Source organism: Coturnix japonica, chromosome 3, assembly GCF_054131305.1.
Source record: "Coturnix japonica strain WE chromosome 3, WE-NBRP24, whole genome shotgun sequence".
Taxonomy (NCBI): domain Eukaryota; kingdom Metazoa; phylum Chordata; class Aves; order Galliformes; family Phasianidae; genus Coturnix; species Coturnix japonica.
Window position 1 is genome coordinate 35,029,249 of NC_140665.1, and position 135,053 is coordinate 35,164,301.

The 135,053-nt window shown below is 37.5% G+C and overlaps 5 protein-coding genes and 1 long non-coding RNA gene across 13 annotated transcripts in view; 2 read left to right on the top strand and 4 right to left on the bottom strand.

The window, feature by feature from the left end:
- Positions 1-1,131: 1,131 nt before the first annotated feature.
- LOC146761351 (uncharacterized) lies at positions 1,132-4,772 on the bottom strand. The gene is made up of 3 exons (XR_014943908.1): positions 4,625-4,772; positions 2,472-2,673; positions 1,132-1,339 (listed from the first exon to the last, which is right to left on the bottom strand). It is a non-coding gene; the product is annotated as an uncharacterized LOC146761351 (long non-coding RNA).
- Positions 4,773-6,278: 1,506 nt separating this feature from the next.
- EXO1 (exonuclease 1) lies at positions 6,279-20,868 on the bottom strand. 2 transcript variants are annotated; one of them, XM_015857769.3, is made up of 14 exons: positions 20,814-20,868; positions 20,316-20,483; positions 18,402-18,521; positions 17,403-17,526; positions 16,603-16,740; positions 16,168-16,380; positions 15,469-15,656; positions 14,624-14,720; positions 12,920-13,136; positions 12,051-12,303; positions 10,372-10,822; positions 9,794-9,898; positions 8,234-8,427; positions 6,279-6,611 (listed from the first exon to the last, which is right to left on the bottom strand). In XM_015857769.3, the coding sequence occupies exons 2-14, from the start codon at positions 20,474-20,476 to the stop codon at positions 6,470-6,472; spliced, it is 2,403 nt and encodes an 800-aa protein (XP_015713255.2). In that variant the 5' UTR covers positions 20,477-20,483; positions 20,814-20,868; the 3' UTR covers positions 6,279-6,469. The 2 variants fall into 2 exon arrangements, with proteins under 2 accessions (XP_015713255.2, XP_015713253.2); XM_015857767.3 differs by having other exon boundaries at positions 20,660-20,817.
- Positions 20,869-23,674: 2,806 nt separating this feature from the next.
- LOC107311319 (uncharacterized) lies at positions 23,675-27,142 on the top strand. 2 transcript variants are annotated; one of them, XR_014943906.1, is made up of 4 exons: positions 23,675-23,903; positions 24,261-24,440; positions 25,863-26,166; positions 26,283-27,142. XR_014943906.1 is itself a non-coding variant. In XM_015857774.2 (2 exons), exon 2 carries the CDS (start codon positions 25,914-25,916, stop codon positions 26,862-26,864), a length of 951 nt encoding a protein of 316 aa, XP_015713260.2. In that variant the 5' UTR covers positions 24,304-24,440; positions 25,863-25,913; the 3' UTR covers positions 26,865-27,009. The 2 variants fall into 2 exon arrangements, 1 of the variants encoding a protein (XP_015713260.2); XM_015857774.2 differs by lacking the exon at positions 23,675-23,903 and having other exon boundaries at positions 24,304-24,440; positions 25,863-27,009.
- Positions 27,143-27,221: 79 nt separating this feature from the next.
- Positions 27,222-109,980, bottom strand: WDR64 (WD repeat domain 64). 6 transcript variants are annotated; one of them, XM_085541265.1, is made up of 29 exons: positions 109,830-109,980; positions 76,356-76,486; positions 71,867-71,969; positions 71,260-71,363; positions 68,425-68,454; positions 62,503-62,610; positions 61,116-61,330; positions 60,539-60,673; positions 59,007-59,086; positions 55,804-55,943; positions 53,416-53,539; positions 51,035-51,183; positions 48,997-49,120; positions 47,480-47,649; positions 45,317-45,496; positions 44,033-44,163; positions 41,178-41,270; positions 40,269-40,371; positions 38,925-38,967; positions 37,201-37,265; positions 35,782-35,887; positions 34,034-34,095; positions 33,532-33,641; positions 33,225-33,395; positions 31,356-31,455; positions 28,788-28,868; positions 28,591-28,624; positions 27,775-27,882; positions 27,222-27,357 (listed from the first exon to the last, which is right to left on the bottom strand). In XM_085541265.1, the coding sequence occupies exons 1-28, from the start codon at positions 109,894-109,896 to the stop codon at positions 27,794-27,796; spliced, it is 3,048 nt and encodes a 1,015-aa protein (XP_085397391.1). In that variant the 5' UTR covers positions 109,897-109,980; the 3' UTR covers positions 27,222-27,357; positions 27,775-27,793. The 6 variants fall into 6 exon arrangements, 4 of the variants coding, with proteins under 4 accessions (XP_085397391.1, XP_085397392.1, XP_085397390.1 ...); XM_085541266.1 differs by lacking the exon at positions 109,830-109,980 and adding an exon at positions 77,153-77,459 and having other exon boundaries at positions 60,539-60,586; XM_085541264.1 differs by lacking the exon at positions 109,830-109,980 and adding an exon at positions 77,153-77,459 and having other exon boundaries at positions 40,269-40,362.
- On the top strand, positions 80,139-99,955 carry OPN3 (opsin 3). Its single transcript, XM_032443771.2, has 4 exons — positions 80,139-83,730; positions 93,814-94,133; positions 95,137-95,388; positions 97,124-99,955. Exons 1-4 carry the CDS (start codon positions 83,379-83,381, stop codon positions 97,385-97,387), a joined length of 1,188 nt encoding a protein of 395 aa, XP_032299662.1. The 5' UTR covers positions 80,139-83,378; the 3' UTR covers positions 97,388-99,955.
- Positions 109,981-134,690: 24,710 nt separating the features above from the next.
- The window catches only part of PIGM (phosphatidylinositol glycan anchor biosynthesis class M), a 1,939-nt gene continuing 1,576 nt past the window's right edge, over positions 134,691-135,053 (bottom strand). The window contains exon 1 of the mRNA XM_015857822.3: positions 134,691-135,053. This exon is cut by the window's right edge and continues 1,576 nt beyond it. The gene's annotated coding sequence lies outside the window, so the exon portion shown is untranslated.

The window sequence follows — 135,053 nt, forward strand, 5'->3', positions numbered from 1 at the left end:
AGTCAAATGAAAACCCACATAAAAATTGAACGCCAATACTTATAGTGGAATAGATTGTTGTGCAGTTTCAATTCAGAAATTTAAATCTTGTCAACTCAAGTGGCCATGATCTACTGTTCACAGAATGACACAGGTTGGAAGGGACCTCAAGGATCATGAAGCTCCAACCCCCCTGCCTGGCAGGGCCACCAAACTTCTATGTTTACTAGACCAGGCTGCCCAGGGCCCCATCCCCTGCTGACATATATTTAATATAAAAAACATCAAGATATCCCAATATAAGTTTACAACATTTTTAGAGTGGACTTTGAAGTTAAAATATATGTACAGACCTTACTTGCACTACACAACATTGGCAGGTATTTGCATTTAACATTTAAACTGAAAACCAAATGTAGACAGAAAATTTTAATAGAACTTTAACAAATCCATTTCTTTCATCATTTCTTTTCCAAACTATATATTTTCTGCTTTCCAGTAACAGTTCTACAGGCTGTTGTTTTATCTTGTAGTCTTCTCTCTAGACTAAACAATGCCAGTTCCTTCCACAGTCCTGCCTGCTCTCTCCAGACTGTTGCACATTCTTCTTACTCCCTCCTGGACCAGCTCCAGTGGGTGTGCATTTCTCTTGAATTATGATGTCCCAAACAGTACTCTGAGCATTATCAATATGTCAAAGAAAAAGGAGGAAATATTTTACATGTCTTGCATAGAACTTTTGCACCCCAGAATCACTTCATTTTGCTCAAACATGCTAACCCTTGGTAAGCTCAGTGAGCTTTCTTAAGCTGAACATTAGTATTTGGAGATGCTCTTTCCACATGAAAAGTGGGTTCAGAAAAAGATGCACAATCAGCGTCTTAAGGCCAGAAAGTTTTAAGTTGTTTTACTGTATTATATGGCACATAGGCAGCATTGCCAGTAAACCAGAAATTATCTCTAATTTATAGTAATTCTGGCAGAACAGTCTCATTTAATGCCCTAGGCAGTAACCGTGTAAATGTTACAACTGATTAGAAGACCCCTTACTTCACTGCATTGCTTCACACTGCATAATATTTTACAGAGAAGATTACAGAAGAATTATGAATATTCTTTGCTAATTTTTTTTAATTGTTTTTCTTTGATTTTAATGAAGAACCGAGAGCACAATTATTTCTTGGTGTGAGAGAACGTACTGTTCTGATTTTAGATTACTTACTGCTTATTTTTCCACAGATCTCCTACTACATGGTATGAACAAACTACTGTCTATTCCCTTGTGTTTTACCAGTTATTTCGGAAAAACATCCTTGTTTTTCTTCCAAAGCAAACTTCTATTTGTTATTAAGATGAATTTCTGTTAAGAAAATTTAAAATAGAGAAAGACAGAGTCAGCCTCGTGTTAGAGTGGACTATACCATTGATTTGGAGATATTAGCTCCAGAGATGCAATCACATTATTTACTGTTTACTTTCATCAATTTTTTAAAGCTGAACTTAAACTGGTTTTAAATAAACAATTTAGAAGTATACCTAATGGCAGTGCACAACTCAATAAAAAGGTAGATAAAAAGCCTCCATTATTTGTATAAGTACAACTTTAACATACTCAGGAAAAAGAACCAATTCTTTTTGTTAAACTCTGTTTAACAAACATAAAAAACTTTGGGTAACACAGATAAGTTGTGGCAGACAAAGTTTAATTCAAGTATAGATAAACTATTTTATTTATCTGCCACCCATATTTCCTCACCAGAAATATGGTAGAAAGTTGTCTTGGTCCTCACTTCAATTTATTCATTCATAAAAACAGAATTTCTTTTGCTTCTTATCCACTTTTAAAGCCAGCAATGACAGAGAAAGTACTTAGTGAATTGTTTGGAAGACTAAAACATAAGAACTCTAAGTAACAAACAGTAGATAATACAAGACAGTTGGAGTGTTGTAAAGGCCTGCCACAGTTTTATGATGAACTCTATTCGTTTAGAGGGGAAAAAATACCTTCAGATCCACAGACATCTGTTTTGGTGTTAAGGTTTTTTTTCTTTAGAAATTCAAGTAGGAGAGCCCCCTACATGCCATGCTATCTTACTCTTCCTTACTCTTCCTTCCTGCATCTTGACAGAAAGTACTTAAGTCAGAAAACTATATGTCAAGTTGCTGGTAATGAGATTGTCTGATCAGAAAGAACAAAGGTGGAAGTCAACTAAACTTCAGTCAGACCCATGTTGCTATCTGCCATCTTATGGATTTATAATATAAAACCTTTTAAAAAGGCACTTTCTTGAACATGGTCACTGTGCAGTGGACGGGGTGGAAAAAGTCAGACTGTGCTTTTCAATACTACCTGGTGGTGGGCAGCTCTTATAGACCCTAAAAGGTAAAGGATGCAACTATTTTTTTCCCTCCTTTTTCTTCCCTTACTCCTCCCCCCAGCCATACCCTGGCTTATCTGTTACTGTTGTGGAATTTATGACAATGTTACTTACTTGCAGTGTACTCTGATGGATATACTTATACTTCACTATTGTCCAAAAATTCATGAGCACAGACTACTGACTGGTGCTTCTCTGAAGACTGAAAATGCCCCTTGCTCTTTTGCATTCCAGTTTAAAACAAGCCACTCTCTATTAAAAGCTGAAGCTGCAGGCATTCCACCAGGACCAAGCTCTTCTCTCAGCTCTGAGACATCTGTCAGAAAGCAGTAACAGAACAGAATTCAGCTTCATGTGAGCACAGATCTTCCAATGGCAAGTTATAGGAGATAACACTTCAGAACACTGCATTAGTGAAATCTGTATGTCAGACACAGGAAACCAAGAAAAAAAAAAAAAAAAGAGAGACCAACCACAGAAACCTCCAAAATTATATTATTTTTATAGTTTAGTGAGAAGATGGATGTTCTCACTGTGACTGACCTCCAAGATCTACATTTAAGCCAACACAAATATTAGGGTTTTTAAAAATTATTTTTTATTATTTTAATGTCTCTGAAGATTCATGTATTAGTTATGGGGCAATCATCCTGCTTAGCTTTGATTACCTTTTCATGCCATTAACCAACCTCTTTGCTCAGTGCAGACTGGGAGAACAGCTTTTTCCATTTTCAAATACATGTTGCTTTTTCTTTTTTTTTTTTTCTTTTAACCAAACCACCATGAAAAACCACGAACCACAAACCAAAGCAAACAAAAAGTTGAAAATGGAACTAATCAAGATGGCAATTGCTCATCTCTGTCAAAGGCAACGTTACTCCAGCTGTTCTCAGTCATTGCAATGAATGCCAGACTAAAAAAAGTTAGATGTATCTGCTAATTGTTAAAAACCAGTGCTTATGATGCAAATTTGGGTGATAACTGACCTAAAAAAATCTCACGTCCACTGAATGCCTTAAGTGAAAATTATCAGCTGAGAGCATACCTACTAAATTTTACTAAATACTCACACCTACTTCTGTTTGCGTCACATGAATGTTTCTGTGACAGATGATTTGCTTAATTGGATCAAAAATTGTAGAGTAATGAATTCCAGCTAAGGCCTGGAATTTCACCAGCATCACTTTTTGTCCTAAAATTCAGTAACATTTTCAGCTGAAATTTCTACCCAATACATAGGAATAACTCTTTCAGTATTTCTGTGTACAATAATGCCAGTTAACTAGATTTATTTCTTAGCACATTCTTGATTTCTAGAATCTTCCTAAGTCATAGCACAACAAATGTATTTACTCAAGTTCGGTCTTTGATGCGTGGTAAGAGTATTTCTACAATGAAGAAAAAAGTTGCTATCACTTACTATGTAGTAATCATTTCATTAATGGATGTACAATCTCTAACTGAATTAATTGCATACAATCTACGTTAGGTGCTGAGCCCCTACACTCCCCATGATGATTTTGCTCAGTTGTTTTCTTGGAGTAGAATTAACCCAAAGTCCTGATATTTGAGCTGCTCACTTGCATGCTGAAGTGAGATCAGGAGAATTAAACATGCCAATCCAAACACAGTATAGCAAAATCTCCCTTATCTATGACCTTGATTTCACTGTCAAACTCAGAGTATGTAATAACACAAGAAGGCTACAGGAAAGGAACAAGTATACACGTTTCTTTATCATTATCAGCACTAAAGCTTAGATTTTTGCAGACAGATTCAGGTTTGTTACCAACATGAAGTGACCTCTACTGTTCAGAAAAGGATTTAGCTCTTTAGCTCTTCTCCTTCCCCTCCTATGTCAGTAACTTTAATCTCATGCTTGATCTGGTTACAATGCTTTGTAATATTTTTATACCTACAATTAGGCCCTATAATGAAAAAAGAACTGGTAGTTACACTTCCAGAAGAGTGAAGAAATGACTTCTAGCTTCACTATGACTTTGTTACAAAAAAAATTTAGCAGACATGAGGGTAGGAACACTTCTGAAGTATCAGTAACTGCCAAAACATAACAAAAAAACACCAGAACACTAAAAATGCTACTAAATGCTACAACAGCTTTGTGTGTTTCTTTAAAAACTAAAATTGCAAAACCTAAGTCCTCTTACCTGTACTATCAAAAATACATTTGATTAGGATGCTCATTGTCATAAGCATTCACTGTCACTATAGTATTCACTATAGTGAACATCTGCAGTCTAGATTACCTTTTGGCTGCAGGAGTAGCTACCCAGCACTTCCAGAAGTGGAGCTTGATTAGACCACCATCAGTATATTTAGCTTTATTGACCTGATTCACTCTCTCCACAGGATACAGAGATGCCATCCATTTCATAAGAACATTTTGAAGTCCTGCTGATGAAGAGATTATTTATGGAGAAATAAATATGTAAAAAGAATGTCATATTAAAGCAAACTAATAAAATCCCACCAGCATAAACATATCCCCAGGGATTTATCTGCTCTCACTTATCCCTATTCTTTTTTTTTAAATGCTCATATCCTCCAGCTTCTTAACACCTACTTTCTAAACCAAACTTTCCATTAGGACACTTTTTTTCCCCTTCTCCTGTCCTATTGTCACCTGAACAATTTCTGCTATTCTGAAATTGAATTTATTTATTGATATGTAATATTCCCTTAGTCAGCCTGAACTTGGGAAGTTTTGCAGATATTAATTTACATATATATGTTTTTGTGCATCTTTCATAAAAGAAAAAAGCACTCAGCCCAAGAATTCCATGCTTAACTATAACCTTTACATGTTATAGTATCATATGCTTACACGTGAAGTAGAAATCTCTATGCTATTATAGTGCTCCTTTCTGAAGATTCCCCTATAACATGTCAAAACCCAAGATTTCTGAAGCACAAAACAGAAGTTAAACACAATCTTAAGAAGTCTACTTTAAGAACATAAAACACAAAAGTACTCTTGCATAAAGGATGTCCATCATACCTAACACTGAAATAACACACTATCCAGTTGTTACACATCCTGTGTCTCCTAAGGTATTATTATTATATTTTCATACTCCCTAGAGAAGGGTACACAAAAAAAAACCACCCAAAAACAAAACAAGGTACATACTCGTGACAAAGTTATGCCAACACACATATGTGTAATGCCTCCTTTATTTCCTCTGATTCTATGTTTGAAGAAGCTAGAGAAGAACAAGTGATGGTATCTTCAATAGCTAAACCACAAAATTAGGTAAGGATATGTTCGCAGATAACGGAATTAAAACCTCAGTTCTGTCCATACATGTTGCTTTTGTGTCAGAGGTCCTATACTCCTATTGGAAGTACCTGCCCTTGTCAGTGGTAGTTTGTCTCTTCTGATGTTCCACTAACACAGGAAGTCTGGGTTCTCAGCAAAAAGCACAGACAGTGGGCAACTGTACAAAGCAGCCTTACTTTTCTCACACTGGTAAGTGATGAAAACAACAAATTAGTTCATGATAGTTGCATCATCAGTTGCAGTAATGCTGTAATTTATGCTAGCCAATAGTTCTATGGCTATGAACATAAACATTCATCCCTGTACTTGTAATATTCCTTCCAGCAGTTCCCACATTATTCCCACCAATAACGTGGCTGCATTATATGTTAAGTACAGAAAGCTAACCATCGAGAGAAAAGATCTTACCATATAGTGAAAGAATCATCATTATCAGAGTATAGTGATGACTGAACAATGATCTTACAAAATTCAGACAGAAACATGTTCTGTTGTCTTCTGCAAAAGAAAACCCATAGCTGTTGTACAGAGTTCTATCATGTCTATGTGACCTGCAAAAAGTATTCAGGATAAGCTGAAAGCGGTTTGGACAAAACAGCATTAAATTTTCAACAAGAGTATGGAGATCTGAAGGTTTTATTTCAGTCAGTATAAAACTGTACCTTTCAACTTGCTTTTTATAAAAAAGATGAGAAATCAGTAATCAGACTAAAACATACAGTTAACTTCCAAAGTATCTTTTCTATATTAATGAAGTCTGAAAAAAAACTTTGACACTGATAAAAATGTGTTCTATTGCACAGCATGCAGTTCATTGGAATATAGCTCTCTGAACATGGGAATGTTCAAGGTGATTGAAGACTTCTTCTTCTGTTTCTGGAGTGAGCTGAATGTTATCTTTGATTGGAGACAGTGGGTCTGACTTTTTACAAGAAGGGAGCTTTTCATAGTCTCTGCAGAAAAGACAGACAAAACAAAACCCAAAGTTATAACATTGCATACCTGTAAGAACATATGGGTTAACCAAAAGCTAGACTTCTCATCCTACTAACTTCTCATCCACCAAAACAAAAGTGATAATGCAAGTTTTATGTCCAATTTCACTACCGCTAATAGTTTCACTGAAACCGATTTCAACCATTTCAGTTATCCTGTGAATGGAACAAGAGCTATTATTTTAACATCTGAACTGTAGTATGTACCGCAATCTACACTGGGTTGTATGTGTTTCTTTAACTTCCAGGTCTTCTGGAAGACTGTAATATTGTATATATCTTGTGAATGTTAAGGACAGAATAGATTAGAGTCCTGTGTGATCTGTTTGCCCTCAGACAATATAATGGCCTATAGATTATTTCAGAAGTTCAGTTAAACCTGCAAAAACAGCAAGCAGAGCACTCAGATCTGAGCCAGCCTTCTCAGTGAGGAAAACCCTTATCCATTAAACTAAGAAACTGTTATTTTAATTGCATAAAGTTAAGCAATATGTTCAAAATATATATTTCTGGTATACCACCAGAAATTACAGACCAGCAAAAATGTGGATAGAAGTGTGGATGTTGGGGCTTAAGTCTTACAGCCACCAGCAGAGTAAAAGGAGCACAGTATCAGTGCTATTAGGCTTGCTGTCTTATTACATCTGCATTCTGATAGATGAAAACAATGATTCTATAACAATCCTTGGCAGACATTCCCAATTAGAAGCCAAATAAGAGGCATCTCCTGCACAATAAGGGTCAAACACCAGTTCAAATCCATACACAACTCTGAAGTATTAATGTTCTCTGTTTCTATCTAAATCATTTATCAGATTTTTTTTTTTTTTCCAAAGTTAAAGTATTCATCTTCTCAGTGCAGATAGGGAAGGGACCTCATGTTAATGAGAATGAAAGAAGTTCATTTAAGTTTTAACATGATCCCAAATGGAAACAGAACAAGATAAAATACCTACACACTCAATATTATTTTTGCTATTGATAGGAAAATAAATCATCCACACAAGGAAAAAATACCTCTTCAGACACTAGAAAATGCAAAAGTTCCTCACAAGCAGAGACTTTGTTTAGCAATGCTTTATCATCTCATCACCATTGTGAAAGGAAAACAGATCCAACAAACAGCCATTCTGGAGTGTGAAAGGTAATCAAAGTTAAAACCAATATGCTTTCCGTCAAGTTTGGCAACTTTTAGGCTGCTTTTGTATCTGAGCTGAGAAATGCCTGTTAGTATTTGATGTAAAGCCTAGCAGCAATAACTTATGCACAAATCACGCTACAGTGAGTGCAGTACTTCAAATACATTATTTTAGCTGAGGGTTCTTTTTGGTTAGTATGAAAAAATATTATTAGAAGTAGAAAGTATATCTGCTTTAAATTATAACTCATGTCTGTACTGAACAACAAAAAATAAATTTGCCCAGGAAATGAAGAACTGTGTATAGAAATATATATCTGAAAATGTTTTCCTTGTTGTTTCCTCCAATCAATTCAATACTGAATACCTGAAGAATTTTTATTTTTTTTTCAAAGACTCAAAGATTTACAAAGGTCTTAAGTAAAGGGTTAAAGCATCTCACCTCTTAAACTGGAAGTTTCTCCAGAGTTCACCAATGGTGGTTTGTAGTCCCAACTTATTTTCAGCATCACAGTGATTTCTCTTCTGCACAGGAGACAGTTTCTTACTTAATCCACTTACTTTAGCTGGTATCAGTGGCTTCAGTTTTGTCACAATATGTGACCCCGCAGAACTGGATTTGCGTAAACCAGGAACCTGCAACATTTTCAGAGTATTAATGATTAAAATAAAAACCTATAAGCAGCATAATCTGTTAAGTAAATCAGCTTTTTGGGAAGTAGCCTATTGAAGAAATACAGCAACAGTTTATTACTTGAGCCTTCCTACTAGTTAACAGTACAATATCATCTCAGAGCTACAGGTTGCTTACTAATTAAAGTGACGTTGCTTCTACCTGAATGAACTGTGTATATCTTTGAATACTAAAGAGGATCTGGGGGAAAAAAATAGTGTTAACTACTTGTACTTGGAGGGAAAGTACTGAGATGAATAAAAATAAATCCTAAAAACCTTTGCTTTTTAATTTTTATAAAGCCTTTTATCATCTCAGTCATTCTGCAAAATGTATCATTTAGATGATACTGAAGCATATCACAGCTACAAATTAAATTAACTAACCCCAAATTAGGCAAAGAAGCTTTATGTTGAAGAGAAGCAGGCAAAGTGTTATTTTAACGAATAAGCAGTAGTTTTCAATAACAGGTCTTCTATTAAGGAAGCTGGAATTTAAGTCTTCAACATAGAAACGATGAGGAAAACCATTAGATGTCACTATTGTACAGCAGGCATGGTACTCGTGCTTTGCAAAGCAGCTTGATTTTGATTCTCATTGTCTATGGGAAAGAAACAAGCAGGGGCGTACATGAAAGAATAAAAACATCTTCCTTTGACTTTTGGAACCTTTTAACCAATTCTAATGACAACGCCTAAGGAATTAAAGTATCCTCAAAAATTAAGGTTTTAGAAGCTCTGTAAAGTAGACAGGTACAGCTCTTAAAAGTGCGGTGAGGACAGGAAATGCAAGTTTATTTTTAGACATGTAAAATTCCTCAACAGGAAAAGTAACCAAAATGTGGGCTGTGAAGGGAAACTGACTATTCTTGAGTAGTCTAATATCAAATAGAGCCTATAACTAAAACAACTAAGGAAAGAAGATTAGTTAAAACTTTTTCAGGTTTTTAAAAAATCTCTAGTCAAAGGGCAAGAAGCTGCTGAACTAGTGGACTTATCCATACATGCGACAAAGTGAGACTGCATCTTGCAACTTTACCTAAAATGATTGCAATTTGTATCCTAAAGCTTATGCTTTTAGCATTCCAGAGGAAAATAAAGAAGTGGGTTTTTGAGTTGCTTGAATTCTTACTAAGCAAGTTTCAATCGCACCAGTCATTGAGAGCCTGCATATATTTCATCTCAGCTCTGATAAAGGTGAGTAAGAAAGTAATTTTCTCCTGCTGACAGGTATGTTGTTACATTGAAGGTTTTAGAACAAACTATTAGACCGTGAAGACTCATTTTCAGTGATCAGTAGAAGTAATAGTAAAATTAAAGGAATCCTTACCTTGATCTTTGCTACCGTATTTTTTCTGTCAGTTTGAACAGCAGAAAATACTGGAGACCTCTGAGTACATTGGTTATCAAGCAGTTTTGAATTGGAGTCAGATTCCTTCAGAGGAAAAAAAGAAATTTTTTACACTGTGCATGTTGTTTAACATTGAAATATCTATACTACGTAAATTTTCAGCAATTCTAAGAACATACATAAAACCCTTAGTATATTTTCAGAATGAAACACCAGTCTGAGACAAAAATTCTCTCAGGGAACTTCCTCCTGGACTCAAAAAGCAGAGTGCAGCAGATAGCCTACAACTGCATGGCTGCAACTCACTGCAGTAACAGCAATGTAAAGACTAGGGAAAAAAAAAAAACAAACAACAAAGAATATACTTGCTTTAAGCTAGTAAGTCATTCATACTACACAGATGCAACAAACATCAAGAAGTTTTGAGAGTAGAAGTTACGTAATCAGTAGGGTATAAATCATAGGAGGAGAATCTCACGACCTGTTTTCTATCTTTAAAAGTAAGCAAAGGTTGAAATGTCTCTTTTTTGTTTTGTGTCTGAATTGCTGTTAGATACCTTTAGTATTTTTGAAGACCCCAAATTGCATTCTGGTGACTCAACAGACTTCTGAGACTGGGAGAAACACTGCGGTTCTATTAAGGGAGAGGACTCTTCATCTGACTCAGTACACATGGCTCCACTCTCTGCTTGTACACCATTACTGTCATCAGCCTGGGATGCCATGCAGTTGCTTCTCTGTTGATGAAACTGCTGTGACAATACAGTAGGAGATGGACCAGGATTTCCTGAATGATTTCCAAGGATGCTGAGCCACTGAAAGCAACTTTTTGGTCTTTCTCCAGGAAGAGATGAGATAGTCTTTGATTTTTCAGTTTCTAAAATAGGAGATTCATCTTCAGTTACATGTTCTACCTCCTGTTGCTTGCAATCCTCCTCAACATCTTGAATTATATCACTGTCATCCTTTGCTTTAAAACCAAGTGTATCTGCATCATTGCAGAAAAACCTAAAAAAAACCCAAAAACCAACAACTAAGTTCAGTAGAGATGAAAGCAACAGAAAAAGTAACTGCAAGTGCGCATGTCATCACCAACACCTTATCCATCATTTGACTCTTGAAATGCACTTGAAGACATTGTTTTGACCATGGGCAAATCACCATGGTTTTAATTCTTGAGTCCTTCATGAAGGCATTTAAAAGATAACAGTAAAATTAGTTTATGCTTTTTTTTTTCATTGAAACATCTGTAAACATGTCATTCATTGACTAAGAATAATAATAGGCCCTTCTTCTGAAAGAAAGCAGAAATTATAATATTTATCTTAAATATCGTATAAATCTAGATGATGAAACTCTCATTGAGAAATCTAGAAACTACCCATCTGTTTTTGTGCTATAGAAGCAGCTCTTAAGAGTGAGTACTAGTCAAATTTCCTCCTCTCTACTTTATAGAAACTGAGCTTTTATTTGGAGAAAAGCCTGCCACATCTGACAATTCTTTGCTTTTGATGAAACTGAACATCTGACTTAGGGAAAGTATGAGTTAAAGAATATCAATATTAAGATTGTTTAATAAAATTGTACCTATCTCACACAAATCTTCAGATTATTCAAGGTTAAAAAAAAATAAAATAATGAGACAGATCTGGGACACTCATTTGTAAAAACCACTTCAAATAGCTGTGGTCAAATGCAATAAACCAAAAAGCTGAGATACCCAAAAGTCCCTCTTCTCAAACTGTTGCTGGAAAAATAAGAAACCTTACCCAATTCTGTTCAGATAATAAGTAGTGTATCATACAGCATAACCAGGTACAGATTTATTGAAAAAAGTAAACAAAAACTCAAGTAAAGATAAGCCAGTACACAAGTATTGCTTATTTATTTGGCCAAGGCAGCTATATTATTTTTTCCTTGTTTATATCTTCCTTTTTAAATGTGTTGTCATATGAAAATGAAGTATGGCCAACATTTAGATAATTGATGTTTAGAGACTAACCTGTATTGGGTTGTGTCACAGCCTTTATTTCTGCAGTTAAAAAAAAACCAGACTTTATTTATCTACCTATGTGTCTCATATTGCATGTTCATTACAAGAAGTTGCCCATCTCAACTAAAACTACAAGTGCATTGATACAGTTGCTTAAGTAAGTTCTCAGTATTCACATTAATTCAGTAACCACGATACCAAATAGCATCTTGCTATACATTGAAACATGTGACCCAAGCATACCTGCTTCTTGTTCCTGGAACAATCACAGCATCTGTCTGTTTGTTTTTCCTTTGCAGAAAGGAAGCAAATTTATTTCTAACTCTGGGCAGAGAGTTAGAGCTTTCTTTAATGACAGAATTCTCTGAAGAATCAATGCTTTGTACTGCAGAAATGCTCTTCTGTGATTGACCATCTTCACCACTGTCCTTGAACTTTTTTGCTTTTGAAAATGAATATTGATTCAACAGGTCTCCATCTGAGAGTTCTTCTAAATCTAAGGACAATTCAAGAATCACTGAAGAAGCTTGTTCTAGAACTAACCAGTTTCCAGAGAAATAAACATTATTTATCCTTTCTACCTTAAGTAGTGTTCTTGACATTATTGCTCAGAAGTTGCTTTTCTGTTACTTTGTATTACATAAGCTAAAAGTAACTTTGGAAAGGTAGATGAAGTGAGGACCTAACCAGTTGAGATTAAGAGAGCATATTACAGTTTCAACGCCTTGAAATCAAACTTTACTAAAAGCTACAAGGCGTGCGCCTAGTAAACTAATCAAAATTTTTGATAAGCTAAAGAGTAGGAAGACTGACAAGAGTATCAAAGGTAGAAATGAAATCCTAGTAGTGTAAACAGAAAGGAGGATGCAAAAGAAGAAATACAGAGAAAAACATATCAGGCCAAATTTCTATATGACCAAACCTCAGCCCTCTGATAAAGACTATTTTATAGACTATTTTCATTTCTTCATGTGCTGCAACCACGAAATATCTAGTACAGTTTTCTCCATTTTTAAGAACTGCACCTCAAAACTGAAAGCGACAGCAATTTATAATACAGTAAAATCCTTACTTTTATAAAATCTTCTACTGCTACTTAACCAAAAACATACCACTCCTTTGCCTTTTTGTGAAGAGCTCTTTGCCTGGAAGTTTTAGCCCTTTGATACTGATTATCTTCTCAATGCCTTTTGTTGTTGATTTCTCTGGTACATGAGTTGTATGAGGAGCATCATCCATACTAGGGCCAAGCTTGTAGTCTTTGCTCCAAATGCTATTTACATGATTAGCACATTTGTCATTCCAGCCACGGCTTCTTTGCTGTGTGGGCTACAAAAGAAAAATTAAAAATGAAAAATAGTCTTATAAATTTGCCTTCTAAATAAGATTTCTTCATTTAGCATAAGAGTATTTTGACACACACCCACTGCTGACATGGCTACTCCACTGAAACGTTTCCATTTTATTCCCATATTTCTTATGCCTTCTTACAAATTCTTTGTCTTCTGTGCTGCCATGACCTCTTTATTCCAATACACCATAAATTGCTCACTGCTCTTCTCAAAATTAGAAGCTTAAATATTCAATAGAATAATTTTGGAAAATATTTTTCTCAGAGTTGAATTTACTTGGAGGAAATATAGTCTCCAAACCACATAAAAAATAAATCTTAGTTACTTCAGTAAATATAACATACTGAAAAAGGCTGGAAGGAAAACAGAAGTTCACTCTAACAAGTGAAGCTTTACTTGTACAGAGAATGAGAACTAAGGATCTATATGCTACAGGTCACCTAATTCAGGGTCATCTTCAAATCTCCCAATACCAATGTTTAGCTAACACAACTTTGTTTGAGCCTCTGCTGTGAACTGGATGAATGCAATCATGTCAGGAGCGGAAAGAAAATCCCTCAAGTCTCACGTATCACTTAAGGAGCTCCATTAACAGCCTTCTATTCACCAGGAAATAATTTGTTCCTATGTCTATCTATACTTATGTTTACTAACATTAAAGAAATAAGGAAAAATTAAACTGAAAGCACATCAAACTCCCAGTAAAAACAGAAGATTTAACTCTGCAAATGTACAGTCTTGGCTGCACAACTACTTAAGTTATTTTAGAATTTTAGATCAGAAGCAAGTAGCACATGAGGGAAGAAGCCAGTAAAGATTCTTCCAGATGTAACCAAATCATTTCTTTCTTAGCACCACTGTAGTTGGTGTTTAATGTGTTCAAAGGCCATCCAGGTCACAGTATTTTCCTGCTTGTTTTTTCAGAAAACACAGATAATTTGAAGGGAAGTGACAAGACTAGGATAAGGTGACCACAGATCATTTTGTCACTGTCAAAATAAGTACAGCAACTCAGAAGACTGGCAACTAGAAAGGACTATAGTCAGATGAGCAGTTGGAAGGCATGCATTTTCAGAACCACAGTCAGTCAGAAAACAACGGCTATTAAAACCATGTCTCCGTATTTACATTTTCCAGAACCTTTTAGATGAGATACTCTGGCATTACCTGGTGGTCTCTTTAATGAGTAAATGAATCGTAAAGCCACAAAAGTAGCTACTTGTTTAATTGCTTTCAGTAATTACTATCATGTTGTCTCTGAAGATGCTGCAGAAGTTTGTAGACCAGATGTCACTTGTACTTCAAAGAAATATTAATATCAAATTCATAGAATTTAAAAAAGAGTTTTATACCAGGCTGCTCTTTGTATCATACTTTCAGCTTTCGCTGACATCCAGTTGTCTCCTATCAGTGTTCAAACCTGTGTTATTATCTCAGTATATAATTACAAAACAAAGATGTTACCTGCGCAGTATCAGGGTTGTAGTTATCAATTTGTTCCATCGTATCAATATCAATGTTCCCAAGTGCAACCTGAAAACCAGTGCTATCTCCAAAGTGTCTGTACCCATCATAATAAAGGAAAATATATCTGAATAGTGCAATAAATCAACTGTAGCATTCTAGTTAGAACAGTTATTTCTGAATTTGTGATATAGCATTAACCATATATGTTGATTCTAATAGTTACGGCTCAGTATGATGTGACAAGTCATAATGTATCTGCAGTGCTTGGCAAACTAAGCAAGCCTAAAGACAAACATTAAATCATTGAATAGAAGTCATTGGAAGAATCACCATCTTCCTTCTTCCCGGCATCTGAAATGCCAGACTAGCTAACCTGAAGTATATACAAAGCTAGCAACTACTTAAACAGTCCCCTCCCTTTACTCTCTTCATTTTCCATGCTGAAATTTATGACAAGTATTAATACTCTTTTTGCAGGGAAAAATACCTGGTAAAACAGGGAATGTTTAATTCTATGAGCACATAATCTAAAGTGACAGAGACTACAACACAGAACACAGGCACAAACTAACAACAGTCATGGAAGAACTCAAACAGTTGAAGAATAACCTGTATTTCAAGGAGTTATTTCCTATTAAAAAAACAAACAAACAGCTGCATAAAATGATAGGTCACTTATTATATAAAGGAAAGTAAAGGAAAGCCTTTTTATTCCTTTATATTTACATTGCTGCATAAAAAGCAGGATTCAGCCAATAGTAGTGGCGTCTTGCATTGTTTTTCACTGCCCCTCAACTATTCACATTGAATTTTCCCTCCCAGTTTCAATATCAAAAGGATACCGTCCTGCATAAATTAGTGTTTCTGGATCAATATCAGCAGCATAATCATTCAGAGGAACTAATTTTCTCTTGATGGGATCAAAAACCAACTGATAAAGGAATGTATTATTGGCTCGCGTGAAACCCTGTATGTATTCTTCCGGTACAGTTATATTCATCTTCAAGTAGTGTCCTATTTTCTTAATAACCTGATCAAAAAGGAAAAAAGCAAACAAATAACAATAACATAATTCCATGTTTGCCTTCACAAGTATTATTCCAAGTCCTTCAATCTTTAATCAAAATTTCTATTTCAGCAAATATTAGAAATACTATGTGAAGAGAAATAACAGTTTTTTCCAAAACAACTTAAGTAATTAAAAGGTAATTACATTCCAGTTATCAGGTATTTTTGTTTATCGTTAAACGTGGAATGCATTCTGTTATAAATATCAGCTTAAACAGGAGAGATGAAGCAGAGAAAACAATGCACAAGGCTAGTTTTCCTATTCTAGCTGTTTATAGTCATAACTATCACAAGCCAACACTTCATAAAGTCTTCTTGTCCAACAAGTAAATATCTACAGCACAAGTCAAAACACTTTAGACCATTCTTCGCTAAACAGAGAAAGCTAAGAACCACTCACATTTTCAATTCAATGCTCTATGTACAGAGACATAAGCTCGCAAATAGCCAACATAAAGCTAAATCAAGATTACCTTTATAATATCTGGATTGTTAGCTAATTTGAGTAACTTGCATGCTTTAGCTAACCCGATTCCATGAATTGATGAGAGGTAGTCACAACCAGACAGAATGCACATATAACGGAACTTCTCTTCAGTGAATACATTCCCGAGCTGCTTGCAGTTTCCTAGCCGAGCCTGATCAATCTCCAACCCATTTCCAAACTTGTCAATTTTCAAAAACACCTGAAAATGAAAAAATAATTGTCACCAATACTGGCTCATTGTTCCATTCATACACATGCTGGCTTATTGCACTTGGCGGAAATAAGAACAGCACTTGCCTCTATTATCTCTTCGGTTTCCCCATTTTATTGTAACAAAGCAAGTCACACACACTGAGCAACTTTCAACTCTGTTTCTAAGAGATCACTGAGGATTAAGGGCTATTAGTATTTTCTTCCATACCTTTTTACATCCAAAAGCTAAGAGATCAGAATCTTCTGTTATTATGGCCTGAACCACACCAGCCTTATTAAGATAAGCCAACTGAGCATCAGCTTCATAGGGAGCAACAATACAATCAACTCCTCGGGCTCGTGCAGCCTGTAAACAAGCAGGAAACATACGAGCATTTAGTAACCATTTTCTTTATTTACCAATACACCCCACCTGCTTCTCTTTTCCCACTCTCCCCTGTCTTAAAGCCCTATCTTTCACATTTAAAACTCTAGCTTCAAAGAATTTTAGGAAGGCTTATAAAACAGCCTCTCCTGTGCTGGCATATAACATTGTACACACTGTTCACAGCTGCATGCTTCACAATCCTGCACAGAACATTCTGTACAAAGAAAAGAGCAGTTTTTCTAAGAAAGGTCTCAAGATTGCAGTGGAGTAATGCAAGGGAACCTGGGAAGGGTTTAAAGATGCCAGAATTGATTCCAGGAACTTGCTGAGGTGGGTATCTAAATAATTTTGAACACTCAAGATGCTACTTAAGTCAGTTCATGGATTTTGAAAGAGCTGTATTTAGACTGACAAATCACTGTTGTTTATACAACTGGGCATAATAAATCTGAAGCAAAGTTAACTGCATCTAAAATAATCCAGTGTATGCTGAAGACTAAGAGGAGGTATAGGGAATATTTTTCTTTCCTATTTAGATGAGGTAGCGCTGTAGTCGAACAAAAGCAGAGTATGGCACGCTATTTACTGCATTGATTTTTTTTTGTTTGATATGGTTCATTTCAGCAGCACTGACAACTTACTTTAATAACTTCATGAGCCATAGCATGTGTAACATTCACACTGCGAGCAAAACAGTCCCTTGCTTCTGAAAACTTCCCTTCCCGAAACAACTGCTTTCCTTTCAAAAGATTGGCTTGACGCTTCCTGAAAGAAAAACATCCATTGACCTCTGAATATATATATATTTACTTAGAAGAACAGGTATTAGAAAGGACCAGGAAACAGTGACAGGAAAAGCAGGAAAGCTGTGTTGCAGTTGAATGCACACCAAATCCATTCTACTGTGTCAATCTACAAGCCACCACATCAAAAAAGACACCTAGACTGGCATGGTGAAATACACAGTGAGAAAACAGCAACAACTCCAATTGAAATCAGCAGTGAAAAAGAAGAGTTGCACTCACAGTCAGGATGAGGTAAAATAAGCATCATGGATTTGGGGAGCATCTGATGTCAGATGCTCACTGGTTTACAGAAAGGAAGGCATTATTTGCTTCCTTTCAAATATTGAAAATGGTTTGCACCACACTTGAGGAAATATATGCTCTATAACTGATAAGCAGCAACACTTTAATGAAAAATTCTTAGAGCTTCAGCAAGATGCGGTTATATAGGACTCAACTCCAAAGCTGAAATAGTTTTATCTGTTTATTTGAAGAGAACGAAAGTGACAATGGCATTAATTTTAAACAAAGTTATATTATGTAAGAATATTTTTGTCCACAGAGATCAATCAGCTTTGGGTGAACTGAAAGGATTTAAACCCATTACAGGAAACAGTGTGCAGTAGTTTACTTCCTTCCTGTCTAAAAATGCTTTCATTTATGAAGCATTTCTATTTTTGGAATTAAATCTCTAAGAAGATGTTTGTAAAGTTTTAAGTGTAAATTTAGGGAAGTTAAACTAAATTGCAGGAGAGAATCACCAAAGATCACTGCCTAACGAGTCTGAAGTGTTTCCAACTCTGAAAATGGACAGTGGTGTTAAACATACTGCTGGGCTGACAAATCAATACTTACTCTCTTCGGGCCTTCTCCACTTCCTTTTTGGAAGGTAGGGTGCATCCATCAAATACCAAAATTGGTTTAATTCCAAACGAGAGAAGCATTTCAACAAGTTTCATGCAGAAAGTTACATAACTGTGTCAACAAGAAGAGGGGGGAAAAAAAACAACAACTAATTTCAGTGATCAGGAATCTTAACAAGCTTTACATCTTTCCTATATCACAGGAAGATTAAGAACACATGAATGCCCATCCTTAATAAATAAATACTTGTATGGGAAATCACAGCTTGAACCTCTGATTAATCAGCTGAGGCAAGTGTTGGGTCAGCTGCAGGAGCACAGGTGAGAGTAATCTAGCTGTGCTCCTGTAAGGGGCGGACTTCAACTCCACCCCCTCTGAGACCTCATTTAAGGGCTGGCCACCACTGAGGAAGCATCTCTTGGAGATCGCTCCCTGGTGGAGACTGCCTCAGCTTTCCAGCCAAGGAATCAACATTGGTGAGTTTTCTTTACTAATAACCTTTGACTATTTACCACCATCTTGGTCAACATCTTTATATTAGCCACCCTTACAATACTTTACTTCCCAGCTTAGGTCTGAGCTGACCACGCTCTATTTTCTTTGAGCAAAATGCACTAAGAATTCATGCAGCATTCAGCTGACTCTGCTACAATAGATTGCAAGTGCTCTACATTATCTTTCCCTGGAGCCTTTTAAAAGTTTCCTTGAGTGCACTTTGGAAGAGCAATACGGTATAAAGCTTCTAACCACAGAACTATCCAATTCTCAGTTGGTGAGTATCTATAGGCATGTATGTATATACATATACACACACATACATATAATATATAAATTTTATAGACATATAAAAGTATCCTCCTACCCTAAACCTACAGGCAGGCTACTGAGAACATTCAGAGGTGGGACAGTCACCCAAACTGCACTAAAAATAGAGTATGGACCAGGAGGGAATCCTGCCCTGCCTGCAGAGATCAACCCTTACTAAAAATATCTGCAGGTGATTCCAGACTTTGCATGCTTCCTCAGACATCTCATCTCCTCACCTGTTAGTTGTACGGATGCATACAGCAAGATCATTTCATTAGCAGTACACAACTAACACCTAACAGCAACTATAAAATTGTTAAGACATGTTTTAAGGCACGGAGGGAATCCCTATGCTACTGTTAAAGTGCCTAAGATAAACAATCATATGACCATGATGATTGATTCTTCCCCCCCCCCCGCCATTAGATGTATATAGTTCAGTTCAGCCACTCTAAAGCTGCCACTGATGGGTCACATCTTCCTGCCTACCAGTTTCTTTTTAATTCACTTAAAAATATATTATTCCCCAGAATTCTAAAGGATTTCCACTATTTCCAAAGACAATCAACAGAGCTGAATGAAACTCCGGAGCTGTTCTTATCAACAGAAGCAGGAATTAAAGTTTTGAATCGACTTTTGTCTCTAGCCAAACACTTAATCAAAACCCCATGAATGAAGCTTAGCCCAGACTAATTAGTACTTTGATTTCTAAAAAGAAAGAGGAAAAATTATTCTAGAAGGAAACCTAAAAGATCAATTCAGCTTTCTAGAGAGAGAACAAAGGACAAGAGCTCATGACAATCTGACCTATGCTCCAAAGCTGTACTTACAGCACGGCCACAGTTTTCACTGATGCTTCTCCTTAGAAATGAGGCTACATAAAGGAAGAATTCATCTCGCAGACAAGAGCTACTGTAACTAAAACAGTAACGAGCTAGGCAATATAAATAAATAAAAAGATCCGTGCAAAATACTATTCAAAGTGTCTATCAGAACTAAACTGGAACTGCTTTAACTTCGCTTTTAACTCAAAAACTCCCACGTAGATGAGACCTCGTCCTGCATAAGGGCCGGGACCGAGGGGTTCCCGTGACTTACTGGTCCGTGGGCTCTCCCCTGGCCAACTTCTCGGCGCAGCCATAGGCTCCTTTGTGCAGCCAGCAATACGCGTCCACAGCCACCGCCTGCCCGCGGTACTTCTTCACGTGGGCGGGCTCCGCGGCCTCCTTGATGAACTGCAGCAACCCCTGGATCCCCATAACGCGGCTACGGGAAACAAAACGCGCGGCGTGAGCGCAGCCCGAGTAACGAGAAGGCGGCAGGCGGCTCCGGCCCGGCCCAGAAGAATCACCCACAAGTCGCTGGACAGCTTCCCATGGTCCGCCTAAGGGCGACAAGGCCGGGGCGGCCGCCTCAGCCACTCCTGCCGCCCCCTCCCCTACCTCGGCCTGCGCCGCCGCTGCCCGGGAGGGGACAAAGCAGAGAGAGGAACAACGGCTCCCAACGGCCGCAGGCCCCACGCGCCGCTGCCTCGCTAAGGGGAGAGAAGAGAAGCGGACGCAGCCCGGTTCCTCCGCCCGGTTCCGCCGCGCTCACCCGGAACGTGCGGCCGCCGGCTCCGAGCTTTTAAGCAGCGCGCGCTCTGCGCTGTGGCCCCGCCCCGGGGCGGACTACGAATCCCAGAGTGATCTGCGTGGGGTAATGGCGGCGGAGCGGCTCTGGGCGCCATTTGGGTTGGCAGGCTGAGCTCCTCTGCCGCCTTCGTGTTTCCCTGCCTGGCCCTCAGCACAGCTATGGGAAGGGCTTTTGTTGCCTTGTGTTGAAGTGCCGTGCATTGCTACGCGTCCCGGTGGGAGTGGTCCGTAATGGCCGCGTTGATGGTGGACTGTGACACGGCGGCATCCAGCGCTTTTTCTGTGCGACGTGGTGTAGGAAACCTGCTTTGGCAGGGGGGTTGGACTCGATGATCTCTAGAGGTCCCTTTCAACTCCTACAATTCTGTGATTCTGTGATTCTTTTCGGTTCGGTGTTTGTATCCCCGCTGTTGCTTTCTAATGGCGTAAAGAAGTGAAAGATCTGAGAGATGAAAAGAGAATTTAAACGCGGTGTCTGCTGGGTTTGTAGCGCTGCTGTTCCCTGCTGAGTGGCTGTGCAGACCAGGCTGCCCAGAGCCACATCCAGCCTGGCCTTGAATGCCTCCAGGGATGGGGCATCCACAGCCTCCTTGGGCAACCTGTGTCAGCGCATCATCACCCTCTGAGTGAAAAACTTCCTCCCAATATCCACCTAAACCTCCCCTGTCTCAGTTTAAAACCTTTTTCCCCTTGTCCTATCACTATCCACCATCATAAACAGCTGTTTCCCTCCTGTTTAAATGCTCCCTTCAAATACTGTAAGGTCACAATGAGGTCTACCCTTCTCTAAGCTAAATAAGCCCATTTCCCTCAACCTTTCCTCATAGGAGATGTGCTCCAGCCCTCTGATCATCTTAGTGGCCCTCCTCTGGACCCACTCCAAGAGCTCTGCATCCTTCCTGTACTGGGAGACAAAATGCTGGGGTGAATGTCAGAATTGGTGCTCCAAGTCAGAATTTCAAGTCTATATTTATGTATCACTATAAATGACTACATTAAAAAAAAAAACAAAAAACAAAAAAAAAACAAACAACACCACACAAAACCCAAAAAAACCAAAGCCCCGAGCATCCGCATCTCATACCCAGATCTGACTGTGATAGTCAAACCACACATACGGAAAAAGGAACAAAGCTAACATTTCTATTTTGGAGATGCAGTTAATGGTTTTGGACCTCTCGTGCATGGGAGTGACTTCCTATGTAACCATCTGCTAATTCAGCTGCATTATTTCATTCTGCCTATTTGACACATTAAACGCATCAGCTGTAGTTTGATAGCTGGCACGCAGTCTGCACATCCTGCAAACTGGGGCAGCAAGGGGCTCTATAGCACTCTACAGGAATGGAGGAAGAATCAAATATTGTACTTTTCGTGATAATTCAGACTTTGGATATCGGGCCATTTTGTGATTACAGACAGGAAATTAATTATTTCTATATCTCATATATCATGAAATGATCTCACAAAAGTGCACCTGTAGGAATATGTGGGCGGTATGCACTAGTATTCGGTTTGTTAAAAGTATCTTCAATCAGATTGTATCAATAATGCTAGTAAAGTCCTTAAAAACCCCTATTATCTAAGTTAACATTGTAACAGATGCCTGCTGCAGTCAGGCTAGGCCAAGAGCTTGGGCCTTATTTCACCAGTCAACTGTTAAATTTCTAATGCCATTTGCAGACCTCTGCACAGGTACAGAGGGGAACAGAAGAGCAGCCGTATCAATTTCCTGAATCAGAGTAACATTTACTTCACTGTCAGAGGTTTGGCATCTGGGCTGGCCACGATTTGTTCACTGCTGGGTGCACACGGCTTATGGAATCATTTTCCATTGAATAGATGAGTGAATACGATTCTGACATTCCATTCTTGACCAAATCTTACTCTATTTGCTGGAAGTCTGCTGAGGTAAGGCCCATACCCATCAACTTCATGAGAATGCAGCTATGGAATAAACACAGTTCTGCTAAGTAATACCTTGTGAAGCTCATTGATCTCAAAAGGAAAAAAAACACAACAGCCCAGCTTAGAAGTATTTGAAATAGATGTCTGTCAGAGCCAAGAACATCTGACCTCTCTGTGTCCTTGATTCTTCCAGCAAAAGCAAAAGAACATGAACCTACTTGTTACACGTTGCCAGTGATTAGCAGAAGCAACCTGCTCGTGAGTAATCCTATGGAAATGAGCACTGACCTATAAATGGCGTGATCCTTACTGCCAGTGGGAACCCACTGTCTGCCATCCAAATGTGTTGCCAATGTTTTGATTTGGTCATCTGCCTCACTGCTGTGAGTTCTGCAACTTCATTTTGAATACGTGAGCAGTGATTCTTGGCTGTGAGGAGCTCTCCTCCCAGATAACCAGATGCAGGGTTGTTTTTTTGTTTGTTTGGTGGAACCATTGGCACAAACAGATTCCAAGTGAAATAATAGCATTGTGGCTAGTTACACTTTACCTAATGGTTTCTTTTTTTAGGAGGAAATAAAGGTATAAGTGATAGCAAAAGGATGTTGTGGAATAATCACATACTTTCATCTTCGCTAATTACATCAGCTATTCCGTGTTCTGGTGTGGCTGTAGTGCTTTTGACAATTGGTTTTGATCTCTAGAAATGGATGTCAGCACAGAGAACAAAAGTTCACTAAGCACGTAGTATACCAGCACATATGTTATCTTCCCTTCTGTGATCTCTGCATCGTGAAATTATACATCGAGGTGCAGGTGAAGAAGTCTCTGTGCCAGCAGTTGCAGGACTCAGCCTCCCCACTAGAGACTTGCTAGTTCAGAGTCCAGAGTGAAACCCAGTCCAGTGGTCAGTTCAGTTTCGCTTTTGAATGCACTGAATTGGGAACAGCTCACTCTCCCTTTCTTTGTAGGTAGATCTTCAAACTACTCCTGCAGAAATTGCTGCCAGCTAAAATACCGAGTATTTTTTAAACCTCACAATAATATCTGCTTATCTACAATACAGAAAACGTAGAGCCTGTTACAGGGTTCTATTATTTCTTATTTGCGTGGACCTCCTCCTTATGGAGAAGACAACAAACAGGTAAAGTTTCCAGTGCATTCCTCCCTACTTGCAGGTGTTCCTCTGTTGGAGGAGAACAGATGTTCAAATCCGTTGGAAAGATGTGTGTTTTGCTATAAAGCCCCATATACCCTTCTAGTATACCCTTCTATAGTCTGTATTACTGTAACATTTTTCTTCTGCAGTACCTATGTGTTACCCAGAAAACCATAAACCAGTCCCAGGTCACTGGTTTCCTCTGCTCTGTCTGAGCCTGCCAAGAACCTGAGCTATGCCTGCACGATTTTCTCCCAGTTAGGGAATCATACAGAGCTAAGTATCTAGATGTTTTTAAAACACCGTATAATAGTGTTAACAGTATGATTCAATCATTAACAGGAAATTGCAGAGATGCAAACAAACTGGTTTGGCAGATGATGGGAAAGGAACAGCTGTGTCATCATATTTAAGCTGAACATCTGAGGCAAAAGAAACCTGATTCCTAAGGCAGCTGAGCAGCACCTAGGAGGTGTTGTTGTAGACTTCCTTAATTTGGTGTTGAGCCTCACTGTGCTTCAGGTAAGCTATGCCTAGACTTATGTGGATGGCTTGTGCTGCTTTTTCTCTGATAAAAAGGGATTCTGAATAATACTTATTTTCTCCACATTTCTGGTAGTGCAGACAGTGAACTAGCAGATAAAGCCTATGTCTTGGGGAAACCTAGGGAAGAATGAATAATGTGCTGATGTGGATAAAAGCTTATTTTAAGCTGGAAACTCTAGTGTAATGACTGAAGATCCTTTAAAACAAACAAGCTTTATGGCAGCATGTCAAGTGTAGGTTGTAAAATATCTTTGCTGGTTACTGCTCCTTCAGATTTGTTGACAAATGTCTGGCACAGTAGTGGAAGGAAGCTCCATATAGGTAAGTATAGATGCTGTAACACATGCTCTAAGGCCAAGTTCGGTAGGCAGGTTCTTGCAGTTTTTCAGCTTTTTCACTCTTCTGTGGCTATATCTCACATCCTCTGTATTTCTGCAGGTGATGTGATGATAAAGGCAGGACAGACAACAGCAAAGCCTGTTAATGTACTTGTTTACAAACTCCTCAACTGGCCTATGTTATGTGAAGCTTTTAACTGACGGAATTGAAAGTACCCTTTTCTTCTGCTTTCCCCAACTTATTTATTCATTTTACTTGATTATGTGTAAGACTGTTTTTTCTATGAGTGTGATGCCTTCAGACCTGAGAGCTCTGTTAGTATCTTGCTGAACTACAGCTTTCCAAAAAATGTCATATTTACTGACACCTTAAAAGTATCTTAGTTCTCTCGAGGAGAAAGGAAACGTGAAAACTAAAGAGAGTTGTTACACAATGGACTTGTATACATTTGTGATGATGTCACAGTAATTCAGCCTGGAGAAGAGCCAGAGGTAGACCTTAGCAGCACTCAATTTTTATCAGCCTGTCTATTCTAGACAAACATAGAGATGGTCTGCGCTGACATAACCTCTAGTTTTGAAAGCACGTGGATAATGGAAAGATACTTTGCTCAAGTCAATGAGATGCAGATGTTACTTCAAATTTTCTTAGAATTTTCTTGATGTTTCATGGTTGAAAAAAAAAAAGGAACACTTGGTTAGGAAAATGTTTATTTAAAATATTTATGCTCAGAACTAGTGATTCTTTGGTGTCACATAATATGATCAAATAATCTTTGTTCTTTCTTTGGGCCTCCCTTATTCCCCATAATCTGCCATTTCCCTGGCCCTGTTATTCTGGGAGAATCCCCTCTTTCAGAAAAACTGTATCAATTACATCTAGCCACACAAAGTCCCCCGTTCCTTTTTTGTGTTTCTTGAAAGTACTTTCATTCTTTGTACTACTTGGAGTTAAATTAGAACAGGTTAATTGGTAACTGATTTTTCTAGCAGCAGCTGTTCTACACACATCTAATTCCATTTGTAAGTAATCTAAAGTCTGTCTTTTACTTTTATGCAGGTACTGCCATACTCTTTTTTTTGCTGAGTCTTCCAGCAGGAACTGAAAACTATGTATCTGTTCCTCCTTTCCATTCTATATTTGCCTCTGAAACCCACTAGCAGCCGAGAAGTTATATTTGGCCATAACCATTTCACTGAGTATCAAGTGGGCAACATGAACCTGATCCTCTCTGTCCCACATGGTGGGTCAATGGAACCTGAAGACATCCCTGACCGAGAGGCTGGCTGTTGGGATGCAGAGACATCTTCTTGTATTTTCTCTCATGAATGTCCTCCTGGAAGCATTCAAAATTATGACAAGTGTAAAGTATCTACCAAACAAGACAGATACACAATAGAAGTGGCTCAGGCTCTTGCTGAGGAAATCAACAAAATTACTGATGGTTTCTTTCCACATATTGTTTTAAACCACTTACAGAGGTTCAAGATGGATGCCAACAGGGAAAAGGAAGAGGCCACCTTTGGAGTTCCCCAAGCAGAACAGGCCTGGGAGGATTACATGGGGTTTTTGACCACTGCAAAATCACAGATGACAGGGGGCCTGATTCTGGATATCCATGGACAAGCACATCCCGAACAGTGGATAGAATTAGGTTATACACTTTCAAAAACTTCTCTTAACTCGGGTGACATTTCTGCTTCAAATTCCTCCATTAGACATCTGTCCAATCAGCTAGTTGGTGTGTCTTTTGAAACTTTGCTTGCAGGGAACAGAAGTTTGGGTAAATATATTGAAGAACAAAATAACAGTTACATTTGTGTGCCTTCTCTATCCAATCCAAGCCCCGAAAATGGGAACTATTATAGTGGTGGATATATAACGCAGACTTTTGGCTCCCGACATTCTGGTGTTGTTGATGCTATTCAGATTGAACTGCCACAGTGGGTGAGGGCACCTAAAGAACTTCCCAAATTCTGTAAAGCACTAGCAAAGGCTGTAATGAAATTCTGGCAAACTAACTACTGCAGCCAGCTCAAGCACGGGTTTCTGCCGTGCTGAAAAATGTTGTCTTAATTAAGATACCTTTCCATAATATAGTAATGATCTGGAACAACTGATATACCTAAAACACTTAAACCTGAAATACAAGTGTGGATGCTAGAGAAAAATAGCCTCATAAGCTTTTCTGTTTTTAATTTCTTTCCTGTAGCATCCTTTGTTCTCTAGTATACAATAAGCATCTGTTCTAGTTAATTCTGTGTAGTCCAGTGCTTTAGTAGATTGCCTATTCAATAAAATTGGGTGTCTCTGCTTTTCTTCTGATACGAAAAACAAAAGAATGAATTCATTCAGTACTTCAAGGCAGATGTTTAGCCACTAGCTGGGAAGCACGGCCACAGCACACATAGCAGTTACTTAAGATGATGAACGCCTTAATCACCTCACTTTTTTCATCCTTTTTCCAGACTTTTATTGCTGAGCAGGACATAATATGGTGTGGGATATCTCTGGTCAGTTCATGTCAGCCATACCAGATGTGGTCTCTCCTATCCTGTAAATTGGGAGTGGGGAAAAGAAACAGCTTGATGACACAGGCAACTCTTAGCAATAGCCACAACACTGTTGTGTTATTGTGCTTTTTAAATCACAACTCAAAACACAGCAGCATGTGGAATGCTACGAAGAAAACTAGCTTAATCCTAGCCAGAATTAGTGCATTTTTACTCTCCAGAGACATTTGCATGCCAGCAATAGAAGTATTTTTTGCAGATTTATGGCCCTGAATCTTTAAAAGCAGTCAATCACAGTAAGGTGCTTTTCATTCTTAACTATCAAGACATGGAGCAAGTTGGGCGTTTCTGTAAGTGTCTTGTTATAATCATGTTAGAATTTTTTCACTGCTTGAAGAACTGGGATGGATGTAGAGATTTTATTTCCATATGCTCAAGGAACCTGCTAAACTACTTGCCTTAAGATGAACGTAATATTCACTTGTCTTGATTCTGCTCTCCATTGAGCTTTGTCTCCTCTTTCGGTTCAGTTAGAGTGGATGCTTCAGGTTTGTTCCGCTGATGATCTATAGAAATAAACTGCAGTTTTTCAAGAGATAATAAATATACCTACAATCAGACCACTTTCTGGTGTTTTGTAACAGCACAGACAAAAAATTGTTGTGCATTCAGCTCACAAAAAAAATTGATGATGCTTTATGTAAATCTGTTGTAATGCCATTGGCTTCAATGTATTTGCTCCTAACTTGTCAGGAAAGAAAATAAAACATAGAGTTCCAAGGCACATTGATGGTCAGAAAAACAGTATATGTGCCATCCATTTGAACAATATGTATCAGCTCCTGCATTTGTTAGGTTAGTATGAATGAGATACTCCATCTGTAATGCTGCTTTTAAAACCGTAAGTCATATATATTTGGATGCTCTATTTATTCTACCTAACGAACTGCCTAAATGTTTGCAGTCTTGTCCAAGCTGGTTCACTAGGCTTTCTCTACAGAGAGAAATCAGTATGACTTCAAGGGGTGATTCTTTCCACCTCTAATGGTGGTGATGATGCTGCGGAATTTCTGGTCTCACTCCAAATAAGGAACAACGAAGGAAGCCTTGTTAGCTCATAATATATCTAACCAACAGTACCTACAAAATCGTATTAACTTACAGTTAACTTACAGACTGTGTAGAATCAATAGTCTGGCTAAAAGAAAATACTCTGAAACAATAACTTGATGACATGAGGCTGAATGGGAGAAATAAATGGTTGGACTACTCACTGTGTAGGATGCTTTCTTCAGCTGGCTTCTCAAGCTTCCACCAAATGGAGAACAGAGTTGGGTTGGTAGTACGTCAGAGCATGTCAGAAAATTAAATTGAGAAACACTTAACAACAGAGTGAGCACATTATGTTAATTACAAGTGCTAAGGACTTCTGCTGCTTGAACATCACGGTGTGGGAAGCATTTGTGCTTACCTTATATAAAGGGAGATGCCCATATACTGCACCAGTCACTCTGGTTCCTGACACAATGCTCTCCAAAGGTTGTCTAGGGGGCTGATCAATGGAAACCAAAGTGAGTTTGGTACTAGTTCAAAACAAAAGGTAATGAAGAAATCCTATTACATCCTATTACTTTTATTGAATAGCATGGGTAGCTTTCATATTATCTGCAGAAGTTAATATCATTACTATGTGGAGAGATTGTGGTTTATGCACAGGTTTTGAACATTTTTAGATCAGAAGGGGATTTTTCTTCTGCTATAAAAAAGAGATAGCAGGCAAGATTCCAGCTTCCCAAGTTAATTCAACACAGTTAATAGCAATTACTATTATTATTATTTTAAATCACCTAAATTAAATCTGTTTAAAATACTTAGCTATATCACCTATCAACATTTTGTTAAGTTCAATACAGGAATCATTTTCACGTTACTTGTCTGTTTTGGTGGATGCACGCTATTAGAGGACAGTGAAAAGCTAGATGAAGGCTAATGGGGTAAGAACTCCTTCCCACACGATAGCTTCATCTACAGACTGTCAGACTGACTCACTCTTCTGGGCTATGCAAATCACAAACCAGCCAGTTTGGAAAGATGTAAGTGAACAAAAAGGCATTGCTGTTGTAAACTGTAGGAAGCTTCAAATTAGTGAAAATACCTCAGCTACCTTGATAGTTCATCCACAATCACATGAATCCTTAGACTTACCTAGGTATTATACAGGCAGACAGGGCAGGAAATCTAACTGTTCTTACATAACATAGCAGTAATTTCACCCTAGAAGAACATCTTGTGGTCCTCTAACATGGAAAAAGAATGTACCTAAACACTGAAATAGTGCAAATAATGCATTTCTACCCCATCTGAAAGTGAGATTAGTTTGAAATGGTATAATGCACAAAGACTTTCTACAAACATTTTTCACACAGCTGAGTGTGGTGCAGTAATAACAGTTTGAAATATCACATCTTCAGCAATGAAAAACATTCCTCGAGGAATTAATTCCAGACATCACTTATCAATGTTAATTACTAGACATCACTCTTTTTCAGGATGATTGGACGTCTGGATTACAATGAGTTAATTGTACACTCTTGGTATTTGCACAGCCACTGAATAGCAAACTTCTAGTCTGAAGTGCAAACTGAACTCAGTTTATTTTTCTCTACAGCTAATGAAAAGAAATCAAACCTTTTTCTTAGAAAAAGCTCCAGTGCCAACATGCCTGAACAGACAGGTATTTTCCACTGTGAGTCTTCATCTCAAATGACTACGTAAAAACCAAGGTGGCACTCACCTCTATTGGCTTGTCCCAAGGTATACTCAGCCACTAACTGATACCATCAACTTCATGTTTTATTCTCAGCATCAACATATTTTTTCCCACTTACACTTCTCTTTTATTGTACTCTGCTGTGTCTACAGCTGCTGAGCAGCAGGGGATTGGTGTTCAACTGCTGTTACTTTGTACTGTGTGCCCTTTCTGTATAAAAGCAGTTTTCTTGATTTTTACAGAGGTCACTTCAGAGATTGTGTAGAATCCCTGACTGGTATAACTGGTACATAAAGGTGCTCGTCATCTTGTTGTTGCCTTCGGGTGAAATGAATGCCTCAAGAGAATGCCTCAACATTGTATGCTTGGCAACAAATAATCTGCTAGCTCCAACTAGTTGAACATTCAGAGGAGATGAGTGCTGATCCTTGGTATCACAGGGCAAGGAAAAGGAAATAACTGTTTGGGCAAGATAGGGCAGTAAACACTAGAGAAGTGTGTTTCATTCTCCTTGTCATCTCACCCAAGCTACCCAGGGAGAACTGGTTATAGGAGTAATAACTTCCACTGACTGCTGTTTAGATTTAGCTGGTCACATTAGTATTAGAATAACGGATTGTGGTACATAGGAGACCCACTGTACCATAAATTTTAGGAAAGGATGTAAAGAATTCATAGCCCTTGCTAAACATGGGGCAAGAGTGGACAGGAAGGTGTTAATGGAAGGTTTTCTTTTTTTTGATGAGTGTCCATAGAGTTTGCATCTTTTTCCTTTTCTAGTCCAGTTCCAAAAGGAGAAGTTTCATTTGTTCCCATGACTTTTAAAGCTATGCCATGTAAAGATGGAGGAGTTGCACCATTATTTAGTAAGAGCAGTAGAAAGAACTACTATATATAAGTAGGTGCTCACCATTGCTCTAATATTTTCTCACATCCTTCAAGTAAACCTTGGATACTACATGGACTTCTGTGGAACCATGTAAGTATTTTGGGTTTGAGGTTTTTTGTTGTTGTTGATTGTAGGGTTTTTTATGCCATCAAGCCAAACAAGTGAATCAGTATGTTCTTTCTTCTACATTGGAATTTAGAAGTGTAAAACAAAGACAGTGAAAAACAGAATTTTCATGGATCTCTTTGTTAATGCATTTTTGTTCTAGCTTCTTTACTGAATGAGAATATATAGGGATACTTATGACTGTTCTCTAAATACAGTTGCATTTCCTACTATGTTGCACAGGACTGAAACAAATCAGTAATGACATCAAATACCTTTGGAGAAGCCAGAGCTTTGAAAAACTTCAAGTTCTGAATTGCTTCCACCTGTCCATCCCTTTTTAAAACTGAAGATGATCTGGGTAGTGATTTTCCCCTGTGCATGAAAAACAGAAAAGGACCAAAAATCAGAAGCTCACATCTAAACAGCAAATTGAAATTCCACACTGGCACCAAAATAAAATCATTTTGAAGTACAAATTACTTCATATGTCTTCAAAATATAATTTACATTGGGAGCTTCAAATGTGTCCTGATGTGTTTCACCAACACTTCTTCAGTCCAGATAATGGCTTGTCATCTTTGGGAAGTTGGATAAAGTAATACACAAAACAGTCTTTACTGCAACTCAGTGCTAATTCACTGTCTGGTAATGTTTTGTTTTTTGGTGTTTTTTTTTTTCAGTTCTGACTACAATTCTTCTATGCTTCTGTAATAGCAGAGAAGCTTCCCTCTGGTCCACCTTATGAGGCTGTACATGTACAAGTCTATGGGACCAGATGACATGCACCCTAGGATTCTGAAGAAACTGGCTGATATGGTTGCCAAGCCCCTCTCTGTCACACTTGAAAAATCATGACTTTCCATTGAAATCCCAGGTACAAGTACAGACTGGGAGACAAACTCATTGAGACCAGGCCTGCTTGGGGGTCTTGATAGACATGAAGCTGGAGATGAACTTGCATTGTGCTCTTGCAGTCCAGAAGGTCAACTGTATCCTGGCTGCATCAAAAGAAAAGAGGGATGACCAGCAGGGAGAGGGAGGTGATTGTTCCCCTCTACTCTGCCCTTGTGATTTCCCATCTGGAGCAGTGTGTCCAAGCCTGAGGTCCCCAGGATGAGCTGTTAGCATTTCCAGAGTATTCTGACTATTTTCTGCCTCTTCAAAAAGACTGTAGGGATTAGTCCTTCAAACACAATCAAGAACTTCTCTTTACTGATGAGTTACTGTTCTGACTTCAGCAAAACTACTCACATTAGTAAGAATTCTGTGTAAGAAGTTAGCAAGAGACCAGCCTAAATGGGCTAACAGTAAAGGAACTTAGAACTTTCCCATTTTCTCAGAATTCCTTGATAAAAGTCAGCCTAAAAATGAACATAATACATGAAACCTTATAATTAAAGCCTGTTTGACTTCTTTAAGCCTTACAGTAACTTTTCAGTTTGTCAGAAACATCCATGTGCATTTTGCTTCTGCATTTCCCCAAACCACTGGCTAATGAAACAGGGAGATCTGGGACTTATTACAGCCTTAGCTAGAGGACCAGCGTTCTCCAGCTTGACTTGTAGCAAACCCACATCCCTGGAGAGCCTAGAAGGAAAGAGGTCCAACACTGCCACTGAGTATACGAAATTCATGTCAGTGTCAGAACATCAAGATTGGAGGTATGTGAATGTATCTATAGTATCCCAGCAAACTTATTTAAACCATCTTTTAAATATAAATATTGTTTCTAGTTTGAAAATGTTCACAGTAAGCTTTTCTAATAAAGTTTTGGGTAACCCAGAAGTATAACAGCTTGCAGAACTGGAAAAAAAAAAAAAAAAAAAAAAAAAAAAAAAAGTCTATTAACCTGAACAGTGTAGATAACAAGCAAACTGTAATTAGGCTAAAAGAGGAGGTGATTATCTAGTCGTTACTATTACTTAAATCAAATCTTGATGATCACCTAATCATGACAGCCACCTATTTATAACAATAGTGAGATTTATCCATGGTTTGTAAAACCATTTTTTTTTAAAGGATTGTACTGGTTCCTCATGGGAAACATTTTTACTTTATGATCTTCAGAAAAAAAGGTGCTCTGAAAGTATAATATTTCAGAATTATTCCCCACTCATGCATCTAAATATTTGAGATCTTACTTGTCTCTGTCTGGCTTGCTCTTCTGTTCCATATGCTCACTTTCCTCTTTAATTATCACTGGAACATCTTTAACATCACAAGGCAAAATCAATCGACTGATATCCGATAATTCAAATTTCCTGGGCTGCCCAAAGTAACCAAGATAGTATCCATTCATGGCATGCCAGAGTCTATAGATATAGTAAAAGCAGTTCCAAAGGACAGAAAGGAAAATTAATGCTTTTAAGAAGTGGAGCAAGAGTGAAAATACATTATCAGGTTCTGCAGCACTGGCCATAGAAGTAATAAGTATTAGGTACATTGTACCTGACTGAACCATCAACAGATGCTGTTACTACCACATGTTTTTGCTCTTCATGAAATAAGCCAATGATTTCAGCAGAGTGTGCCTTCCAACAGAGCTCCTCCTTTATTTGCTGAGGGGAAAAAGCAACATAACCACATTTTAGGCAGTTCTGTACATCACCGTGGTTACTGGCTTAGTGGTTTTACCAGCAAGCCTTTCTGAAAATTAAGTGAGGACTTACTGTTTCCTTCACCAAAGAGGCTGCAAATGGTATGTGGCAGAAATTCTGCTTAGAAGACAGTGATAAATTCATTCTAATGTAACCTCTTTTAACACAATAGGATGCTGCTATTGGCATTTAACTTATGGCATTTTTGTTTGTTTGTTTGCTTGTTCATTTACGACCTTTACATGCAGGAAACAATTTTAGACCCCATAGAGGTCTGCATCCATTTTATTTTTTATTTTTTTGCTACTGTTCTTATACTTCTCAGTTTAAGAAAATGTCAGATTTTCCCTTACATTTTTACTGTTTTCTGGATCTTCTAAGAATGAGACAATGCTCCAGCACATAACGTGTCCTTCTATTTAAAAAAGGAAAAAGCAAAACGTCAATAAATTTCATTACTGCTACACAGTTTCTTGTTGCTAACATATGTTCTTGGTAAACACCAGGCAGATTAAAAAAAAAAATCATAGGTCAGTGGAAATTATTTTAGTGGGAAAATCACTATCTCATTGTCAAGCACACAGAGTAGAAAATAATATACATTTAGTAATATGCAAATGAATACACATATCATTTTGAATAATGTTTCTTTAAATAGATTTGAAATTGAAAGAATGCAGAGTTCTTTCCTTGAGTGACAAGAATTAGTAACAAGAGTAATCTTTTCCAGACTGTTATCTATTGCACAAGCTTGATTTGAGTTTCTGAGGATAAAAAACTGTTTTTCAATCCTGGTAAAAAGGAAAAAGTTTATGATTAATTGCATATATAATTAAGGCTTAATGTTATATGATCGTCTAGTGCATTAAGTAGAACTAGAATGAAAGAGCCATTTTTCTCAAGACCTGTTGTTGCCTCTTACATACATAATTTCTACTACTAGACAGAGGAATCTCTTGTGTTATTCCAGCCTTCATTTTGGACACATCTAACTTCTAGGACCGACTATTATCAAGCAAATAAAAAGGAAATCTGGTAAAGGGAACAATACATTGACATTAGCACCACAGATAAAAGAGAAGAACGCAGAAGGCATAAGAAGCATATACACTCAGTGGCGCAAAAACAAAAGGACAAAGGGAGAGTGCCAGATGAAGAGGTAATAGGGTGGATGCTTTTCCACAGTTAATTAAAATCTGGTTCAGTGTATGCTACCTTATTGATTTGAATCAGTGAAGAGTAGAAACTCCTCTTCATTTTCAGAACTTCAATTTCCTGCTCAGTTTTGAGCCAGATGAAATAAAAAAGAACAAAAAACACACAAACAAACAAACAAAAAAAAAAAAAAAAAAAAAAAAGATAGAAAAGGAAAAAAAAAAAAAAGAAAAAACCAAACACCTCAATCCATTTCAATGTTGATAGCATAATAGCAGGAAACCAGTAGGAAACAGTTCTAATAGATACTTCAGAAGAAAAGTGGCACATGACAGGCCAATCTGACATCACATGACAGATGTAGAAGAGAAAAATTTCCAGGGTTAATGGAGAGGTCTGGGGGTCAGACAGCAGATAAACTCTTAGACTTTCTCCCAGGTAAATCCGGATTTGATGTGAAATTAAGTCTAACAGTGAGCTGCTAGCACAGACCACAAGTGCTTTCTTTCCTTACATAGCTGTGTACCAATGAGGCCATTACTGTGTATACCACATCAGTGTATCAGTGTCTGAATCACAGCTCTTGGTACAGCCAAAGGATGGGGTTTTTATTTAGTTTTGTTACTGCAGGTGTGACATTTTTGTTTGTTCCTAATAGCCTTTGGTATTAATGCAGTAATTCAGATGGAAGTTGTATACAGATTCTGTAAATAAATAAAATTTTAAAGTCTTTTTGAAAGACTATTGATAATGCTACTAATTCTAAGCTTTAATCTACCAGCCTTTCATACCAGGAAACACCCTTTTCAATTGTTTAATTATAGCTTTGATGGAGAAAGTCTAGCAGCATTCGCACCTTCATTTTCACATTTCTGGCACACAAACAGCATGATCTTATGTAGTTCTACAAACTGTCCTGAGCAGAATGACTAGTACATTCACTTACCCTTGCTGCCTGCCAGAAGCGTTTTAGTAGAGAGGTCTGTACACATTGCTGTCAGAGCAACTGGATGATATTTTGAAAATGGCAAAATTTCTTTCAGTAAGTTCCCCTAAAATAGAATAATTAAATCACATTTCTTTTTATAACATCTACATGAAATAAATAAATAAATAAATAAATAAATGTATCAGAAGTTGAGTGCTATTGATTTGATCTGTTCAGCACTGCCAAGCTTATACCCATTCAGAAAGCTGCTGCAAAAGTAGTTTCCTAATCTAATGAACAGCCAATATAGTGGAGATGTATTCTTATGGATTGTCATCTCTTCTACATCAAAAACACAACAGACTCTACTCTTGAGGCAATTCCAATTCACAACTCAATTGCACCTATTCCTACTTCAACACTTACCTTTCATTTGAAATATCACTACGCATTTCATTTTCTACTGACCTGTCATTTCTTGCTGAAAACTGACACATGATGTCTCCATCACCAACCTGTTTTGCTTTCAAGCAAGTACCAGTAACCTTCCTCCCCTACTATCCCTTCAGGTCTGGGAGGTGAGGGAAAGTTATGCAGATAAGGAGAATCTTGACAATGTGATGATGATGATGATGATCATGATCATGTCAGTGATGACATCACCATCATTTGAACCTGTGAACTCCTACAGGAATCTAAGCACACAAAGTCTGTATCTACTTTGTCAACATTTACCACTGTATTCTGTTTTGTTTGTTTATAAAACATCAGCAAAAGCTACTTCACCATCTTTCTGAAGAATTCTCCCTGGAATTTGCATTTGCTGTTTTACAAGAAGCTAGGGCTTCCTGTTAGGCTCCTCCTTCTATCTGTATTTACTTTTCATCTCTTGTTTAGAATAACATCCTGTCTAGGATAGTCTTATGGATTTGATACAATATGACAACTAAACCATTGGCGTTCTGTTTCAAGATGGGCTTTACAGGACTATAGCTACAGACCAGACATACTCAGATAGATACATACTATTCTCTCCTAATTTGTAACCCTGCCAGTGCTAACTGGCTTCTGAAATGCTCTGGCCGTATTTCTCCTCATCAGAGCCCAGGATACCGTGCTGTGTGTATTATACTTTCTTAGTTGGTACATGAGGTGGGTGAAAAATTAGTTCCTACATTTTCACATAACTTTACAGCCAGTTTTCATTATAAATTATGTTTCTTCATTTTCCATCCAGTGTTACTCTTTGTGACCATTATTAAAGCAGAACTATTTTTTTTTCTGTGGAAGAAACTCTTAACCTAGACAAACAAATAAACAAACAAACAACGATGATATCTACTGCTGCAAGTGCTACTTGAAAAGCAGGTTTCCAAAGATCAGTAGAATTAACTTTTTAACAGTCAAATCCCATCCCAAATATATTCAGAAAGCTACCTGAATACTCCATAGGTAGATGTAGCCATTTTCATGAGCAGAAGCCAGCACTGGTGGGTATCCTCCTACATCAGAAATTGCATAACACAAGAAAAATCTAAATTTGAAAATAAACTTCAACATAAAGATAGCATTATCGTGAAAATGCTACAGATATAGATGGAAGACAACTGACAAGAAATTAAAACTATCCTAATGGTCTCATCTAAGCTGGCCAGAATTATTACTCCGAGAACCTTTTTCAGAGCATAGCGATAGATTTTACAGAAACTGAATGTGCTAGTCAGAGTGCAGGAGGTTATCAGGACATCTGAGAAGCAGTTCTGAAGCCTCTGCATGAGGGTTCCAAAAATGACTATAAGTTTAGCAATCAAACAAAGTTTAATAACTAAATAACACTTACTGACTGAAATCATAGATTTTTATATCCATTTCTCAAATTCAATGATAAATTCAATGTAGTGGTCACACCATTTTCTGAGTTCCTGCTGTGATTTGACTTCCCCAAAGCTAGACATTCACTGGCAGCAAGACATAGCATGAATGTCTATTTCATTGAGCAGCTACAAGGCTAAGGAATATTCTGCTTTCAGAGCGTGCTTCCTTTGCTGAATACATTTAGCCTAAAAACAGATTTCAGGGGACCACGTTTGTTGTTATTAAGAAAATCTGCTTTCAAGCAGAGGATAAACAAAAGGGGTCTCAGAAGAATCTAGAGGATCTACTTCTTGCAAATGCATTAACTCCCTACTCCCTTTGCACAGCTTTAACTCTTAAGCACTTGGCTGCCTGTTTTTTTTTCTGTTGTTTAGGGACATAGAGAAGGGCTGCTCCAAAAATAGTTAATCCTATTTTGTTATGATGGTACATGACATCAGAAGCAGATGTTGGTGGTATGACAGTAGAGGTTGAACCTTCCCACCAGTATTCCGTTACATGTTTTTTTGCCACGTGACAGATGGCAGCAGAGATGCAGTCTGACAAAATGTTGGCTGACATGGATGTGCATACGAAGCAAAAATGTGTCATTTAATTCTTCCACATGGAAAAAAAGGCACCCATTGACATTCAGTGGCACAGTGAGGTGGTGTGTGATGTGTTTTGGAAGTGGTGACAGCAATATGAAGACAAGCCATTTTCCAGTGAGCCATGAAGATTTTACCTAAGTGCAGCACGCAGGCTCTTGATCATCACTAATGGTGGTGAATATGTTGAAAAATAGTGTTTTGTCACTGAGAATTTCCTCTATCAAATAGTATTATCACACTCTTTGAATATATTATCATTTCTATGGAAATAAGTATGAGGCACTACTTCTGGAGCAACCTAAGAAAGACCTTTTGTATTAAAATTCTACTCGATCCTTTTATTCACACTTGAGTCAAGTTGGCTCTTGCTTTACCATTTCAAAAATTCATGGCTTCAAAGCTTATGTGGGAGATAAATTTGTATTACTGACAAACCCAAATTCTGCAAGGTTATCAAATCACGTCTGCTTAGAAAAAAACAGCAATAGAGCCTTTCAGATCCTGCATCCTGACCTAGCTTCTGGGAAATAACTACAAAGCAGGGATGAGCAAAACAGAAATGTATCATCCACAAAAACAATGGTAACTGTTATTCTAAACTCAGTTTACCAGAAAAACTGACATAGTCACTATGAAAATCTGGGCAAAAGTCGGGGATCAACAAAAAAGATATTGAAAACCAGTGGTTCTTCATACCTGCTGTTATCTGAGTATTATCTTCATTACTTCTTGCATTTTCCTAGAAGCAAGGAATAAAATGTAAGAGAATTGTAAAATGGAACTTCAGAAAGAATAGTTCTCTAGCGGAAATTATTTCAAGAATTTATTTTTAAATGGAGGATTCAATTTTCCCCCAATTTTTATTCATCTCATAGAATTTCATCTGAAAGACATAAAAATCAGAAATGAAAAAATCACAGATGAAATTAATAGGAACAGGCTAGGAGAATGCTAAAGGGAAATTTGGTTGAAAGGTATTTATATTTTAGGAAAAACAAAATGCATCATTATAGTCATATGAATGTGCCCTAGATCTCTTAGTGAATGTAATTCCAAATATTCTTATTGTCATTATTGTCTTGAGTAAAGATGAAAACATGAATGAATAGCCACTATATTTACTCATGTCTAGATCTTCAGTGTGAGAATTGTTGCATTTGTTTCTCATTATATTTGCTTCTGAGGAGCCCCAGGACTGACAGTAATCAGTACTGGCTTCAAAAATTGCTAGGTCAAATAAATTGTGTCTATGAGCATTTGAGGTTTCTTAGAAGAAAGCCTTTTCAACCTTATCTCATCAATATGCAAGAGTTGATGTTTTGGGCTTCTGAGGATCTTTTTGAGAACTGAAAATGGTTGTCCATTTTTTTAATTCAATAACTACGTAGCACAGAATATTGTATATTTTAATTGGGCTTGTGTCTACTTAGGAATCTATAAAGTGCTTTGCTGAAACAAAATACTGGGAAAAAAAACTGTGAATGAGCAGGATTTTATTCCCTTCACTTAATCACTACTTACTGCCCTGAAGATATGTCATATTCTTCTGGCATAAAAGGACTAGAATAATGCAAAAATGTGCACATTGAGATACAGGTAACTTGATGGTAAATTTAAAAACATTATCCTATTAGTCATTTGAAAATGCCCTTGAAATTGCATCCACGTAAATGTGGTTGCATCACAGATACAAACCTCTTTTTATTCAAGTACTTTGTAATTTATCTGTTTTACCTTCCCATTCTAGCTCTTCATACTCCTCTTTGAAAGTCAGAATTCCTAGTGACAAGCATCTGATACACACTTAGGTAGGCAGATATTCCATCTAGCAGAGATCTAGCTAACTAATAGAATGTGTTGTTAATTCTCCACCTAATTCCCAGTGCAAGTTGCAAGTTCTTTTTTTTTTTTTTTTTCCTGTAGTTCCTAATTTCTGTGCATGGCTTTATGAAGAGAAATTTTTAGTAAGCTACAAGATTTTAAAACCTAAAAAGAAATTTGTTTTTGATGCTACTGAATCCCTGAAACTGCTATACCTACCTTATCCTGGTTCCAATACCTGTTCTTGTGCTCTGGGAGATCACTTACATCATTATCAATATCACTACTCCCAACAGCAGTAGAGGATAGAGAGCTAATTTTCCTGTATGAAAAAAAGAATAACTGGACAAAGATGGTTGAAAAGATCACCGACCGTCTTGAAGATGCTGCTTGCTATCTGGAAATCAACATGGTTCAGTGTAATAACGCACAATAAAATATTTCCAGAAATGACTGGACTGATTAGACTAAGAATTGTTGGTGCTTTAGAAATTTATGCAAATAACTTGGTAAGATTTACATTATTACACAGACAAACTCTCCCATCAAGATTTTTGAGCAAGTGAAATCCATAGTAAGTCAAAATTAACACTGGTATTTATCCTCCAAAAGTAAAGAGGGAAAATTCACTGCATGCCAGTGAGTTTTCCCCTTTCATTCTACACAGTGTTTTTCTTTGCAAAGAGTTTTTAGCTAATTTTAAAAAATATTTTTCAGTTTGTTAAAATAATGATCAGAAATAAGATTGTGTGGAAGGAAAAAAAAGTTGGTTGTAGTGTTTCATGTCTGTTTCTGAATCAAGAAAGGTCAAAGAGACTCCATAACCCTCTCGCTACCCTATGCCAGAACTCCATCTCCTGCACAGAAATTCTTCTTGATGTTTAGATGGAACTTCTTGAGTTCCAGTTTGTGCCCACTGCCCCTTGTCTTGGCACTGGGCACCACTGAAAAAAGCCTGATATCAATGTGGGTTGATAAATATAACAAAAGTTTATGGATGTGAAAGCAAATTAACCATTTGAACTTGATTAAATACAAAACAATTTACAGTTTAAATAGGGCTTCTTGGTTAAAGATAACAGTAGAATTCCAAATGATAACCCCTGTCATGTTGGAAGTCATAGTTACCTGGAAGAGGAAGCACTATACACAAGGAATAACACAGCATTGACTCCTGATGCTTGAGGAACTGAAGCCTGGCTGCTGTCATTAACTTTATACCTGAAAAATAATGACATTTGTACTGAATGTATCAGATACGTTGTGTATTATTTCAGAAAACCTTGTGTACTTCATTCACAATCTAAAAGTTTAAACATTTCATTTCCTACAAAAACACATCATCTAAGGTTTTAGACAGTTTTCATAATTAGTTAAATAACTGTGATGGATTAATTATAGCAAAATGGTAGGCAAAAAATGTGCAAGAAAAATCAGGAGCCAAATGGAGTAATGTTAATTCATTCAGCCAAGTATTTTCTTGAGATACTGTTAGAGAAAACTGAAGTAATCTATGTCAAAAGTAACCAGTTACATTACTATTAGAAAAATACCTTGTTCCTGGCATTCAAACCAGTCATATGTGTGAATTCTGGGTAAAATCCTTTCTTTACAAAGCAATGACTTACCCCTCATATATGGGGAAGTAAAAACAAAGGGACAAACCTAGAACTGCAGTTTTTATTATTTCCTGTGGTGTAAGTAAAACTCAGTTAACTTTTTCACAAATATGCCAATTCTACACATTACAGATGATGTGGATAGCTAAGTCTTGAGTTTTTATGGTCTTAAAAAGGCTTACATTCCATCTCCAACACAGAAGACTGGCTGTACCACATCACTCAGTCTAACCAGACATATTCAATTATTCACCTTTCTGATGTAGTAACTCATCCCATGCAACAATTTTCTGAAATATCCTGCCCATCAATTTTGTTACTTTCAGTGGAAGAATTTTACTCCCAAACATCCAAAATCACTTCAGACTTCTTGTTAAATACTACTATACATAGTCATACAATAGTTTTCTAGGTAAAGAGAATTTTGACCTCAAAGCAACCACTAAAAAACTGCCAGTAATGACACTGGCAAGGAGGTAACCAATTAGTACACATTCTGATGAAGTTAAGGAAGGTTTTCTACCTTTCCTGTTTCCGCTGTGAATAAACAATTGACTAGACCTGGGTTCATGGATCACTCTTGCCTTGCGAGCTGGAATTGCTCCAGAATAAATAAATAAATAAAAAAAATAAAAGATTCCCTTTTGCATTATGTGCTGCAGAATATCTTGTAGCATGATAGTTACAGAACTCTTGTGAGAGCTGCGGGTTTAAAACCATACAGATAGAAATAGGACCTGAGCCCATATCCCCAAAGTACTGAGGGGTACCTTAGCCAGGGGCTTAATGTGTGAAGAGGATATTCAATGTTGCAGCTTTCTGAAACAAGCTTTTTATTTCCTTTTTCTCACAAATATCTGAGCTAGGAATTTCAAGTTGAAGTGAGCGTTTTTCCCCTGATCAATTTTTGTACTCTTGGAGGTGAAGCAAATGAAACAAGTTTTCAGGTCATGTTAATTCAAAACATACTTTCTTCCCTTCTGTTCAGCTTCCAAAGAAACCTGCACTAATTAACCAAGAATTTTTAAATTAATGCTCCCGAGCAATTTAAAGTATTTACTAGAGCTAAGCAAAATTGATTAGTGACACTCAAAAATACATGGTATGGCATCTTATCTGAGCAGCCAGCCATCTGAATCACAAAGGTCTTTCAACTAAATGCTGCTGCTCCTTAGTGAGTGGGCCGAAAAAAACCCTCAAAAAACAAACAAAAAAAAACCTTTCTGTAAAATGTCTTACTTTTAAGTAAGGACAGATATTTCAAAAGGAGAGTATTTTAATCAGACTTGAAGGGAAGACTAAGAAGATATCTGAAATCAGAAAGAGCAAAGAGAAATAATACCACCAATATAGGCCAAGGGGAAAAATACTGAATTGGAAAGAGGTAGTTATTAGAACAGTACAGAGGATATAAAAAATGACCAGAGGATAATACAGAAAATTGAAACAATGAAAATTATAGCTGTAGCCAAAACAGTCCTTTAACAACCCCCTCCAAATGCATTTCTTTTATCTAAAATAACAATAAGCAGAGATATCTGCCCATCATCTTTAGCTTTTTGAATGGAATATCTTTCTACAGTTCTACCTTTTTCATTTTGAAGATCATCAAGATCCCTGATTAATCCCTCAATCTCAGCTCAATGGATTGAGACAGGCTTGTATCTGTCTGCCTCTTTTTTAATGATTAGTTTGGTAATTCCATATCATTCCCCAAAAACAAGCCTAAAGAATTACTCCAGAAACACCACAAGATAAGAAGAAACTATGCAGTTCAGAACATATAAAAACCTATATCAAGTCCACTTGACCATTCCTACACTGCCAGAAATTTTCATAGCAAGAGAACAACTTTATTTATTTTATTTATTAGGCACATTTCTTTCCAAAAGAAATATGAAGAAATAAGTTCAAATAAAGAGCAGAACTACAGTCACATCAGTCAGCAAGAATGTAATTCATCCATGATTATTAGCTGAAATAGTCTTATCTCCAGATATCCTCCCAAACACAAAACTTTATAAGTAAGGAAATTCTATGGCTCCACAGCAGCCATTAACCAATGACAGTGACTTGCTCAGTAAGTTTCCTTCAGTGGCAGTGCTGGCACGTGAAAATGCTATTCTTGATTACTTCATTCCTTTCACAAGTGACACTTTAATTACTTCTGCTAACTTCAACATGGGGACCAGCTAGCAAAGTGATATGAAGTGGGAGGGAGAGGGGCCCAGTCAGACTTCTGCTTTAACTCCTGATTGATGTTCATCCTTTACAGTTTACAGTACCTCAGAATTTCCAATATACTGTTTGGAAGGTTCATGTGAAATACTGGATAAGAAAGTTCCTCCATAAAACAAGACTTACATGTATCTGACAGAAGCAGATTCAAAATCCCACAGAATTACTGCACCATTTTTACTTCCTGTAGTTATCAAGCTATGTCCTTCTACTTTTAACACATCAAAGCACTTCATTTCCACAGAAGGTACAAATCCCTACAAAGAACATTTAAAAAAAAAAAAGTTAGTTGGAACAATGTGGACACTACAGAATGATCTCTTTTAACTGCTAACTTAATATGATGTGTCAATCAACAGTTCATATTCAATATTATTTTAATACTACTGTATTTGAGCTAGACAGATGCACTAGAAGGAAGCAGGGAGTGATAGTAATGATAAACTCCCTTCTGCAGAGGATGAAGACCTCCATCTATCAACCTGTCTTGCTTTTCAGGGAGGTTTTCTGCTTGGTGGGAATTCAGATTTGGAATATTTTGAAGAGACTGCTGGGGCTTGCCTAGCCTTCAGACTGCTTAGTACACCCAGTGGATACAAATGTTCTTTCCAAGAGATATGTGGGATATCCTGACAAACTGGAGCATAAACACATTTGACAACAGGCTGAAAAACTTACTGAAGAGAGGTTTAAATTAGGACTAACAGGGGAGGGAAAAGATGATAAAAAATAAAGTGAAGAGGTTGTGGACCAGGTTGGCAAACAAGACATGTGGTGATGTAGATATGATGTAGACCTCGTATCAACCGAAAAGGAATGAATGAACCTACTCTAAGTACATGAAGACAAATAAAGCGCTTTCCACAGGACAGCATTGTAGAAAAAGCTTTCACACCTTACTAGGGAAATCACAACAGGATGCCTCTATGGAATGCCTGTACACCAGCGTATGCAGCTAGGGGAACAAGTAGGAGGAATAAGAGATGTGTTTGCAGCTGCAGGACTTGTTAAACATGGGAATAGATATCACTTTAACACTCAGCTTGACTTTCATGTGCCATTATCACTGAAGGCCAGGCTATCTATAGCACTGAAGGAAATTTGATTTCTAGAAGATTCCTAACACAAGGATTTTTTTTTTTATTTTATTTTTTTTTTGTACAGGAATACGAAGTGTGTATTCAGAGCTCCTTAACCATGGCAACAGCAGTGCAATGAGTTATTAAACAGATTATCTCAGAAACAATAGCTCTCTTACATTTTTTTATTTAGACCTCCAGTGTACTGAAAAGTATGGAATACTTAGTTGGTTCTTATCCTGTTGTTAAACCATGAGATCCTCAAGGGCACAGTAAACTTTTTACTTTCTAATCTTCTGTAAATGATGTGGAACTTTAAAGTGTTTCTCACCTCCGCATCGCTGCTTAGAGAACTGGTGTCGTCAGATGGTAGCTGGATATCTGGAAAAAAATCGTGTTTTTGTAAAGTGGCTGGATTTAGTGACAGAAATTTAACTGGACTTCTTTGTAGAAACAACACTGCCTCAGGAAGCACCCATGTAACCTCTAGATATCTTTGAATTTCATTACCCTGTTAAAATAAATTAACAAAAGAGGGAGGAAAATATTTTGTTACTCATACAAAAATGATCAGCAAGGGTACATCAAAAGCATGTTTTCTGTGCCTAATTTGAAAAAACATTTGAAAATTTATCTGGCATAAGCAGTTTAATTTCCCATTTAAACTAAGTGAAGAAACTCGAGTTATAGCTGCTTATTTCATTAACATGGGTAGTCTCCAGTTCATATCTAGCATATTAGCACAGCTGATGGTTATCTCATTTCTGTAAGAACAAGCCATACTTAAGTCACTGCTTTGAGTTATCAGTCCCTCCCCATTATGCTTAGAGCTCATGCAAATTACCTTAATTTTTTTCCAATTACTTTGAATTTTCTTCAGTATCCAGTTTCTATTTTAACCTTACGAATTCTGTTTTGGAAAATTGTACTAAAATCAGCTTCTTAGGTTTTCTCATGTTCTCACAGCTGTCTCAAGCTCCAGAACAGAGCAATGATTAAGATTTCACTAAGTCCTACAATATTAATTGTATCAGACAAGAAAATAAAAGAAAAATATGGGGAAGGAGTGAAAACTGTGAGTAATTATGGTAGACTTTTCTAAAGAATAAACAGTGTTTGGAGTGCTACTCAAGTTTATCTTGCCATCATGTTTAGAGCCTCTTTATACTCTCATAATAATAACCTGTATTTCTCAGTATTACTGAAACACTTTTATAGAAAAGGTAGTTCTGCAACTATATATAATAATATTAATTACTTACTCACATAGACACAGAAGAGATTCAGCTCCTTACCAACCTGTTAGTCAGTGGGCTTGTTTACATTGCATGAATAATTCAGCAACTTCAAGTACTAACACTGCAGAGTAATTGGTGCGCAGTAGAATTTCAGATATCACTTAGTATCAAAAGCATAGATCTAGCATAACAGCTAGATCTGGAGCTTTGTAAGTGAGCACTGGTTGTGAAAATTCCAGAACAGCCAGAGTGAACTTACACAAACTTCTTGTTGCATCAGCACTAAGGAATGCCATCAAGGCACTAAGCAGCTGCTTCCTAAAAAAAACCATTATCTTTAGGAGTGAATGGTACTTCCTGTCCCTTTGTGAACTGCCAGCTCAGACACATTAAATGCACTGGGAGGGGAGCATTTGTCTATACAAGCCATGAACAGTAAATGGCTCGAAGGTGTTCTGCACATAGCCATGACTCAGCCCATTCCAATTTTGCTCACTGTGAGGCTCCTGGTTTCTATTTATGCATGTAAGCCCCAACTTTTTGTAGTGTTGTATAAACTAGCTAAACAATGTGTATTTGTATCCACGGCTGCATAACATAAATTCTTGGTTCTCTTGTTTAGAAACTAATGGTTAACAGGATTGAGAGTTCCAGAATTCCAGCACGTGGTAAAACCTCAGTGTTGCTCTGCAAAATTCCTGTCAATGATTCAGTTCATTGGAGTCCCTTTCCATCAGACAGTCAGATCTCAGCCTCAGATGTTAACTTATGAAGATGAAGAAGAGAAATGAAACAGTTTTCAGGTGTAGAATCAGATTCAACAACCATGGATGACTACATTTATTTGAGTATTCCCATTTACATTAATCAGTAACATCTGTATACACAAGTAAAAAAGATCTGGTCCTCAGATTAGCCTGATAACTGTGACAATCTATTAGGAAATTGAATCCAAAGGTCTCAATCATAAACAGAAAATACTCATTTTCCATTATAGCTAGTATGTGAAAAGAAATGAACAGAATGCTCAAAACAACAATGGACTAATGAACTTAGAAAGAAAGAAAGTTAACTTGATGAGTTACAGAAAGGATAACTTCTTGATAGTTTCTATAAATTTATCTACTGATTAATGAGAAAGTCTTATGCTACCTTGAAAATTAGTAGCTAATACATGAAATAGTAATAAGTAGAATTTATCCATATATATATATATATATATACACACACATATACATATAATTATGTTAAAAAACCTGAATGATTTTCATCTTCCCACTCTGTTCCAAAATGAGAACAACATGCTGACTCTTATTAGCCTTCAGATATTCTAACTTCAGCAGGCAGTGCTCATCTTTGCTGTGCTGGGTTAAAGGCAAGGCTTTAACTTCCTGTCCACTGCCAAAATCCCAAATTTTCACTGTTCCTAGACAGGAATAAGAAACATACACAAAAGGGAATGAAGTTTCAACAACTGATTATGCTTCAAACTCAGGAATTTGAATTAGGATAGGGAAAGGAGAAGAAAGAAGAAAATCTAATTGAAGGTGCAGGGCTAAGTCAATCATCTTCAAGAAGCTGTAACTGCATTTATGTTTATTGAGAAAGCAAGCTAGGGGAGAAAAAAATATACCAAAAACCACCTTCACCACTAACTCCAATATTATTTCATCACTTCCATGCCCATTTTTGGCTGCAGCCCAGGATGAAACACCACTGCCTAGTTCACTACTGTTTCTATTAGTGTCATCAGAGAGCAAACAGAATGCTGTGCAGTCAGGAAGAAGACTTCAGGCTCTGATATACAGCAAGGAGCAGAGCAACACAGTTGCTGGACTTGCCCCACAGCACTAGCGGGGAGAAAAAGCTAGAGTATTATCTGAAGTGAAGCAGCGCCATGTTTTCACAGCTTTTCATCAGTATTCCACATCATAACATCTTGTCAGAGAAACCAGGCAAAACCAAGACAGGCTGCCATTATTTATGACTCCAGTTTTGTATGACTTGATAGCATTCACCTACGGTCATGCTTTTAAGATTCATAGAGTTCAACCTCTATTGCAAAATATAAAATTCTAAATATTATTCAGTATTCTGTGTGGGAAAAGGGTATTTTCCTTTTATGTGAAGCAGCTTTCATGTATTTCACATATTTTAATAATTCAGGTGTGTACCTCAACATTTGAATGTGAGGAGAATTATTCTTCAGTGTTTACAGATTAGAGAATTATTGAAGTTGCTGCAGAATTTGGTGTAGCTAGCACCAAATATGTGAATATGCTGGAGCGATCCTGTCACATTCTGTATAACTGATGCACCGTATATAACACGGGAAAAAGTTGAAAAATACATAAGAAATATGTATATATATATTCTGGTGTTCATTACCATATTGAGCTGCAACATTATAAAATCAGAAACAAAAAACTACCATTCTCCAACTGGAGCCATTTACTCACTGTACTAGAGATCTAGGTCCAGAGATGAGGAGATATCTTTTCAAACCAAGAGCTTTGCAGGTAGTCTTTCACAGAGTACTAGGCAAGCAAAGTAACAGAGCCCCAGCAGTCAAAAATCACCTTTCTATGAATCACTTGTCAAATAAAACCTAAAGCCCTGTAATTCTTTGTGAGAGTACTTTCTCCCACCTTGAATGAAAGCCAAAATTTATTTTATCACTGAGACAAAGTGGCTCAAGACAAAGAGTTCTGATTGCTCACATGACATTTCACATAAACATCATAAAGATATGGTAATTATTTAGTTGGTTTACCATCACAAGCCCCAGTAGCAAGATAAAAACCATTTGTTTCAATTGCTGCACAGGTCACTTCAATGTTCAGCCCATGTGCATCTTCAATCTGATATATTTGATATCCTGTTTCTAGATCCCAGACCTTTAAAAGAAAAAACAAACAAACAAACAAACAAAAAACAAAAGAAAAAGTTAATCATTTGTAGTACATCCTCTAAAACTCCCCACACTTTTTTTTCTAGTGTAATTGTATAAAGATGCATACTTCCAAGAGCATATTTAAACTTCCCATAAAATAAATTCTCTGTTATTTCAGCAGACTCAGTAGCACACTACCATGTTCTTTTACTGAGATCCTACTGTAATTCCTCCAGATTCAACTTGATTTGTGAGGTAGCCCCTCATGTCTTAAGTACTGTCTGGATCTCATGCAATTCAGCAACAGATGCCGAAAACTATCTTGTATCTGTAATGTTTTTGTAGCCATCATGATCTAAAGAAGCTGGAGGTTTACAATGAGAAATAACATCTTATTGACAGTATAACATAGACAATTTACACAAACATGCCTTCTGCCAAAGAAATGGTATGCATCATCAACTGGCTCAGTAAGAGAAGTTACTTCACACTGCAAATCTTGCAACTCAACTTCATTAGTAATTAACGAAAAATGTAGGTCATTAGTGCTTCTGACGACCAGTATCACGCTGTTAATTACACCTGTAATGATTTGTTATATTTGTCTATGAGTCTTCAAATATTTGTCCAGTGGAGTACTTCTAGTGGTTCAAATTAATACACATATTTAATATTTAAAATAGTGTTTCAACACAAAGCAGTAATAAAAAGTAAGAACTGAGAGAAATTCCATCGCTTTATTTTTCTTGTTAACTGGTTGTTATATTCAACACTTCTCTCTCACTCTATGACTGAAATCCTGAGGGCTCAGAACAACATGTTCTAAGAAACTGAAAGATAAAAGGATCTGCAAAAGGTCAGCAAATTGGCTCCAGATCTGCTAGTCAAACTGAAACAGATTAATAACAAGAGGATAAAAAAACACAACAAAACCAAAAAGAAACCAGGTTCTGTGGTTTGACACATGCACCATAAAAACTTTCAATTTTAGTTAAAGAATCTTTATATCTGAGAGACAACGCTAGTTAAAGAATCTTTTTATGCCAGAGCAGCATCTTTTACATAGTGCTGTTTTTATAAAGTGAGGTTATTCATGTTTTATACCAACCCACAGAGCATCTGAAGTAAGCTTCTGTATCCCACTAAGCTGTCTGGCACTCAAACATTTACCATACCTAAAGAGACATTCATGAGATATATGCTGTATGGGAAATTGGTAATCACAGCCTGAACCTCTGATTAATCAGCTGAGGCAAGTGTTGGGCCAGCTGTGGGAGCACAGGTGAGAGTAATTTAGCTGTGCTCCTGGAAGGGGTGGAGCTTGACTCCACCTCTTCTAGACTTCATTTAAGGGCTGACCACCACTAAGGCTTCTATACTGGTGAGTTTTTCCTATAGATAACCTTTTGGATATTTATCACCATACTTTTTTGTATTATTACCATCTTTGATTATTTTCACTTTACATCTGTCTTCTGAATCAAAGAACAGCATGCAATAAGGCTTGCATAAATTATTGTTTGAATATGTATTTGACCTCGCATTTAAAGTTTTCCGTGGTAGCTACTAAATAAACACTACTATTGCTGTACTATCCATTTCCAAACAGGTGAAGTATACCAAAATATGGCCAAAGGAAATAAAAGCACAAATAAAATTGCTGCTTCCAAAGCCTTGCTCAGTCTTTTTGGTGTTTGCAGCACAAGTCAGAGAAGCAGTTTTCTAATAAAATTAATACTGTTCAATCTAATACATCTGACTCATCGTTGGCTTCCACTTCCCTAAAGAATTTGGGCACAAAAATAGCCTCAAAGCCAACACTTTAAATAATAAACACTAATTGGTTAACTAACTGCCCAATAACTTATTTGTAATTAAAAAAACATCTGGGACGTTTTCAGCTTAAAGGACAACTCACCTTCAGTATTGACTCAGAGCAGACAGTGAGGATTTGATGAAAAGCCCTGTTATAAGCCAGAACATTTATGCTTTTCTCATGTGTCTTTGGGACCTGTTTTGTATCTTCTATCATTTGTGTTAGGGGATAAATATCAATGACAGTTGCACCTGCATGTAGTGAGACAAGAGAAAGCATATTTTATAGAACGGTTCATATAAGAAGTAGTGTTTATTTGAGTTTTGCTGAAGAGCATAAGGAATCTTGTCTGTTTTTTGAGGCTATCTTTTTGGAAAGAGTCAACCCAGTTAAATGATAGCTAATTACGTCCCTGCCTCAAGCCACTTCCTTAGACAAAAGACAATTTTATCTACAGGCAGTGAGATTTCTTCTGTACCTTCCTTCATACAGCACTGCAGGTCTGAATGGAGTTTCACCTTCTGGTGCTCTCTGATCAGAAGGATTGCAAAGACAGCAAGGTGGATAGGGAAGACAAGACAAAAGAAGGCTTTTACAAGGCAGGCTTGCAATCCTGACTCCTATTTCATTTCCAGCACAGCTACATTGTAACAGCAGAATAAATGGGTCAGCAGTGAATATACAGCAAAGGATGGAATTGCATAATTCTTGCCAAGAGCCCAGGCACATAGGACAGAAGTTTGGAAAAAGACACAGCAGGAAAGCTGTGGCAGTATTCAAATGAAGCATGAAAGTGAGCCAAAATAATTTATGGATGTTAGTGAACTAATAGCTGAAAATCTTCATAAAATCAGGTACATAGCCATAAGAATGAATGTACCCACATATAGCCTCAAGTCTTTTGTCCTGCTCAGGAGCATTGGGAAATTCACTTAACCTTGTAATGGCACCATTAACAGAGTCCAGGACTACATTTTTACAGATATTTAGGCACTGCTCCATCCAGTCCTTGTTTGTAAGGACAAAGCTATCTCATTTTCATGAGGACTTAGCCATGTAAAACCACTATGTCTTGAAAATCTCACAAAGTAAAATTTTAACATAAGATTCTTTCCATATATTTTAGTGATAAAGCATATTTAAAAACTAGTCTGAATAGTATTCTGAATTGTGGAGTCTATTCTAATGTATATAGGTTTATAACAGGTTTATTAGCATAAATATTCAACAGAAGCTGTTACATCATTTAAAACAAAAGATTTCTTGTTCATCTTCTTAGATTTGACAAGCTTTTCACCTTTTTCTTGGTGCAAATATAGAAACAAGATGTTTCCGGATACAGAACCATGACCTTAGTTCTCTGACAAGCCTTGGGCTTCTCTCGACTGAGGATAGGTTCAAAGCTAAGGAATCTATGATGTCAGTGACTATGTCTTCAGGCTAGACAAAGCCTGCTGGTTTTCAAGTTCTCTTCCTTAGATACAGATGGCTAAAATAATTAGTGACACCCATGAATATCTAGGCCCCCAAAGATTCCACACTCCTTGCTATGACGTTAAGAAGAAAATACTGGGGTAAGTTCCCACAATTTTTAATTCATGATCAACTGGACAGTGCGGGTCTTTTGGCACCACATACTGCAATGCTCTGTGTAGCTACTGAATTAAACAAGGAGTCTGAATGTAGTTGTGAGGGCTCCAAAGAAACTATACCTCACTGCCTTGATCTCTAAATGGGAGGAGGGTGCCAGAGAAAGGCAGAGTTCAGGAATATCAGCAGCTGGGTAGTTTTTAACAAAAGACAAGGCCACAGAGTAGAACATGTAGCTTATTTTTTCTTAGAAAGGTATGCCTTGCTTTCACAAAAGCCTTAATCATTTACTGTTTCCAGCTGTTAATTCCCATGCTGCATATTTTCATCCATATTTCCATACTGAAATAAGCAAAACATATAGCAGGACTCACTTTAAAGTGGGCTTAGTATGCAAATACCCTCACGTCTCATATTCTGTACATGTTATACATGTTATTCCTGCATTCGGCATTTATGGAGACCAAACAGTGGATGTGAGCACAGTGAGAATGTAGGTGGTGATTTTCAGTGATGTGAAAAACAAGCCATGTTCCAGATGTACTGTTCAGATTTGGCACCTTCTGATTTCATCTGTTTGGGTTGATGAAAGATGGACTGCATATACAACCTTTTCCTAGTAATGGTTCTGCCATAGTAGCTATGAAAAAGAGTCACCTGTGCTGGTGAAGATTTTTTATGAGAGTGGCACGTAGGCTCTTTCTTGTTCATCACTGCCAAAAAAATCCACAGCTAATGATGGTCACTATTTTTTGTAGCTGAGAATTTGCACTAAGAAATAGTGTCATTTTGCTCTTCTTAGCTGTTGTGTCTCCCATGGAAAAGGAGACGTTACTATTGAAGTGATTTACATAGAGGGGAGAAGCTCTCACACATCAGTTACAGCAACATACCTGTGATAAGTGTGCCACGAGCATTGTCAAATACCATGACAAGGGGCTCAATTCCTTTAGGACTCTCTTCATCCTGGAAGACCTGTAGCATTGAAAGGGTCTGTAGATCCCATACAATAAAAATCTAGAGAGAGTGGTGGGGGGAGAAAATTTAATGCTGCATCTTTATTGAATTTTCTAATACTTTTCATTTGTATGAGAAAAATAACACAGCATCCAATGCAAGTCACATTGTTACGTGTGTTACATCCAAAAACAAACAAGACAAATACCTAAGGTATTTTCATCCTGATTTTACTGAGAATAAAAGGCATAGAAAGGCTAAGTTTTGCAATATTGACCTGAGAAATAATGGCTTTTAGCTCATCTTGTCTAACACCAACACAGAACATAAAAGAACTCTGAGAAAGGAAACATAAACATGACATCTGTCAAACTCAAAATCAAAATAGTAACAGTCAGATTCATTTCTGACAATTCAGAAAATTCAAATCTCTGATTTTAATCCCTCTTTATTATTTGAAAGCAAAATTCCACTCAAATATTTTCCTTTCAAATTTGGGACTATATATGTATATATACTTAATACTAGGGATTTCTGCAGTCTTATTTGTCTATTTATGTTCAAGCTTAAATATTTCTACTCAGGAACTAAGAAGTCACCTTACACACTTAAACAGAGGAAGTAAGTGTTTTCCCAAAAGACACCCAGAGCTGTACTCTGAAACAACAAAAGCTTTGACTTATTCAGTTTTCCTCATTATATTCCACTCCTTTCTTCATTTTGAATTTTATTTATTTTTCTGCTAAACATCATTATAATCCACAGACAGTATGCTCAGTCCTTAATCATGTTTTTGATCATTAAGAAAACTTCACTTATGCATTTGTTAATGCTTTGAAAAGTTCAGTGCAATTGCCAGGAGTGATTTAATGATTTCTTCAGAAGATGTATGCTACACAACTAAGAACTTCCATTTCTTAGTGTGAATACAATAAAGTATTGAAGTATAAATCTTTTCCCTTAGAATACAATCTCAGCATAGAAAAAGTACAGTATAAGAAATAAAATAGAAGATTTCACTGTTTGCAAAATGAGGAGTATAAAATATTGAAAGCAAGAGCAATGAATGGAAATGATACAGGAGTATGCAATATCAAGAACAGAGATGGATACACAGATGTAGAGATTATTGTAATTTCCATCTGTAACCTGATTTTAAAGGAATTTACAGAGGATCCAGCAAAATTTTGAAAAAGGAGAGAAAAGAAATAGATACACCAGTGTTTGAATGGACCAATTCTGACACTATGGAAAAATTCATATAGAAGTGTTTCAGAATTTTAAGTAGAAAGAAAATTTGAATGTTCTGTTTGTTTTCAGGAAAACACAGTTTTTAGCTGTTCCTGAACACATAAGAGGATTGAGTTGCAGTAGCCAGTGAATGGCAGGTAGAAGCACTGCCATATCAAATAATGAACTTAATTATTTACTGCTAGGCATCCTACAGTAGGCTAATCCTTACAGACTCTCAGGATGCCGCTACTTTAACAAGGAGCTTGTGCTTTATGTAAAAGTCTGTATTTTGGTAAAATGTTTCAGACTGTTTTTCAGCATAGTCATTGCTGTTGTGTATACATTTTTGTCAGCGATGAACAAGAGTCTGCCTGCCATGCTTGTAAAAATCTGCGCTATTTCTGTTAATAAACAATATTTTTAATCACTAAGTTTCATAATTGACACTATTCAGAAAGAGACTGAAAGTTTATCATGGTGTATAGAGTAGCCAGTGTAAAAAAAAATCCATATATAGATTTTGTAGGTTGTCAAGGAGAAAGAAGGGAAATGAATCATAGAATCACACAGATTGGGAAAGACCTTAAAGGTCATTAAGTCCAACCATGATCTGACCATACTATCCTAACTAACAACCCTCCACTAAATCACGTCCCTGTTCACCACATCCAAATGGTTTTTAAACACATTCAGGGATGGTGGCTCAACCACATCGCTGGGGAGCCTATTCCAGTGCTTAAGCTCTGGAAGCAGTGGGAAGTGGTTGCAGATTATTGCTATTGAGTTCAGCATTCAGATACTAGTTATGTAATAGTTCTGTCAACTGATAGGTAACACAGAATCTATCAGAAAGTTAATATCTACTATGTTTTTTTGTTGGTTTTTTTTTTTTGTTTGGTTGGTTTTTTGCACTCACTGAAAGAAAAAAAAAAGTCAAATATGTCAATTCTCATTATAAATAAAATAGTAAGGAAATGTTAAGCTAAAACTCTACTTTTTAATTAAAATAAACAAACAGATGAGCAATAAGATCAGGACCAGACACTATCTGTAGTAAGTACTGATTTCCAAAATTAAGAAAATCATTTTACCTTTGCAAAAGAAAGGCTGATGACATGCTGATCTTTTTCATTCGTCACAATTTCCACAACACTGTGCTGATGTCCTGACAGCTTTCCTGTAGGCCTACTATTAATCCAGGGATGCCACAAACGAAGGACTTTGTCATGACCTATGAAAAAAATATATATATATATTCGAAGAGACTGACTAGTCACTAACATAAGTAAGCTTCTTAATGGAGGTATTGGTGCTCATACATCTCAGCTTTCAGTGCATAGTCAACTCACGTGAGAACTTTTCATTCTAAAAGCTGAATTTTGGCTTATGTTTTAACACGTATTCATTAAAATTCATTAATGCATTTACTAAAACCATGTAACTGATATGCATTTTGAAGACTTTTATGTTAGAGGAATGTCAGAGTCACTAGCTGCAATTACATGTACTAGTCCTGTAAAAGCTTAACACAACTAAATATAGAATGGGGGGGGGGGGGGGGCAGATTTTTTCCTTCAAAGATCTTATTTAGAAAATGATCAAAATAATTATTATGTCCACTTAGTGAAGGAGGTGGTCATACATAATGGGAAGGGGAGCAGAAATGAAAGTTGAGGGTAGGTGTGGAATAGTAACTACTGATGAGTGATTTTATTTCTTAACGTAAATGAGATTTAGGTCTTCTCCTTTTACACTGAAATTACTTTCAACAACAGAATCACTAATGCTTGTTACTCTTCTTTTTAATATCTTAGGTAAATAAGTCTCATTAGGAAAGAAAAACTTTCCCTATTTAAAATGATGCTTTCTACGTGAAATATGTTAGTTTGTTTTACTGATGCTGAGATTATGGTGGAATGGCTATAGTAGATGTGTTCTCTCTTTCTGGATTAATGCTAGCCCTGTTACTGTAAAACTGTATGCCATACATAAACATCAAACATCTGGAAGACAAAATTCAGCTGTATCACAGTACTAGTGAAACACATTACAGTATTCAAACACAACTAAATAAATGATTGAAGAGTAGCAGTGTTAACCCTTCTTGATTACACAAAAAGCTATTGTGCAACAAAGGTTGAATTTTCTTTTTAATTGCTGAATATGACACAAACAATTTTTAGAACTGCTTGTACATTCTAGGAATCTTATATAAAGATTTCTTAGGATTATTTAGCTGCTCTGGCCATGGATTTTTAGGGTATATTACAGATAAAAGTGCAGGTTTGCTAGTCAACAAGACTTTACTAACTCAGGTGCCTGCATTCATTATTCATTGTTCATTAAACGTCACAGTAAATTTGAAAGGGACTTTCACATCCTTTAATTGGTTTAGCCATTCAATTCCACTCTTGCCTGTGACTATTAGTGCAGCTGAGGACTTATTTGCTTTTGTATTCAAGGGAAGCAGCAAGACTAAGCTCTACAAATGACAGTGAGGCAGAAGGATGCCTTTTGACATCAGTGCAGATCAATGGGCAAAAAAGATAGACAGAATTACAAAACAAAAGTATGTGTTATGAGAATGAATAAACTGTAAGATTGTTATATGTAAGAACAATTCTTCAAAGACATAATTGATGCCCTTCTTGAACACAGTATTATTTTTTTGCCATATTGTCTATGCTTTCTGTGCTTTTGTGCAGTGAAAGTCATGACAAATCCAAATGCAATGGCAAAAGTTATAAAAATACATCTTATAAAAATACTATGATTAGGTAGTGGTTTATATAGGATTGAAGGCCCTACAATCCAAGTTTAGTGTCTGGCCAACATACATATGTAGTCTATCTTTTGCAAAAATTTCAAGTGCTGCTTTAAATTGAAGAGAGTATTTCTCACTTCTACTATTCAGTGGTGCACAAGTATCTTAAGCAAGTATTGCTACATGATTGCCCTGTTTTTATACCATTGCTGTTCTTATTTTTCTAGAAAGTTCATCTAGGCTTTTTTCTCCCCTAGGAAGAATTTCCAGCATGTAACAGAAACCATTATTTCTTGTGTATATGATCATCTGCCCTGCTCAGGTATTTTACCCTATTTTTTTCACTACAGAAAAACTCTCTAGGCCTACCTACAAGAAATACTAATCACATTCTGTTTTATAGGGCTTCCCTATTTTATGTCATAATTAAATTTCTGCAGGCTATCTTTTTGTGACAAATAATCAGTCTAAATAAGATCACTTCAAAGGCCGTACTTTAGGATTTTCACTTATAGCCCTATTGCTTTCCCTTTTAATTTTGTGTCTAAAAAAACCAAACCAGTGAACCAATAGAATTTACGAGATCTAAATATATTAGACAAGATAGATATTTTAGTTTTCCCTGTAGTAAATTTCACTTCTTCCTGAATTGCATTATTTTCTTGTCTAGGTGTTTTTTCTCCCCCCTCCCACCCCCCTTAAATATCTTTCAATGTTTTACTTATTGTAAAGGCTGAGCGGCAGAGCCTTGGCCATTTTTTTCTTCTTACTGAATATAAACACAAGAATTTTGATGTGATGTGTACATTCAAAACAATTTTTAAACAGTCTTAGGCAGAATTGTGGTACTGAAGACTCAGCAATAGATGGCATCACTGTAGTCACTCCAAAGCACTACTATATCAAACAGAATACACTAACAAGACTTCTGCCATACTCTAGACACATTTCTACAGAATGAAATATGACCACTGCAATAGAAAAGCTCTTAAAATGTTAGATAATGAGAAGAAATGGATGTGAGAGTACTATTTTTGCAGTCTCCATTGGGAGTAAAAAGAAACAGTAAAGTTTTGGAAAAACATGATCAAATAGAAAAGCAACAGAAAGTATTAGGGTGGGTCAGTGTGACTGCTTATAGCAAAAAAGAAAGGCTAAAAAGTAATGGGAAGGGAGCAAGGAGAAATCTCTAAAATCTGACCAAGACAGTCACCGTTATAGCTTGGAGAAGCGTTTTATAGTAGTTCAAACTACTGTTTTCTCCTGTTTTATTATATAAGTAATGTAATCCCCAAATCAAACGCAGATTGAGTCCTTATTAGATTAGGAACTGCATCTCTTCAGAGCCAAGCTCCCAGCAACTATATGCAAGACCTCTGTTTCCCGTCATTTAAGAAAGAAGCTACTATTTATACTCTTAAGACACTAATTCAGATTTCAGTTGATCTTTAACTGAAAACAAAGATTACAACAGAACAATATCTTGGTAAAAATGACTCTCTTTTGAAAATATATAAGCCTCATACTTACCCCCAGTGACAATGACCTTTGCTTTTCCACAATACGTGAAGGCATTGACTCCTTTAGGAACAGAAAATTCCTTTACAGGTCTGTAATCATTAATAAAAGAGTTAATCAAGTAAGAAGTATTAGGAAAACACAGACAAGAGTAATTTCACTTCACTCGTCAGTAGTATATAGAATATCTGCTTGCATTGTGTCTAATTTTTTTTTTTTTTTTTTAAACAAGCTACTATATTCATGACTTAGATGCTAGCATCAACGAAACTGGAATATGATACAGTGTCCACTAAAATAGCATGTCTTTGATTTGAACACGTCGTTGGCCAGACGTACACCAAACAGAAACCTAAAGTGGTAACTGTTGCCACAGGAGGCCTTCACAAAAGAACATGCTTAGAGCATGCTTCAAGTATTAAACCAACTGTCTGTTTTGGACATTGAATGTATGAATTAAGGATACTTCTCTACTGACCCCTTAACAAACAGCTTGATTATCTACCATAACAGCATGAATAAGGGGTTCCAGAGAGTGAGATCTTGCCCAAGTCATGGCCTTGCAAAAAGTACCTTGTGATCTCTGCCACACTTTGTTTTTTTCAAATATATGTACTTTACAAGAAAAAGATTATAACCACTCATCAGCCATTATCTACAAAGAAACTGAATAGTCACACAGAAGACATGACACATTCCATCCCTTTTCAAGTACAGTAGCAACTGCTTGCTGGAAACATAATTGGGGAAATTTATTTTGTTAGCTCTAATAAATCATACAGTGGAACCACAATTACTTACAAAAAGGGCATTTCAAAGTGATTTGATGAATAGCTATTTTAAGAATGTAACTATTCATTGACTAATTTCAGTTAGCCATTGTATGAAAATGCTTAGAGATATATATTTAATGCATTCAAAGTTAGTATTAACTGAAAAAGACATATGAAGACACTTGCAGTTAAAAGTCTATATAAGAAACAGTGATTGGTGGTAGCATGTACACTTCTGACTATTCTGATTTTCGAGCCTTTGTTTTCTTTCCAAATTAATTCTAGCTCTCCAAAACTTACAGAAAAGTCAAATGGGACATTTCACAGTTCCCAGAATAAACTGTTCTCTTGATTTAAGCTAGTGAAACTGAATCTTGTGAAATTAAGTCTGTAACTGAATCCTCCTTGATTTTTATGAATATCGAGTTCAAATAAATAGGTGATATACATGTAACAATGCAATCTTTAATAACTAAATTTTTCCTGCTGATAAGTAAAATCAGACAACACTGTCAATGTAGTATATTTTTAGAGATGACCAATAAACATATACTTCAGTACTTACTACATTGTAAGCTGGGAAACAAAAATGTTAAAGTATTCATGCAGTGATATTTTTATATGCATTATCAGTGCTTTAAAAAAAGACAGATTCAATGCAGCAAAATGGCATCTTGAAAGGCACCAGTCTCATGCAGTTATAAAGCAAGACTTTTTTTTGTTTGTTTTATTTTATTTTATTTTTTATTTATTACTTTGTCACATACTTACAAGTTGTCCTCTAGTCGCTTTATGTCATCCAAAACAAATGAACGAATGCTGTCCGAGGAGCAGGATCCAAAACAGTTTAGGTCAGAAATATATTTCACTTTCAAAACCCAGTCATCATGTAGCTTGCGTTTAACACTATGGATATAAACTGAGATGTTACTATTAGGATTTAGCAGCATGTACTGCAACACGCCCATAGCTGGGCAGAGATTTTGTCAGTACAATTGTACACAATAAATACTGTCATTTAATATCCAGGCCAGGTCCAGAACACTTCTTTCAGCTCAAAAGCAAACATATTACAACAGAGCTAGTGTTAGAGTTGAATTACGCTCTTCTCTAGTAATAACGATGCTTCTGTTTAATAGGACACAATAAATCTTCCTATGTCTGGATAAAAGCAATTGTGATTTCTTCCCTGGAATTTCACTCTCCAGCCTTTCTGTTCTAAAATCTACTGGAAATTTTATTACTTCCTTTCCACACAACAAGCAAATTAGCTGATCCTTTAATCAGGCCACAGAACACCTCTAACTAATAATGCCCAACATAAAAAATTTTATCATAAATAACTTACATGTTAAAATCTTTGGAATCCAAGATCTGAGCTTGAGATTGTTTTTTATCTTTACATTGCTTCATTCCCAAATGATCACTGGTTACTTTGAGCAGGTAAACATAACCTTTGTCGTCTCCTATTAGGATGGTATCCTCAGCCAGTTGATCAGACATAGTTACGGTGCAAACACAGAGCAGACTGTTTTCCATTGGTTTGATGATAACGTAACTACTCTGTGAAATTCAGTAAACAGTTTATTGGGATGGTGTATCTGCTAAGATCCTGTTTGTCAACAGGAAATTTGAGATACTGATTTACAGAATTACTCAAATCATAAAACGAACACATACAGTTTAGAAGTTAATACAGCCTAGAAGTAACAAATGTGCTTAAATGGGCAGATGTCTGAATTTTTAGATATTGAGACAGAGCAATGAATAAAACTGCAAGCCATTGTGGTATTCTACAACAAGAAGACCTGGGAATAGTAGTTGTGGTCATCTGCATTACACTACTTACTGGTTATACTGTCTGGAGTCCATCTATTATTTGATTAAAGCACCTTGACAACCTGAACTGTTCATATACCATAGAAATCAACTGCTTCATAGTTCTCTGAATGGCACAGAAGCACCAAAGAGACATACCACAGAGTGTCTGTATATCATTCCCACGATTTCAAAAGAGAATGATTTCTTATTCAGCCACAAGACAGTTGCAACTCTCACTAATATAATGACTGCAGAAAACCTCTATGAGAATAAATGTTCAAGCCTTCCTTTTCAGAATTCCAACAGAATGGAAAGAAAGATTTCCATTGATTTAACTAAGCATGGGAATAGGACTTTGAATCTTAAGAGAACAGATGAAAAAAATTATAAAGCTTTATCACATCTAAAAATATTTACTTTGCTTCTTTTACTTAAATATCCCCAAAACTTCTGAGAAAACCACAGAAACTGGGCAAGAGATCCAAGGCATGAAAAGTTCAAACAAAAATATAATATGTGAAGCAAGATCATCTTTAAATCAGGAAGTTACCTCAAAGGAATCCATGCTGAATTCCTTTGGAAGACCTGCCCCTGTGCACATACATCAGACACACACACATTCTGCATTAGATATATGCAGAAAAAACTGCTTTGTCAGTTTGTTTGCAACAACAGGACAAGACTTTCCTTCCCTCCCACACCCCCCAAGTTTTAAGACAGTCTAGAAACAAAATCTGGTATAGAAAGAGTATTCTTTAATATGAATTATACTGTTTCATTGAGTTCCTTCCGACAAAGATAAAAGTTAATGCACTCATCCTTTTGCGCAAAAGGGATATGAATACATGTTAAAAAAAAAAAAAAATTAATCTTTTTCAAACCTCTTTTTGTATTTCATTGATACAACACACTACCTGTTTCTGTATTGACTTGTAGTCCCATACGACAACTGTTCTTTCAGTTACAGCCACAACACATTTCAGCTGAGTTAGGTAATCACATCCATTGATCCAAGCAGCATCCTGATGAAAGCAAAAAGAGTGTCTAAACAAGGATTTTCTGAGAATTTATAATCTCGTCTATTGTTTTAAGAAGTATTTAACTCTCTCTGTATAAATTCCACATACTCAGCAATAACTGTTGCTAGGTCCAGCCCAAGCTAGTGAGACAGTGCTAACTCACAAATGCAGTAGCTAGGCTCAGCTTGTTATCAATAATTCACACCAGATGCAGATTGCACATAACACAAGTAAACTGTTGGCTGAACTGTGATGATAGTGAAAAAAAAAAGTATTCTGAGTACAGCAAATCCAAATTAAGAGGTTACACATCTATGTTAAAGCACAGTTGTTGTTAACCCATCTTTTCAATTTATTGATAAATTCAGCACCCAGTATTTCTCACCTACTTAAGAGAAACAATCCAGTTAATGCATGAGACCCTGCTGAGTAACCAAAAAAATGAACAAGTAGCAAAAACAAAAATAAGATTTTGGAGATCTGCACACCATCTTTTATGGTAACAGTTCCAGCAGTCACAGGAGCATGTCTTTTCATAAGCCAACAATTTGCATTAATGACAACAGAGATGTAATTCTGCACAACTATAATGATATACATGAGAGGGAGAATGCAGTTAAGGGAAGAATATATGAGATTACCTGGTAAAAGCTTAAATCTAGTTATTCTTAGAATCTGTATGCATACTACTTGTTCTTCTGATGACGACAGAAATGGACAGTACTAGGAGTCCATTTATTTTGGTATTTCTGTTCACTATCTGCTGAAATTCCTAAATAAATGTTCTCTGTAATTCTTAAAGCGTAAGTATACCACAAAGAACAAAAGAGGTAATTGTCTCACTCAGATTTAGCTCAGAAGTATGAAGTAGAAATTCCTGATTATCTGAAATCTCCAAGTTTCAAACATTTTTATAAAGGTACATAGGCACAACTGACAAACGCTTTCAAACAATGCTACAAAATATGAAAACTATTCCCTACTGTATCTCTATGCTGCTTAACTAATTCACAGAGACAGTAAGGCATCAAGAGATTTGTAAAAAGATCTTGCTCCATGCAGTTACAAAGTCAGTACAGCTTGTGGATTACTGACAACCCAGCATAGTCTAAAGAAGAATACTGACATCACCTATCACTTTCATTTTTTTGTTGTTGTTTATGGAATGACACATCCTTTCTACATCAGTGGTTGAAAAATAGAGGCCTGGCTTAAAAGAGCATTGATTTGACAGGACAAGTAGTGCATTTGAAAAAGAACCAGGCTGTAATTCTTCCAGAACTGGGAAGTAACAAATTTTTGTCCTTTTGATTTACTGACTTGAATTTTAGCAGTAATTGCTTGTTTCTTCAAAAACACTTAAAATCTAAACAAAAAATAAATCTTTATTAAAGAAATCACATCAGTAAAATATTTGAATTGTTACTGCCTGAAAATATACTGTTTTCAAAAGATCAAATGGATCTAACCTCTTCTGTTTTTATGTGAAAGCGAGGGGAAAATTTGTTAGGTATCTTGATTTCGAAAGCAAATCAACTGATCTAAAGTGAAATGGAAATCCTATAATTTGCTGTAGTAAATAAAATTGTTCTGTGAAGACAGAAACAGAAGAATACAAGAAATTACTCATAAAGTAGTATTGTTGAAAGTGCAAGAAATAGTCATACCTTACAAGTTATAACTGTCTAACATAGAAGTACAGACGTAGGTGGCTGCAACTTCTTTTAGGACCTTAATAATCTGTAGATTTTTTTTTTTTCCAACATGCTGTCATCACGGCCCATAAAGTCTTCAGTAGAAGATAAGGAAATAGCTCACTGGTTACAGCTATGTATGAACTCACAAAACTATAGAAGTACTTAGTGTTCCTCCACATGAAAAACTATTTGAGAAAGCAAAACTTAATGGCTTATGAAAAAATCCATTAACTGGGACCCAATCTACAGAGAGTGATGTTATCAGAGTATTTCTATAAACATACTTGTTTTCTTAAACTAGTACTAGGTGCTACTAGGGTGTTCATAAGATCTGCATCGTTTAGTAAGAATGAGAGGGCCAGGCTAGAAAACTCAGATTAGTGGTGAGTATGATGAGATGACATACATAATTGCATAGCAAATATTTTTATAAGCTGCAAAGATACAATGCTAGTTCTAGTAGTCACATGGCATTATGTTGTTGCTATGCTACAAAACAGTTTTATAACTCTTCACATTTATTATCTTTTAAGGATTTAGTTTTCATTGAATTTGGACTGAAGTCTGAAAAGACACATCTTGTAAGATCAGCAGGTGGTCCAGTGAGTGAAAAATGTTCTTCAGTCAAAAGGAGACAAAATACTGCAAAGTAGAGTCTAGAAGAGCGAAAGACAGACCTTACTAGCCATTACAGTGGGAAGTAAATTACCTCCAGTGCCATTCTATAAATGGAAAAAAACAAGTCTTTATGAAACATCAACAGAGAGATGGAAAATAATATTTACCCTGTTACAGCAGTATTTTCTTCTTTCTTTGAGAGTTTTGTTTTTTTTTTTTTCCCCACAAACATAAATGGAAGATTCATATCTTAAGAAAAGTTGCACTAAATTTGTCTTGAATAATTCAAGAGAAATTACTTAAATGACACCAAAGACCCACAGATACAAAGGTCTGCAGAGACAACTGAATTTGGCTTTCTTCATAGCACGCTCCAGAGAATGTCCACTGAGAAATTTAGAGCTTAACAGAGATGCAGAGATTGTTGCCCAAGTTGAATGCTTTCTTCCAGGCAAGTTCTATATTCAGGAATGTTAACCTATGGAATAAACAGGCTGTGTAAATAGTAGAGCATGGTGCTACATCCTTAAGATCCACAATGAAATTTCTCGCCAAAACAGACTCCCTTGTGGGACTTGAGACTTATCGGAAACAGAATGAAGTCCTGAAGAAAGCAATGTGCTCATTGACATATTGATTTAACTCACTGAGAAGCTGCAGATAGGAGAATCTGACAGACTAAAGGCAAAACATGCGGCCTAAATTCAGCTTTAGAGTGAAAGCTTTATGTGCTTCTCCTCTTTACACTGAAGTACTTGACAGACAACCCAGGCAGCTGCACCAGTTTTCACTATTTCTTCCATTCTGTCACTCCAGGGCTCCATCTTCACTCTGTCATCTCCAATAAAATTTTTTTATCTTGTTTGACTCTAGCTTCCATCCACTAAGTCTGTCTATGCAATTCTGTGTTATCTGTCTTTCAAGGCATTTCACCCCCATGCTTCTAGAGAAGCAACCTATTCACTATCAGTATTTCCATTCAACAGTGTTTCCATGCTGACTACTACTTTTGGTAACTGTCAGTCGGACTGTCACCAATTTAATGTGCACTTCAGTATTTCTTTCTTTTGCAGTGGTCATATTTTAAAACAGAAAGTAATGTGGTATTATGTCAAATATAGTACAGATATAAGTTTGATATTTATGCCTCTGTTTTTTCTGCTCAGCTACATAACCTCATTAAGGAATGAAATCAGGTTTGATTGAAGTGACCTGCTCCCCATGAAATATCTGGAATAAAATCATAGATGATTGATACGATGCAGTCATAGTTCAATTTCTATTTATACTGTCATGATACTGGGAAAGCTCCAATGGCTGCAACTTACTTGATTTTATTCCTAAAACTACTGTATTTCACAGCTTTTCTTCTTTAAGAAAGAATTTGTTTACCTTCAGAAGGCCTCAGGTACACACAGATCTCCAGCAAAACACTCTTGCCTCCACTGCCAACCCTTAAATGAGTTATTGGAAGGTGTGGATCCTGGCTCCATCCCTTCTGGTCATTCAGGTGTGCTGCTTGTACCTGAACTCCCCTGTGTTGGCCCTGCCTTCCCACCAGATGCTCAATCACTGGTTCAAGCCATGACTTAGTATTTCTGCTCCACATACATTTCTACTGCATGGGAATTAAGTGGAATTTATTCTCTTACCCCTCCCCAGAAAGCAGAACTTATTCTCTCAACACATTTTATTTCACGGCAATTTGGGATAAGGATATAGCATCTCAGTTTTAAAAATAAAGTAGCTTAAAACAGTATGTGCTGTAAAGATTTAAAACTTTTTAAAACATCATGAATTTCCAGCCAAAAATAACGAGTTTAATTCTGTTTTCAGTGCAGTAATTAGAGGAAGAATGAGAGGAAGCTGTATTAGCTGAGGAGAAGACTTTTCAGTGCAAAAATTTATATAGGAATGTTTAATTAACATTACTCATTTTCTAGGACAAGGCAGAGTAGGAAGAAGAAGAGGGACATTTTAAACAAAAGTGGTGAAATTTTCACTATTCTAATACCAAAAAAGGGAATTAGCAACTACTAATCCTCCAGGCAGAGTGCTAGAAGGGTTTCATAGCATTGTGCGCAACAATGATTTCCACCAATCCAGTGATACCCAGCAGAAATGATACTCCATCCCAAAGGGAAGGAATCAAAACTATTTCTATCTTCCCTCTTCCTTTCCCTAGGGAAGCACACAAAAGTAGGTGCACCTCAGGTGGAAAGGCATCGGAAGGTAGAATGTAGCAAAAGAGACAGCAGATGGTGCCGAGCTGAACAGCTGTCTGCACTCACAGATAACGTTAAATGCACCAGTTATGGTATTGTATCCATTTGAAATCACAGTTCTAACAATTATTATACTATGTGTGGAGAGGTACCATCCTCTTAAACCCATCCTCCTTTCTCCCTTCATATGGCAAAGGTCTCCTTGAACAATGCAAGTTCTGCCATGGCTTCCCAGTGTTTTCCCGCTACCACAGTAAAAGACCATCCACCTCTACTGATGATTAATTCTAAAATTAGTGTCTAGTGCCTAAATGAAAAAGAGGACCATACACCCACATACTGCCCAATGCAATATCAGGCTGGCATCCCAGCTTTTTTCTCCTGGTGTCTCTGAGGAAAAGCACTGAACACTGTTCTGATCTAATTCTACCTTTACATATGTGGACTGGAAAAATTATTCCTAGAAATGAAGCAGGAGCAAATTATTAAAATTCATTTCTGCAACAGACTGCTAAGAAAAGCTCTATGTTGATCCTAGGCTGTTTTCAAAAGTCAACAGGTCTCAAGAATGTTCCTTACTGTTTCACTCTCCACATTGATTCCACAGGACAGATTAGCCTTGCAACAAATTAAATGCAATCCACGCATTTCTACTTCATTTTAGAACATTCATGGTATGTGAAAGAGAATCAGCAAAAATGCACTGTCCCCTGGCACAAGACACCTACAGAGACTTTAAGGTCAAGGGATCATGTCTCTATGTTAGGTCTGTTGGGCACTTCTCTTGTCTGAAGGTTAACTGAAGGAAATTAATTACCTAAAACATGCAGTGATTCACACAGGGTAAAATGAGCTTTTAAAGTACATACTATATAGCCTACCAGTCTAACTAGCAAGATGCAGAACTGTTTTTCACTAATAAGGTTTTATTTTATTTTTTCTCATTTTTACACCGACAGAGGAAGTGTTAGAGCTTAGAAGAAAATGTCTCAGAAAGATAATGAGTAGAAATTCTACCAATAGACAGTTTGGTAGAAAAAAGCAAAATTTATCTCAGATTTCTCTTTATCAGAAGAAAAAAATCAGATTAAATAAATGTTTTCATAACTGAAAGGAAAAAATTGAGTGTGTTCATCCAATGACACCCCATGCCAGATTATGCAGAAGTCTTAAGGTCAGAAGACATGTTGGAACAATGCTCAGTCTCTATTATTTCACCATAATACTTACTGAATTTTACTTCAAATGATTTAAAAGAAGGAGGAAAATGAACTTACTTTAACAATGGTGGTTGCCAGGACTTTCATCTGAAAAATAAAAATAATAACTCATTAGCTCATTTAAACCAGAAGTTTAGAAGAGAACTATAAAGAGCCCTGCTGTACCACAGGCAGAACAGAAGATTAGTAGCCAATAGAAGGTTTGCAGTTACCATCTGAGAAAGATATTTAAACCTACTGACTACTCCTTTATATGTAAAGTGAGGAACTTAAATTCTCTTTTTCTATCACAGTTACTGCACTTTGTTTTTAATATTTGTGATGCTTGATGGAGCTTTCTTATAGTGGAGTACAGTTCCGCTGTTTTTCCTAATGAAGTTGTACTTCTAATGTTCTTTCACAGCTTGACCTCCCATGAGAGGTAGGATGTGGGATACAGAAGCACAAGCTGATTCTGGCCCAGATTATGTGAACTCATGACAGCAGGTAGAGACAGTACCTTACATTGCAAATAGGAATAGCCATATTGATATAGCACCTTTCAGAAATGTTAAATATTGGTAGACAGCATAGTATATGTCTTGAAAACTAATATGTTGAAAGTCACAGGGAGGTAGACATATCTGGTGCCATTATACAGCAGAGACAGAGTGTCACCTTCTTTGTGCTCTAGTTCTATGTTCAGTTTTCAAAAGGAGTCTTTTCTCTCCTGAAACACCAGTAGATGCTTTATCACCTCCACTTGCCCATGCTTATCATCCATAATAAACCTGTAGTGCCTCATTCCTGTCCCAGCAATTCCTCATCTCCTAAAATGAGAAGCAGTGATCATGGTATACCTTCTCATAGAGGTGTGATGCTCAATGTTAGCAAGGATGGTCTTTGAGAAGAGTACTGTTAAACAAGTTTCACATTAAAATGAAGTTTAGTACACTGAAAAGCTGTGTGGTGTTTTAAAGTCTCTGTATTGTTCTTCTTATTGTAAATTAGTTTTTTTGCCTTTTTAAACTATTCTCAGGTGTCACACAGTATCAATTAAAAATGTGCTTTCCAAAGAGCAGACAGAACAATACTAAATTGATCTTGTGGAAAGCTTATTTGCACTGGGCATCAGTTTGCCTCAATGTGAATGAACATGATACGGCCCTATCTTTTCCTCCATAAATGTTTTATGCCAGATTCCGTGATTACATCAGACCAAATATTATTCATCATTCATGTACATGGAACACACTGACTTATGTGAGTTATATATGAATCCAAGAAAACCATATAATTAATGGTCTGTACTTTAAAAGTGCAAGAATTATACAAAAATAAGTTTCACTGTCTGACTGTCAGTACATTGCTCATGAGCTCATATTTTGAGCAGAAGTCTTACCAAACAGAACCTTCAGGGCAAGTATACTCATGGTCCTTTATCAACATGCTAAAAAGACAGATTAGACAAAACAACTCACTAGCTGAGACTCAGGGACAGGACACTTTACATCCTTGGCCTTTGAATGAAGAAAAATGATATAAAGGTGTTAACTCTTTATTTGGCTTTTTATATTCTAGAAACAAGAATACTATGTTAAAGAGCTACATTTTTCTCTAGCTTGCATCAAGATGTATCAGAACAATTTTAATTAAATTAATGGTAATTTGCTCAGATCAACTGAAATCAGAGATTATATCATGAGTTACTGACTGTTGTCATAATGCCTTAATCATTTTCAGAACGTACAGTTTTGTAAAAGGGATTTGAGGTCTCCTGTAATTCACTGCATTAAGCAGCTGGGTGTAATATCAGTTACACTGCAGTCACTGACGTCAGAGTGACATCAGTCCAGACTATGAGAAAGCAGCAACTCAGAACTTCAAAACAGTTGGAGGGCTGGAGGAGGTGGGAGTGGGAGAAGGGGAGCTTTTTTTAACATTTTACTTCATGAAATTATTATTTGTCGATATGTAAGAGGGATAGTGCTCTGGAGGACAAAGAACTAGGCTTTCAAACAAATAACTTCAGTATTTACCACAACTGCAGCACTGCTTTGTTGTTTAATCATCCACAGGAGAACACTGTTGCTTTGCAAGCCACTGTTAGAAGCATTATGCACTAATTATCTGACCCCCTAGAAAATATTATTGCTGCTTTAAAGCTTTACTACACTGTTTTTTAAACCTTGTAATAAATTAGTTGCATTAAAATTGTACAAATATAAAGTGCCAATGAACATAGAAGTGTGATATACCTCATGGCACCTGGAATTGTATTTTCAAATAGTAATATCAACTGACTAATTTATGCAACCTACTTAAAAAATGATATTCAACCTGAACTTCTACTTAAAATCGTACAGATCTCCCAACAATTTGCTGACAAGGGGAATGATTGTGAAGCAGTATCATGAAGACTGACAGAAAATTCAAGACTTTCAAGCTTTAAGAGCTTACTCTATTGAATAACTCTCCATTGCAAACAAAAAATCTTTTTGTCCATTCTAAATATTCTCAGTAGCTGTAGAAAACAGTTAATTCTCTGGTTCCCACTGTATGCAATTCCAATAGCATATATAGAATTTAAGAATTTAAGAAAAAAAGAAAAAGAAAAAGAAAAAAAAAAGGCAGATTATCTTACATTGAACTGACTTATATTCATTTTCTTATTGGCAATCTCTATTTACTATCAGCTTTTATGGATTATTGGGTAGGTTTATAATTGAAACTAACAATGTACATATACCACTGTACTCAAAAGTATAGGAAAAGTTAACTTAAAAAAAAAAAAGTCTAGTTTTTTTGTGGGTAAGTTTGCATACAAGTTTGCACACTACATCACAGTTCGCTCAGTTCATGTATATTCTACATATATGTACTGGAATAAGAAAAAGTTTGAGTCAGAATTACCTTGTTGTTCAAAATAGCTAGCACTCCTTTCTGAGAGGATGTTACAGTGAAATCCAGATGGGGCACCTTCACCATGCTTGTAAGCATATCTCGATGCTTGACAACTGTGAAAGACACAAGGTAACTCGCAGACAGGAAAGTCTACATACAATACATACAAAAAACACCCATAATACTAAACAAATAAAACCATGTACTAAGAACATTTTATCTTCCTGAAATACATATTGGCACCAACTCCAAGGCAGTAAAACCTTATGTCATATTATTCTGCACTTGATTTTAAAAGTAATGTTGCATTTTTAAATAACATAAATACATTATACATATGCTAGTTATTTCTATAATACATATATTAGTATATGTATTTTAAACACAAAAAGGCAAATAGTCTGAGTCAGACACCTTCATAATCTCAAAATGATTCAGGAGTGCTCAGGTAGCGTAGTAAAAAACTTATTCAGGAACACCCAAGAAGCAGCATGATAAGTAAGCAAAAGCAGCCATAAGATTTTGTCACTGTAACTTCAATAAGATGGGCAACAGGGAGCACTGAACAGACACATTTTGGGAGTTTTTCTTTCAAACACAAGATGAAATATTTCACCTGGATAAGTAATCTGCTGTTTTTCAGATGTAAGGAAAACCGTGCTTTCTCCTTGCGGACGGGAAGGCATGGCACCATTTCCTCCTATGAAATAGCCAAAAATCTAAACAAAACAAAACAGAACACATCCAGCAGTTTAAAACTATACTACCTCTAGAACACATGCTTATATACATAAAGTCAACTTTTTATCTGCCATTTTTCTATCATTTCAGATTCCTGACTAAGAAATTTCCCTCAATTATTTCTCTCAGTCATTATCTGTCAATATGACTTTAGATTGCAGTGACTTGCTAGTCAGGCACAACTTTCATCAATGTTTGGAAAGAAGCCAGGATAAATGATGTTCCAGAAATAAAAGCAGACTAATTGATTAAGCTATAAAGTATCAATTCGGTTTGTCATGACTGTCTGTAAGCAACCACTTTCTACTTCCTTTTTCTATTTTTACCTACTTCTGCTTCCTGAGCTAGACTTCAGCTAGTATGAAAGACGGGAATAGGAAAATGAAACAAAAATCACTGTGTTTGTAAACTGATTCAAAGTAGCAGAGTGGTTAGTCCACATAGAAGAGCTTTTCCCTGAAGATCCATAGATTCCTGTTAGCTTGGGAGGAGAAACAAAAAATAGTATACATCCCATTTAAAAAGATTTTTTTTCAACTAGTTCCCTCAGCCTGGCATTGTTTTGTTTGTACTAATGGTAATGAAGATTCCCAGAGGGGAAATGCAGGTGGGTAGCTAATTTCTCCCAGGGTGGCTAAACATTCCAGATGAAATGCCCTCACAGCAATTCAATCCCTGTACCCAACTGTAGGTTAGTCATCTCCTCAGGAAATGAGGTTAGCCTCTTATAGCTGTACAGAGAGATACTTTTTCATCTCTTTTGTCATACTATAGACATAATATAGTCACTTTCTTTAATGTGTTCTGAAAGCAAAGCCCATTTGTACACAAGACAAAACACTTCTTTCTAGTTTAATATTTTTCATACAACAGAGGTGGAAGCTCTCTAAGTGATATGCCCAGGTGTGCCCTGTTATGCCTCCTGAAGACATGAGAGAGTGGCGCATCTGAACTTTTCATTCCTGCTCAGCAGGAACACTGCCCTAAAAAGGCACATCTCTTTAGCAGTGGCCATGGTGACAGAACAAGGAGAAATGGCTTTAAACTTAAAGAGGGTAGATTTAGGTTGGATGTAAATAAAAAGTCCTTTACAGTGAGGGTGGTGAGTCACTGGAACAAGGAGATGTGGTAAATTTCCCATCCCTGAAAACTTTCAAGTTGAGGCTGGATCAGGCTCTGGGCAACCTGCTCTAGCTATGCATGCCCCTGTTTGTTGCAGGGGAGTTGGACTAGATCACTTCTAAAGGCCCCTTACAGCTCTAAGGATTCTAGGTTTCTATGATTTTAGAAATTCCTCAGAGTAGCATAGACAGCTTCTGCTGACTCCACCATGGAGACAGGGGATTTCAACTAATGCAAAGCCCATAGCAGAGACTGAAAAAGAACACACAATATGAGGCAGAATGCAATTTACATATCTTTCATGTTTGCCACTAAAAATAGAGTTTCCAAAGCGTCAACTACCTTCAGGGAAGAAATGCAGAGGTTTCTCAAGGTCTTGACAAATGTTAGACTAGGATATATTTTAGAGCCAATGAATGCCTAGGAGTAGACTCTAACATGACTAAATAGAAGATTTTTAAAAATACACATTTATATTTTTTTTCTCTCATGGAAAAGTACCATTTGAGTATAGGTATACTGTTGTGGAGAGTGCTGGAGACTTAGGAAACTCTTGAAAATGAAAGTACTTGAAAAAGAGAAACATCTGGAAGAGAAAGGAACGGAATGCTCACATAAGGCGCTGTTCCTTTAGGCCATGGAAATAAATCCTACAGATTTTGTCAAGCTAAAGAGGTGCCAGATATAGAGAAGTAAATCTGAAAAGCTTATAACTGTGAGAGAAGAAGAGAGGAAAATGGTCAGAATTAAGAGTTCTGGGAAAGCAGAGAGACAGAGATGATGAAAGAGGAATGTCAAAGGAATAAAGTGACATGTATGTATCTTCCTTGGCTTTCAAGATACATGAAATGCTCAACAGTGTCAAAAAACACCAGGGGAATTCAGGAGAACAGGGATGAAATAAAGTCCTTGTAGAATAAAATTTAAAAACTAGAACACAGATGGAAGAAAATGTGATGAATATTGGGTATATTACAGAAAGTAATCATGATTGATGATACATTCAAAAAAAAAGAAGTGATGAAAAAGAAGCTAAAGCAAGATCAACACTTCTTCCATTTTTCACAGGGGGTAATTAATATGTTCAAGCTGCAGGTTAGAAATGTGATTTGTCTAATATAATTAGTAGTCTAATGTACATTATACGAATGAATGTGTCAATTAGAGGAGACTTATTTCTTTCACTGTCTTTTTCAAACAACTGGTTACAAGCAGAATATCCAGAATAGTTTTCAGTCTCTTAAGAGGACAGTTACCTTCCCAATAGGGTTTGCAATGGGTGAGACAGAAAATTTGATTCTTTGAATAAAAGTTTTACTTGAAAGCAATGAAAAGCCTAAGGAGGATGAGAAAAGCAAACGAAACTTAAGCTCATCAAGTGTTAAATAAATTCAACTTCAAAAAAGTAAAACAGAAAAATAGGAGTGGCTAAAATATAAGTGCAAAAAATAAATAAATCTGTCATTCTTACCAGTGCATAAATACACACATTTTTAAATACTAATAATGGAAAAATAGATATGGAGACCATTGAGCTTCAGTGTAGCTACAGTCATAAACCCTCAGCATAGTTAGAAGAAATGAACACTGGCTTAATTTCTGACATTTGTAACTCTCCAAGATTCAATGGACCAAACTAAAACTAGTTTGCCAGAGAAAAAAAAGAATAGAAAAATATCTGTCTTGGTCCACTCACATCAGAAAGGATTTTACCACAATCACAGTAGATTAGAAGCTGACGTTCAAGTTACAGTTGATGTAAATTAGGCTCAAATGACAATCAGATGATCAGTACAATGTAATTTCGGTGTGAGCTAAATCTGCAGAATTCTTAATTCATTTTTCATCTCTTTCTCTATATCCACATTACTTGTAAGCAAATCTTATCCCCTTGTCATGAGCAGAGCTTAGATTGATAACATGTTCCATAATGCACATATAGCTGATAATACGTATTACCAACAAATTTCCTACTAAAAAGGATTAAAACTGGAAAAATTCACTGCACCTTTTCAATGAAGTAGTACTGTATTTCAAACTTTGATGGATAAAACCACATCAAGTTAAAAAAAAAACAGAGTCAGAATGATGTAAATAGTCTGACTTTAGTACATTTAATAATGAAACTACAACTTCCCTTACAGCATCTCTGTGTTGAATACTTCTCCCCAAAAAAGAAAATAAATGAAAATAAACAGGCAAACAAAATACAGGAAAAATAGACCACCATGATTAAAAGAACATACAAAAGAAAATACTTTTTTACAAAATGAATAGAACCGTGGATACTGTAGAAGTATCTTTTTTTTTTGATGATGAATGCAGAAGTAATTTATGAAAAGTTAGATAAGAAGCCCATTGAAGGATACTAAGCACATTCTGCAGCTGCAAATCTGGCACAGAAAATCCTTAAGCTATATGCCATCAGAAGCTGGGAGGGGGTAAATCAGATTCCATTTCATACTTACCTCATTATTACATTGGGTTTTTTTTTTTGTTTTTTTTTGGTTTTTTTTCCTCTCCAAAATTTGCTATTTACCATTAGAGACAGAAAAATAAATTAAAACAGAATTCAATAAGGAAGAATGCTCTTGTTACAAGACTCTCTTCTAAAATGGTAGCGTAGCTCTCAGTGTTTCCCATTTAAAGTAAGGTGCAGATTTATCTCTGAGTAAAGAGGAAGGAGAGGAGGGAGAGGAAGAATTTATGATGGTCTAGCTAAAGTTAGATTTATCCCCAGGGCACAAACTGCATACTGTAGTGATATTATTTCTTGCATTTTAACACAATGCCTGAGGCAAATGTGTATCAGTAAAGTAGTTCATGGCTGGACATACTGATTTCTAGCCTCAGGTCCATGCTCCAGATCCAGCTGCCATGTGAGGAATTCAGTGTATCAAACATTGCTTCAGGACAAGCAGTTCTGGTAAACATCTCAGTGCTCTTTCACGAAACAAGCAGGAAAAATGTTTTTATTCAGTCAGCTTATTCAACATGCATTCATGTGTGTCAATGTAATTGGTTCAAGGACCTTAGAACAGAGAACAGCTCCCTCAAACTCATATAAACAGTGTAGAATAATTTATGTTCAAGAATTTTGATTTGAAAGCTCAGCTGACATATGAGGGATGCTCCAAAAGAAATGCCTCCTATTTTATTATGTTGGCCCACAGTGACAGGGGTGAATGTTGGTGGTATGGCAGTAGAGTTGCTTATATTTAATAAATATTAAATATTCTTACCTCACACCATTCTGTACTTGCATCAGGATTGTTGCATATCTTCTTGAAAAAGACCTTAACATTATGCTCCTTGACATCTGGACCAAAAAGTGTCAGCGTGGTTCTATAGAACTCATCATAATCTATCTCATCTGTATTGGAGGGACAACATCCAGAGTTAAAAACTGTCCTTATCTTCCCTAGCTTCTGTTTTCTCTTTCAGTATCAGTAACATGCAAGTTTCAGCTCCTCACGCTGGATGCATTAAAGCATTCTGCCAAAAAAGATGTTCAGCTTTACTCTCCAGAACCACCCACTTTGAAAAAAATGATAGGAAACAAATAGGTAAAATAATATCTCAAGTATTTTTAGTCATTCTTGTCTTCCCTTAACTCTATAATACAATCCTATTTTGTTGAAATGATCTTGAAAAATGACCTAGGATAAAATTTATCCTTTCAGACAATAAATAGTCACTTGCATTGAACAAACAGCAAAAATTTGTCCTAACTGTTTACAACCAAGACAGTGGATTTACATAATGCATTATGTACTTCTACAGATCAGTGGAAATGCCACAGAAGTGCTAATCTGTGTATGTGGCAACTCTGTCAATTGTATTTCATTAGCAATTACTATGGCTTTATAATTATAATTTACCATAAGCCATAAAAGGAGATTAAAATCACTTTCACAGGGCTAGTCAAGAAGTCACAGCTTGAATATCAGTTTGATATTATTCCTACAGTCTTGTTTTTATGGCACCTATGATCAGTGTGAAAATTATTACACATTCAGTGAGGAAGTATATCTCTTACCATCATCCTTAATGTACAAGCCTAATCTTTCCTTTTTCTTCTGGGTTACTGTTTTTTCAACTAGTTCCTGGAACTGCTCCAAAGCAGTCTCGAAATCCAGCAGTTCAAAACCAGAGCAACTCTCATTATCAGAACCCTTTGATTCAGACATCCTTTAATAAGCGAAGACAAAATGGTAGGTGAGAAAGCTGTCCTTGCAGTGTGGTCCAAGCCTTGTTTTGCTCCTTAAATCTTAGACTCCCCCAGGAGTTCATATGAGATGCAGTTGTACAACAGGTATATTAAACAGTACATAACAAGGTGACCCTAGTTCAGCATCTCAAGTTGGCAAACCTGTTAGTGAATTCACAGCTGATGTCACAACCCCCCCATACATCACAGAATTCTACATGTTGAGAAGCCCTAGGTCACAAACCAAAATTATAGAATTATAGCATGGCTTATGTTGGAAGAGACCTCAAAGATCATTTAGTTCCAATCTTGCTGGCACAGGCAGGGTTGCCACCCACTTGATCACTAATAACTTGGGAAGTAAGATTAGTTCTCGGAATCTGGTGCAGTTGGTGGCTGAATATACATGAATTTCCTCACTTTCAGAGCCAGGCATGGACTTCATCAGGTTTCAATTCTGCTTCAGCTGGCTTTGCTTTAGCAATACAAGACAGCATTCTCTAGTAAGAACATACCTGTTACAAGTTGGTCCTATCTTTCAGATTTCTGTACTGAATGAGGAGCAAGGAAAATTATACCAGCTATCTCTAAATTTCATATTGTTTTCTTACACTTTGAACTGTTTTCAAATCTTCTGACAAGAGCTGCTTACCAATTAATGCAGCTAGGAACAGTTGCCATTGTGGAGTCCCCTGGATCCACATGGTATTTGGTGAAGAATGATAGAGCCAGTTCTCCTTTTATACTTGCTGGTGATAGAACTTAAACTAGTCTGATGATATTCTGGCACTTGCTTCTGTTTTAAGCCCTGGTCAGAGACCTCAGTTAGGTAAAGATGCCTGTTTCTACAGTAAGAAGAGCAGAACAAACCAAAGATGAGCAGAAGTGTTCATGGCATTTGCCAAGCTTAGGCAAATTTATTCTCTGATCTTCTTGCTAGTGAAGTCATTAATTCACATTCATTAATGAAAACATATATTTCCATGGTCATTAAATTCCAAAGTACTTCAGAAAGTACATTAGTGATAATGAATAGAGGCTGGTATTTTCTGTTATCCAATAAATAAATAGCTAGAAAGTACATCTTCCAAAGGTGTTGTAAGAAACACTTCATGTTTTTATTCCACGCATCCATGTAATTTATACAATACAGAATTTATTTATTTTAAAATCCAGTGGAGACACTGATACTTTATTAAGCATACAATTGATTAGATTTTGGATAAGAAAATCTGATTAAAACAGGCAGGCCAAAATACACTCTTACCCTAATTAGAATTCCTACTCCCATGTAAAAGAGTGGCACCATGAATTCACAACACTTAAACACAAAACAAACCATTAGTTCTTCCACTTCCACATCACCTGTATCTCAGACCTTTAAATATCAGCAATTTATCATTCCCAGCAGTGTTCTTCTAGAGCACAACTTGCAGAAAGGTATCCAGTTTTCACACTCACAAGCCAAGAGATGGAGAATCCATCACATTTGTTCCAAAAGTTAACTGCTCACACGTTTTAAATTTAAACCTCTCATTTGAATGTGTTGCTTCATCCTCCATTTGGCAGTTGTTGGAATGTCTTCATAGTTGGTGAAATAATTGGTGGTTCTCCAATTAGGAGCCTATGTACCTGAATTACATCTCCATTTTCTTGTTATTTAAAGCACATTGAGCTCCTTACCTCATATTGCACTTTCCTTCCATCCTCAAAATAACATCTGTGGTTTTTAAATGCATTTTTCAGTATTTTTAATATCTTTAAAAATTGCTGAAATCATATAACACGATAATAAGCAAACAGTCATGCTGGTCAAATAATGAACTTAAATTTATCTATTAGACTCTCTTTTCACTGGACTACATAGATCAAATTATTTGTACTGTTTTTTGTCTGCTTATCTCCACATCAGCTTTTGTATTACTTCAGCCAAGGCTGATGACAGGCTCATTGCTCAAGGCTTGCTTGAATTACCACACATGGAACTACTAAACTCCTGTGGAAAACAATCCCTATAAAACAAAGTTCTGATCACTAACGAATTTCACAAGTTTATTGTTGCAAAAGCTGGTGATATTTGTCTGATTTAGGTTTACATGGTTGTTTACGGTTCAAGCTTCCCTAGGAGTTGCACTTGTACATCCAGTGCAAATATGTTGTCAGCTGGTGCAAGTATGTATCATCACTTATTTTACTCGCTCTGTTTACTAATTAACAGGTGTCACAGAGGCATCAACATGCATCTGTCAACTGTGTACTACAAACCCACACAGATTTCTACAGACAAGTTGAAATTAATGCAATCTCACTTAGGTATCTAAAAGTTAATTATCAAGCCAGCTTATAACCCAATCAATAGTGAAACAAAATAAGCACTTCAATCCATCTTACTGATCTTAAGTGTTTAACTATTAAATGCCTCATTTAGGTGAGATGAATTGCACCTGCATCTAGTACTGTTATTTGTACACACACCAGATGTAACAGAGCTCAGACATTACTGTACATGCTGCCGTCAACTTCCAGATATGGCACAGATGTTCCAACATTATCTCCACCTCCTGGATTACCTATTTGGGTCACCTCCCTGCTGCAGGCACCTGTGCTTGCCTTAGTGAACTGTGTTTGAGGCAGCCTCTTTTCTCAATCCAGATTCTTGCAACATTTCTGTCAACCCTGCTCTATGATTTAAAGATCACATCTCAATACAGACTACATTGTACAGCTAGGATTACAAATTCTGGAAGATCAAGCCCTAATTTTGAACTCTTGCCATTAGGTTTGTACATGTTTTTTTGTTTTTTTTTTAATATATTGCATTATCAGCAGATGTCCATTTATATTAAAAGCCTCCTTTTAATGTCAAGTGCACTTTAATGCCAAGATAAAAGGATTCTTGCCATAAACTCTTCCTTGTGCTATAGATAGGTGCTGCAGCTATATATAGAGAATAAGCACTGGGCTTTCAACTGCGTTTAAGGCTAAAGAATGGCAAAAAGAACACATATGAAAACAAATGCTAGGAGAATGATGTAGAAGTCCTAATTAAAAAGCTGAAGACTTGTAACCATTTTTCTCTGAATTTGTTTTCTTATGTATTTATTATTATTATTATTTTCATCTTCTTTCAGAGATTGCAGTCTGGCTTTCTACCATACCTATGAAACAGTAAGTTTTAGAGAGTTCAAAACAAGCAACAAAAACCCGGCACCATCTGATACGTGAACAAACTTACTGAGGGATTTTCAAGGACTGTTTTTAAGGTACAGCAATGGAGACTTTATATTGCAACTTCTTGCTGCACTGCTTTAATCCCATAAGCTCAGCTACTTACATATTTGGTCTTTTGGGATACACCTCCAGTAGCTGAATAGAAATTCCTCCAGAAATTAAAATAATGGGTTGCAAATTAGTGCAACCCTGAAAAAATGCAAGGTGGACATCTCAGTTTTGTTAGTGTTTCAGCTTTGTATCAACAGGAACATTTAGAAAATAATATAACATATTGGAATTAATTAGATGATCAAAGACACAGCTATGTTGGCTATGTCAATCTGCACTGTTAGGCAGGACAAGTGCTGGACTAGAACTCAAAGCCAGGATTTGTTTTCCAGCTTTCTCTTTGATTTGACATGATAAAATAATGTAGCATTTCTTTTTGTTTGCCCTCAAATGAATTATGATGCTGCGTTTGCCTGGAAGACAAACAGAACTCTGCTCTCAAGAAGAATTCAAGGTTGCTTGAATAGTGTTTGTAATTTGACTGTATTAATAATGTGACTACCATAAAAATCAAGCATTGAAGAGACTGCATATTTATGGATCTATTTATTTTTGTTATGAAAAAGAATCTCTAATCAGGAATTATGAGATATGATCTTTGTCAAACTTAATTTATGTATTCTCTTTTTGAGAATAGTTTTTTTGAGAAACTCAGAAGACACCTAGAGTGAGTATTTTTGTCAGGTGCTGTAGTTGAGATATTACTTGTAAACTCTAAACATATTATGGAATCTGCCAATGGGCAGTACACTGTCTAGAATTTACTACTTGCCACACTGAATTAGCAGCTTTTTTTTCTTCTCTTCTCATTTTGCAGGGCAAAATAAGGTACGCTCTCAGTTTAAGGCTTTCTTTTAAGAGCAGAAGACTGAGATCCTTTCACATTAATGAGGTGTGTCACTACTTAGCTTAGTCATGTCTAATTATTAGACTTCTACCATGCAACAGCTGGTTAAACAACCCATGATGGTGTACTGATATAATAATTTTGCACACAGTCTATCATGCACAGGTAAATCACTTCTACTAACAAAGAAAGATAAAAATTAAGCCTTCCCTAATGCTCATGCTGAAGTGTTACTGCTGTGTTATTGGAAGCTTGGAATTGAAGTAATGTGTTCTTCCACTAATCAACATTTCAGAGTGGAAAACAGAAATTATTTGAGAAAGACTTCTACTTTTGTAAGCAGCAAAGCCAGAAGACCCGCAATAAACTGAGCTAGCTTTTTAAAAGAAGTTTCAGTTATTGAATATATCATATTTGGTGGATTTGAAAACACTGTAAGTAAAGCTTATATTGATAAGAACAGATACTTTGATGAGTTTCATTTTCCTGACCCATTGCATTCCAACATTATTTTGTCATATAAAATTGCCACTTGAAGCCCATAATTTGTATACTGGAATGCTTCTTTGAATATCAAGACCATTTCAACTACCTATATTTTCAGTCTCAGTCCACAAGGAATCATGTACTGAGAGGGAAAAACAAGGAAACAAACACAAACTAAGCAGGTAAAATTTGCCATGAAAATCCTGTTGCTTCCACAGGTGATGCATCCAATTGGTTATTTTTTCAGTCTAAGCTGGGAACAGATCTAAACTGAGTTTTATCATAGAATCACAGAATGGCTTGGTTTTGGAGGGGGATTTTAAAGATCATCTAGTTCCAACCCTCTGTCATGGGCAGGGCTGCTACCCACCTGGGCATCCTGTACCACTCCAACAGCTCCTCATCTTTCTTGTACTGGGTGCCCCAGGTCTGGTTGCAGTATTCCAGGCGGAGTTTAAAAGGGTAGAGTAAGTTGAGACAGTCACCTCCCTCACACCTGTGAATGCTGGTCTGCATTAGCACATCGGGTGAACCTTTCAATCACAATACATGCAGTTCAGCTAGTAAAGAAAACAAACAGGAGTCTTCCCATGGCTAAGACTGATGTTTGTTCTGGCACAATATGTTAAGCCTGAAGCCATGCTGAGCAAAAACTGCAGTGATACATATTCGAGGAGATGCAAAGTTTGGAGACAGTATAGCAAACCCAGCTCAGCTGGAGGCTGCTGGTGCATCTGGTCTGCTTCCAGCTAGACTTGTCCACAGGAAGGTTTCTGTACCATTTTCTCACAACACATGATGGAAATAACGGTGTAAAAATTGGTGAGTGTGCAGTGTGAGCTTTGGTACCTGACACAACTTACCTGCCCCACGAGGTTATCCCTGACAGGATGCTGCCAGCCGGTCCATGAAGGCACAGCTGTTAGAGCCACCTCAGAGTGCCACAGGAAGCACCTTGCCCCTCTGCTGCCAGTCCTAGATAGGTGTAAGTGGAGACTGCTAACTCCGCCTCACTAGGAGATGCACCCACAAAAAGAAGCCAGTCCTAACGTGAACTATTTTCACTGTAAGGGCTTTCACTTACTGCGATGGTGAAACATCTGGATATTGGCTTAACAGTTTCTACGTCTTCATGAACCGCAGCTGAAAGGTCTGCCCCGCACGGACAGCAGCCTCTCCGAGCCCAAACACACGGAGCATCTCAAGAACAGGGTTGATGCTAAGAACAAGAACAGGCACGATGCTAACCACATCCAGAGCGCTCACTGCAGCAAGCGGCACAGCGGGGCTTGGGAGGTGCCACGCCGGGGGCGAAGGGCACGTCCTCCGTGGGTGGGAAGGCGGTGGGCGCTCCTCCTCCTCCTGCCGCCCTGGGTAGCGGCCGCGCTCCGGCCGGGCCGTGGCGTGCGCTGAGCCATGCACTGAGCCATGCACTGAGCCATGCACTCTGGGAACGGCACGGGGGCGACGAGTCGCCCGCAACCCGCAGCAGCGGGACACGAGGTGCCGGGCGAGCGGCCGCTCTTCAGCGCCGGCACCTACGAGCTGCTGGCGCTGCTCATCGCCACCATCGGCACGCTGGGCGTGTGCAACAACTTGCTGGTGCTGGTGCTCTACTACAAGTTCAAGCGGCTCCGCACGCCCACCAATCTCTTCCTCGTCAACATCAGCCTCAGCGACCTGCTGGTGTCCGTCTGCGGCGTCAGCCTCACCTTCATGTCCTGCCTGCGGAGCCGCTGGGTGTGGGACGCCGCCGGATGCGTCTGGGATGGATTCAGCAACAGCCTCTTCGGTGGGTGCCGCCGCTCCCGTCCCTCCGACCCCCGAGGCCCTGGGTCCCTCCTGCTCCCTGCCGCTCTCCCGGGGATCCCACACATCTAGCATTGGGCTGTCTGCATCAGTCAGCACACTCAAATACTTCCAGCTGATTGTACTGGGCAGCTCAATGTTAAACTTGCGCAAGACAATTTACATATTCTGCTTCTATCTTTATTCTTTATGTTTTACTTAGGATTTTTGGTGAAGGCATTTGGTGTAGAGTCAAAAAATAAGATGTGTAGTAAGGGCAATGGAAAAAGACCATGGTAATCATCTCTTCAGGTGTAGGGAGCCTGCTTTGGCAGGGGGGTTGGACTCGATGATCTCTAGAGGTCCCTTCCAACCCCTACAATTCTGTGATTCTGTGATTCCAAAGCAGGATTAAATAGAAATAACGAGATGCAAAATGTTTGCTCATACGTGACTTTTCATTTCTGATTTTTAGCAATATGTTATGTCACTATATATCCCATATATATAGTTTCTTTCTTGCATTGCTTTGATATAAAACTTATTTCCAAAGAAGACAAATTCATGGGTCTTATTTACAGAATGATTCAGATAGCATTTTTGTTTGCAAAATTACATCTTGTGCTTGGTTGGTCATGTTATTTTCCTCTAGGTAGTATGTGTCAGTGTAAACAAGTTTTTTAGGATGTATTAAAATATACATTTGTGCGTACTGTCTTTCGCATAGAAGTGGAAGGTAAGTGCACTGCTTAATTCAGGCATTCAGTATTCCTGAGCACTGCTTCATTCAGCTGCCTTGTGAAGTAATATGGTTTTTTTTTTCCACTTGAATATTATAATTTGACTCCAACCTAATAAAGTTAATTCCTGTCGAAAGGTTCCCTCTCATGCATATTTTTACTTCCAAATTCTCTGCTGGAAATACAGAGTCTGTTCTCTTCTGCCACTGAAGATTAATAGTTCACCACCTAAACAAGTAGGACAGCAGAGGCATGTAAATACTGAAGAAAAAAAAATGCCCTGCAGGTAGCATCTTTGATGTTTATCATCTGGACTACTGTCACCACAGCTTCTGTTTTCCATTTTAATATGCCTATGAAGAAAGCAGTGACTTAAGGATACTGTTCTATTTTGGTGGTATCAAACAGGCTAATTGGAGATTTCAAGCAGTGTAACCAGGTATTATACCTACAAATACAGTTCTCTTTGTATATAAAAGCCCACATCAACTATTTTCTTGAGGTGAGAGTTGGCAGGGGGAAAGTAAAATAATGAAATCTTGTATTCATAATAACTACTGTTAATAAGTGTAGCACTCTTCTTTTGAGAACTTCTGGGAATTAGTACACTATCTGATCAGATTAAATTGACAGTTTAAATTGGCATTTAAAAGTAGAGGCCTCACTAACTAAGCAAAATAGTTGCAGCTTTCAACTTCAGTAAACTTCAGTAAACCAGAGGTGTAGTGAAGACCTTTCTAGAATAAAGGGGAAGGGATATCTCTATGGAGTTCTTTCATTCGTAATGACAAATATTGTGAGGTTACTTCGCTTCTGTGGCTGTTTGTCTGCTGGGTTTGGACACATTTCAGCTCATTTCACACCAAATGACCAGAACCTGCTTATTGAAAGTGATGTGATTATATTCTTGAGTATGTGAGTATATTCTTTGTCTTTGGTATACAAGACATTCTGCACTCTTCTGATCCAAAGGCTGTTCAATTTCAAGCTAATTATTTTTTTCTTAGGAGGGCACCCATGAAATCAGTCTAAGCTGCCTTCTGCAGTTAGAATAGTTCAGATGGAAGGGTCCTAAAAAGATCATTGAGTCCAATGGCCTGACAGCTTGAGGGCTAACCAAAAGCTAAAGGATATTATCCAAATTCTTCCTGAATGTTGACAGGCATGGGTCATCAACCACCTTGCTAGGAGATATGTTCCTGTGTTCACACTTGTAGTAAAGAAATTTTTCTGAGCTCTCCCCTGCTATAGCTTTTTGCCATTCCCATTTGTCCTCTGGTTGTTTTCCAGGATTGGTTTCTTCCTCAAGAAATTGGGAACAACAAGGTCACTTCTTAGCCTACTTTTCTGTGAACTAGATAACCCAAGTGTCCTCAGCCTGTCCTGATAAGGACATGCCTTCCAGAAATAGTTGTATGGTCTGTAGTTGGTGTATAGATAAGAACTGGGAGGAAGGCTTTTGGATTTGAGATATACAAGGCTGAAAAGCACTACCCATTCTATGCCTATTATTGCAGCTTGTTCTAATAACTTGTTATCATGTTGAGTTGCAGACCCTCTCCTAACTCTGCATTCGACTTCTTCTGGTCGCAGTATTATTCATGTCATGAATTCAAACTGCCTCCTTGAGGAAGATGAATTGAAACAATTTCAAATAGTAGAATGATATTCACTATTGACTTTATAGCATTTCAGTCTTGAGCAATTTAAGTTTTCAACAATTTAAACTACAGTTTTTCCTGACTGTGAAACTGTTTAGAATATATGATTAAAGCTACTTTAAAATAGTTGTGATTTCTGTTTTAAACACAGAGTTTTTTTCTCAACAAGTTTTGAAAATCAGATTCTTTCCAATTACTGTAGCTAATAAATCAAAATTAGGATTCACTTTGAAAGTCATGATCATGCAGCTGTATTTTTGTCACCTATGTTACAGGCAGAGTGTTTTCTTAAAATATACTGGTAGCATTTGCATTTTCAGAAGTCTTTGTTAAGTCATGAAGAAACCTGTTTGTTTTGAGAGCCCTCTCTGCATCTCTTATAGAAACTTTACATAAGAGAATCAGAATATTTATTTTGCAAAAGTACTTCTGATTGTACCACTCATGGAAGCACATGAGAACTTTAGGCTTTATAAGCAAACTTACGTATTTTGAAACTTTTCAGTTGAGAAGAAGGTAACAGAGCTACAGATTGAATGTCTGCCAAGGAATACAAAGCTATTTTTGTGTTCCTTGCAGTAGTCTACTTTTGCATTATCATAACTTTATTACTGCACAAGCCTGTGTAGCAATTTGTTCCCTTTTTTTTTGTATAAATTGGGACATACTGCATGTAAGACAAGCTATAGTTGAGGTGCTTGCATCACCACAGCATAGGTCATGAAAAGAGCTTCCATATGCATTGCATAGCCATTCTCAACACTCCATATACCAGTGCAGGGAAAATGACAGATCAAATGAGTACTGGCTAGTTTAAGTTTCAATGACGTGGTAGTATGTCTTGGACAATAATCCCCATCTAGCTTAGTTTACTGAGTTCTGATGCTTATTTTTTAACAGGTGCACCATCCTGATGGAGTAAAATAGATAGTACAGTTAAGTGATCTGTTTAATCTGTAGGATTCACCTTTCTGTAGAGGTGTGCAGTCAACTCAATGTTGGTGCTACTGAGCCTGTCCCCCTCTCTGTACATGAAAGTTTGAAAATCTTTTCCTGTCTATAGTAGTCAATCACGATGCAAGTAGTAGAGATCTGTGTAATCTCTAAATCTGATTATATTACACAACTCACACTTGGAAGGTTTTGTGTTGTTGAGGGTGTAGAGTTTTGGGTCTAAGAGCAAAAGAAGATACTTGACAGTTAAATACACCCAAATGTCTTATTTAACAGGGATGGTTACCTCTTTACCTGAAATATTTGTTTAGTTGTGGAGTAACTGACTAAGAGCATAGTAGTCTTTATGGGCATCTTTGGCTCTTCAAAAATAAGATTTTAAAATGACAGTGACTGTTGTAGAACATGATGTGTGCAACACAAATGTGCATCTACAGGTTTATCTATTTTATTTCTACATACTGTGAAAGGATGATTCCCTGTAGCACCATTTTGCATTACCAATATATGTTAAGTGCACTGATTTAATATCAGTAAAAGCATTTTGTTACTTGGCAGGCGGTTTTAGGATCTTGTGTTACAGACAGGTGGAAACTTGACCAGCATGCCTTCAGCATTAGCAATTTGTTTGCAGTGAATTAATCACTTGCAGGATTCAGTGTGGAGGAGGCGATTAATTCTGCTGTGCTTTTATAGGTCAGATGTATATGAAATATACTTTTGAGTCTGTTCTGTCCAGAAGAAGTGATTTTTGCCTGCCTACATTGGAATACAGTTAAAATTTATTGCAAGAATAGCAATGATAATGTGCTCTTTGATGGAAGACTTTGACTGTCTTAGAAGTGAATCTCACTGCTGAATTAGGTTGTAGTTATCTTGTAAAGCTGCTCAGTCCACATGAAAGGTGTCACAATATTTTGTTCTAATTAAGATTTAGAAATTCAGAGTATACACACATTGTATGGGATGATACACTGAAGTTCAGATGGATCATAGAAACAAAGAATTGTATAATCACCAAGGTTGGAAAAGACTTCTAAGGTCATTTAACCATCTACCTACCACCAATACTTCCCCACTAAACCATGTTCCTTAGTACAACATCTAAACTCTTCATGAATGCCTGCAGGGACAGTGAATCTACCACCTCCTTGGGCAGCCCTTTTCAGTGCCTGATTGCTCTTTTGGAGAATATATTTTTCCTCATATCCAACCTGAACCTTCCATGCTGCAACTTCAGTCCATTCCCTCAAGTTCTAGCTCTAGTTACAGAAAAGAAAGAGCCAATCCTCACCTCACCATAACCTCCTTTCAAGGAGTTGTTGAGACTGATAAGGTCTCCCCTGATCTTCTTCAGTTTAAACAATCCCAATTCCCTCAGCTGCTCCTTATAAGATTTGTGCTCCAGATCCCTCACAGCTTCATTGCCCTTTTCTGAACATGTTCCATGGCCTTGATGCCTTTCTTCTAGAGAGGAGCCCAAAACTAAACACATTACTCAAGGTGTAGTCTCATTCAGGCACTCTGTTGAGCTCTTCTCCATGATGACTTACACTGTCTAGCTGGAGGTATTCTGTGGTTTATCAAGAGTAATGTGACTTCTGGAAAAGATGGGTACAGAAAAGATAGAATATCATATATATGAGAAATGAAGAAACCTATACCAAATGCACTATTTCAGTAGGAAAGTAATGGGTTGTTTTTGTGTTGGTTTTTTTGTTTTGTTTTGTTTTGTTTTGTTTTGTTTTTGTTATGTTTGTTAGTTTGTTTTTAATTCCTTAACACAGTGCATTTATGATCAGTACTCAGAGAAAGAAGTATTTCTTGAGATGAAAATCTATAAATCAGAGGAGCGTTATCTGTAAATACTGGTTAGTCAAGTCTTCCAGAAAGTTTGGAAATCCCTGTTTCGTTAGTAAATTAAATCCATCCTCAGAATGTCGGGCCTTAGTCTTGGAATAGGAAAAAATAACTTACATTAAAAATAAACAAAAATAATTAAATGCATGTTTTGTTAAGAGAATTAAAATATTTTCATATTTCCCTACTTTGCTTGAAAAAAACCACAAGTGCAGTTTCTCATACCAGGAGCTAATACCGAAGTAATATCCATAATGGCTTTCTGTAACGCTTTTGTTTGTTTGTTTTACTTAATCAGCATATACTTCATTATATTAAAATGTAAACCTCATTCAGTACAAAATCTACATCATTTGTAGAAAAGCTGCTTAGAGGGGAAAAAAAATGTAAAATTCAGTGCTTTCCTCTATGCTGGGCCACAAAACCTGATTCATGTGTGGAAACAAACAGAGCTATGTACATATGTAAATAAAATGTAAGGTAACAGGAAGCAGTGCGAGAGCACTGATGATGTGTGCAGCTACTGGGCTAAAAAGACTTCTTTATAGGTGAGAATTGCCACTATTGATCCCACTCAAAGGATAGCATTAGGCAGAGCACCACGTTTCTGCAGGGGCTGCACAAGAAGCCCTGCATCTGGGCGCTCTTGTCAGAACCCTGCCAGGATTTGGCTTGATCTAAGTAACACCTTTACATTCAGCAGTTGCAATAGGCATTTTCATTTTGTGGTGTGGCAGCTGTGTGGCCGTCCAGGACATGGCTTGTCTTTAGTGGCACTATTTCCACTGCTGAAATGCACCACCCATTGCCTCACTGTGGACACATCCACATCTGCAAGTGGCAGTGAATGCCAGTGGGTGACATTTTGACTGCATGGAGGAATTTAATTATACTCTTTCGCTTCATATGCTCTTCCATTTCAGATGCCATTCTGTCAACCTGTGTTGCTGTTGCCATCTGTCACACAGAAACTGCGTGTAATGAATTGGCAGGAAAGGTTCAGCCTCTACTGCCTTGCCACCACCATCTACCCCTGACATTATGGGCCACATAGGAGGTATTACTTTCAAAGCAACCCTTATGTGAGATTTTTTTTTTCCAGTGTGTTCCTATTATATGTAAAAATACATACAGAGTTCCTTTCTTTCCTGCTATAACAGCTACAAGTTCTAAGAGTCAGTTGACAGTTCCTGCTGCTCTATATGGGTGTCATTCCACTCAAAATACCAGCTCAAAATACTAAGGGAGGATTGTGGCATTAGGACAGATATGTTGCATACCTAAAGAATATTCCATTTACTTGATATGTGAAATGCCATGGATCTAGCCTTTGAAAGAAATGATCCATACTACAGTGTCATCTATAAAAGAGAATCTGTAGAGAGTCTGACTAGCCAGCATAGAGCTAAGTAACAGATGCATGCAGCCATTTGTGAGATACTGAGGACAACAAATAACCACCTTCTGCTGCTCCTCAAGTCCCATGGAGGCTCAACACAGGATATGGAGTCTTATAAATTGATACCATCAATACTAATGATAGTTTCTATAGCATCAGCAGACATGTACTTGCCAGCCTCTGTAGTTCAGCTTATGATTAGTCAAAGAATATTTGCTTGTTAGAGAACGGGGAAAGGTAAGTCCTGGGATCTTTTTGAAACTTGACTGCTATATTGAATCATAGCTAGATTCAACATAGACATATCAATATTAAGAATTAATCTGTAATTGGGGGGGGATCCTCAAATCTGCCCTCTGGACACTGCTGGCTCCTGATGAGATTCTGCTCAGCAGCTCTGTGGGTGCTGCCAGCCCTGTGCAATGCACATGCACCACAGAGAGCACCTCAGTGAGAGTGGCCAAGTTATGGAAATTATAAAACATACCTCTTTAGAGCAGATCTTGGTGTTCCTCTTTTTACAGTTATTTCTGCTCGTCATCTACCACAAATAGGCAGGCATGGCTCCAAAGCACATATAGCTTTTGTGGGACAAAATTCTCTACATGTTGTCTTATCCTGGAAATGCATTTTGTTTCAAACTTCCTTTTTAGAGATCCTTCCTTTCCCTTTTAGAGATCCAGCATCAACGAGAGGAATGTAACCTGATATGCTCTGACTGGCATTATGTGCCTTAATGTCATCAGACCCTTCCCAAATACCCTGAAAACCAGCACTTGCATTTCAGTACGCGTTGGCTGACAAAGACCCTTTTTCCAGTAGAAAACTCAGGTTTTCTTTAAAGGAGCACTGGATTCAGGCTTGAGCTAAAACTATTTGAAGAACTTTGTGCAAGTACCACTTCTTAGAGATACTGAACCTCCAGTGGCTTTCTTGAAAATGTCAAGGACTCAGTAAATTATTAATGCTGAACTGAACACCTGTGCTTTCAGATCGTTCAGCCAAGCATGTGTGCTTCTGATTTTGTCATAGCCAAAATTCAGTGCTTGCATATGAATATGGATGTTAAATATTAAGTATACATGGGGACACTACTTATTGTAGGTACCTTATTTATCATCCTGATATCCCTGAGCTTCTAATGGGACAGAAAGAAGTGATGCAGACCAAGGGATTAAATTAGGAATTTTGCTCCACCATACTGTGAGGCAGAGTCCTCTTGTTCTACATTGTTCACAAACAAAGCCAAATATACCAGGTAACCTAACTTTGCCTAGAGTTGAATAATGCGACTTCTCCTTCATGACTACATCTGTGGATGATTTTGTTACCCATCAGGTAAAAACTTATGATTCCTAGTCTTTTGTGCACATGGGACTGGGAGGTGATTTTCGTGCCTTACTTTGTGTTCAAGAAGTAGAACATGTTTAGCTGTACAAAACATATACCTCTGTGAGTTTAACAGCTTAGAATATCACTTATATAATTCTGTTATTTTCTGATTCCTGCTAAGGTCTTGCTTAGTTCCAAATCCGTCAGTCAATTTTTCTGTATATTAAGTCTTGGACAGGGATGCTGTAATAAAGAACTTCCAATGAGCTTAATTTAAAAAAAAAAAAAAAAAAGAAAGAAAAAAAAAAAGAAAGAAGGGAAAAACCTCAAGTCTTTCTGTCACACTCAGGTTCACATTTGATAGTCCAGTTTCTCGTTAAAGCCGTGAAGAAAAAACTCATACAGCAATGACTTACATGAGAAAAAATTAAACTATACAAAATTGTGAAATCAATAGACCTTGCTTTCTGCATATCCAGAAATATCCACATTTCTTTGCAATGAAAGTTTATAGATAACACTGGCAAAAAAAAAAAAAAAAAGAAAAGAAAAAAGTATGTAATTAAAATTTTAAAAAGTTAATTGTTTTACTTCACGAGGAGCAATAACAATAAAATGTCACATTTTCCATTAGGGTGTTAATGCTGCTAATCAGGAAAGCTTTTTGAACTCATAACCTTTTTAAAATAACCCTTAATACTTGCAGAATAAAGCAACCTTTCTACCAGAGATCTTAAAGCATGTCTTATGAGATACTCAGTTAATCAGCAAAGCCAGCATACTATTGACAGAGAGATTAAATATTTCCCTAGATTTTTTTTTTTTTATTCTTGTCTTCCTAAAATTCACATTGCTGGTGCTTAAACACACTATTGTATATTTTTACTGCTTAATGCTTATGCTTTTTCAAAGTGACATGAGAAATTTATGATATCCCTTGAAGGTTTCTGATGGATGTAAGGATTATTCTCTTTTTAGCAGATCTGCGTATTTAACCTTCTCATAGCTCTGTAAATATATATTATGGCTGATATGAATGCAGTTGTGGAATTAAAACCTTGTGTGTATGTGTGATAAATACTCATGCTTTCTTTCAGATAAAACATACACATTTGAATATATTCACAGTGTGCCGTGAAACCCTTTTGTGTGTAGGTTGTGTTGTTTAAAAGGCTATGTATATGAGCTTGATGTTTGAGTCATAACAGATTTAAACTGATTGACATTTGTATAATGAGAAGATTTGTTCTTGAGCATTAAATTTCACAGACCACTCAAACTGAGTTCCTTATATTCCAATCAAGACAGAATTACCTCAACTTCATTAAATTATAAAAGTGTCTGGATAGAATAGTTCTGAGAGCTGGAAATGACACAGAATTTCTGTCATGACAAATTAAGCGTGTAGTGTATTAGAGGTGGACAGAAAAGGACAGGAATGCTGAAATAACTGAAATGAAGACTATGGTATTTTTATGGTAGCAGCAAGATAGTAAAGGACACTCAAAATAACCAGATCTGTTCCAGACAGAACTACATCAGCAATGTGTCACTTTGCTTTAGCAGTTGTTCTTTGGAACAGAAAGATTTATATGAATTCTTTAAAGAATCTAGAGTTCTGCTAGTTGTTTTGTTCACACTGCAGGTGTATTTCAATGCTTCCAGTTCTTGGATGCTTTTGTTGACCTAAGTCTCAGCTCTGAATTGCCTGGATTCTTAATAGGTTTTGTTATTGTTAGTTCTCATATTTTTATGTGAAAGCTTTTTCTTAAAAGGATGAAAGAAAGAAAAAAGAACAAAACAAGAAACCCCAGAACTTTGAAGCATGTGCCCTCAATAATAAAGTAATGTTTAGGGATAAGCACTCACTCTTTCTTTTTGGTTGTTCTGCTTTCTTTTTTGCCCTCCATAGATAATGGATCAGATTGCAGTACCCTGCTCTGAGTAATTTTGAAGAGGAGCTGTTTGAGTAAGTCGATAATGATTACAGAGTTGTCAGCAAAAAAGCTTATTGGTGTTAGATTCATAATGAGCCTGCTAATTTTGAGTTAAATGTTTCATTTGCTATAAGGTTATCAAGAGGACTTAATTCCAATTTACAGCGTTTCTGAATGATTAAACTGATTTTCCTTTTCTTACAGGAATTGTTTCAATTATGACTCTCACTGTTCTTGCCTATGAACGCTACATTCGAGTAGTCCATGCAAAAGTGATTGACTTCTCTTGGTCTTGGCGAGCTATCACATACATTTGGCTTTATTCATTAGCCTGGACTGGAGCACCTCTTTTGGGCTGGAACAGATACACACTGGAAATTCATGGATTAGGTTGCTCAATGGACTGGAAGTCAAAAGATCCCAATGATACCTCGTTTGTGCTACTTTTTTTCCTTGGCTGTCTGGTAGCACCTGTTGTGATCATGGCCTATTGCTATGGCCATATCCTATATGCAGTAAGAATGGTAAGTTGATGGAAATAAGATTTCTCTGAATTGGATATTTTCAGTGAAATGCTAATATTGTATTTTAAATTCAGATGAGAGCCTAGGTTTACACTCTCACTTCCCACTGACACTTCAGGACCTTAATGCTTAGCTATGTGGACTGTTGGAAAGGATGTAGAGTTGAAGAAGAATCAACCTAGAACTACCCAAGTCTATTTGTTGAGTAGTTTTACTGGGCAGCGAGTTATAGATAAATGTCATGTTAGGGAGCTGTTTGTGCTTACCAATCAATGGCAGATCCTTCCTTTAAAAGAGAGAGAACAGTGGTTGCAGATCTTACCTTTAAATAACTCTTTCTCTCTCCTCCTTGTTGATCTTGAGAGGACAATCATGTAAAATTATTCCAAGCTCTGTTAAACAAGTTTTCCATGTTCAGGCCAGATCTTCAGGTAATAGAAAGTATTAGTGTTTCATGTTCTGTGGATAATAAGTCTAATGATGTCATTCAAGTTATTCACGTTTGTGATCAACAGTAATAGCAATGCTGACAGCTCTTGCAAAGAACATTCACATACATGTCCAATTCTGCATTTTATTACATTAACTCAGATGGCATTGGGAACCTGCTGCCTAGAATTCTGCTTGAGAGATTTTACAATTTCAGAGTGACAAACTAAGTTGCAGAGGAGTACAGAGAAATCTATTTTATCGAATTGTCATCAGCAGTCTTTAGGAGAAAGAAAAGAATTGCAGTCTCACCTAAGTTTTCAAACAAAGGACCAGTAAATATAAACCAAACCTATCTATGGTAATGGATGAAAGAAAGCTAGTTCTTTAAAGTTTTTATATTGATTAATATACACAGTAAAAGTCTGGGAAGCATGAAGCAAGCTTTCAGAAGAGCTGCAGTTCATAAAATGAGCACGTAACCATGTATGCCTAAAACTGTTAGTGAGCTAGTTTTTTATAAATAAAAATAGAACTATTCAATGCTTTTAACATTTTTCTTTGCCTTTTACAGCTTCGATGTGTGGAAGATTTTCAGACTTCTCAAGTGATTAAACTTCTAAAATATGAAAAGAAAGTGGCTAAAATGTGTTTCTTAATGATCTCTACCTTCCTTATTTGTTGGATGCCTTATGCAGTTGTCTCCCTCCTAGTAACATATGGCTATAGCAACCTTGTAACTCCCACAGTAGCTATAATCCCATCTTTCTTTGCCAAATCAAGTACTGCTTATAATCCAGTCATCTACATCTTCATGAGTAGAAAGGTAGGTACTGGAGGATATTGGAGCTGGCCCTGGATATGGGTTGCTAAACCTGGGGGGTGGAGAGGGAAGAAAGGGGTTGTAGAACTGTTTAACTTCGTTTAGGACCTTGCCAACAATCATATTCCAAAAGAGTATTCTCAATTGAGTGATTTTAATATAGCGACTCTGTACATAGATGTCAGACTGATTTGTTTAATCTGATGAAGATTTTCTAGGTTCTGATACCCAGAAGCAAATTAGATCAGTACCAGGTAAAAATGCCAGTAAAGTCATGGCTGGGAAAAGAATGATTCAGCTTAGTGTTTGTACTGGAATTGCATCAAGAAGTACTTTTCACTGACCTCTAATTTCAGATTAAGTCTTAAGTGATAATATTTTTGCTTATCTTTTGGGATAATTTGGGAATGAAAAAACAATTATTCACTGTTGTGACCTTCTTAAGTCTGATCTATGCTTCCATGCTACTCAGAAGTACCACATTAACTTTGAAATATTCAAGGCCTCTGCATGACCATTCTGCTGTGTTTTCACATAGCATCAGATCACCTTTCATTGTCTTTTTAGGTTCTTTTTCCAACAAGATCTACTGCCTCCCCTATATCAGAGTAGGATTAATTTCCTGTTATAAAACCTTGTTCCAAACTGACGTGCCAGAGAGTTTATTGTGTTTTGCTAGACAACAAAGTCATTGGCCATGTAGGATAATGTAGAATAATCCTTAAAATAGCTAACTGGAATGTGCCTGAGAAGGATGTCCTACTACATTTTCAGAGAAAAGGTGTTTGGATTTATTTTTTTTTGTGTGTGTGTGCTCTTTGTTTGTTTGATTTGTTTGTGTTTGAAGTGCTCTGCAAGAGCACTCCAGCCATGCCTTGTTATGAGTTAAAAGGAAGATACCAACTTATTTCTTGTAAAAGCAGAGAATTTCCCCATATGGTCATACTTAAGCTTTAGATGTGTGCAGACATAGAACTACTGAATGGGTGTATCTTATAAGCCCTCGTACTTCTGTACTTCCCTATGTGAGGATGAGACCATAACTGGAGCATTGAGAACGATGCTGCTTCTGAAACTGACATCTTATTTACTGATGAGAGCTTTCATTGAATATCTTGAATTTCTTAGTCTCAATGTAGAACAGGCTACCTGTGTCATAAGTGGCTTCTAGTTAGCTGAAAGACTTCCTTCCCTGTTCAAAGGGAACATTTTAATTTTGCATTACTGACTTCTGAAATTTTATTTGACATTGTTATTCAGTGGTTTTGTTAAAATTCCAGTCCCTTGAGTTATATGAATGGGAAACTTCACTTTCATTTAATTCCCCTTTGCCCTTTGTTCCTTCTCTTTATCTCCTCTGATGAAGTGCTTCTGAGAAAATTCTTCCCTTGCTAAATGAGCTTTGTAATTTTTTAAATACTCAGATGGAAAAATACTTACAGCACATTCTGAGGCTGAGTCTTCCTTATTGATTGCAGAGCAATGGTAAGGTATTAAATTGCATTTTAGTACCCTCTACTGGGTGTGTCATCCTATCTCCTCTTGGGTCTGTGGGGGAAAAGTGCTCACTAAAAAGCCACCATGTTCACTACAGCATTGAAACCAACTGAGAACAAAGGGGGTATAAGGAGAAATCGGTTATTTTTATTAACTTACTGTATTACTGTCTTCACTGGATCATACATAATAGTGAACACTTAGGAAGTTGTAATTTCATGCTGTATATTTCCTCTTGCAGTTTCGACAATGCCTTTTGCAACTCCTGTGCTTTCGCCTGATGAGATTCCAGAGGACCATGAAAGAGCCCTCAGGAGCAGGGAATGTCAAACCAATACGACCGATAGTAATGTCTCAGAAAGTAGGGGACAGGCCAAAGAAGAAAGTGACATTCAGCTCTTCCTCCATCATTTTTATTATTGCCAGTGATGACACTCAGCAAATAGATGATAACAGCAAACACAATGGGACAAAAGTAAATGTCATCCAAGTAAAGCCACTATAGGGATGAGCTACATAGACATTAGAATCTGATGAACTCCAGTCAGTGACTGTTTGGGCTGAAGACTGGTTTCAGTTATAGTGCCTGTGGTCTGCCAAAGGAAGACATATTAACCTGTGAAGTACTGAAGTAATTCTGCATCAGAAGCTCTGTTGGCAGTTCAGTTTTGGTCACAATATAGAAATCTTCACATTCGCGCCAAACTTGATGGATGTTTTTACTCTGAACTTTCCTAAAGTATATCATAGTGTGTTTAATGGGTTGTACTCTACGTGGAGGCCTGTAAAGAGAGGAGTCCTGCTGGGGATTTTGGTGGGACCTGCCCATCTTATCAATGACCTGGAGAGGTGACAAGTGCATTCCTCTCAGTTTTGAAGATAGCACTAAACCGGGCATGAGCAATTTTTTGGGTCAAGGACAGGACTGCCATTCTGGAGAACATGGTCAGGCTGAAGGAATATTACTAACTTCAACAAGACCAAGTACAAAGACTTGTGCTTGGAGAAGAGCCATGTGCAACACAGCAGGAAAGGCCCTGGATGCCTGTGATGTAGCTCAGTGGAAAAGGATTTGAGTTCCTGCTGAGAAACAAGCAGGGCATGAGCTTGTAGTGCACCCTGGGAACAAGGAAGGGCACTGACGTTCTGGGCTACACTGACAACAGCAGAGCCTGATAGATTGAGTGAAATGATTATGCCCCTCAACTCAGCGCTCATTAGGTCACATCTACGCTGCATCCAATTTTGGAACCTCCAGTACAAGAAAGGCACTTGTAAACAGGAGTGAATGTATTTGGTCTGCCAGAATTGTAAGGTTTTGGAGCACTTGGCCTGTTAGGAGAGACTGGAGCCAGTTGCATTGGAGAAGCCTGGGAAAAAGATGTCTTCAGGAGTAACAACCTTCCAATAGTGACAAAGCAGTTTTCAAGAAGATGCAACCAGGCTGTTCAGGGTGATATGTGCTGAAGGGATGAGAGACAAGCATGAACAGAAAGGATGAGATTCAAATAGTGTATAAAGAAAAGCTTTTTTTACAGCCAAGCAATGGAACAGGTTAGAATAGCGAATTCCTAAGGTTCCTTCAGCCTGAGTTATCCTATGATTCCCTAAACTGCAAGCGCTTCCAGTGAACAGAGTTCTTAGGAATGAGGGAGAAATATTTGAAATTGGCTGAGGTTTAGTTTGTCTCATTTGCTGCTTTGCAGGGAAGAAAAAAAGAACAAGAAAAAAAGTGAAAAAAACCAAAGTAATGATATCCACAATGACTAGGGCAGTGGTTAAATAAAAAGCCACCTAATGGCTGTATGTATGTACTCAGTAAGCCATTCTCTTCTTGCTCCCTGGTGGAATTCCTTAGCTGTGTTGTGTGATAAAGTCATGCAAATCAAAGCTCCGATGAAAAACAGCCAGTAAAAAAGGATAATCGGTTTTGTTTTGGTTTTATTTGTTTGTTTAAATATACTTTATGCATCTTTACCCCACATCCATATATCATATATGTTTAACAGGAGCCTCGTGCTATATTAATGCTAACCTGCTCTGGCACTTTGGAAAAAGTAGTGGCTAAAGAAGAGCAGAGGAACTTTTGCCTACATTGTAGTGTCAGTAATGATTGTTCTATTTATTGTTCAGTAACAGAACAGAAACAGCTTTTTCTCACTTTTGTGAATGTTGATCATACCAAATGACAGTAGGATTCTGCTCTGGACAGGGCCACCTGTCATGTTGGATGAATAAGTTTGAGAACTAATTTTGAGTTATGGGAGCTGATTCTCCGTCACATCCATTAAGCTGATGTGATTTATTTGCTTCAGTCTAATAAATCGGCAACATGGATCTACAACATGCAGCTTTTCCATCTTGGTAAAAACTGTGACAGAAGCTATTAAGAAACTGCTTGCTTCCTCTAGGGGTAAATCTTTGAGAGGTATAAGGGCAATGTGAAGAATAACTGCCAGGACTGGGAGCCATTGATCTCGTGGTCAAGAATAAGACTTCAAATAAAGGAAAATCAGACCCCAAATACAGAACCTTTTGGCCCCAGTCACTGAATATATCACCATATTCCTGGGAGTAGGGATTGATGACCTCAACTCAAAATACATGTTTGTGCATGTGCTTTTGAAGAGGCAAATTACTTATACATGCACCCTTCTAGAACATCAGCACTGGCAATCTGGCTCTGCATCATGTTTAGAAGTACTTATAGTGCTCATTCGGTTTTCTAGATTAAATTACAAGCTAAGAGAAAACATGATAATTGCTCATTTCTTTCATGTTATTTTTGTTTTGCTATAGATAGATAAATTAAATTAAATAATTAAATGTAAATAAATTTACATCTTAGGATGTAAAGGGTTTGCCCTTACAAAAAGCATGTTCATTTCAATGTCAACAACTTCGTTCTCAGCCACTGGTCGCTGTATCTATGCACTTTTATATTTGCAAAAAGAGAAAGATACTCTAGCATTGCATACAGTGATTCCATCCTTTTAACAAAATGTTTGATATTTTAGTGTTTTATGTATATTGAGCCTTCAATAAGTGATTAAATTTATCTAATTTATATTAATATGTTCTCAGTGTAATATCTTTTCCCACAGAGAGGAAGATGGTTTGATATCACCGCGTGGTGGAGGCAGCTTGAAGGGTTATAATCAGGCACTGAAAAAAAATAGCATTTCATGTTTACAGTTGATATTTTGTAGAAAAAATATGAATTTGGCATAAGGAGAAACTGTTCAGATTTCCAATGGTAAAATTTAGGTAATTAAGAACACCTGTAATAATTCAGGTAAGACACGATATTTACTGTGAACAATTAAAGTTATATTACAATAAAGGAAAGCTAATCAATAGAAACTATTTAAAATTTGTTATTTTGGCTACTTCTTCTAAATAGGTGACCTAAAATGATAGAATTTTTTAAAGTGTTTAAAGTAACTTGTTCTTGCTGTCTTGTAAAATGTCACTAGCTTTGCAAGTGCTGCTGTGTGCAGTTAGCATACTGTGGTCCCATTTACTCGTATTTTTAAGTTTTCTGTGAGTAAAATCTCTTTTTTCTGTATCTGCAGCACTGACAAAAAGTTCACACTCTGCTGAAGAATTTAAGTATTGTGATGTTTCATCTTGAGAGCATCACCAGACTTACTATGACTATTATTTTACAGATTAGTTATCATTTTTAAATTTCAAATCTTTCTTTGGTCTGTTCTGAGAATGAGTTGTACATGGCTAGTTTATTCCAGCAGAGTTGCAGACCTTTCTCCCATTCCAGGGAATAGAAGAGGAAGATACAACACTGAGATTTGGACCATTAGCTGTAGCTAAAGTTACAGAAATGCAAAGAAAGAGGAAATGAGGAGAAAGTATAAAGAGGAAAAAGTATGAAGGATGAAAAAAAGAAGAAAAGAAGGGAAGGATACACAATTTTAGGAGGTATTAAATAAGCTAGTTGATAAGAATTTTCATTATCCCATCAAGCACAGAGAAGCAGCTGCACCATGACAGATTTAAAGCCAATTTCAATCATTAAGGCTGGAAAAGACCTCGAAGATGAATTTCTTTTAATAAGATTTCGGTGATTTTTTTTTTTGTGCACTAGTGGAAAAGTATGCATGATGCTTTAGCTAGAATGTTGTTTGTAACCCTTGAAATGCAGGAGCCTGTGAAACAGTGAAATTGTCTCACAAAAGCCAGTAGTGCATTAGCACTCTGTTGAAATACATTTATACATCTTCATGTGCTGTGTTTTGAGGCAGTCATGAACCTAAGGCTGTGTGTCTGGGGCCTTGCCAACACAAGGCTTCTGTTGCTGCCCTATATTCCATGGAGACTGGAAACTATGGGATATGCGATGCAGATCTGTTGCAGCTTTTGACTTCTTTTTTCAGCTCCTATAATGTGCTGGATTTATGCTGAATGTAAATGTCTTCATGCAGAAAAGTTGGATTTATGGTACTGAGATATTATCTTTTACCACAGTGATTAAATCTCTGAGGCAATCAGTATTCACAAGCATTATCCTTCGTGTATCTGTCCTTTCCAAAACAGCAGTGGAAAAGGATGCAGTTTCCTGCCAAAATACTGCAGCAACATCTAAGTGAAATGGGTATTCAAGTGTTGTGTAGTGTTCTTTATGGATGGTTTAGCACAGCTTTCAAGAATATATTTATTTTAAGCTTGTATCAACAGCTTTCATCTCAGTAATAGAATTTGGTATGAAGTTTTGAGATTCAAAGAAATGGGAGGATGGAGCAGAGAAAGAATGGGAGAATAGAACTATGTTAGTAGTTGGGGGTACTTATTCTTAGAGCTGGAAAGTGATGATGCCTTTGTCTTTGATGATACAAGCATCCGCTAATCATATCATCATCCGCTAAGCATCCTATCACTGCTGATGTGCTTTGGAAAGCCTCTTCTATAAAATATAAAGAGAGTGCATCCATTTGATTGAAGAAAATAATTAGAAAAATCAAGAGTCAAAGATCTGTGAAGTTATTTCGGAAGATACTACAAACTGGAGGCCCGAGAAAACAATTAGTTACTCTTTTCAGACCTTAGTGAACAGAAGTGGCAATGTAAAAAGGAGCAATAAGCAATATAGATGATAATAAGTTTTGCATTATGTTTTGCAGAAAAAAATTGTTTTTAAAAATGTTTACACTAGAAAAGTATAAATAGCTTAATGGAGAAGGTTACAGAAAAAAAAAACACACAGAAGAGTAACAGATTTGTAGGCCTAGATGATGTGCACAGGAAAGCAGTGAAGGATGTGGAATTTGCTTTTTCTAAGCAGCAAATATATATTTAGTAGCTTGAAATGAGAAGAAGAGGGAGTGCTGGGGCATGGCAATTTGTATTAATGATATTATGTGGCATTAATGTAAACTTTGCTGAGAATTAATGCCCAATTCACCAGTTAAGGAGCCCTGTTTTTGACTCCTTGAAAGGAGTCTCTTTCTCTCTTTCTCTCTTTGTCTCTCTCTCTCTTTAACAGATTAATATTGAAGATTTACCTGTAACAAATTAAATCGGAAGAGGAAATTAAATTTATTTTTCACTACAAATTGGAATTCAGGCTATTAGCTACAGGCTCAGCATCAAGTACTGCCTGGACCTGGCTCTTCTACCAGGTGTTTCATTTATTTTCAATAGCGCTTTTACCCCCTCTTGTGGTTAGCTTAACACTTACAATAGAAGGAAGATCTTGTCTTCGTAACACATATATTTTCCTTATGCATTTTCCCTGTGTATGAGAAGATTCACTAGGTCTATTTAAAGTCTATTGTATTTTGGTTCTGTTGCATGTGGCTCTGTATTGGAAAAATAATGGGAATAACGTCTGTAGGAAATCTGATCCTTTACTGTGTTATCTGGAAGAGGTAATGTCTTTGCATGTGCTGGTAGAAGGCTGCTTTTTGTAGGCTGTGTAGGTGTGGTGCTGGAGCAGCGTGTTAAAGTGTGCCTAACTCCATTTTTTGCCTCGCTGAAGCTGTCTCCAGAGGAAGGTAGGATTGAGGTTTACATGAGAAAGGACAGTTAGCCACATTGCCTTTTCACCTATCATTTTTATAGATATGTGAATGAGATTGAAGACAGGATATGATGTAGACTTAATAAAATCTATTGAAAAGGCCTGGTATGTAACAGAAATGATGCTTGCTGCCACCCTCTTCTGACGTTCTATTACATTAGTGAGCTTCTGGATGTAACTGAAATGGAATTTTGTTTCAGTTATGAGTGGCTCTGAGGCAAAAAATGAAAAAAATACTCTTTGTTTTTACATATATTGTTGCCTTTGTGGTTTATCTAATTGGTTAGTATCAGTAGACACTCAATACACTGTGTCTTTGCTTTGCTTTCCTGTGCTGGTATGAGTGGTGTACTGAATGCATGGTCTAGGCTGTAACTGATGTCTTGAACTGTGTCTGTTCAAATTCTGTCTGAAATTGTCTTTTACTAAGGCATGCTGAAGCATTCAAGAAGAGACACAGTCAGGCAATATGCCAAATTTCTTATGTCAAATATGCAAGAAATGCATTGCCTAGATAATAATTTTTTTTTAATCACAATTTCAGTAACATTTGTCTACCAGCTGGGTCTTAGGAAAGCTTAAAGGATGATTTATGTGCTATTGAATGTGGATTCTAATTATCCTCCTTGAGTTAAAATATAGAAGAGACATTTGTCCACTTCTGAACCTTCTTTCATCTCTAAGCTTGTATGATCATTTGAGTAGATAGTAAAACGTTTACATAAATGACACATAACATCAGTCTAAACTTCCATTTCATATGCCAGCTTCTCTTAATCATGAATCACTCATTTGTAGAGATATTTGTAAATGAAGTGTTTTCAGAAAACAATGAAACTTTACAATTCATGGAAATATGTATGCTCAGTTGCCTGATGAAGGTGTAGGAAGACTTTTCCCCATAAACACTAGAACAATGCCTGATCTAAAGATGCTAAATAAAAAAAAGTAGTTCAATTAACATAGCTATTTATGGTTACACAAAATTGTTCACCTCATGAATACTAAATGTACTTAAAAATTTAAATAAAAGCTTAGACATGGCCATCTTCTTTTCCTGCCCTGAAGGTACTTCTATTAAAGTTAATAGCATGTCTGGTTTCCAGAGAATTGCTATGAAATGTCCTGACACTGGGGAACATTTGCTTCAGTAACTGTATTGAAACAGCTTATTGATTTCTATTGTTGGAATAATGTGTGATAGAATAATAATCATATTTACTTTGCATTTCCTCTAACTACATTTTGCACATCCAGATCAGAGTACTGCTGTAGAAGGCACTCAGCTTTTAAATTTGGGAGAACATAAGCTGCCAATTTCCAAGGTGAAATGAGAAATCAGTTATTAGAAATAGACACGTTGCTACTTGAAGTGAACAGAACATTTCCCCAGAACAGTGTGTCCCAAGTCTTACCTTTCAAATACTATCTCCTAATAACTGGTCCTTGAGACATTAAAAAGAGGCATATAAATAATGATGTCTTTCTCAGAAAGATAATGAAACACAAAAGGAATTATTTTCTAAATTGTCAAATATAGGAAAAGTTGGTAACAATGTCTCCCTTTCTTTATGTACTCAGTTATTCTTTGAAATTGAATTTTTGGACTAATAAGGCATTGCTTTTTCTGAGTGAAAGCCTCCACATTTTTCTTTTTTTTTCAACTGGTCATAACACTCTTTCATTGAGATTTTATTCTTTTCTAACAGAAAGCCTCAAATATGTGGCTTTTGGTAAGTAAAAAAGGGAAATACAACATGCTTCCTGAGAACTCCAACTTAGTGCAAGGAGGTATGTGAGGACAGCATCAACTTGGCTGTGGGGAAATGTGTTTGAACTGAGATCCACAGAAACTTTTAGGAGGATGATGTAAAGCCAGATTGGCGAGTACTTTAAATCTAATGCATCCATATGCTTACTTTGCAATTAGTAAACTGAATGTAAGGAATTAATTATTCCTAAGAATATTGTAACTTTCTTTGAAAACAGCTTGAGATTTGCAGTGATTTCATTGTAAGACTGTATTTATCTGAATAAGGCATCAACCTGCAGAGGGAGCCATTGAGTTATCAAGCCAAGCAAAACTATGACATTTTTATTGATGGAGTTTGACTTGTTTTTGTGATCTTGGTAGTTAATTTGTTTTTTTAAATATATATGTAAATATATATGTTAGTATTTGCACGATTACTTATGGACTGTGTTTCTTCAGGTTTTGCTATTGCAAAGTCCATCTCCTTAAACTGTTCTGCCTAGAGGCGAAAATAAATGCTGAATGATTTCTCTGCAAATGGAAAAAGACAGGAGAAAAGTCCATTCTGTTCTAAAGTAGCAAGGGGAATGCTTAATTTGTATGAAATACAGCCTGTCTCACAAGAGCACAAGTTATCTGAATATCATATCTGAGTATACAATGCTCTGCGCAAATGAAAGCAGCATTCTGCTGTGTCAGACGAAAGCAGAAATTAGTTGCTTTCATGTAAAAGAAGGTGCTCACCACCAGTCTAATACAACATGTATAGAGAAGAGCTGGTCATTTCACACATTGGTGTTGGTGTGAGTCCAAGGAGAGCTTACGTTCTTTTGCAGGTCCAAATATGAAATGCTTTAATCCCCTATAACTTTATTTTGTCTAAAACTCCCATCCAAAGACATAGGTATTGACTATCTATACAATATCGCTGCCTATTTTAGTGCCCATTTAGTATTTAGGAAATGCCAAACAGAATTATTGTCTTATTTTTCTCTACAATGTAGTCCTTAAAAAAGCTTAATGCTCTCTAAAATTACATCCACAATAATGTCAACAGAATGTTCTCTTGATTTCACAGGTGCAAAGATAATCTCTGTTGTAAAACATGACCAGAGACTAGAGAGCCTACTAGAAAAGCTGTCCTGCTGTTTGTGGTAAAGGTTTCTGAGTTTTCTTTGAAGCAACTGAAAGATGAGTTCATGGCTTTTGTCAATTAACGCAGTCACCCTGTCCACAGGGTAGGCACTGGCTATCATGGGGGAGTGCAGTTCTGTCATTGGTCCTGTTATCAAATTTATCAGTCACCCCTGGATGTGTTGAATACCCTAAAGAATCCCAGTAGCCAGGAGCCGCCTACATAACTGCACAAGTATGGAGATATATCTCCACTGGCTATAACATGGTTAAGTGGGGAAATACTGGTAATAGGTGGATGGTTGGACTAGATGAATTTGGAGGTATTTTCCAACCTTAATGATTTCATGACTCTATACACTGAGTTCATACTGAAGTAACTGCATTTTATACACCCAAATACAGGTGTCTGAATCTGGGCTTGAATCTTCCTCTGCTCTGCTCTTGATCAGGGTGATTCTCTGGCTTAAACCTGAGGACTCCTGTTTCCTTGCCTCCTCTGCCTCTCTTGTCTCTTTCCTTCTTTCTTCAGTAGGATACTATAAACTTTACCTGGACAGCTTAATTCCATGGCAGCTATGCTGACAGACGTAATAACAGTTAATTCAGATGCATGATCTGGCCCAGATCTTTACAGTTACATCATGCCTCTGGCAGTTTGAGGAAAGCTGTTGTCTGGACTTTGCTCTATCTGTGCATCATGATCATTGCTAAGTTTTTATGACTTTAACACTGAAAAATACAACTCCACTAAACAGTACGATTTTCTTGGAATAATTTTTTTCTGACTAAAAAGCATTCAGTTGAAATATTTTTTGTTACTACTACTTAGGAAGAATCAGACAAACTGAGGTCTTTCAGTCTTTTCTATAAAGAAAAAGTTTTTTCATCCCAGTCTGCGGGGGTTTTAGTCAATTCAAAGTGAGCAGATGCTGAAGCACTGTGGACTTGAACCAGAGACAGGTAATGCTACAAGGGCTGCTCTAAAAGTAGTGTCTTTTATTTTGTTTTGTTGGTTCTTGATGTCAGAGGCAGATATTGGTGATATATTGGAGCTTGGGTAAAAATGCAGTCCATGGAATAGAAACATGTGAATTTCCCATCAGAGTTCAAGATGCAGCCCTCAGTGAATAAAAGGATGTGCATTGTCTTTTGGAATAGGAAAGAAGGAATCCTTCTAGATTTCCTGGAATCCAGAAAAGCCATCAACTCTGAGAAGCAGCACTGACTAAGTTGAAGGCACAGAATTGAAGAGTCAGGCCAGAGAAGACAACCTCTCATTTGTGACATGGGAATGGTAGACCCCATACCAGTTTGAAGACTGTGGAGTGCATTGCCAGTCTTTTCTGGACTGTCCTGCGCCCACTGTATCATCCAGATTTGCTACCTTCTGTCTTACCTCTGTTTGGGATGACAAAATATAAACTATGGGGGCAACATTTTCCTAGTAACAATGCTGTCATAGCAGCTGTGAAACAGTGGGTTGCCTCTGATGGTGCAGATTTCTAAAAGCGCTATGTGCAGGCTCTTGTTCATCACTGGAGAAAATGCGTAGCTAATGGTAGTGGTTATGTTAAAAAAATAGTGTTTTGTAGCTGAGAACTTGCTCTGTCAAACAGTATTATTGTGCTCTTTGTATTTGTTGTTGTTTCTGTGGAAACAAATAGGAGAAATTACTTTCAGGGTGACCTACATACTGCAGACTTAGCAAAAGAGAGGAAAAACATGCTTTAAGCTGAACAACTTTCCTTGGGAGCAGAACATTAACTTGAACAAGACAACTTTTACCTTTCCATAAAGAGTGGAGCACTGTCAATTGACACGTTTACTTTTTCTAAGAATCTTTCAAGTCCAATGTTTTTATTCTTTCAAACTTGTATCAGTGATCTGAATCTGAAAGTTTTCTATTTGTTTATATTGTTTCATTGCTGGCCAGTGGGAAGGAGATGCAAAATGCCAAATTAAGGTGGCAGGAATTTCTTTGCATTTTGCATTCTGAGGAAACAAACTGCATGAGATATAAGTCAAAAAGGACCTCAATATAAAGCTTTAATGGAATCTACCTGAGTCCTGGAGCAGCGGGCATCTCCATGTGAATCCTCCATTACTTTATTGCCTAAGTATCCCAAATTATTCTCACATTCCTCTACAGTGGTATGGTACTGGATCTTATCCAAGTATCCAAGCTACTGAAACATCACAGAGGAAAGTGTGGTAGCAAGAGAAATGCTTTCCTGTGGCTTGGTGCTCTTTGGACTGTCCTACTCCTGAAAAGACAACATCTCCAATGGAGATTTGAACCACTTTTCTTGCTGGGAAAGAAGATACATTTACTACTGAAAACAAGGAAGAAGAAAGCAGGTCCTGCACAGAAAGCCACAGGGGGGTGATTTTTATGAAGTAATCGTCTTTCATTAAATAACTTACAGTCTCAACTTTCAACACTGCTTTCCTTAGCAGCTATTTTGGGATTCAAGAACATTTGAAAGTTACATTTAATTCCAGTGTCTAATTATTTTTTTAATCTTCATTTTAAATAGCTGCTGAAGTAAAGGTCACAAAATGCTAACTATAAATTTCACAGGTCATTGCTTTTCAATGATTGTTTCTAGAATGAAAAAAAATGTTATGACAATAATAGAGATTAAATATCTTAAAGTATGTTTCCGCTCCTGCTATGCTAGCATACATAAACATCACAGGACATAAAGATTTAGTAGATGCTTTTCCATGGCTCAGTATGACCACTGAGATTATATAAGAATGTCTTTCAAATACTGTTGTTAGCAGTAATAGTAATGGTTGACATATCTTTCTTTCAGCTAATGACTTAATTATAGGGAACACTGGTAGACATGGTAGCTTTTTTTTCAGTGTAGCACAAAGTAAGTCATCATAAGTTTAAACCTTCAGAATGCTGAACAGGTAGAAGCGAGCTTTGTTTATCTTGGAGATGGATTTTCCCTCAATTTTGTGAAAACAGAGCTCAGAGGTTGAGTGCCTTCCCATCTTGGAATCTTATTCCAGCTTCATCATCTGTCAGATATCCATACAGGCACTCTTATATTTGGATATCAGCATTATACTCCAACCCTAGCTGTAGTAAAATTTAGAAAATTATTAGCAGCTTAACAAATCAAACAGTTTGGGTCTGAACACTTTGCTTTGTTTTTATAGCATGCTTGTTCTAGTCAATATTAATCTGAAGCATTTGACAGCTCACACTGCAAATCATAGCGTCTCATATAGAAAAAAAGTGTTAACACTCTTTACTGTCTCCTCTGCAAGAAATCTTGATGGAGGAAATTTTAGCACATGGAGTAATAGCTCCAAATGGGCAAGAGTGATTACTGTAGAGACTGTTCAGATAGCCAAGGATTGATCTTGACTAGTAAAACATCATCTTGTGTTCACAGATGAACTTCATGATTGAATGCCTTGCTGGCAATGCTGGAAGCTGTGCCTGGGTCCTTGCAGGGTGGATAAGCAAGTAGCAAACACTTGGATGAAGCAACACTTAAAGAAGAAGATAAGAGAGCAAAATCTGCTTATAGCTGTAAAAACAGTTTTGGCTTGGGCCAAATGATTGACACTGAATTATGAAGCATCTGACCCATAGACAGGGCATGGCAAAAGGGACACAGCAAGAAAGGTGCTGCCCTGGACGCGAGGAGGAAGATCTATGACAGATCTACTGGACAGGAGATGAGAGCAGAGGAAGTCTGGAGAAGCTGCCAGGAATCTGATGGTCTTAGGAGTAGCTGTTTCCTTGCTCAGACAATCTTGAAAACAGGATAGATGCTTATAAGCATAGCTCTTCTGCTGGTGATAGAAAGAAGCTGTATTTTCACAGCTGATTTTCCAGAAATATCACTAAAAATCACTGAAATCCATGTCAAAAATACATAAGAATCTTCATTTAACGTGGGCTAAATGACAAATAGCTGTTACAGCTGAGTTTGCTGGGTTAGAGGAGAATATATTTCAAAGGTCAGTTAATTGATAGAAGCTGTGCTTACTCACCACAGAAGAGGTTAAATTCAGTAGGAGATTGATGTAGGCACTGCTCTTCAGAGTTAAACACAATCATTTAACAGATGAAATTGCCTTCATTATCTCTGGCTTTTTTTTAAGTGAGGCTATACCATTTCTCCTCGGTTTCTTTGCATTGGTGTTGACAGCTGCTATTGTTTACAGGAAGCATTAGAGGAGAAGCTAAGCTGCAGACCCAGCAGCGCTCCTCAAGGTCAGCTCTTACGTAGTAGTTGTCTATAAACAGCATTGTATATACGCCATCAAGGTCCATGGGCTTTTCATTCCTGGCAACTGCCATTTTCTGTTAGTGGTAATTGGGAAGTAAATCAAGTCCTTATTATATATCAAGCCATTGATTCAGAGCTTCATTTATCTGACTCCTTTTGGTTTGCATGAGCATGAAGAAGCTATTAGTATGAATTTCATGTTAGTATATTAGGATACTTGGGTATCACAAAGGAGCACTGGAATTCAAGGGCAGGAAAAATACAGCACAAAGAAAAATGCATTTTAGGGCTTTAAATGCAACAGTGAGACCCAGTAGGAGACAACTATGTGAAATACATGGGGCTGTACAAATTAAAGAATTACATGAAGATTAAACTTCTTAAAGCCATCTGTAACAGCAAACTTTGACCTATCTTGGTAGTATTTTGCATTAATGTTAAGCTGCCCCAGCTGCCCTTTCCTGTTCCCTGTTTGTGTCTACTTATGAGCTGTTCATATCTTTAGGGTCTCCTGTGCTGGTCTGTGGCCTGCCTGCTTCTTCTCATTCCGTGCCTGCCCTCCTCTGCACCACAGCTGCTATGGCCCCTCTTTAAGGTCCCTTCTGTCAGAGTAGACCTGCATTTCTTTATACTACCTCATTATGTTAGTTGTAAATATCTCATTCTATATAAAACATAATTTGTTACTTGTTACTATTGCCTATGAAAAAAAAGCAATTTGATTATGAAGAGAAGCAACAAATTAGTCACAGTGCGGTCACTTGGAAATCTGTGTTACAGCCAAACCAAATGAAAGCAAAGCTGCAGTCCACAATTCTACAGAGGGCAAGCTGAGAATCCTTGGTCATCGGGCCTTGAAAATTCACTACAAAGCCTGTGACTTTCAATGGCAACGCTTCCCTGGCACTTGCAGCTTGTAGCACTTAAGAAAGAAGCACATTTTGTTTCTGTGTGCAGTGCTGTTATGGCATCCCACCAGCTAATTCCAGCGCCTCCATTCTTGTCTGTATTTATATTTATGTCAACACTTTCTCTTTTGAACTAGAAGTAGTGTAATTCTTACTCCAGCTGCAAGATGTCAGGGAAGACATTATTCTGAAGCTGTAGACACCTTGGGCAGAGACAAAGTGTGGAAGGTGCAAGCTGAAAAGGAGGATATAATGAGTAAGGAGTATTTTCAGATAGGAAACTTAAATAATGTTCTGCAATCTTGCTACCTGCAAAAGCAGTAATGAAACATCTTCAAAGTGAGATTTGCCTTTTGAACTCATGCTGGGAGTTCAGCCTGTTATATATGGGAATATATTTTCCAAGTGGAGTACAGGGGCTGACTTGGCAGAGGTAAAAACTGGGGCAGGCTTATACCTGATGTCATTCTTTAAAAGTCACATCATTGCTGAATCCTGTGTTTAAAAGTGTCTGCTGTAAGATCAGTTGATAAGTCTGATTCTTCAAGTCTGAGGGAATTATGTGTTCTTCTCAAAGTCAGTGTGTAGTTCCTATATTCTATGCTCTGGTAGGGTTATCTTAGGTTACAAAAAACTAATGGGAATGCCATCATTTTGTTGCAGGAGAGGCACCCTTCAATTTCAGTGACAAAACAGCTGGAGGCTTGACTGTTTTCTTCACTCCCAGCTGTGAAAGTGTTCGACAGGCAGAAAGTACTGCTTGACTCAGTGATACAGTATTGAGAAAATGTGCTTTTTTCAATTTTTAATATCTTAAAGCTGAGATAGAATGGTATTCCTTCAACTCTTTTTTATCAGGAAGCTGTGGTGTCTAAACCAAGACCAGTGGGCTGTCATCTGTCAGTAGAGGGCTGTTATAAAGCCTTCGCAGGTAGCATTTTGCTGTCAGCTGCATCACAGGTGTCATGAAATGAAGTATCCTGCAGAGTGAATTTTCCTCTCTGAACTAACTCAGTGCTGCTCAGCAGAATGGATAAAACCAAATTTTCACATCCTAAGCATGAAGGGTTGTAAGCAGAGACTTATTTAATCACATCATAAAGGCAGTAGTGGAAATGATGGAGATAGGATCCAGTGCTAGAGGGAGGATGTGGGGAATCACTTTTCCTCTACTGACACTGCTGGGTGATCAGGAGATGGGTCAGGTAAGGTGAGGTGAGGTAACCTTAAATTACCACCAAGGTAAATTTTATCTTGGTGAGGTAAAATAGGCACCAGGACCACAGATATTTCAGTATCCTCAGGCAGTTCTCCCACAGCTCACTGTGGTGAAAGAGCTTTGGGTGAAGATAGGCAAGTTGGGGAGCACCAAGGAGAAAGAGAAGGAGATAATGGGTGTAGTTGTGCTTTGCCATCCTCAAGACAGATGCATCCCACCTTACACTTGTAGTGAAAAGATCCCACTTCATTAATGAATTCTGAGCTGAAAGAGAGCGAGTATTTTCTCAGGACTTTGGAAGTCCCCAGTACCACCCTCTGTTTAATAACATCTGTAATTGATTTTAAAACATGGGTCCTTTGTCACCTTGATACTTCTTCCTCTTCTTTCCCTTAATCAGAGGCAAGTTCTACTAAAACTGATTTTGCAGCCTTCCTTATTGTGGAAGATCTTGACATGTCAGGAAAATAAGTGTTGGAAAAAGATATTAAAAAAGAGGTTTTGAACTTACGCATTTGTCCACTATAATTAAGCGTGCCAGGAGGCACATAGCTGTCAAGGACATGAGAGGTAGACTTCAATGACAGATTCAAAAGGTTGCTCTTAGTGTAAAAACTTCCTGTTTAATTACTCAAAAAGCTCCTTCTCTTAGAAATACTAAATGGTGGTCAATGCAAGCTTACAAGTGCAGTGGAAAAGGAGAACAAGGAATGTTGCTTGAAGGTTTCATTAACGTGTCTAGCTCTTTAGTAAGTCAGCTCTTGAATCCGTTTATCAACCTGACAGCTGCTTCCCTCATCAGTCTCACTGGTGACATCATGTGTACTTCTTCATTTCTGAGAATTTAACGTTAATGCTGCAAAACTGGTGTAAAAAGTGACTGGTGTGGGGAATAATGGAGCTAGTGGAAATGAAATCTTTCATTGATTTTTCTTGAAAGGAAAGGTGACCCTACTCTGTGTGAAGCTGTAACCATGGTAGCAGATCTAGTCACTGGGAGAAAAATGATGCTGCTTTTACAGTAGGAGGTGGAAATGGACACTCTGAGCTGAATGTTTTCAAGCCCATGATTGGTTGCTTGAGACATTTTCATTTAATAAGCTTAGACTTTGAAGATGGATTGTGCTACTGTATTTCTCACAGAAAAGAAGTCTGTGGGAAGAGAATGCTTTTGGTAACTGGGCCACACCAGCATGGAGAAGCTGAGGGACACCTGTGCTGGAAGAAAGCTGAATCCCTGATGATAACAGTGATCTAACAACAGGTGTCAGAGATAAAACAGGGTGTCCCAGATATGTAGGGACCAACTGTTACTTAGATAAAGGACCTCTACATTACTAACTGCATAAAGGGGCCTTGAAGCATTAAAAAAAGAGGTCTGGACATAACCAGCAATTCAGGCCATGGGCAGCATGGAGCACTTTAAGTCTCTCAAGTGCTTTAGAAATGCTAATTCTCATTATTGCCTGGGAAAGAAGACAGCACAGATAGTGAGCCAGGAAGGTCAGCTTGATTGCCTAAACCCAGACAGAAAATCTATGTCAAAGCTAGTGCTGAAAAGCATGGTTTAAAATCCTGATCCTGCTCCAGTTGCCCCTATAGCTCTCAGGGTATACTCCCAAGCCATATAGACACGATCACTGTAATTGCTGCTGCATGTTGTCCTAAAACACATCCAGCTTCTTTCTGGATTCTGGAGAGATATCTACACATGGAGACCTATTGGTCCCAATCCTGCAGTCGAGTGACTGCTCTAGTCTGTACCACAGCCATGCACGGTGTAACTCAGTACTTTTGGGCATACTTTCTCTTTTGCAGCTGTAGTTGAAGCTGGTTGAGGACTGATACCATGAAAAATTTAGCTCCTCTGTGTCTCCCCAGACTTGCTACAGACAGTGTTCAAAGCTTTGCTAAAGCACTAGTTCATAAACAAGAAGGGCCAGCATGCTCATTCTTTATCTTAAAGAATAAAAATGTTTGCAGTACGTGTGTGTTTGTGAGGTACAACTGGTTGCCATCTGCATATTGTAACTGATTCTTTCTTGGTTTAAATATCAGTGATATCTAAAGCCCTATGCATTTATTACTTTGGGACAGTTACTAGGAAAAAAAGACAGGGAGCCAAACTACCATCTGGTATATTTTTAATTAGGATTAATGTACTCCTTAATATATACAATGATGGCACCACAAACTACTGTATAGTCTGCAACCCAAGAGAAACGTTCAGTGTTATATTAAAATATTGTACCTACTAGGCAGTGTGTAATTTGATCAAGAAGAGTTGACATGGATCAGAAACAAGGTACTTGTTTTGTAGCAGCACTTTCATTCAAAAAGCATTTATAATCCCTGCTGTGCGAGATAGCCACTGTAAAATTAAAAACACTTGTCCTTGTAATGCTAGGTAAGAGACTCAGTGGCATATTCACAAGCTGATGCTTCTGCTTGTTTTTGTTGGAAGTTGCCCTGTAGAAGTAATCCCTGCAATAATGTACATCCAGCTAGAGTGTACAGGAAATAAGAGAAAACAATATGCAACTTCAAATGTAACCTTCAAATATAGCAATAGGAGGAACTCCGCTAACTGTGACAGATGGGCATACTGCATGCTTTTCCCAGTGGGCTATATGCTTTTTGTGCATAATATCCAATGTTCCATTTTTTAATCCAGGCATCTAATCTCGAGCTTTCTTACTGGTTTTACAAAAGGCTGTCACCTTGTTTGTACATTCCAGGGACAGGACTGGCATAAGAATTGATGAAGAGCAGCCAGCCACATTTCCAATGGAGCCATTAAGAAATCTTTCCATCAGCAGGCTGAGTAACTCTGGTTGCTAACCTGTTCATGCTCCAACAAAGACACCCAGTGGGTTTCATATCTACAACTCTGTCACACAGCGTAGTGCAAGCTACTGACTGCAGTGATGGAATGGATCCCTCAGCTGATTCAGCCTGTCCTGGTTTTGAAAGTCATACTCATACTGCTGTGAGCTTTTGTGATCCTTCCTGTATCACCCCTGGAGGAGAGCCACATGTACTGTGGTAAGCACCTGCTGTATGAAGCCCTCAGAGGAGCTTAAGTTGCACTGTCTGAATCTCCATAGCTGCGTGGGAAAGTAACTTTCAGCAGGCAACAGGGGAAAAGAGAATTGGTTTCAGCAGGCACTGAGGAATAAAAGAGTTCAAAAAGATTGATTTTAGGATAATGATTAAAGGACAAAAGCAGAGGTCAGAGAAAAGGGCAGGCGTGAAAGCTAGAGAATCAGAGGATGAGAGAAAAGGAAATTAAAATATAGCAAGCACTTTAACTATCTCGCTAGTGAATTTCAAAGGAGGAGAAAGACCAGACTTCCTTCAGTTTTGGGTCATTGCTGGAGGACTTCACTCAGATCCTCAGATGATGAATTTTCTGTTTTGACATCTAACAAGTGACTGTGCAGGCTGACTGGCAATTGTGGGCTTTTTTCAGTAGACTCATCTGCCATTGGGATTTTTCTGGCACTATTTTTTGAGTAGAAATTGGAATAGAAGTGAAAAGACACAATAAAGCAGATCTCTGCTTTTCTCTCTTCCTTTTCCTATGAAACCCTGCTCTTCCCACGTCAGAAGCAATTTTGGTTCTGTGTGGGGAATACATATATTCACAATAGTAAATAATATATAGGATTGGGGAAAAGGGAAATAAAACAGTCAGTCACACAAAGACAGGAAAAGAGAAATGAAAAGAATACAACACGCTCTCTGGAGGGGAGTACCCTAACAGTAGAAGACATCAGAAAAAAGAATGAAGCAATATAGTTTGTTTTTGCATGACCAAAGCAGAACTAACAAGGCATATTTCTAAGTGACTAAAGAAGCTTGTTAGAAGCCTTTGGCAAGACTAACTTTTTTAGGCATACTGAAGAGGTATAATAATATTCCCAAAAGGACATTATAATTTCCAGTTTTTCAGAAATTTGGCTTTTTTTTTTCAGCATTGTGATCAGCTGCAAATTGTTACCACATCACGCTAGAAGTTTATTGATTGTGAAGATGCATAACTTATAAATGCCTTCTTGTGGTATATTTAGCTCAGATGTCATTTGTAAAATCTTCATTTTGCTTTGCAAAAGTAGTGCTAATGACATGCCCGTGAAATATTTTTATGTAGAGAGCTCAGAACAGTCCACAAAATGCTTTAATGCACACTGATGTGGATAAACTGTACTATTATAAAGTTCTTTAGGCTTTGAAATAGCTCATTTTCAAAGTGGATGGTAAATATCAGTGAAGATATGCATATGGGTGTGTGTATGTGTGCAGACTGAAGGGAAAAATAAAGGTACATACACAGAGGGCAAAAGAAAATGGTATAGAACATGGGCCTTAGTCACTGAGTTGTATCTGTTGAATTACTGTACCATATTAGATGTTTTATACAAAAAAATCATATTCCAAAACTGCTAAGCACTGCTTCTAATAAACAAATGTTCTTCAGATTAAAAATATATTAAACTTCTAAGACCTCTTAGGAGATGCCTGCATCTCCCTCACTGGCAGCTGTGTTGTCACAGTCTAAGCCAATGAGGGATCAACAAACTAATGAGAAAGTCTTTTGATGGAAGTGACAGAGCTGAACATCCATGTCGACAAAAGCCTGAGGCAGGTGCCTGCCCGAGTACACAGAATGCATCTACTTCAAAAACAAGGCATAGAGTGAGAAAGCTAAATCATAAATTACTTCAAAACTGGCCTTTTTTACCAACATTTTTCTTTGACTCCTTCCTCTTTCCATCCTCCCTTTTACCATGCATTCTGTTTATTTAAATTGAGGATCTACATCAGTGAATAGTTTCCCCATATTTAAAAAATAAGTTGTATCAGAAAGAGAATGGCAACTTTTCTTTGCTAGTCTAACAGGCTAACATCTTCCCTACTTCTCATGTTGAAGATCTCAAATGCTAAATAACAGTATAAAGAAAAAAATCCTACTATATACAAATTAGAGGGTGAAGAGCTGTCAGTAAGGAGCTTGAAGAGAGCTGGGAATCCAGACTTTTGAGGGTGTGAGTCATGTGTTCACTGAATATGCTAAGGAATTACAGAGGAATGTTAAACTGCGGCTGTAGGATAATGAGTAACATTTCATATCAAAATCATGTAGGTCATTGTTTTGCCTTTTTTATTAGCTATCTGCTCATTCTTCCATACAACTCAGCAAGGGCACTCTTTGCCAAGGTCAATTGTACCAAATACACTGCTGTGCCCATCATTTTGCCTCATGAACAGTAATTCCCCAGGGAAACCTTTTTTCAGTCACCTCCTTTCTTCTACGAACATGTGGCTTGATTGCTGAACATCCTTTCTTGTCCACTTACCTTTACTCCTGTGCCGATTAGAAATGCAAGCCAATGTCAAACACATTAAATTGTTTTCAAATAAGAATCTAAACACTGAGCATTGTTCAAGGTCTGCTGGTTTCCTTCAGCAGTGTCCTTTACCTGACAGTGAAGTGAGGTGTTCCGCAGACAGGGTTGCTCTGAAGGCTGCCACAAAGAGAAAGAGGAAGACTTCACTTCATGATGAGCTGGGGCTACAGATACCCCTTTGTCATCCTGGAACATGTATTTTTAAAGTGGTCCAGATAGTGTTTGCTTGCACTCTGTAATTCCTGCCTTCAGGCTGCTCCATTATTTGGAATATAAATACCTCTATATCACTAGGAAACATATCAAAAATTGCAATGGGGCTAAGTCTGGCAATAATTATGCCCTTTATTTCATATAATCTTAGAAAGTGAATTGTGTAGTTCTTCAGTATTCCTCTTCTGAGAACATGGCTTCAGTTTCTTGCTTTCAGGCTGCATAATCAATTGCACTTTATAGTTTCACAGGGACAAAAGGAGGATGTAATTGAATAAGCAAGTCAGAGTAAGATTTGTGCCCATGGCACATACTATGTGTAGAAATACATGGTTATAGTAAGCCTGTATCTGTGCAGGGGGTTTCACCAGTAATCATCCTGCTTGCCCTTTTGGCCTTCTCAAACATTGGACTGCAGCTGGCAGGCCAGAGGAGCGCTTCCGAAGAAGGGAAAAGGAAAAGCTCAAAAAGAGGGTCCGGGACAAGACTGTCACTGATTTTTTGTTCTCTTCTTCAGCAACTTATGTTTGCATGAGTTTATTTCAAATTCCAGTCCCAAACGAGGGAAATTTAGTTACAGCATTAGAAAAGAGTTTCACTGTGTTGAACATCTTTTGATTTCTTTCTAAACTTAGCTCTCTTGAACTCTGTGAACGAGCAGGCATGAAAGACACCCAGAAGCAGGGTCAGGGCATTACTGCTCTCTTTGACAAAATCAGTGCATCTGAAAATCTGTCTTCTCCTCCTTTAATCCTGCCTCCTCTTTTCTTTCGTGATTCAGTGTCAGGGAAATGCCAAGCAGTAGCTAATAGGTGAAAGGATAAGCAAAATAAAATAACTAGGATCAGTGGGAGCCAGCTAACCTTATTCTGTGAGGAAATATGTGAGTGGATGTATTAGTAGACAAAACAATGTTTGGTTTTGGATTAGGTGTACAGTCCTGAACTTACAGCAGTCATTTAGGTGGAAAACAGCATTGGATTTTTAAAAAATGCCAGTGACAGCAGGAAGATTTTGTTTTCCCCAGGGCAAACCTGAAACTTTGCATGTGGCTGCATATGTATGTAATTCCCTTTCTGTGACTGGGAAAGCGGCCAAATGAAAATGTTTTCATGGTAAGTGTAATTAAAAAAATTGCTTACTACCTGAGCAAGTCTCACCAGATGCCAGTCAATACCAATGAATATCAATCAAGAAAATACTTGCTCAAATAAAATCATAAATTAACTAGCTAATTCTATTGGATACATGTTGTCTTTGATCAAAATAATACACCCCTCAAGATGTCCTGGATGAAAAGTGTGAATCAGCCACACAACACCCACAGTTGCACTATGTAACCTGGGGATCCATTCTAGAAGACAAATAAAAAGTCAGTATTCTTGCGAATCTCCTTTTGAAGTACATAGGATCTTCAGGTTCATCAGTGTGCCACAGGAAGTAAAACCACAAGAGTTCATAGCTTCTTACTTGAGAGATGAAGAATATGCTCTTTGTAAGAGTCTAACTGTTAGCGCTTCTATACAGCAGTGCCGTGTAGAAGTATCTAAATTATCACAGGGACTAAGTGTAGCTAAGCCATATGTTTGTGGGCTTACCTGCATTGGTCCTCCTAAATCAGCTGAGACAGAAGTCCACAGTGTATAAAGGCTAGTCTTAGTCTCTGAAACAGCTTGTGATCTCTAGAAATTATGCATACTGGGATAGAATGGAGGTGCCCAATAAGTTGCTTGGACAACTTCATTTCAATTCTCAAAGTAACTCAAGAACTGAGGGACTGATGGGACTTTGATTTTCTTGGGAAGTGAGATTTTAAATATCTTGAATTACCACACTGCTTCCAAATGTTAGCCTTGAACCTTACTTTATCAAGGATACAAGGTGAGCTAAATAAGGTTTAGTTTTGTTTCAGTGGTGTAACATGTCCAGCACACACTGCGACTTAGTTTACTGTGGAAGATGCTGTATGTTTGACTACTTGCTTTGTACATAAAGCTTGTGGAACTGAAGTGAACAACAGTTTGAGGTCAGGGCTATTGAACAAGAAAGCACTGGGAGTTAGACTTATAAAGATACTGCACAGCAAGCTAATTTGGCAAAGATACAGAGAAAACTTAGAAGAATATCTCCAAAGGAATTTTCAGATTACTCTTTTAAAAGTGTTGGCTGGAACACAGATAACTTTAGCTGGAAATTTATTTCCATGTACAAAGCTAGGAAGGTAGTAGGAGGATATGAAAAAGCGGACTATGAGGAAGCAAAAGTAGGATCCATCCTGTTTGAAGTAAAACAGGTAAAACAGAAAGTGGGCAGTGGTTTGCTGTCTTTGAGCTGGAGACTACTTAAATGCTTCCTATGGCTACTTGACATGACTGAGAAGCCACAGCAGTCACTTCAACACACAAGAAAACCTGCCTGGAAATGCCACAGGAGCAGCAGTACCCTGCTCCTGGCAACCTAGCAAGGAGAATGATGCTGAGAATACACTGCTGGGGAGATAGTTTTAATCCTAAACTGGAGGAAGAGGCTGCTTGTGCTAGGCCACTATTCTAGCTAAGTCCTAGAAAGTGAGGTTCTCTTGTTGGGGGTACAGAGTAAGTCCTGAGTTCACATGGCCAAGGCTACACAGGTCAGGGATCATGTGCATCCTGAGCTGCCTGGTATGACAGACAAGTCTGACTTATCTTTCCATCCCGGAAGGGAAGCACTTGCATTCTGAGCAGAATTTGTACCTACAGCAAAGAGCCTTGCCACAGTGTTGACCTCACATTAATAAAACAATAGTATGAAGGACGTGCAAAGAGGTAGCCTGAGGTATTATCTGCAATAAGCTTCCTTGAGTCACTCTAAGCACATCTTTCTGTAAGCTACTAAGCATTAAAGAAGCATATGCCCCTCACCACTTTGGATCTAGAGAATAGGAATCAATGAAAGGAATTTTCACCTTCTACGACTGCCATTTATATACTACTGGTTTGAAAACCATTACATCTGATTCTAATTTACATGTGAGAACTTTTACACAGCATGAAGGGGCCTTAAAGGGTATGATTTACATTAACACACACTTCAAGAGCCTTTTATATTGCTGGTGTACCTAACAGAGCAGTGACTTACAACCTCCATTAAAGTAGAGATTGGGCACAGTCACCTGAAAATGGACATCATTTCGCAGATCTGGATCCAATTGGTTCTGGGGGAGGGAACAAAACCTGGACATCCAGGGTGACAAGAATAAGTGCTGTATAAAACGATGTCCATGAGGCTATGTTCTTTGCACAAACTCTTTCATTTTTCTCCTCTTTTTTCCCCTGTTCCCTTTTCTTTGCAGCAAAGATCTCTAAGTAACAGAAAAAGAGAGAAGAAAATGATTTAATCATGATTTCGTGTGATTTCCCAGGGTAGGTAAAAATAAAGTTGTTAGACAGGTGACCATGCATGAATGTCACAGAAGTGACAGCACCAAATCCTCTGTGCTTTTCCTGTATATGCAGAGCTAAAAATAGCTGATACAACACAGGCCTAAGATGTTATCTGTCTATATCAGTGTTCTCTCAATGACAATGAAACAACCTGGCAACACTCATGCAAATGCCAGATCAGAACCTGGCATGGAAGACAATATATCAAAAGCTGCTAAAAATGATAGGGAATTTTTACATAAAAACTTAGGAGGAGAAGATTTCACTGGGGAGAGCAGGAGACTTATTGGGTATGGCTCAGAGGGCTCAGGATGAGATAAGGTACCAGGAGGAGACAGAGTGTAATTGATGTCCCATAAGGAGAATGTGAACCTCCCTTTTCTCCCTCCTATATGTAAGAGCTATGTTTTTTTCTTTTACTTTTTTTCTTCTGGTTTTGAGGTCACTGGATACCCTGAGATAATACTGACACTCAGTGTCACTGTCTCATCTGCCTTTCTTCCTTATTCTTCTCCCAAGAATCCAGATATACTTCTGGTCATATATTTTCTTTTGTTTTCCTTATAGAATCAAAACTCTGTATTTTTCATGAAGCTAAACTTACACACTCCAGCCAGTGCTAGGGAGAAAAAAATGTGATGATTGAGTGTAACTGTGTAAAATTATTGTTCAAAGTGCTTCAGTAGCGAAGAGCTAAGGGAGGCAATAAAAACAGCTCATAGTTTTTGTTCTGTTTTTAGTCAAGAAAGAAAGAGCTCCTCTCCGATCAGAGTCCTGTTTCTTTACCCCTTTTGTTCTCAGGAGGTTTCCCAGGGGTGCTTGGGAGTAGACCTGTCCCAAGCACTCTTTCAAAGAGAATGTAACAGAAGTGTCTAATAGCTGGATCATGTAAAAGCACTTTGTGATTGCTGTTGCTTTTCAAGCCCAGCCATGAGTAATCCCTCATTTCCTTCCTTCTTTCTTCCACAGGATATTACAAGGTAGACCAGATTGCCAAGAGAGCAAACGAAGGGATGGCACCAAAAGCAGCTGCCGAGTTTGGATTCCTCAGATGGGAACAGGCTGATCAGCAGCAAAGCCCAAAGAAATATTTGGCTTTGAGTCATTTTCTTTATCACCATGGGGAACAGAAAATGGAGGAAGGAAAGCAGTGAGAGGAGAGCTGCAGATGATTCTGCTGCCTCTTTATTTTTTTTTATAAAGAGCAATTTAATTGTGAAATAGAGTTTGTTCATGTACATTGTGTAAGAGAGTTCCCAATGTGATAAGCACGTATCGGGTATTTAATAAAAGCCCAAAGAATGTTGGTCACGTTAGGAATACTGGTACCTCAAAGACAAGAGCATCTTTTACAATTTAAATTTACAGATATCTAAAAAGGAGAATTATTCCTGTGCTAGATGAAAGCAGGGCCATGTAAGAACTTGATCAGCCCATTTTTTTAGAGAATGTGAGTGCACAGTACAAGACAAGACTTCCTAATTTACACAGGCAACCTTCATTTCCTTACAGTTTTTTATCTTCGATGTCTGTTTTGCATTTTCTAAAGAGACTTGGGAGATAAACAGAGTGTCACTGTCTAAGGTCTGGGTGGCCTTGTAAAGAGTTAAAAACAGACAGAGGAGATGCTTTTAATGATCTTTTTAACAGCCATATAACTTGTTTCAATGCTTGTATGACGCTAAGTGTGTGAGCCGGCAACTTTCCAGTTTTCGCAAGAGCTGGCAGATAGAAAAGCTCCTTAATAAAACAGCAACATATTTTTCTTTCAGATTTGCAGTTTCTAAATGTCACTTGAAAAGATGTTAATTGAACAGAGCCAGGAAAGACAATCAAACAACAGTCCCACCCCTGCTGTTTCTCCTGAAGACAGAGACAGTATTCAGTGGCCACCCTTGAAGAAGCCGCTACTTGAGGAAGGAAGGTGAAAATTTAGAGAAACAACATTTTCTGTTGATTCAGAACAGAAGCAGACTCGTTTTGGTACAAACTTTGGGGAGTTCTGGAGTTATCCCATGCTCCTGGGCTGCAGGTGAGGAATCTTTAGAACTGTATGAGTCACTGTGGTCAGTCATGCAATTTGCACTGTGCTCTGTTATAAATAACTCCTACTGGCAGCTAAAATAGCTGCCAGTGATGCTCAGCAGATTTGCAGGTTTCATGACTTTTAAGGTCCTAACTGTGACAGCAACTTCACCTGTGCCTCAGCAGACACCAACACTGTCTATTTTTCCAGACAGGAGAATGCTGCTGTTGCATCACCCATCGCTTGCCTTGCCTGCTTTGTAGTTTCTGCCTTTCAGTGATTGGGAAGTTTGGTTTGTTGCAGTTAGCTTTCTAATGCCTCTTGTTTTTTCATATGTGAAAAACAGAGAAAATAATAGAAGAGTAATCTTTGTTGCAGGTGTAAAGATTAAGCCATGAGAACTGCAGGATCACCTGAACTTTGCTTCTTTGACATACGTGCCTAAAAAGATTCCCTGAGCCTCTGATTTATGGGGAAGTGTTAAGCATTTGGGAAGCTGTGGCATGTGTTGGGGGGAGCCATTTCCTGGAATGTTGTCAGGTTGTGGCTTAATATGTTCTAAAGAAGAATTCTTTGTACAAGAACACTGCTCACTTATAGGGAGAGAATCACAGAAGAACAGTGCTTTATGGAAAACTCAAGCTTGGTAAATATATATTTTCATCCACCCAGTGTTTTCATACTGTTATCATGTAACTAACATCTTGAGCATCACATGGAGGCATGATGAGATGGGTGAGAACCTGCCAGTTTAACCAGTGCTACAAATATGACCAAAGTTTGCTGAAGTAGAACAATAGAGCCTGTAGCCTGCTTTGAAGCAGGTCTCCTTGTAAGGACATGTCACACCAGAAATGCTCTGAGAAAGATTATGCTGCTTCCTAACAGGGATAACAGTCCTGCATGCAGGGGGTTTGGTCACCCGCAGACCATGCTTGGAACTTTTCCTTATGCAGTGGGCACACTGGGCTGTAGCTTGGGTTGACCTTTAGCTAATTAAAAAGAATTCTGTAAAGCTGATCCTGCATCAAACAAGAGATTTGAGTCATGTTGAAATGATACTGAAATTGCTCCACTATGCTCAGTCTCTTGCATTTTTAGAGCATCAGCTATTTGTCTTAATATTTAATATTATTTAATATTTTATAATATCATTTGTCTTAATTGAGCAGCGTGTGCTCATTCTCTGCAGATCAGCTTTGAATGAAAGCAGACAAAATGACCACTGGGACCTCTGTGATCTAAAACTGTATCCTACATTCATAGATCTTATCCACAGCTACACCTGACTCATTTTTATTTGTATAAGCTGAAGACAGAAGTGGATGTTAGTATCAGTCCACACTGTTGCCCTGTCTTAGCAGACAGGTGTCCCAATTTGGGCAATCCTTCAGACACACTTCTGAATGTAGCAATTGCAGCTATCCTGCAGGCTTTCTTCAAGTAAATTTACCTGCAGAAAGGGATGTTTTCCATGTCTGCCTGGACAATAGTGACATGGGTGAAACATATAGTAAGGCAGCCTTTGGTATGTACTCCAAAACCTTTGAAACCAGTGGAACTGGACCCAGCACAGCAAAGCTCTTCAAGCATGCTACTTACTACAGAATGTCTACTGGCAAAGGATGAGCCTATGAAGCTTTCACAGAGTGAATGTACAGTCAATATGCAAAGTATTTAGATTAAATTTTAATGCAGTGTATTAAATGGTTTTGCAAGGCCAAATACATACATATTTTTTACAAGTATGATACATTTTAGACAATTCACAGGACTGAATTCTGTAGGTGGTACTGAAGTTTCTCCATAATCTGAATTAAAGGAAAGAGAATGACTGCAGAGAGGGCCAAAGATGGTTAATTTAGATGCAGAGCTTGGCCTCAGTACGAGGTTGAATTTAAAGATGTAAACAGAGTAATTGCCAGTGTGTGAAATAGAACCATGCGTAATAGTTGGATATGATAATTTAAGATGTAATTTTGGATAATAAGGGTGTTTTCAGAGAGCAGAATAGCAGCGAGTGTCTTTCCACTTTGCTGCACCACAATGCTATTATCATTTCCTGCAGTTTTTTAATGAAGTTCAACTGCATTATCTACAATAACTATTTCTGTGTCTTTGATTAAATTCATAAACAGACATTAAGAAAATAAAATTACAGGAAATAATGGGGAACACAACAAAAAAGAAAATACGGAGGATTTTTTTTTACTATGACTAAGGTTACCTCACAGTGGGTGAAAGGAAAAGAATGTGAAAATAAGGAATTGGTAAAACTCTTCTTTAGAGGCATAAGGAATTAGTAAAACTCTTCTTTAGAGTCACTTACTGAACAATTCATCTCATAAACAGCTGTTGAAGAAGAGGTGTGGGCAGTGGGTCTGTTGTGGCGTAGTTGTTTTGTCTCTGTATTCAGGTTAGCTGTAGTTATGATCATACTTATGGAAGTAACAGCACTAAGTGTGCCTTTTCACACAAGAGCTCCTGCTGGTGGTGTGGCTGACTGGTAGTGAGTATAGACGTGACTACCATATCTCCCCAAACAGAGATGTGAGCTAATTGCTAGTGAAAAGCTGCGCAGCTCCCAGTCCCTGCAAGAGATTCTTTATTGCCTGTGTGTGTTTAATTAGGGCACCCAAATTGGAAGCCCTGAAAGATCTCCAATACGTGAATTAGATGCAGGTCTGTGAAGAACTGAAAACTTGTCATCCAATTAAAGGAAAGGAAAGTTAGCTGTGAGAGTTATCAGAAACAGATAGGATCAGGTGCTTTTGTTTTACGCTCTTCTTGCACATTCTTTTATCATGTCAAATGCCAGACCAGGAGGGAGCGTCTTCCATACTGACAAAGAAACTTCAGAAAACATTTTGTTCCAAGAAGGAAAAATGAACAGAGATTTCAGACTGATGATTTTCAGAATTAGTCTGTCTACAAATGATTTTATTATTTTTCTTTTAATAGAAGAAAATCTATAGACACTGTCTTTATTCTGCTTAATTCTTGCAGTGGCAGACTGTCGTCTGCCACTATTGCCTCTCATCTAGACTTGATTTGTTGTGCTCCGAGCTACTGGGAGAGAGGAAGTACCCCTTCACACTGAGGCACAGCAAAAACATCCTGAAAAATCTCCAATGTGATTGCCAAATTCTGCCCTTAATTCTCCTTCTGTACTTGCACTGATTTCCACAGGGATCAGAAAGCCCGAGTTTCCAATGCTGATATGTCCACATAGGTTTTTCTTCAATTAAATGGAATGTATACCCACAGATTTTTCAAAGATTAAAACGTTTTCAGTCACTTCAGGCTACAGCACCATTAGCAAATAGTGCGGGATAACATGAATTGAGCAGTAGGCTGGAGCAGCTGGGGATGAGGCCTGAAGAACACATGGGGGGTTGCTGCATAGCAGCTTTGGCCTTCCCCCACTATATGGCATTATTGCAGTCTCTGAAGCTGAGGAAAGAGACATCCTGAATGGGAGAGGGGAACTGAAAAAGGAGGGACACTGGAAGAAGAAAGGAAGATGGAGGCAAGCCCTTTGGAAGAGTTCATCCATGCAGGGATGGTATCAGAGCAGAAAGAAGGGAGAAGATAGTGGTGGGGGGATCCCTCTGTTGGAGAAACAAGAGCTGTTTTCTAGTAGGACTGGCAGCAAATGTGGAGGTGCAGATGCCTTTGCACAGTACAGGGAGGATTTGGGGTTATACCAGTGTGTTCCCTTACTAGTTTGGAGCCTCTGATTCCACAAGGGAGTACCATTTACTGGCTGGGCATCTGGGGCAGGTCTTTATCTGTATGAAATTCAGATTCTGTTACCTGACATCATGCTGCAATGCAACTAGCACATGATAAGAGGGGACAGGTGGGGAACAAATTCACTTCTGCTCTAAGGTAAGACACAAATGTAAGTATACTTTAAAAACCTGGTCATGCTTTGTTATAGAACTGCTGAGGATAATTTTTCTGGAGATGAATGTTACCCTTTATTGAGAGGCAGATGACAAAAACAGCATTTATCATCCTGTGATGTTGTTGGTACTTTTCCACCTAATCTAGCAATGGGAATGGTATTTATTTTAAGTGTCTATAATGCTTCTGGAGGGTGTTTAGTTGGCCATGTTAGAGACTGGGTTTTTCTGTCTTCCAGGTAAGTTTGCAAAATATACATTACTGATTTTGACTTCTATGTCAATGTGTGCATGAGAACAGGCATCATTTATAGCAGGAATCCTATTATATACAACTGTTTGGGAAACAAATACATGTGTTGTCTGTATAATATATTGAAAATACTTCAAATTAAAACTACTTTCTGTCCCATGCAATTTACTGTTAATGATGACCTAGATTGGACAGCTGCTAGATACCAACTTCTGTGTCATCTGGTCTCACAGAAGACAAAAATCTCACATTCCCTTTAAAAGTATCTCTTTTATGTGGTACTATAGGACCTGTCTAAACTTTCAAGGTTGAAGTACATCTTTTACTTTCTATGTGTGGTTTTGCAACTGCCTTGCAGAAGTCTGCTATTGGATTAACATCCACATTGCCCATCTAAGCATGAGCCACAAGGCTCTCCTGCAGTATTCTAATCCTTTTTTCTATAACAGATATGTTCATCATATTCATTTGACAAACATACATAAGATTACATGTTCTCATGAATTTCTTTGACATTTAAGATGCTGAACCATATGTGTGTTCAGTGACTACAAAGGAATCATGCCACATTAAACACTTTCATTTGGCCTGCAGCCAAAGCACCTGAATTAATTCTAACATGTTGGCTTGACAGGAAGCTGTAACTGTATTAGTTTCTCAGTTTTTGCAAGTATGCTTTTATTTAGGTCCAAATAATGCTCAAATTCCAAGCATCTCAGTGCCCACCTGAGCCCTCCTCTGTCATCCCGAGGATTAATTTTAGGCAAGTGTCAGATACTAATCAACACTAAGGATCAGATTAGTTGTAGTTATTTCAAACTGCTGAATTAATATGGTGTTAGCCTTGCTGGATTGCAATGAAAATGCATTTTATATGGTACTGTAAATTGCATGCAGTGCCTCTGTAACAAGAGTTTGCTTCTCTTTCTTCCGAGGTGTAATCAATGCCAAAACTAAGAAGTATTAAGCATGAAACAAAGAGACCAACTAGACTTTTAATAGCTTTCGCCTTCTTTGAATTTGCAAGGAATCCTCTTTAATTAGCATCAGTGAATGACAGAAATCTATTAATGGCTCTTTAGCTCTGGATTAACATTAGCAAAGACCTTGGGACCAGAACTATGCAGCACCATGAGATCCAATAAGTATCTGTGTACATAACAGTGCAGCACTGAGATAGGAACTGTAACTCAGTGACTGCAGCCACACCATATACCTGTAAGGTATGGGCAGTTTGCTGCTACGCATGGTGAGCCTTCTTTTTATCCTTGCATTTAAAATGCTGAAAAAGCGAAGGTATTCTGTTTGTCCAAAGTAACACCTCAATGGTGTTGTCCTCTGTTATGGTGACTGAGCTGCTCTGACAGAAAACTTGCCTGCTTCTTTTCCTCCTGAGAGAAAAGGTGATGTGACAGGGACAGGCAGATGATGGGAGCACTTGGGAAAATCCCTGTGAAGAACTGGGCACAGCAAGAAGAACCAACAGGTGTTATGAGACCTCCAGAGTCCCACCATGTAACCCTGCTTTCAGCCTGGCAGGGATTTGTAAGGCAAAATGATTTCCAAATGGGTCACTCTATCACAGGCTATACCTGAATCATTGCTAATTTCTGTGTTTAATTAATATTTTGGACACTAACTCTAGAAAATGTTTTAACCTTGTACCCTGTTAACTGTAGCAGTATGTTGAAAGGATTTCTATTCTGGTAAGAGATCGTACTTATTTCCTACAGGCATCATCATTCTTCTTGCCTATATGTGAATTTAATCATTATAAAAAGCAGTGTAATTTCATAGCTGAAGGTAAACTATTATTAAGATGGAAAAATGTTGTAAGGATAGTTTTAGACAAGGACCAGATCTGTACTGGAAGTCATAGACATAAATCACTTTGACAAGGATGACCAGAGTTGTGCCAGCATGCTTGTTTTTCCTCCATCTCCTGAGATATGGTCCCATAAGTGAGATGTGTGTTACCTTCAGGAGAGAAGACAGCCAAGCTCCAGGCACTCAGTATGCTTGAATTAAGCTGGCCCAATAATTTGTCTGAGTCTACCTAGTTTTTAACTGCCTAGCCAGCCAAAATCACTCTCTGATCAAACATATCTGTTGTGTCAGCTTTGATTTCTCTTTCTGATCTTCTTGCCTATCAATCTGCCAGTGCTGCCAAACTGTCATCTGTGAAATGCTAATGAAATACATTGTGGCTGTGCTTTATTGGTCCAGTATGATAGCATCCTTTCTGGGGAGGAAAAAAAAAAAGAGCAAGCAGGCACTCACAGGCCCAGAAAAAACTAAGACAATGATTGACATGTGGTGCTGTTCAGGGAAGGGAACAACTGTGAATGAGTGACTATAGGGACACTGCTGGTGACACTCCTGTAGTTAAGAACTTAGGAACAACTACAATGGATGGCACTAAATGCTCTCTGAAATCAGCGTCCTTCTCCAATTCTGGCCAGAGAAGCACAGAAAAGATTGTCCAGAAATACAATGCTAGTTTGCTATGTCTTGCAGCAAACTGGATTCTGGAAGTCTTTGGGATTTCTTGGTGTTCAGGAGGCCTTGCAGACTTTTATTCTCTGTATTTGCCCACCTGTTTTCATAGCCCTGTAATTTAGCATTCTCGGCATCCAAAATTAGGAGACCATTTATTCACCATCTCTGTTGTTAGCAGATCTGCAAAGGCTCTGTTCTCTTTTGGGGAGAGTCAAGTACTTTTCCCTTCAAGCCTTCAGAAGAGGTAAAAATGATTGAGTGTCCCTAAGAGTGTAATAAAGTTCAGAAATCCTTTGTGTGAGCTTTGTCTCTGACAATACATAATGATGGAAACAGGTTAGTGTCAAAGTTACTTCTCACTGCATGAGCATTTGGTCTTTGCGTTAGTTTTCTCTCTACTGAAAACCAGTTCTATACTTTCTAACCTTTCCAGACCTGAATTAGAAATATAATAAAAATGACTTTTTGCTCGAAGCTGCATTTATTTTCCTGCTTCTCATTTTGCATATGAATTCATGCCTGGCTTCACAATTAAAAAGCATCTGGAATTCCTTACTTTACAAGAACAGCAGTGGCAGTCAACAGTTTTATTGAGGCAAAAACTAGCTGTATTGCATGAGGCAGGGGATATAAGAAAGGTACTAGTCACAATTTGCTGATAAAGAAGGAACAGCTTACCCTTCTATGAGGATAAGGGCTTACTGGAAAATTCCCCAAGGGTGGCAATCTCCGAGTAAAGATGCTTTCCATTCAGCTGCAAACCCTAAAATGAGGTTAGGTCTGGTCCCACATGTGAACTGCTGACAACTGTGCTCTTAGGGCTGGCTGTGCCCCCTTAGCATGTGCTCAGTCACTGGTTCAGGCTGTGACCTAAAGGTTTCCATACATAAGCCCTCTGGAAATGTCCTGCTAAAGAGCCTGAAGTGGCCCTGTAACTTAAGAGGGGGGTCCTTATATCTTTAACAAATGTTCATCCAGTTGGGCTGGGCACGAAGTCCCTGAATATGCTGCTTTAATTCCCTGAATATGCTGCTTAATCTTAATTAATTAAGCTACAGCTTAATTCTGTAGCTGTGGAGATATATATTAAGATACTTATATGATAATAGATGTAACTATCATAGCATATCTCAAGGCAACATTCAATTGCCTTAAGCATCATGGTAGGCTTTATTTTGGGTATGCCATGGGGAAGTCTGGATCTGTGCATTCACACCGCTTCCGGCACTGAGCATGAGCTTGTTCTGGTAGCCCAGGAAGCTGAAGCAGATTTAGAGTTCCCTGTAACTGTTCCTTGTACAGTACATTTGCCTGGATTCCATTTTGGTAATCTGTATGTTTTTATTGAAACCTCTAGGAGAAGATCGGAGTGAAATAATAGATTCACCTCTATCTAAACACAGAATTAACATTCTTCTTCAGAGTGTAGGACAGCTATTAATTTTTGTGTGGATAACAGCATGTTGTATAGGATGTTTAATGAATACACATCTCACATCTGAAGTGCTGTCTTGCATCTTAAACAATAGCAGCTATTTATGCCAGCTTCAGAGCTGTCTGTGGTTTCATTTCCCAAATGCATTTCAATAACCACTTTCAATGCAATCTAAGCAGGCTGCTAATAATAAAATTTTATTTACTTGCATTATCAACTACCCTGCTATTTTTTAAAAGTGTCTTTACTTTATTGTCTAGCTTCTTACCACAAATGCTGTTAACCCACTCTTAAATCTTCATTTAACTTCAGCTCTGGTCCGCTCTTTCATATAAACACAATGCTGGAATGCATTTGGGAACTTAACACATCTCTCAGAAGATTTATATACATGCAAAAAAAAAAAAAAAAAAAAAAAAAGTGAATATTTTTAAAACACAACGTCTTCAGGCATTTATGATTTACTACCAATCAGGTTTATAATCATTGCAAACAAGACTGCAGTCACTTTCTGAGAGTGTGTTACAGGAATGGATCAGGAGGCCCATTATAGCTGGAATTAGCCATTTGAATGGACCAAGCAACCAAAAGCAGCAGAGCAAAATAGCGCAGCAAACTGAAGTCATTTGCTAGTGATTAGTGGCAGAAACCAGATCATAGTCAAGGTCTTGTGGGTCTCACTTTTGTCCTTGTTTTTTGATCACTTTGCTCCTTCCTGCATGCGTAAATTTTGGCACTAGACATGCCATATTTCTTTGCAGTGAATAAATAACATTTGGTTTGCTTCCAGCAACAAACTTTCTTATACTTAATCAAACAGTTTATTAGAGCATGAAGGAAAATTGGTCATGACTTCAGTTCCTGTACAGCCTGAATTAACAAGCTGTCTGTTGCCAACTCTAAACTTGGAAGTGCTAATGGTAATTAAAATCTATTTTCACACAGGTTTCACAGTTTTAAGATGGAGAGGTATTGAGACTCATGAGAATTTCCAGACTATGTATTACAAAAAAAAGAAAAAAAAAAAAAAAAAAAGTGTTTTTTTATCTACAGGATGGTGTTATGTGTGGGAAAGGCATAATAATTAATGAATTATTAATGTGGTGTGTGATGTTGAATTTGTTCTCCTTCAGCATGTTTATGACTGTATGTTCTCTAAAATCTTTTGAGAGAAGTTTGAAACTACAACTTACAAATTTTGCTATTTTTTGTTAACTTTTTCATCGTTACATTCTTGTTCTAGAAGCAAAATACTGAGAAAATAGTGCTAATATTGAAATGGACAGGCTATCTGTAGGCTGTCTGTAGCTTTGTTTGGCAGTCATTGTGGCTCATTCAGTCATAGAATCATAGAATCACCAAGGTTGGAAAAGACCTAAAATATCATCCAACCATTCACCTATTACCAATAGCTCTCACTAAACCATGTCCCTCAGTACAATGTCCAGTCGTTCCTTGAGTCAAGTTTCTCTCAGGTGCATTTAGGTAAGACACCTTATATTATCAAAGTACTCTTACCTCAAGCTGAAGTGGCACTGCGCTCCAAAAGGTAATCTTTTTAATTATTTAACAAATTCACACTATACAATAAGGGAAATAAGAGAAGGATAGTCATACTTTGTTTTCCACTTCATTTTCTAAGTCAGCTTCCTGGCTAATTCAATCTACTGGATCAGTGGGAGGGACAAGAGAGAGACTGAAAAAATGTTGACTGTCATATCGACAGGAGACTTGAATTAATGTTCTTTAGCACAGAATGGAAGCATATGGGCTGCAGGGTGCAGCTCTCCTTGGAAATTTACTGCCGAAACTGTACCATCTCTATTAACACAGCTGCTGGCCTGTGAAGCAGGAATCAGTTCTTATGTTAACCTTCAAGAAGCGTTTCTGGAGTTACTGCACACTAATATCCTGTCTTTTGCTTCACTACAGCATCGCCTATTATAACTCTATTCCAAGTCACACCTGTACAGCTCTGGAAGTGTTACTGTAGGATGTAACATACTATGGATTTTTCTTACGGTAATAGGAAAGAAACAAAGTTATATTCACCCAACCTGATAACTGTTACCAAATCTCACTTTTCTCCTGTGAAAAAGGAAAGAGCACTTTGATAGAATATCTTCCACATAAATATTGTCTGTTCCCTGCTGCAGCATGCTGCTCAATTTGCCTGCATGTCAGCTGATTTCCAAGGCAGTTCTGTCCTCCTACATAATCAGATGCAGACAGTTCCTTTAGATACTACTTCCACAGATGTTCTACTTTGCTTCCCCGCTGTTTTCCCCAGGAAATAGCGAGGCTCTCTTATCTCTCATTTCTTCACTTTCAAGCTCTGAAATGTTTCATCTGAAAAGAATGTAAAAGATTTAAACTTAAGCTCCAAGAATAAAACGCTGAAGTGTAATCTATGCACTAAGTAGGACTGCCTCCAATGTGCAACCTTGTCTAGCTGAGCATGTGCCTGAAAGGATGTTTGTCATTAAGGCTCTGTATGGGAGTCACAGATTTGGTGTTTTCTGTTACAACCTGTGCTACTGTATTCTGTATTATCTTATATAACTTCCTTAATCTTTATCTCAGTGTAAAATAATAATGCACGCTTCTCATATATGTGGGAAATGGTGTTGCTACAGCTGTAACATCTCAGTGGTTTCAGGATCTGCTGATGGAAGGCACAAATAAGTTCAGGGACTTAGGAGTGCAAAGAAGTTAGCAGGAGTGTGTAGGGACTGAAAGGATGGTCATGAGAACATCAGCTGAGATAAAGTATCACTGACTTACACTGTTAAAAAAAAGAGTACTGGTGAAATGGTTACAGTCAGATACAATCAGTATGAACTGGTTCTTGAAAGTCTCTTCCAACTCACTATCCTTGCTGCCTGAGCAGAAATGTGTTTGAGTTTGATCTCACTGAAGACATTGTCCTGTCCCATAGTGCTGCTAGCACTGGGGTGTGTATTCTAAAGCTGTCCTTTGGAATGATGTGCCTCTTTATTTTTAAGATTGTGGCAGCAAGGAATACAAATACTTTTGCTTTGTATGTTTCTGTCATCCAAGACAGGTATTTGTTTCTACCTCCAGCAGGAGAACGGATTAAGTCTGCCTGTTTGAAAATCCACAAAGCACTGAAAAGGGGGAAAAAATGTGTCAGAAAGTAAGAAAACCTGAATTTTAAAAGAAGTGCAGTTTCAAGAGCTGATGAATTGTGCAAAACCAACATTTTTAGCCCTACTTTGCCTAAGAAAGGCTGGGTACAGGCCCCAGACAATTCATTCCCGATATGTTGAAGTGTGAGAAGAAAAAAAGAAGAATCCCAGCATAACTATTGTGTTTTTATTTATTTAATTTATTAGCTTAACCTCTGCAAAATCTTTCACCCACTTACTGGAATGTATAAAACCATCAAGCTCACAATGTCCCCTTGTATAAAAGGATATTTTATTGACGATTATCTTCTGCGCTTTCCTAGACAGAAGCCACAGTCCTTAACACGGACAGTGAGAAAAAGGGTGTTGGGGAATGTAACTGGGGCTGCTCTGTGGGAAGGCAAGAGCCAGAAAGAAGCCCCCAGCACAGGCCATTCCTTCGGTGGCCATGGCACAGCCCCACCCCATCTGTAAACAGCAGGCAGAGATGAACACAGGTCATGGAGTCCAGCTGCAGATGTGGCAAGTGATGAACAAGGTCT

What these genes read in the sequence shown, in the direction of transcription:
- EXO1 (XM_015857769.3), bottom strand. Translation starts at nt 20,476, where the DNA reads ATGGGGATCCAGGGGTTGCTGCAGTTCATCAAGGAGGCCGCGGAGCCC. An exon ending in TAGCTTTTGGATGTAAAAAG is followed by an intron (nt 16,381 to 16,602) that starts GTATGGAAGAAA and finishes TTTCATTTTCAG; the next exon opens with GTGTTTTTGAAAATTGACAA. An exon ending in ACACTAATTTATGCAGGACG is followed by an intron (nt 14,721 to 15,468) that starts GTATCCTTTTGA and finishes TGATGGGTACAG; the next exon opens with ACACTTTGGAGATAGCACTG.
- LOC107311319 (XM_015857774.2), top strand. Translation starts at nt 25,914, where the DNA reads ATGTATCTGTTCCTCCTTTCCATTCTATATTTGCCTCTGAAACCCACT.
- WDR64 (XM_085541263.1), bottom strand. Translation starts at nt 77,303, where the DNA reads ATGTCTGAATCAAAGGGTTCTGATAATGAGAGTTGCTCTGGTTTTGAA. An exon ending in GATTCCAAAGATTTTAACAT is followed by an intron (nt 60,674 to 61,115) that starts GTAAGTTATTTA and finishes TTATATCCATAG; the next exon opens with TGTTAAACGCAAGCTACATG. An exon ending in TGCTACTGGGGCTTGTGATG is followed by an intron (nt 47,650 to 48,996) that starts GTAAACCAACTA and finishes ATTCCTGTCTAG; the next exon opens with GAACAGTGAAAATTTGGGAT.
- OPN3 (XM_032443771.2), top strand. Translation starts at nt 83,379, where the DNA reads ATGCACTCTGGGAACGGCACGGGGGCGACGAGTCGCCCGCAACCCGCA. An exon ending in ATTCAGCAACAGCCTCTTCG is followed by an intron (nt 83,731 to 93,813) that starts GTGGGTGCCGCC and finishes CTTTTCTTACAG; the next exon opens with GAATTGTTTCAATTATGACT. An exon ending in ACATCTTCATGAGTAGAAAG is followed by an intron (nt 95,389 to 97,123) that starts GTAGGTACTGGA and finishes TTCCTCTTGCAG; the next exon opens with TTTCGACAATGCCTTTTGCA.